The sequence below is a fragment of the Schistosoma mansoni genome, chromosome W (assembly GCF_000237925.1).
Source record: "Schistosoma mansoni strain Puerto Rico chromosome W, complete genome".
Lineage (NCBI taxonomy): Eukaryota > Metazoa > Platyhelminthes > Trematoda > Strigeidida > Schistosomatidae > Schistosoma > Schistosoma mansoni.
In genome coordinates, this window is record NC_031502.1 from 58,591,087 (window position 1) to 58,735,265 (window position 144,179).

General features: G+C 36.6%; 4 protein-coding genes and 1 non-coding gene across 5 annotated transcripts; 2 read left to right on the forward strand and 3 right to left on the reverse strand.

Annotated features, from left to right (window-relative positions):
- Positions 1-1,337: 1,337 nt before the first annotated feature.
- Smp_077310 (putative tegumental protein) lies at positions 1,338-5,323 on the reverse strand (the record flags this gene model as incomplete). The annotated part of the gene is made up of 3 exons (XM_018790318.1): positions 1,338-2,227; positions 3,942-4,030; positions 5,207-5,323. The coding sequence occupies 3 exons, from the start codon at positions 5,321-5,323 to the stop codon at positions 1,879-1,881; spliced, it is 555 nt and encodes a 184-aa protein (XP_018655674.1). The 3' UTR covers positions 1,338-1,878.
- Positions 5,324-48,656: 43,333 nt separating this feature from the next.
- Positions 48,657-76,115, forward strand: Smp_163780 (putative wd-repeat protein; the record flags this gene model as incomplete). Its single annotated transcript, XM_018790320.1, has 11 exons — positions 48,657-48,684; positions 48,729-48,835; positions 50,377-50,570; positions 54,398-54,661; positions 56,499-56,723; positions 58,297-58,475; positions 59,156-59,291; positions 61,824-61,908; positions 66,769-66,898; positions 73,439-73,606; positions 74,568-76,115. The coding sequence occupies 11 exons, from the start codon at positions 48,657-48,659 to the stop codon at positions 74,609-74,611; spliced, it is 1,560 nt and encodes a 519-aa protein (XP_018655675.1). The 3' UTR covers positions 74,612-76,115.
- Smp_tRNA_01435_Pseudo_CTC.1.1 lies at positions 70,802-70,878 on the reverse strand. Its single transcript has one exon. It is a non-coding gene (tRNA).
- A 761-nt stretch (positions 76,116-76,876) lies between the features above and the next one.
- Positions 76,877-82,386, reverse strand: Smp_077280.1 (hypothetical protein). The gene is made up of 4 exons (XM_018790321.1): positions 82,362-82,386; positions 79,045-79,087; positions 78,916-79,012; positions 76,877-77,320 (listed from the first exon to the last, which is right to left on the reverse strand). Exons 3-4 carry the CDS (start codon positions 78,971-78,973, stop codon positions 77,181-77,183), a joined length of 198 nt encoding a protein of 65 aa, XP_018655676.1. The 5' UTR covers positions 78,974-79,012; positions 79,045-79,087; positions 82,362-82,386; the 3' UTR covers positions 76,877-77,180.
- A 13,517-nt stretch (positions 82,387-95,903) lies between these two features.
- On the forward strand, positions 95,904-116,986 carry Smp_163760 (hypothetical protein; the record flags this gene model as incomplete). The annotated part of the gene is made up of 9 exons (XM_018790322.1): positions 95,904-95,970; positions 97,378-98,212; positions 103,553-103,766; positions 107,253-107,809; positions 109,291-109,775; positions 111,300-111,469; positions 113,148-113,711; positions 115,692-116,420; positions 116,541-116,986. The coding sequence occupies exons 2-9, from the start codon at positions 97,388-97,390 to the stop codon at positions 116,984-116,986; spliced, it is 3,990 nt and encodes a 1,329-aa protein (XP_018655677.1). The 5' UTR covers positions 95,904-95,970; positions 97,378-97,387.
- Between the last annotated feature and the right edge of the window lie 27,193 nt (positions 116,987-144,179).

Sequence of the window (144,179 nt, forward strand, 5' to 3'; positions counted from 1 at the left end):
ATATAATTCATCTTTTTTTCAAGTGCTTTATTAGAAACCAAAATAATATACTCCCACCCACGTGGTATGTCAGTCGGCCTATGATTTAAACCACTGGCTTTATATATTTAGTGATAGTCATCGCCTAATCAAGAAGATATATTCAACATATATGTTAGGGAGCAAGAATGTTGACTACCAATATAGAATTGACAACCACTGATATGAAAATTCGATAGGTCGCTATGGAATTCAAGAGAATGCGTTTTGACTTAAGGCAGTTCAAATAAACTAATATACATTGTATTCAGAAGAAAAATACCAAATCTTAGATACGGAAACTGCAACAAAAATTGTAGAGGCTCTGAAGAAATGATAGGATGTTTCAGGATGATCACTAAATTGATAAGAATCATTATTTATAAAGGTACAGAAGGGGATTTCTAATCATCAGTACTAGTGTCCGGAAATCTCAGTCGTTGAATATGACTTTCAAAAAGATGACATTTACTACCAATCATACTGTCAGGAGTAATTGTGCAGTTTATAGTAAAAGACAACAGCTCAAAGACTATATCATTACTGTACTCTCCTATAACAGGGTTATGTGTTTGTCTTTTCGTAACTTTGATAGATAGTGCAGTTTATAGAGGGAGCTCTATCAAGCACTGAGACGGAAGTGTATCACAATGGTAATGGAAATTTTATTATTAGTATTATTGGTATTAGTATTAGTATTAGTAGTATTAGTGGTAATAGTAGTAGTAGTCAGGATGATCACTAAATTGATAAGAATCATTATTTATAAAGGTACAGAAGGGGATTTCTAATCATCAGTACTAGTGTTCGATAATCTCAGCCTTTGTCGCAGGAAACATGTCATAAATAAAGTAGACTATACAAATCAAGCTTAATAAGTGGATGATTACATATCTGATCATATACTTAGTGAAATGATTTATTGTAATGCATATTTTAACCTATTGCTTACTGAACTATTCAAAGAATGATTTTGTAAAATCTTTCCATTTATTTAACACATCTAACTTTATAATTAACCGGTTAATTACTTATTTAGTTTGCCAGATCATATATTCTACATTACTTAAAATAATCAAACGACTTGTTTAATAAGCAAAGATCGATAGTAGCTAGCCATAAAATCTAGGACGCGTGTTTCAGCTTATTTAGGACTCGTCATTTGGATGCGCCTATATCTCAGAGTTGATGTTCACTCTATGACTCCAACCCAGTACCGTTCACTTCAAACATCATCGTATTATTCAAGACAGTCCACAAAGAATTCACATATGCCAACAAGAAATAACAATGAGAATATACAAGTGAATAATATCAAGTGAACTTGTTTAATAAATTTATTAATTCTCTAAAAAAAGAAATACACATTACAAAACTGTAATATCAACAAGATACTAAACAAATAAATATAACTTAAAACAATCATTTTACTTTTCTTCTACTTCTTCTTCTTAATTCAGGTGTATCACAATGGAAATGGAAAGGATGTGATTATTATTATTATTATTATTAGTAGTAGTAGTAGTAGTAGTAGAAGTAGTAGTAGTAGTAGTGGTAGTAGTCTACTTTAAGATTGCTTGCATGTGCATTTATCTCAGTAATAGCATATTTCAATTTCACAAAGGTAATATATGCATAGTTATAAAAACCCTAATTGCCTTTTAAATAAAGATGTATATATATATCAGTAGTCTTTAGATTAAATACAAAATTAAAAGAAGAAAATAAGTCAGTAAAACAACAGAGTAACTAAATCATTTAAAGTAGTAACCTTAAATAAGAAGAAGAAGAAGAAGAAGGGAACAAATGGAACATGTTGTTACTAAGGGGGGGGTATTTCATTTGTTCTTTTTATTTTAATTAAGCAGAACATGGTGTTTTCCATATTAATACAACAAATCTACCTAAACAAAAATGAAATAATGTATTTGGTTCATAACTAAATCTTCCCAAATGTTGATTAATTGATGTAATAATATGCCATGATTTACCATAACGTGTATCTAAATACTCTTTTAAACGTTGCATAGATTGATCTAATTTTTCCATATCAATATTAGTTTTACGACCAGATTCACGTAAATCATTAATAAATAATTCCATTACTTTAACTTTCATTTCTAATTCCATATCATCATAGATAATTTCTAAATCACGTGGAATAAGTTGTTCTAATAAGACGGTTGTACGACGTCTTCGTAATTCCCGCCTTTTAATTTTTTTTTTTTTGAAAAAATAAAAAAAAATAAACTGATTAATGTTAATTAAAAAAAATTAACTACTTAAAGATAAGCAAAGATGGATAGTGGCTAGCCATAAAATCTAGGACGTGCGTTTTGTCTTATTTGGGACTCGTCAGCTGGTTATCAGGACTCAGTAGCTAAATGGATAAGGCGTTGGTGTTTGAAGCGAAAAGTAATGAGTTCGAGTCCCAGAGTGAACATCAACTCTGAGATTCAGGTACATCTAGCTGATGAATCTTAAATAGAACGAAACGCGTGTCCTGGATTCCACTACTTAAAGATAAATTTTAAAGAATAAAAGGCTTTTTTTCTAAAATTTCTTATGCGATTAGTGAATAAATCCAAGAATAAATTAAAAATCTTTACGAGTACCTTCGTATCCGTCATATAAATTAGTGATTTTCTGAAATGAATAGCATAGTAAACTATGTGTTGCTTTATGAAGCTATGGACATTAAGATGTAGGCATATCTTACTGACGAGTTATAAATACAATGAAACATTCATCCTAGTTCTAAATGCTGCTAATCATACAACGAATAGGCTTAAACTTGTGACTAACTCTATAGGTAATCTTTTTTTGAATATATATATGGCAATAGAGATTAGTCAACTACCAACCTAAATGTCAATAAAGAGAAAGTATAAATTCTACGTATATTCACTTGTTATTGTTTGATTGAATATTCCCAATGACGTTTAGGACTGAAATTGATCAATCTTTTATTGGCCATATATACATCCTATGCGTACTGCCTCGTTATAGCCGTAATTCACAAGCATCATAAGGAAAGATGGGTAGTGGCTAGCAGTAGAATCCAGGCCGCGCGTTTCTTCCTATTTGGGACTCGTCAACTGGATGTACCTGCATACCATTGAACAAGTAAGTGGCTAAGTGAATAACGTGATGGCATTTGAAGTGAACGGTACTGGGTTGGAGTCATATAGTGAACATAAACTCTGAAATGCAGGTACATTCAGCTGAAGAGTCTCAAACAGGACGAAACGCGCGTCCTGGATTTTACGACTAGCCACTATCCATCTTTACTTATAATTCTAATTATGTTATTCATATGATTTTTTCAATTCAGACAAAAAAATATGACATATTCAAGAGAATTTCCACAATGGAGTCTCGCCAATATTCTTTAATGAAGATCAAATAACTGTATCATCAAGTTCATCAGTCATACCAATAATTTGTAGAAATCATTAATGCATACAGTGAAATTTCTTATAACTAAGTTATGACTAAACATCCAATGTAACCAGTCAGGTGATAAAACAAGAAAGTAATATTAACGGAAGAATACTTTTTGGATATCCATAATATAATTATAGTGGACAGAACACGAGTGGGAACAATTGACTTCAAAATGATCCTATAGAACAACTGAGCCAGCATACAACGGTGTTAATGTCTAACTAGTGATTAGCTCCAAGAGGTATTTCCTGGAGTTCTAGTTCTGGGTTCGATTCTCACGAGGAGGCATCGTGGACGCTCACTGCTGAGGAGTCCCACATTAGGACGAAACGGCCGTCCAGTGCTTCCGGGTTTTCCACGGTGATCTTGCTTTAATTGACTCATGACCTTAACTATATAAACTTACTAAAATCTCCACAAAACCCCCTTGTGTTAATATAGAACAATTTATTCGCATTGTTTTAAAAGAAACTTACGCTTGTTTTGGAACAAGACCTAATGCTTTACAATATTGTTCTAATGTTATAACACCAGTTTTCTCAGCATCAAAGCGACGAAGAAATGTCTGAAAAATAGTACAAGTATTATCAAATTTTGTATAAGAAGTTTAATTGTACATATATTCAAAATAATGTATATCATATAGTAGGTATCAATGATGTCTTTCAGGACGATAATAAAACTATTCAACCCATAGTACATTTTTTCTGGTCAGAGTTTTTTTTGGCGAGTTAGTTTTTTACGAGACGGGATCGCTGACGCCGTGTCCAATTCTCGTCCTTTACCCTGGTTTGGGACCGGTAGTAACTCTAGAAGAGCTACAAACGGAGTGAATAACACCACTGACAAATCGTCGATTGCATTTTACACCGATTGGTACTACATTGTTTGTCTGTAAATCAGTACCTGATTGTTTCTTTCTGAAGTACTTCATTTATAGAAGTATTGATAATCAAGCGAAATCATTAACTTTAACATTACAGGTAGGGGTAAATGGATGTCCAGTTATCTAATGATACTTCACCATTATCAATGAAATTGACAGAGACTATTATGTATTCCATCTCATCTCACATAAACTAAGTCAATCTGTTTTGAAATATTTACCTCAAAACCTTAAAAGATAATGCATTTTTACTGTTGATTGATTAAACATATCGTCCATAGTTTTAGTGTCTCTTACTGTTAATTTCTGAAAGTCTAAGATAATACAAAACATCTGAAGTTTGTCTTCGTAGACGATTTCTAAGTTACTTTCATACTCTTTTTTCCGTTTAATATTTATTTTATGACTAGTACCACACAATGATCTTAGTTGAACAACTATGGAAAATCAGGAGGATCTGAACAGCTATTTCATTCTAGTATATGACTTTTCAACAGTGCTCATACAGAACCCTACCAAAGATCGAAGCGAAGACCTTCAGGGTTGACGGTAAGTGATTAACCTTTGGATCAGTGAGTCAATACCAAACGGTCTATACGTCTAATCTTAACTGATATACGTCATTTTCAAATCTTCTGATTCTATCGATAAGTAACTGCTTGGTACTGGGTATGGTAACCAGAAGAGTTCAATTATGTTATCTAGTTCTAAGGTTAATAAAATATGAATTATAATCAGCTGATTTTGAAATTAACTACTGATTATGATAACAGGTAGTATACACAATTCCCAGTTTTATGTAAAATAATAACAAGAATTGTAATTATCAACCATAAATGCATAGTTTAAGCTTACTTCTGGAAAACTATCTTGTAGACCATGTTTTTTATTATATGAACTTAAATCATTCAATGATATAACTTCACGATTATCTGTATCCAAAGCGAAAAAAGCGTCCAAAAACGAGTCCATCTTTAAAAGAGTATGGAAAATTAATAACATAACAAAGTGATTTAATATTTTAATTATTTTCGTTTTTTGATATTTGTTTTAATCATAAATGGAAAAAGGTCAAATGAAATTAGAATCTGATAGTTCAATTCATGAGTCGATTAAAGCTAGATCACCATGATGAACCTGAAAGCACTTGATGGCCCTTTCGTCCTAGTATGGGACTCTTCAGCAGTGCGCATCCAAGTTTTCCTTAGTGGTCTAGCTTTAATCGACTCATAAATTCAACTATTAGAAATTATTACAATATCCACAAAACCCCTTTCTGATAATAATCATCATGTGCTCACTAGTGACTGGCTTCAAGAGGTATTTACTGAAGTTGTAATGAGAAGCCGTGACTAATGGAATTCAACCGTGTCTTTTGTGAGGTAGTTACTCACTAAAGACAATGGTGGACTATGGCTCAATTTCGTGGATTGGTTTAAGTTAGACATTAATACCGTTGGACGCCAGTGGGTTCAGTGGTCTAGAGATTAAGAGTTAGCACGCGAGACCGAAGATCCTGGGTTCGAGTTCAGCAATGCTGGATCGTGGGTGCTCACTGCTGAGGAATTCCTATATCAGGACAAGATGGCCAGTCAGTAATTCCAGCTCTTTCATGGTGATCTAGCTTTAATCGACTCTTGAATTCAACTACTAGATTGCTATAATCTCAACGAAAACCCCTTACGATTAAGATGATTACAAAGTATTTGAGTAAATAAACGAATCTCCAAAGGAGTTTAAATTTGAATAGTGATTTAATTAACTTTTGTTTAAATCTGTTAACAAAAGTTGGAACCATTGAACACTAATATACAACGATATTTAGCAAATTTTTCTCACAAAATCAGTCATTTAGATGGCTGAAGATATATGGAAGGAAAGACTAGGTTCTTACCACATACCTATAAAAATGATGTTGTTTAGGGTCAATATAAATACATTGTGACCAAATTACAGCTTGATCAATCGAATTCTTTAAGGAATAAATACTAACGAGACGATAATCATTGATAAGTAAACGTAAATAAAGGGTTGTAATGTCATTACAGAGAAGGGTAACCAACAGAATGAATTAAATTTAGTATTATCTACACTTAGGGCTAAAAATTACTCTAGAGAGGTTTCTAAAGAAAGTTGTAAGAAATGAGAGAAAAACTTTATTATAGTATATACTGAGAAGATGGAAGAATACCGTTTTCATCCCACATGTTAAAGAAGCATCGGAGGAAATTAAAAGAATCCTGAACAAACATAATACAAGAGATTTTTCCCGTTCCAGTGATAGCATAAGACCGATATTAGTCAAAGTCGAGGATAAGCCACCAAAAGAAAAACAACAGAACGTTGACTGTGAGATTAATCGTCATGACTGTAATGTAGTTTTATGGGGGTGAAACATTTAGACAGTTGAATGAGAGGTTGGAGAAACACAAGTACTGTTTGAAACATATTCTCAAATCCTTAGTTGACACCAAGAAACTTGAGAATAGTTCTGCAATAATGTTACATGCGTTAGAAATAGGACACTAGATCAACTATGAACGAACCAAAATACTTCATAAAAGGTTTTGCCTGTATAAAGAAGAATTGACAACAGAGGCTCTGTGTATATGTGAGCATATCAGAACAGCCTGAACAGAAAAAATGAAATTCAACTATCAGATCTTTGACAAATGCTTATTGGCCAGTATTTGGACTTTATCTCTATCCACTCTGTTTACATCACATGTCGCCTTTTTTTGCAATAGAAACTAATTTGAATGTTTTCACATCACAACTATGTATTTCATAATCCATATTTCACATTCAATTCGACATTAAAAAAACATTTTCAATTTCCACTATCAGGACTCAGTAGCTGAGTGGATAACGCGATGGCGTTTGAAACGAAAGGTACTGGGCTCAAGTCCCAGAGTGAACATCAACTCTGAGATGCAGGTACATCCATCTGACGAGTCCCGAATGGGACGAAACGCGCGCCCTGAATTTCACTGTTAGCCATTATCCATCTTTGGTTGAAGGTTGTATATTCTTTGGTAATTTTGACTTTCATTATTATCATGAAGAAGTTCAGATAAGATTATTGGATGAAATACTGGAATGAATTAAATTTCAATCACTGAAATTATTTCAAATATAATTTTTCATAAATAATGTCATTTATTCAGTTAAATCTGAACATAGTCTTAGTATATTCATTGAACCTCTTTACTATATTCAACTAAATATATGAATATAATATAGGTTCTATTTCATTTACAATGCTTCCAGGTTTTCCATGGTGGTCTTTCTTCAATTGACTCATGATTTCAACTATGAAAATATAAAGAGTAAAGTTAGTGTAATTTGAGATTCCCCTCTCTTTATCATTCAATTATCAATTATTAATATGCAAATATGTATATAGTTGAATATATTAGACATAAACTAAATTTTTGATTATCATTACAATCGAAAAGTAAATTTAATCAATATATAGTAAATGAAATAGAATATTTTATACAAATTATGGAATGAAATTCACTTTGATCTCATGCAGTGTGCATGGTGTGTCAAATCAGTAACTTGGCAACGTTACTACTACTACTAGTGTGGTGTGGTCTACTTATATCCATATAAGTAGTATATGGTGTGGGTCAGACATAGAATGTATTTTGGCAGAAGACCGATGAGGAAAGAACTGAAATGAAACGCAAACGTCTGGAAAATGCATGAGCAATGGAATAAGAGAAGAAACAGTGAAGATTGAAACAATTGGTTGTTAATTTGCAAATTGACTGTTCATTGTTTGGTAATCAGAATTTATTGAGATAGTCTGTAATCTTTGCTTAAATACATTCGATTGTCCCCAATCAGTCGTGTTCTGTTCACTACATTTGGTGTCGCTGCCAACCAGGAGGAGGAAGGGTGCTGTTCTGCGGACGCCACTGCGGGTCTGGAGTTGAGGTGCTAGTTGGGGCAGTCTGGTGTGGAGAGTTGGCGTCGAGTGGAGTGTTCTGGCGGGGCGGCGTTGGCTGTAGCGGGTGCTGTCGACGGAGAGGAGCAGTGGGACGTGCGGCTGCTGGGCGGACATCGGATGTAGATGGCTCAGCAGGCCGGTGGAGTACGGGTGTTGAACGTCCCGGGTGCCGGGTGGATGCGGATGTTGGTGCCCCGGCAGGTCGACGGAGCTATGGAGGTCAGCGCGCCGCAGACTCGACATTCTGACGGAGAGTTTGGCACAGACTGCAGTGAAAGAAGATAGTGGCATGGCGAGCAGAACCGCCGCATGTACGAATGCTTTAAAGGGGGGACGAGTGTGGTGTGGTCTACTTATATCCATATAAGTAGTATATGGTGTGGGTCAGACATAGAATGTATTTTGGCAGAAGACCGATGAGGAAAGAACTGAAATGAAACGCAAACGTCTGGAAAATGCATGAGCAATGGAATAAGAGAAGAAACAGTGAAGATTGAAACAATTGGTTGTTAATTTGCAAATTGACTGTTCATTGTTTGGTAATCAGAATTTATTGAGATAGTCTGTAATCTTTGCTTAAATACATTCGATTGTCCCCAACTAGTGTTTTGTTCACTACACTAGTACTACCACATTATTAGTAGTAAGGTCATACTATAAGTGGTATCGATATGTATCCTAAAAAATATAGTTGAGATCATGAGTTAATTGAAGCTAGACCATAGTGGAAAACCTGGAAGCACTGGCTCCATGAGGTAATTCCTGGAGTTCTAATGAGAAGTCGTGACCAGATGTCCATGTCAGATAGAGACAGGTATCTACCTCAGTACAATGGAATTTCATCGCGCAATTTCGTGGATTGGTTGAGGTTAGACATTAACACCGTTGAATGCTGACCGGCTCAGTGGTCTAGAGGTTAAGTGCTCTGTCGCGAGACTGGTAGGTTATGGGTTCGAGTCTCGCGAGTGCGGGATCGTGGATGCCTCACTGTTGAGGAGTCCCATGATAGGACGAAACGGCCATCTAGTGCTTCCAGGTTTTCCATGGTGATCTAGTTTCAATTGACTCATAATCTCAACTATATAAAATTACTGAAATCTCCACGAAATCCCCTTCTGATCCTAAAAAATAGTTGAATTATGCTAATTTTTATCATTTTCACAACAATCTTATTCAAACTTGTTGATTATTGTAGCTAATTCTCAATAAAACAAATATTTAGATAAATGTATGTTTTCTTATTTATAATCTTTTCTGTTTAAATCAATAAATAAACAAAATGGAACTTTAAGTAGAGATGGATAGTTTCCTGCAATGGAATTCGGAACGTATGTTACATCCTATTTATAACTTAATAGCAACATGAATTCAATCCGCACAGAATTTACATATTCCAAAAAGAGACTGATCAGTTACAGTCTTAAACGTCATTTAGAAGATTTAGACAACTAATGTAAATGAATTAAAATGGAAAGCTGTTTATATTTTGTGTGCTATTTATAATCTGACCGCAATGCTCAGATTGCCTTCAATTTCAATGGATGACTTTGTGTTTGAAAAAAAGTTGATGTTATATAAACGATTCCTATGATTAGCTGTTGCAAAATAAATTTTCTAAATGAATCAAGTAATAACCACTTAAAATATTGAAATCAGTAAAACGAGGGGTCGTATGAATGGATATAGTGATTGAATGAAGTAAAACGCAAATAAATTTGCTAAATGGTTAAAGTTAGTCAATAGCAAAAGATGGATATAGATTGCTTGATATTTAGCACTCGAAACTGCCAGTGAGCTATTCGGGTCCCGACTGACCTCCTACAGTACTGAGATATTCCAAAGTTGCTTGGTCGCTGCTTAGTGACCTATGTAATATTCGCCTAATACTTTCAGTATTGATCGAATTTTGACTATCAAACTGAAATGTGTCCACTATTCTAAATGAATCAACATCGCGTAGACTATACTGAGGTACTAGGTGGTTTAAATTGACAGACAAGAAAAGCCATACATCGATTTTAAACTAGTTACTTAGTAGGGATTAGTAAGGAATTCTTACAAGGATTAGACAAAGATCAGATTGATAGCTACTCGTTGATTAGTTAGTTATAAAAGATCCTTGTTGTTCGTCTCTACATATAGTATCAGATTCATTTGGTGTAGACTATAATTTGAAGTTGGTGTACACAAATGGCCCTATACACATCATTTGTATTCAATGGGTTATGATGTAAAGATTCCTTGAAATTTATTATTTGTTTAATACTAGTGAAGTCTCCCTGGACCCGGGTTTCGTGCTACTTGGCACTCATCAGCAAGGTGCCACCTCCAACCACCATCTTATCTCAACATAGTACATGCAGTGTCGAGTCACCTAGACTAGTGGCCACATTGCAACTTGATCGATAGCATTCGATCAGAACTAAGAAAGAACTTGACAAGCATGACATTGATCATCACCCAGTGATCAATCAATTGTGACTAGTGAAGTCTCACTAGCTTACAACATTTTATATTTTCTTCCTATTATTATTCTGAACATATATTACTTCATATTCAGAACTGACTTTAGTCAGTCTTTGTTAACATCTATGTTTTGTTTAGAAAATACTACGAATTCTCCAGTAGTTACAAGCTTTTTATATTTTTAAATAGTAGCTAACAGTGTACTCCAGGACACATCCTGTTTCAGGCTCATCGAGTATAAGATCCAAATACTTCCAGGTGAGATGACTGTTCTGGATTTCATTGCATGTCACTATCCAAAATTATAATAGTTTGCTTTATGTTATATGGTTCCTAAAAATTGAATGGTTATTACTTATATAATCTTTTGTTTAATGACTATATCTTCTTATAATTACATTTTACCTTTTGCTAAGCATATTACTAATCGAACTTTATTCATTGATTTATATTCAATAGTTACCTTGGACCACTTACTGTTTTGACCTCAAAGACATAGAAAAAAAAAAGAAACCCATTCACTAGACCTGATAGCTTATTTTAGATGTTGTTTCTTCTGTAACCGACTTTAATCAATATGTATTAATTTATACAATTAAATAGTTACTATATTGAGTGCAGTAATACTTCATAGTTCAATATTGTAACTAATTAGTCAATAGAAAGTTAAAATGCTTCTTTTCAATTATAAGTTAGCACACTACATAATTAATTATTTTCTATTTCTAAAGATTATTGTAGTCTCTTTTAATCATAACCCTGGACCCGGGTCCAGGGTTGCCTGTTGACCACCTCCAACCACCATCTCTTCTAGTGTTTGACGTTTGTGGAGACTATAAAGTTTTGAATTTTACATCATAAGCTAACCATTGAATAACAGGGATGGTAAGCTAAAACAAGTAGGCACAAATAATAGGGCGACAAGCATAAAATAAGAGAGTACTGGATAGTTTTGTTTGTCTTATTATGGAAATTCTTAACAGTGTTTGCCCACGACTCCATCAGGGAATGAACCGATGACTTTTATGTCTTGTGACTATCATTTAGTTCTTAGATTATCTAATCGATATCTATCGGTATATATTTCTAACTTCAATTTACTTTGATATATAACCAACATCCAATGGTATTAGATTGTAACTTAATGACACTCTACACGGTAAAGCTTCACTCGTCATTGTTTCTCACTAGAACTCCTGGGATATTACCAGTTGAAATTAATCACTAGTGAACATATAATTACTATTAATGTGAAGGGTTTGTGGAGATTGTTGAACTGTATAATAATTCATCAGTTTTCATATTTGTCAAATCATCTTATGTCAAATTTATTCCATCTAGGTGTTATATAAAACATTTTCGATACTAAAAAACAGTGAAAACGTTTTCCAATAAACATTCACTTTCATAGTTGAAATCATGAGTCGATTGAGACTACACCACCATGGGAAACGTGGAAGTACTGGATGGCCATTTCGTCCTATTGTGGGACTCCTAAGCAGTGCGCATGCACGATCCCGCTCCGCGAGATTCTAACCCAGGACCTATTAATCTCGTGCCCAAGCGCTTAACCACTAGACCACTGAGCCGGCATCTAACGGTGTTAATGTCTACCTTCAACCAATCCACTAAAATGAGCAATCATTCACCATTGTCTTCAGTGAGTTGATATCTCACAACAGACCTAGTTGAACTCCACTAGTTACTGCTTCTCACTAGAACTCCAGGAAATATCTTTTTAAGTCAGTCACTAGTGAGCATTTGATTATTATCAGAAGGGGTTTTTGTGGAGATTTCAGTATATTCATAATTAAAATCATGAGTTAATTGAAGCTAGACTGAAATCTCCACAAAACTCCTTTCGATAATAAACATTAATTTGTTTATATTTTGTACTACTTTTAGTCTAATCTATTCGACTAGGTTTTATGTTACAATCTAAAGTGATAGATACAAAGAGTTTTCAGTCTATTCATTTATTATTATATTATCCTACTTACATGCATATATAACAGATTTATCTGTATTCTCTAAATAAATGTGTCAATGGATAAAGTGAACTATTTTTACGTTGGTTAACTATTCATATCACTAGTCAATGGAATGGAGCTAAATAAAAAACTTTTACAATTTTATAAACTTTTATCAAAAATCAATCAAATGCCTTCATAAATTTGGCAGTACAGTTCATAGAATCGAGATGGTGGAGAAGATTTGTAGCTCAAGTGGATGACTTTAATGGAGTTTTGTTCTCTGAGCTGAATAGTTTGGTCATGGAGCTTTCATCATTCTTCTGAACGACATCATTAGCAAAAACCTCACGATAGAAATGAAATCTTCACAGAACAAAACTTCATCAAAAAAAGTTGATGGAATATTTATTAAACATGGATAATAGTTTTAGAACATTCTAATGGTTGAAATAATGCAGTTTTAACATTTGTTAATGATCATATTAACACTAAATGTACCATATGAATACTACAAAGCCAATATCAATATCTGAACATAAATTGGATAGTTACCCTTGTTAAACTATTTAAATTATCTTAAGAATTCTGATCCTTACTACGAAGAAGAGTGAATCAGACGGCGAGATCATAATTTATGAACAAACCAATCATATTTAAGATAGAAAATCTTGAATTTTGGCACGAAATTTATTCACTCACTTGATTAAATATCATTTTAGTACTGAATATACCACCAGTATTGTAGTTTGACAACTCTTTACCAGTAACACCTATAATCGAATCTTGCCCACCCAATTAAAATCGAAAGTCAGAAGCGAAGAGGTTGGAAGATATATTTGATGGGTTATTAATATATCGAGAAGTGATTGATCTAATCTAGCTAATGATCGTAGGAGATGCTTCCCACACCGTGCTGTAACGTGATTTGGTACGGATACATGACCGAGCGCCTTCAGCTAAGCAAGTCTACTTAAACTAATATGGTCAGCATCCAATGTCGAACACTTACAAAGCTATTGATTTTGGGGAATTATTTACAGCTACAGCATTATAGCTGATATCAATTTGTGATGAAAACATCAAATCTAACTACTAACCCTAACATCCAATTGTAAATCCTAATCCTAATTACTTTACACTAATCTATAACCTTCATTTCATCTTAACAAATAAGTGGACATTCGAAGATCATTTCAACGTTTCTCAGAAGTCATCCTTCAATTCAGTTATAATGATTGAACACTTCATTAATATAATGTATATTTAAAACTTAAGATACAAGTGTTTATTAACAGTTGTCTACGCAAAATACTTCGGATCCGATTGCCAGACACTATCAATAACAACCTACTGTGGGAGAGAACAAACCAGATCCAATCCAGTGGAGGAGGAAATCAGGAAGAATCATTGAAAGTGGATTAGGCACACATTGAGGAAATCACCTAACTGCGTCACAACGCAACCACTCACTTAGAATTCTGAAGGCCAAAGGAGAAGAGGAAGACCAAATAACATATTACGCCGAGAAATGGAGATAGATATGAGAAGAATGAACAAAAATTGGATAGAACTAGAAAAGAAGGTCCAGGACATAGTGGGTTGAAGAAAGCTGGTCGGCGGCCTATGCTCCATTGGGAGTAACAGGCATAAGTAAGTAAGTTAATAAGTAATATTTAAAACTTAAAGACTTACATTCTCAGTCATTATTTCTTCTTATATTCTTAAGTTAAATTGACTAGTACAGTACATCTTCTTCCTGAAGTTCAACTACGTATTTATATATATGTATATATATATAGATCACAAAAGATGATCCGAATGAAAAGTTCATTATACATTATGAAATCTATTCAATTAATCATAATTTATTATCTTTAATTCTATTAATGAAATATCCTTTTCTTTTCATCCAATAAAGTACATCAGACATTCAATGGATCATTTATTTCTATTATTCTTTTATATATTCAATAAATAATTTGATGGGTAAAAGTAATAAAATAAATTTCTATCTATCCATCATAATAATAATAGTAATAATAATACTAATACTAATAATAATAATAACAATAATAGTAATAATAATGGTAATAATAATAGTAATAATAATGATAATAATAATAATAGTAATAATAATAAAATAATAATGATAGTAATAATAATAGTAATAGTAATAGTAATAATACTATTACTACTAATAATAATAATATTAGTAATGACAATAACAGTAATAATAATAATAGTAATAATAATAATAGTATTAATAATAGTATTAGTAATAATAATCGTAATAGTAATAATAATAATAATAGTAATGATAGTAATAGTAATAATAATAATGGTAATAATAATAATGAATTAAGTAGTCTAATTTATTTTAATAGGTAATAAATCAATCTCTTTTCTTAAGGACAATTTTCATATTTTTTTATTACTCTAATTATCAATTGATTGTTGATTTGATGAAAAAAAAATACGCAAGATACTTTGGAACCGTTGGTCAAACACTATCAGCAACATTCTATTGTGGGAGAGAACAAAACCAGATTTCAGAGGAAGAAGAAAAAATCAGGAAGAAGCGATGGAAGTGGATAGGACATACATTGAGGAAATTACCTTATTGCGTTACAAGATAAGCATTCACATGGAATCCTGAAGGTGAAAAGAGAAGAGGGAGATCAAAGAACATATTACGCCGAGAAATGGAGACAGATATAAGAAGAATGAACAAAAACTGGATGGAATTAGAAAGAAAGGATGAGGACAGAGTGGGTTGGAGAATGCTTGTCGGTGGCCTATGCTCCATTGAAAGTAACAGGCGTAATGTAAGGTAAGGTTGATGAAAAAAAAAGATTAAAAAGTTTAAATGTTCACTAGTCAAATGATTGTTACCACAAAAAGAAAATAAAAGAATTCATTAGTTTTATAAATAAACATGAATGGTGGTTAGCTATGGAATCTAGTACGTACGTTTCGTCCTATTTGGGACTCGTCAGCTGGATGTACCTGAATCTTTGCTTGTAAAGTTTGTGATGTAAGGCAATAACGAGGCAGACAACAAGAGACTGATCAATGACAGTCCTAAATAACAATGGGAAGATATAAGTGAACAAAACCAAGTGAATTTAAAACTTCACCAGATTGCACAAACAAATGGTTATCAGGACTCAGTAGCTAAGTGGATAACGCGATTGAGTTTGAAGCTAATGGTACTGGATTCAAGTTCAGGAGTAAATACCAACTCTGAGATGCAGGTACATCCAGCTGACGAGTCCCAAATAGGACGAAACGCGCGTCTTGGATTCCACTACTAGCCACTATGCATCTTTGCTTATAATGCTTGTGACCTAAGGCAATATTAAGGCAGTCCGCACAGTATGCACATATGTCAACGAGAGACTGATCAATTGCCGTCCTAAATAACAGTGGGAAGATACAATTAAACAACACCAAGTAAATTAAATTCATTAGTTAATATAATATTTTTGGAATTAATTTCTCATTGTCAATATTCAGAACTGTAATTAATTGTAACTCTATAGCAATCTCATGAATGTCAATATAAGAGTGATATATCAGGATAAAGGTTGATTATCTATTATCATAAATAATAACAATGGGAAATCACAAACCCTTAATAATACTTTCACACTCGTTGAACAAGTTATTGTCTATTTGAACTTAAATAATTCGATGTATAACACATGGAACATTTGAATTGAAAGATAGTAGATTCAAATCTCAGTGTGTTCACCAACAAAAGAATACAGGGACATCTATCTGAAATAGCCTCAAATAAGGTGAAATGTGCATCCTTCATTCCTCTGCTAGCCATGCATACCACTATGTGTTCTAGTTGAAGCAAATTAAAAGTAACTAAACAAAATACATCAGTATTCTTTGTTGAAATTCTAAACTAATTAGCTAGTGGTTCTGCAGTTGAATAATGAATATTTTAATTTATTAACAAACAAATATAACAGAAATTTATATAGTCAAGATCATTAGTCAATTAAAGGTAGACCATCATGGAAAACCTGGAAGCACTGGACGGCCGTTTCATCCTATTGTGGGGCTCCTCAGCAGTGCGACGAAATGGCCGTCCAATGCTTCCAGGTTTTCCACGGTGGTCTAGCTTCAACTGACTCATGATCTTAACTATATAAAATTACTAAAATCTCCATAAAAACCTCTTTGTGAAATATAACAGAAAACTGATTTTTCATTGATATATATGATAACTGAAGTACCATTTATGAAAAAATTGACCTTTGAACAAGATCCGAAAATACCTAATATACTTTTCAAGTAAAACCTGGATTTACTTCAATAATACAACATTTAAAATTGTATATATTCAACAGTCTAATGATTAGATTAGATCAAAATTCCAAACTTAAATTATGATCTAATTGACTAATAGACTATAATAGATAAATCCTATTCAATGATTACAATAAAAACCATCATTTTGATCTTCTGGGCTGTATTGATTACGTATTGTAATTGGAGACTTCTATGATATTTATTACTCCATTAGCAATATATAATTTTGATTTGATTCAAAATATGTAGCCGGCGACCATACCACGTTGAAAGCACCGGTTCTTGTTCGATCACCGCAGTTAAGCAACGTTGGGTCCGGTCAGTACTTGCAAGAAATAACTACTTGTACATATGTTGTAGAGCAAAATGCTATTGTCAACTCTTTCATAAATAAACGTTTCTATACAAATCTACATGTCATACAAAACATAAAGCGTAATATGTTATCTACGAGTTGAACAGTCATTAACTACAACTACATTGGTTGTTTTGACATTAAAAAAGACAAAAAAAACAGTTGGAAATGTTTACTGATCCGTTTTATAGTATCTATGTTGAGACCCGACCGTTGCTACTACCTTGACGTGGTGGTCGGGCTTGCCTATCGTAATGAACCAATCAAGCTATACTGGCTGAAACAATCGTTCCTCAAGGTCCTAACATCCCAGGCAGGTCGGTTGAAGAGCGGTAAGACTAAAAGCAGCAAACCCAAGGTCCGAAGGCGAAGTCGTACTGCTGACTGTACAGAGGTGTGACAGCAGTAAGGTGTTTCCTTCAGACAACCAGCATGACAGCGATGCTGCCTTCCCACAAGGAGGGTTGGAGTTAGAAAAGGTCGACCCTAAAAATGCACACCTCGCCTTATCCCACGGATTTCCGTCTCCGGCGGTAAGGTCTCAACAAGTACGGAGCTAACACAAAAACTACCCACAAAATGGTCGTGTGTGACCGACCTCAAGCAGTTGTCCCTTGTGCACTGCGGTCACGCTCTCAGGTCATTAAGAACACTTCTAGCCCAATTTCCTTTTCAGATACCTCTAGAAGAACCCTTCCACGGTGTGGGCAACCGGGAAGTGATAACTGCCCTGATACCTCTAACAGCACTCAAGACCACTGTATTCATAATCTATGTTGAGAAACTAGACAATATTCCGATGAAATTCAACTTTAACTCTTTAAATATTTAACACTGTCTTAGCCTGTTTGTAAATTTTAATCAAACTTTACACATCAGAAGTTATATTGTAACAAATATAAGTAACTTAACATTAAAATGTAATATACTAGTGAATTCGTACATGGTTTAGTATAATCATCAATTCTCTACTTTGTTCAACCTTATACGACGTAATGTTTCAAAGAGAAAGTTCATTCAGTCTTTTACTGATAATCTTCGTAGGTTCAGGCTACATTGAATGGACATATTTTACCTGATAATAATAAACTAGTTTCAAGTGTTACTTATCATTAATAAAAACATTATTACCATATGAATTCCTATTGAAGGTAAGTTATTTTGCTTAAAGAAAAAGCACAATGAGACTATAATTTATGGACGACCTTTGAGCGACTCTAGAGTGACCTTGAGAGTACCCACCTAATAACCAGAACTAAATGAGGGTTGTAAACCTGTATGAGGAATCAGAATTATGATTTACAGTTGATGGTTAAGGTTAGGAATTAGATTTTAGGTTTTCATCACGAACTGACATTAACTATAATGCTAAAACTCTATTTAACCAAATGGATGAATGAATTTTGCACGAAAATCTGTGACCTGTTATCTTATACGTGATTGGTTTGTCCATAAATTATCGTGTCACTAAAAGCACAATACTACTTTGTTCAAAAATTCAGATAGATTGTGAAGGACTCTGTTCAGTTTGACTTTAATACTCATTGATAAGTCAACATCATTCAGTGAATTATCAAAGTCAGGGAAGACTAAGTTAGATTTATTGTCATCATTTACAACTCATCAATAGTTTATAACGAATTTCGTCTAAATTAGAACGAACAGTTTCACAGTACTTGGGCGCCTAGTTGATGTGAGACATTAAATAGGAAGAATATATTTGTAAAAGCTTGAACCAGATTGTCAGGCGAAGCGTTGGATTTACTTCAAATTCATTCGCTAAGATTTTACAAATATATTCTTCCTATTTAATGTCATCTGTAGTTTGTTCACTCAATTCTACACATTAATGAACCAGAGAGAGAATAAGTAAGTGAGTAACATTAGAATTAATTCATCATTCATAGTTTTTTATATTGAAAATCAAAAATCATCCAGTATAAGATGGTGGTAGGAGGCAGTCAACAGGAAATCCTGGACTTAGGTTTCGTGCTACTTGGCGCTCGTCAGCAAGGTGTACCTGTAATCTTGAGGGAACTGGTGCTTCCTGATGGATTCGATCTCATGTCACTCAACTTCACAATCAGAGTCACCTAGACTGGTGGCCACATTGCTACTTGATAGATAGGATTTAATCTGCACTAAGAAGGACCTGACATACATGACATTGATTACCATTCAGTGATCAATTAATTGTAAATATCATTCAGTATGTTATATTTTAACTCACATATATGCTGGATTCATGAAATGAATTCAATAGAAAACATATTCATGTAGTTTGATTTTCAAAAATCTCTATTTTCAATCTTACACTATATACTAGTCACCATGGTAACACTAGTCAATAAGAATGTTCCAAGTTGTTTGCCAATATGAAAGGAGTAAAAAAGGTGTATTTTTTATTGACTCCATAATGAAAGTCCTATTTCAAAACTAAGCGAAATAACTAGTGGAAAAACAAATTTGGTACTGATTATACATTAGCGAGCAGGTTGTGTTTTTCTGCATAGTCTAAGGTTTCACCAAACAGTCATTTACTTAAGTGTTGATCTGTACTAAAAGGGAAGGTCTGAATATTATAGCATAAATAACTGAATTTGTTTTTCAATATGACATTCTTTTAAAATTTATGAAATATAACATACTGAACAACCTATGAACAGAACCCTGGTTACAAAAAGAACAAAAAAAGAGGTGAATAGTAAGCAAAAATGGATAGTGGCTAGCAGTGGAATCCAAGACGCATGTTTCGTCCTGCTTGGGACTCGTCAGATGGATGTACCTGCATCTCAGAGTTGATGTTCACTCTGGGACTAGTTTTTTGAGAAAATAATAATAGTTTTAATAGTTGAGATCATGAATCAATTGAAGTTAGACCATCATGGAAAACCTGGAAGTACTGGATGGCCGTTTCATCCTGTTGTTGGACTCCTACACATTGAATACTGTTAATTCCAAGTTTTTTAAAGGTTACTTGTATCCAACTACATTTATATAAACATACCAAATTTAATACTTTCAAAAGTATATATTTAATTTATAAATAAATTAAGATTTATCCTTTATTGTTTTACTTACAGCTTTACCTCCTTTATTAACTAATGAAGGTCCGATTAAATTATGAGGTTGTGATCCACTTGTCATTTTTGTTTCTTTTTCAGTTCAACTTATTACTGTATAATGGTTAATTGATGATAATCAGTGAAGATAATTGTAATGTAACTAATCGTAAAATGAACCTTATAGATAATAATTTAATTTTTATCTTGATATCTTATTGGTTGTTACATAAATTTATCAATGATTGGCTCATCTTTTGTTTATTATTCATATGTTTGGTAAATTTACAATTAGTTGAATGCATGAGTTGAATAAAGCTAGATCACTATGGAAAACCTGGAAGCACTGGATGACTGATTCATCATAGTATGGGACTCCTCAACAGTACGCATCCAAGATTCCTCTCGTAGGATTCGAACTCAGGCAGTAGCTCACTGAAGACAATGGTGGATTATAGCGCAATTTCGAAGATTGATTGAAGTTAGGCACCAACACCGTTGGAAGTCGGCTCAGTGGTCTAGAGACCAAGTGCTCGCGCACGAGACCGAAGGTCCCGAGTTCGAATCCCGAGAGGCGGGATCGTGGATGAGTACTACTGAGGAGTCACATACTAGGACAAGATGGCCGTCCAGTGATTCCAGGTTCCCTATAGTGTTCTAGCTTTAATCGATCCATGAATTTAGCTATTAAATTACTACAATCTCAACAAAACCGCATTTCTGAAAATCTACAAAGAATCTTTTTTTAAATAAGTACATGTTCATAGATAAATCATTTGGCCTGCCCACTAACTAGTCTAAAGTAAAGTGTTGTTTTTTTAATACAGTAGTTTCAGATTATCCGTCACGCAACTTTGATTAAGTAAAAAAGGATGTGCAAAAACTTTCATCGCATAACCTATATGTTATACTCAAAAATATCTGTAATCATTATGAAATAATTAACACTGATGTTAGGCCGATGTTAAATTGAGATCCTTTTTATATTCAATGAGCTAACAGTTGTATAGATGAATCGTATCACATCAAGAAAGCTTGCAATAATCATTTGTCTGGCGTGCTCAGTAGCTAAGTGGATAACGCGATGACGTTTGAAATGAATGGCACTGAGTTCGAGTCTCGGAGTGAACATCAGCTCTGGGATGCAGGTAAATCCAGCTAAAGAGTCCCAAATAGGACGAAATGCGCCTACTGGATTCCACTGCTAACCACTATCCATCTTTGCTTACAATGCTTATGAATTAAGGCTATATCGAGGCAATCCTCACAGTATGCACATATGCCAATTAGAGACTGACCAGTTGCAGTCCTAAACATCAATGGGAAGATTCAAACAAACAATACTAAGTGAATTTATAACTATGGAATGTTAGGAAATATCTTCCTCTTCATCAACATTTTAATTGTGAACATTTCAAAAGCTGTTCACTAAAAGACATTTTTATAACAGTAATCGCCAGCTATTTATTTGATTCGATTTTGTTTTACCAATCTTTTATTCAAACACATGTACATACGCTATATATACATATATATGTCACGAGGTGAACGCTAACTTGGAATCCTGAAGGGAAGTAGAAAAGAGGAAGATCAAAGAACACAATGCATCAAGAATTGAAATTATACTTTAAAGTGTTGACCATAACAAAAATTTTTTAGAGACACGTGTAAAACAACATAGTCTTTTTTTCTAAAGACTAAAAAGAAAAGTACCTAACAACAAAAGGTAAGAATTGATTTTATAGAAGAATAAATAAGTAAATTTTAGTTCATATCAAAATTATATAGTAAAATAAACAGAAAATAATCTTGAATATTGAAACAACGGGTGAATGTTATGAGAGTTATAGATTGTAAGCTTACATCAAGAATATTAAAAGATGACATGATTTCATTGAGATGTATCATTAAGATAACCGACGTGAAGTCATTAGTTATAGTATTCAAACTTTATTTTCATTTTTAAGACTAACTGTTTGAAGGTTATATAAAATTTAGTGTAATATAATTTTGCAAAACTCCGTCTGTAGCTCTTCTAGAGTTACTGCCGGTCCCAAGCCCGGGTAAAGGAGGAAGGTTGAGCATGGGGTTAGCGACCTCATCCCGTAGAAAACCAACTCGCTAAAAAAAGGCTAACGAGGAAAAATAATTCAAACCATTTAAACTCTGCCCTGGGAGTTGAAGGAATAATTATGACGTCTCATGATGAAAACCGAAATTTTTCGGAAGTCACGAGGCCAAAGATTATCGTCGAACTTCCTCTAAAAATCCGTAAAACAATTTGAGTTAGATAAAGTTCAACTACATTAAGACTAATAATCAACATATGTAACAAGAAAAACATACTGAATTCCACTGCTAGCCAATATCCATCTTTGATTACAATGATTCCATAGTTATATTTTAGAATCTCTTACTATATCCAGTAAGCAGTAGTGAATCCAATAAAATAAAGACGGTGAAGGAAAACTTTCTTTGAGATACTGTAATTCTCTAGCGATGGAGTTTTTCATTTATAATCACTCATAAAGTATAATCTAAGAGATAAAACACTGTTATATCCCGAAGAGAATTATGAGTGGTGCCTTTCGAGAACTATTTATGGACCAATATGATAGATGTATTTTTATTGTATAATTGTTAACTAACTAAACTATTCATATTCGGGTCCCTCTTATTATAAACTTTATTTTGACCTATAGACTATTATTATACGATTTATCATTCTTGAGTTATGCCCTGTCTATCAATTACTATCCCCCTTATTCACGGCCACATTCGGCTAAATCTTATACAAAAATATTGTTTCCTATGTTATGGTACGATGTGATCTGTTTAATTGATATATAAACCCAGCATGTTTGAAATAAATGATTCATATTGTAGAGGCTGAGATTGGTGTTCTGGACTTAACTGTCTGGACTAGACAGAAAGCTAGACCCGATAAGTACTCTAGAGTGCTAGCGCGGGCTTTATACGTCATTGGTCCAGTCGATAAGTCGCTATATTCTAATTGGCCGCATTATAACTCTATACATTAACAGGGCATACAGGCCACAAGTTATAACAAAAACTTGAGTAATAATTGAAGGATAATAAAAGGTGATTGACTGAAAGAAATCTGTAGAAGCGAGATATGAAAGATGTTGGGGATGTCAAATCCCCAGAACTTACTTGATAAGTGGCTTAATTTTGTAATTTTATTTTGGAAATTTGAATTTAGCTGTTTTCGCGCCAAACGCGCTCTTTTTACCTTCACGTCATATTTCCCACTTGTAAACTATCTTAAACGCTATTGGTCCATTGTTTCTTTATGTGTGCTATTTATTAATGATGCCCAAGGACAATCTGTTGCTGTATATATACGCTTGACTTTTTCCCTTATTTGATTGCTGTGCTTCTGGCTGCTACGGAATATAACTTCCCCGCTTCCAACTTGGACTTCTTACTCTAGTTAGCTGGGTCTGGGTCACGTCAGAATAGCTAGCTTATCGGTCCCTGGTCACAAGTCTTTGTTCCGTTCGCTACTAGTGAATTCGTAACGCTTCAGATATAACAGAAGAAATAAGCATATCTTCATGATAACTTTCAAATTAGAATGGAAAGTTAAGATCATGGCAAAATAAGCGATTGAAGGTTAAGCATGAATCAATTGCTGAAACTTTTATTATGCACAAATTTGTGATTCAAACGTCTGTTGAATATATTCGTTTGACTTTATGGGTAATTTAGGATAATAATTATGGAAAAAATATATGGTTAGAATCGACTAAATGTTTAGGAATGTAGATGTTCAGTGATTTTTGTTCAAACTTATATTACAATGAAAGATAATACTGGAAAGGGCACTCTTTTTGCAAGCCATATAACACTAAAATAACTGAACTGATAAATGTGATTTGATATAACGCAGGGGACAATCAGCTGCTTTTGAATATAAAATCATAGAGTTATTTGGTAAAATGTGAATACCATACGTTCAATACTTCATTTGCATATCTTCCATCAGTTATGTCAGACTTTATCGTTCCTTCAGTTCCATACAAATCACTCTCTGTTCTCGCTTTCTTCTATTCCACTTTCTCAACCCTCTGCTTCCAAGTACTCCACTTTCTATTGGTGTTACATACTACATATATCTGTTGACATCGGTAGCACATACCACACTTTTGCCACTAAAGCATCATTTAATAAAACAACAAACGATTTGGTTAAATGATCAAAATAGAAGCTGAAGAACATAACTTATTGAAATCATTAGATTTTTGGGAATATTTCAGTCATTTACAGAGCTTTTGTGAGTGTACCGGTGTCTGATACTGGTTTCATCAATGAAAAACAACTGACCATAAAATCTATGTCTGTTTAACAAGTATATTATGGTACACACCCATTAGTGTGTGATTTAATATTATTATTTTCCATACTCCTTCTTTGTTTATTTTTCTTCACCCCCTCCCACCCTTTTCTTTTTTTCTCAAATATACGTTTCATGGTACAATTATCTGAACACTTCTTATCATGTAGTATCAGAAGGGGGTTTTGTGAAGATTTTAGTAATTTTATAGCTGAATTCATGAGTTAATTGAAGCTAGACCACCATGGAAAACCTGGAAGCACTGGACCGCTGTTTTGTTCTATTGTGGGACTCCTTAGCAGTGCGCATCCACGATCCTGCTTCGCGAGACTCGAACGCAGGACCTGTCAGTCTCGCGCGTGAGCACTTGGCCTCTAGACCACTGAGCCGACATCCAACGATGTTAGTGTCTAACTTCAACCAATCCATGAAATTGAGCAACCGTCCACCATCATTGACTCATAAACTGCTTTGATCGGTCTAATAATTTTGAATATGCATATAAATATTATTGTACATTAGAGTGAAGGTTGATAAAGATCTAATCGAAAACAATATATATATATAATATTAGTCCATTAATAGTACTCAGAAATTACTTGTAATTTAATCTTCACTAGGATATAACTGAAATCACTATGAATTCTCATTTGTTTGTTGTTGTTTTTCGTTTGAGGGTGAAAGAAAGAAACTTTAAAACACTAATGGACACAGTTTTGTTTAACTATAGCCATAAGTTGAGATAAGATGGAGGTGGTCCACAGGAAGAACTGGACGTGCTACTTAGCACTCATCAGCAAGATGTGATATTGAGGGATTCGATCCCATGTCACTCAGCTTCACAGTCAGAGACGTTACCACTGAGCTATCCAGAACGCGACTGAACTCCTGTAAGGGAGATGTATTTACAATTGATTACAGGTATATCTTGCTGACGAGTGCCAAGTAGCACGAAACTCGGGTCCAGGGTTTCCTGTTGACCACCTCCAACCACATGCATTCAGTGTCGAGTCACCTAAACTAGTGGCCACATTGCAACTTGATCGATAGCATTCGATCTGCACTAAGAAGTACTTGACACACATGACCTTGATCACCCCCCAGAGATCAATCAGTCGTGATTATAACCATAAAGAAATTTTTTTACAATTAAAAACACAAAACAAACTTCCCTTAATTTTTCATAAAAAATTAATATCAAAATGACATTAGAAGAAAAAAAAAAGAAGAAAATTCCACTATATTTCTTATCCATTATACATTGTGGACCATCAACGTTGATAATCTATGTCGAATGATTGGAGGCCTACTTGAATTAGACGGGGAACGGTGTAATGAACAAGCTAACTTCGAAATCACACCTCGCGATTAGCACCTTACGTGTATTGCCCCATCGACGTATCAAGGGACTATGGATACTCTGAAGACTGTACAACACAAAAGACGTTATTACAGGAATATATTAATTAAAGTAGATACAAGCGAAAGTAGAACCACTGTCGCATGGGCCAGTCCATGGCGTATGATTAACTGATGCACGTTGATTGTCCTTGACCTTGACGGGGATCGATGATCTGTTCGTTATTTACTGACCCAACCACCGGATGATTTGGCTAGGGTTTAGTGACATTTCACTTGCCCTAACAACATAATTTGTTTGAATAAATTATTTTAAATCTATTTCAAACTACAAAGAAAACTCAAAAAAAAAATTAAAATAAACGAACGAGATCATTTCTACTTAGTAACAAAATTAATCTCAATCAATAAAAACATTTACATTTAAAATTAATTAAATAAATAATGAATAGAGACTGACCAGTTACAGTCCTAAACATCAATCGGAAGATTCAAACAAACAATACTAAATGAATTTAAACTTCACCCTATTGCACAAGCAAGTGGATATCAGGATTCAATGGCCGAGTGGATAACGTGATGGCGTTTGAAGCAAACAGTACTGGGTTCGAGTCCTAGAGTGAACATCAATTCTGAGATGAAGGTACATCCAGTTGAGTAGTCCCAAATAGGACGAAAAGCGCGTCCTGGATTCCACTGCTAGTTTACTATCCATCTTTGCTTACAAATAAATTGAATAAATCAAAAATTATAATAAATTAAAATGATTAATTAATTCATTTGCCTTAAAGTATAAGATCATGTGGGAAAAGAATAAAAGAAAAATTGTATTCACCGTTGATTGAGTCTGTTTTTTGTTTTAATAAAACACAATATATATCTAATCTCTATTATGTAAGATGATATAAAATAAGAAAGATGGGTTCAATGAAAAGTGTTCTCTTTTCGGTGAATTCAACTTTCTTTTCATTTATTTTTTTAAAAAAGAAAAATTAAAAGATAAATCAAATTACTACTGAAATATAACGGTGTTTAAATAATCTTTAATATTTGATATTATGTTTAAATAAAGTTTATTATTATTATTAGTAGTAGTAATAGTATTAGTAATAGTAGTACTAGTAGCAGTAGTAGTAGTAATAGTAATAGTAGTAAAAGTAGTAATAGTAGTAGAAGTAGTAATAGTAGTAGTAGTAATAGTAGTAGTAGTAGTAATAGTAGTAGTAGTAGTAGTACTAATAGTAAAGTTTCAATGTAGCTTTGACTATATATAAACTAATAAAATCATTATATACTCTTATAGTGATGCAGATATGTATAAAAGATTTAGATTTCAGCTTGTATATACTTTGAATGAACTAACTTATCATATGACATTATATCTAAGGTAATTCAACTCATTAATCATTTCATTTTGTTGAATGTAATTTTGATTTATTTAATTTATTCATTATTTATTTATTTAATATTAAACACTTAAAAAGAAAGCCATCTATAATGTGATTTATGTAAATGTTTTTATTGATTCAGATTACTACTACCACTACTACTACTACTTACTCCTGTTACTCCCAATGGAGCATAGGCCGCCGACCAGCATTCTCAAACCCACTCTGTCCTGTCACTTCCTTTCTAGTTCTATCCAACTTTTGTTCATTCTTCTCATGTCTGTCTGCATTTCTCGGCATAATGTGTTCTTTGGTCTTCCTCTTCTCCTTTGGCCTTCAGGATTCCATATGAGGGCTTGTCTTGTGACACAGTTGGGTGATTTCCTCAATGTATGTCCTATTCATTTCCAGTGCTTCTTCCTGATTTCTTCCTCTACTGGATGGAATCTGGTTTGTTCTCTCCCACAGTAGAATGTTGCTGATAGTTTCTGACCAACGGATCCGAAGTATTTTGTGTAGACAACTGTTAATAAACACTTGTATCTTCTGGATGATGGCTTTTGTAGTTCTCCACGTTCCCGCCCCATACAGTAGAACTGCCTTGACATTTGTATTTAAAATTCTGATCTTGTTGTTGGTTGACAATTGTTTTGAGTTCCAGATATTCTTCAGTTGTAAATATTGTTGCTCTTGCTTTGGCGATCGGCGTGTTCACATCATTGATACAGATTACTTTAAAATTAATGATTATATGTTTAATTCAATAAAAATTTGTTATTAAATGATCTCATTTGACTAACTGAATGTGCATTTATCAATGTACCTGCTCATGTGGAGTTAAATGTATAGGTTGTTCAATGTGTACTTTATTCAAAAGAATTCAAGAATATTATCTAGTGTGACTAAGAAGAAGAGGAAACGGCTCTATAAGAAGTTTAACAATCGAACACCTTGTGAAAACAGGTCACACTCTGAGTTCAAAGAAATCTATAGGGTAAGCAGAAGTCTTCCAAAGATAATTATATTTCATCTTCTTAACATTCCCGAAACAATAGCCGTATATCTGAGAAAAACAAAATTGTATGTCCAAAAGAGATTGGTACAACATCTTCTACCATGGTCCTAATATTTTAAAATTATTTTTCTCCTTTTTTTTCTTCATACTCTTCTTTCTTAATAATCATCTACTTCCCCTTCCATCTCCTCCTTAAACCTTCTACCCCCCCCCCTCAACGGGTTTATTCCTGTTTCTATGATCCTTCTGATTACATTTAATCTCAATTTCAACATTTTATCTTATCATACTAAGGTATCCTATCCCAACGATAATTTTCCTATCTATCTATTGATGAATATTTAAACCATTAACAATCAAATGATTACTAGTTTCCCTGTTTAAAATTTGTTTTTCTAATACCATTGTTTATTCTGTAGTGGCGATTGATATGTTGAGCACATAACCATATTATAGCTTCAGGACAAGTCAATTTACCTATCAATCATAATTTATGGGTCACATAGTCCAATTGACAAATATTTTTGACAAATTATTTTCTTCCTTACCCCTTGATTAGTACGTAACCTCATTTGTTATTTATTATCGGATCCATTTATAATGTAATCTTTCCTAGCCTCCTATAGACATATACATTTACCATATAACTATATATATACGAATGTACAGCTTAAGGAAATGATTTCGTCGAAAAGAAAGATTTTCTTCGCTGAATTCTCTTTTTCTTATTCAATGACATTATGAGTTATTTTAATTATATGGGTGTATTTGTGTGTACACTTTTTATCTTATTCATCACATATGCGTAACTTCATATCTGATTATAAATATTGATTAACGCTTGATTAAAGTGAGTTGGCTTACCCACCATCTCCAATATGTGTCATTTTTACTTCGCTCGCTGATATTTACTCATGTGCTTATAACTTTCTGACCTGCGTCATTTGTCAATAAAACTGTAGTTGCCGCTTCTCTTTGCCTTCTGATTTTATCCACTGTTAAGTTTTGTATTATAACGGTTATTAAGATGAACGATTAGTGAAGCACGGCACTACAACTCTACCTCGCTATCACCATGTCTTAAGAAAGTTTATTATTGTTATATCTCGAACTTAAATTCTTAGTATGTCGTGTAATACCTGAGCACTCGAACGCTAGAACCCTCTCAAGTCACAAAATGAGAAGACAAAAGACTAGTAAGTAGGAATGTTATTCCCAAAACAATATTAAATATAGTACAAAAATCTCATGTATTTATAGTTTTTTTTGGCTGAAAGTAAATCATCATTACGGATAACCAATAGGCACATAGGGGGTCCTTCTTATTCAACTAATAGGAGAGTTACACGTTGACATTCTAGAATGTTCCTCTAGCGGTGATTGAATGGAATGTCTTCAGCTTTTTCTGAGCTTCTTGAGGCTTCCATGAGTTTACCAACGAGCTATCCTTACAATCATCATTATTATTGTTATTATTATCATCTTATACATATACTTGTGATTGTACAGCTTTGAAAATGAATTCACCGTAAAGAGAACTCTTCATTAAATCACTCTTTCTTATTGAATGTCTTTATAGGTATATTCCGATCTAATTCTTTCCTTTTCTTTTCTTTTCTTTTTTTGGAATTCTCTTTGTAATTTGAATAGATTTAAAATAATTTATTCAAACAAATTATGCATAATAAATTAGAAATATAGTTAAATAATGATTTAAAAAGGATTCTCGGGTAAAAACAACAACATTGAAACTGTATAAATTAGATCCAGTTTAATTAATTCTAATATTATAAAAACTTAGAAAATACAAATTAACATATGTACATTGAAAGAATTTCGATGTGAAATGTTAGTCAGTGTCGTTTTCGTTCTTTCTCTATTTTTGAATGGATCTATCTTCAAAGTTGAAATCATGAGTCAATTGAAGCTAGACCATCATCGAAAACCTGGAAGCACTGAACGGCCGTTTCGTCCTATTATGGGACTCCTCAGCAGTGCGCATCCACGATCCCGCACTCGCGAGATTCGAACCCAGGACCTACCAGTTACGAGCCAGAGCCCTTAACCGATAGACCATTGAGCCAGCATCCAACGGTGTTAATGTCTAACTTCAACTGATCCACGAATTATGAGCGACCATTCACCAATTGCCTTCAGTGAGTTGTTATCTCACAACAGACGTGGTTGAACTCCACTGGTCACTGCTTCCCACTAGAACTCCAGGACATGTATCTTGAAGTCAGTCACTAGTGAGCATATGATTATAATCAGAAGGGGATTTGTGGAGATTTCAGTATATTTCAAAGTTGAAATCATGAGTCAATTGAAGCTAGACCACCATCGAAATCTATCTTCTATTTTGGAACTTATTAGTAAAACGATTGTGTTTACGAATTTAAATGTGTGTGTGTGTGTGATCAAACATGCATAGGGAGGAGCAATCGTGATCTGAAAATTAAGGTGTGTGTGAACATGTACTAAAATGTTATAAACAAAGATGAATAGTAGCTAGTAGTGAAATACAGGACACTCGTTTCGGGATTTTCACATCTCAAGAAAAAACAATGACAAGAATGAACATCACTATTTATTATGGATATTCTGTCTTAGTGTGAATTGTTCTAGCTTATACTCTATTTCTTCTTGTTCTTCAAATTACCATTATACAATATTTCCGTTCCCTGTAAAACCGATAATATACATTAGAATGGTTTACAAGTTAACAGCCTTAAATATTGGTCCATTTTGGCAACTTGACTGTATGTCGTTAGACATTAATTCAAAGTTATTCATTTGAGATCTAATGATCATAAGCCATTGTATTTAGTAAGGCTAGTAGGCTATTGTACTGTGGTGTATGCTACTGATATAGACAGATATAAGTAGAGTATATGACTAATCGAAAATGGAATGCTTGGCGGCAGAAGGTTGAGAAGATCGAATAGAACGGAACTGAAACAGAGAGTGATTGATAGGGAAATGAAGGAATGATAACGTCTGAAACAATTGATGGACGTTTTGCAAATGAAGTATTTACTATATGGTTCTGAGATTTTAATAAGATTGTCTGTAATTTCATAATCAGATACATTCGGTTGTCCCTACTAGTGTTCTCGTTCACTATAGTACAATTTATTTTCAGTTGAATAATGAATTTCATGGGATAATAACTTGTATTCATCATACTTCATAACTGCTAAACATAACGGCAAAGTATGATAGTGTCGATAAATCAAATAACTTATTTACAAATAAGTGTTGTTAAGACACTATTTTGTGTTTCATAACAAACAATCATATGTAGTGACCGGCTTGTCTCGATGAGAACACAATTGGAATAACAGAAACAATTATTATTATTGTAACCAATTGTACCAGCGATTGTTTTACTGTACTTGTTTAACTGTATCAAACTCACTTCTCGTCCCGCTATCCGCCTTGTTTGGTTCGAACATTCTTACGCTTTGCTCATTCTGCCTGTACTCGTTGGCACGTCTCGGTATTCTTTTGATACCACGAGATCGCCAATAAATATACTCTACCTGGACTAATTAAAGCCTTCTGGTTTGCGAGTTATCAAAGGGACCAAGTCGTTTCTGGGCGCGTAATTGTATTGTAGTGGTGATCATAGTCCATCAAGACTCGACGCCATCTACACATATACAAGAGTTTCAATAACACATAAGTAAAATCCTCAATGGGCTAGTAGGTTCTGCATAATCTATAGGATGGTAATTTAACATCAACAGGTAAATATGAATGTTATTTATAAACATGACTTAGAAATAGAGTGAGAATAAACGGTGTTATATATATGACATACAGAATTCAAAATAAGTTATCTTTGTATATCATATTAATGCCAGTAAAGGTTCGAGTAGTAGAAGAGAGGATTGCTAATTTACTAGAACCTAGGAGTAAGTAGAATATGTTATAAAAAGAAGGTTAAAAATAACATTAAAGAACAATAACTAGTCATCATTTCTGCACAAAAATAATACAGTATGTTAAAAAGACATTGATTTTAAATCTGTGTAACAGGATACAAGACTTAACAGAAGGACGGAAAGTCAAAGATAGTTAAGAATAACGAGGTGAATATCCTAACTGAAACGATAAAGAGCGTCCATCTCTAAAGTTGTTTGTATTATTCCAGCAAAATTTACATAATGAGTGATTTGTTTTATATTCAACTGTTTCTGTAATATCTTAGATCCTGGGTATATCCGTACCCTAGTGTTGGTTTTCGTCTACGCAAGATACTTTGGATCCGTTGGCCAGACACTATCAGAAGCATTCTACTGTGGGAGAGAACAAACCATATTCCATCCAGTGGAAGAAGAAATCAGGAAGAAGCAATGGAAGTGGATAGGACACACATTGAGGAAATCACCCAACTGTGTCACAAGACAAGCCCTCATATGGAATCCTGAAGGCCAAAGGAGAAGAGGAAGACCAAAGAACACATTATGCCGAGAAATGCAGACAGACATGAGAAGAATGAACAAAAATCGGATAGAACTAGAAAGGAAGTGACAGGACAGAGTGGGTTTGAGAATGCTGGTCGGCGGCCTATGTTCGATTTGGAGTATTGGGCGTAAATAAGTAAGTGTTGGTTTTCACAAACGGCGGGTCTTTGATCATAGCGGTCGTCAATATATTTGTCACAGCATAAGAAAACTGATCCGGACAAAAATGTATTGGAATTTAAACACTCCCCCCACACAGCACTGTTCGTGATATCTCAGAGAGCTATTAATGATATGTCATAAAGCGGACAAACAAATATTTTCAAATTCAGGGTCTTTGGCAAACCAATTCTACGTAAATAACGTTTAAAAGATATTAATCCCATTGTTTAAAGGATTTACCAAACAATCTCGATGCGGATCTGAAGGATTATTCAAAGAGCTTCTTCTCATATACAATTCGCAAAGCACAGGAGAGGTATAGTATCTGTTCACTGTATAGAGATCGTCTCATATTCTCACTAAACATGAACGATGTTCTAGAGAAGCTGATACAAATATAACAGGTTAACTCCACCCTAAGCATTCAGAGAGTAGTTTTTAGTGGAGCTAGCCAAAGTAATCTTGGGGATTGTGTTGTTACCTTTATTCAACAGTGATTTTTCTAGCCTTCTAGGGCTTTCAGTTTAGTTGAGGTTATTTGTAAGTATAAATGGTGACATAAGGACATAAGCAACTTGGGTGCGTGCTCTGACCCGTAGTAAATGATAACCAGTATCTCCATTTGAATTACGACGATTATTGACCACCAAGACATAAATAACTACGTAGAGAACAACAAAGAGTTATCTCTTATTCAGACACAAAGTGGGTCAGGGGAAAAATTTACTTTATGTCATGACAAAGTAATTTTCAAATGTTTTAAGATTCTTTAGGTGATATATAAAGCATCTGGCTGTATTAACACAATGGACTGATGGAAATGTATACGGCTTCTGTCGTCTGGAAACTCGAGCGTTGTTAGAAAGCAACTGGACCAACTCCAAGGTGAGGGTAAAAACGGTCAGAAGATGTCCAGAGAACTGTGATAGGTCTGACTTCTGAGCATATAAGAATTTCATATATGTACGGTCATACGATACTGATTTCCGAGCTCCTCTCGACAAAATAATCTTAAAGTCAACAATAGCATGGTTGAGGTTAGTTGGACAGGATATTGTATATTGCAGTCAAATGTACCATAGCGTATAATGTCTCACCTAACTAGTTATTGAAAATGTGTTAATTACGTACTGGAATGTGATGTCGTATCGGCGCTTGACCGACTCCCCTAAAATAAAATTTCATGCAGTAAAACTGATAAAGCCAACATCAATACTAAAGATTTACAGAACACACTGTCATTCGAAAACAAATTATTATTACCACAACTTTCTTTTGCAGATTTATTAACCGTTACAGATCGTTCTCTAACTAGTCGGAAAGTGATAGTGTAGCTGTAAATAATTCCCCAAAATCAATAGCTCATTAAGTGTTCGACATTGGATGCTGACCATGTTGTTTAAGTGGACTTATTTAACTGAAGGCTTTCGGTCATGCATCCGTACCAGATCACGTTGCAACACGGCGTGGGACACAGCTCCTACGTTTCATTAGCCAGCTTATAGTAAAGGTTCCTCGATATATTGGTAACGAATCAAATATATCTATCCTGCCTCTTCTCGTCTGACTTCTGGTTTCTATTTGACTGGGAACGAACGATAATAGAAGATACTACTGGTGGCTAGTTCTAAAACTAGAATATCCGTGGTATCCTCAATAGCAATAACTCAAATACTTCTAATTATCATGGCTTGCCATTGTTAAACACCTTTCTGATGGTTTCCTATGTTCATCAGAGTCTGGTTGTCTGTTTATACACTAATGAGTCATTTGGTACATAATAAAAATTAAATGTACAGTAGAAGGTTCGATTTATCATATTCGTCTTCGGCTTTTCAACTTTCCCGATAGTCCTGGAATAAAGGAATGAAGATGTAAGTGCATATTGAAATGTACTCATGATTATGTAAGCAAGCAAATAGTGAGAAAATACTGGCATATTGTGGTGTTTGAATGAACCAATGATTCTTTTGTTCCAGCGTGATGGTTAACAACCAGGAATCGGATTGAAATAATGGGGATTGTGTCGTTCCACCTTTTGGTGATAACGTCGACAAAGGATGGACTTCCTTCTGAGTAAGCGGCTTTTAGCCGGTCGGTTCTAATTATATTTTGGTTCCCTTCCTAATAGTGGTATAGTACAGAGGTTCATGATAAAGAACTTTATACAGTCCCTTATATTCAGCTTCGATGGACCAGTGTAATGAATGGCGACATATGAAAACGTGTTTTCTAAATCATAAGGCGGTTCGGGATGAAATTCCTGTTGAATGCGGTAGAGATGAGGCAGGTTTAACTGCACGAATCGCTCTTCCAAGCCCGCTTGTATGAGAAGCGAGATCCACATCCATTGAAGGAGAAAAAGAAAGATACGCATATTATCCTGAAAGTCTAGGTGTCGTGCCCTAAAAGAGTTTGGTTGCAATACACACTCGTCAGCTATCAAGTCTGGACTTGGAGATATTGGTGCGGGTGGCAACTAGTTATAGACACACATGACGATCTATCTAATTGAAAACAATTGTTCGCTTACATATGTTGTTCTAATTTTCACAATGGGAATCTTTAATACATATAGATCCATCAAATGACACACCGTGGAATGTAAAGGAGGAGCTCGTCTCTTTAAATTCAAGATATAACATACACACAAACACACAACAGATAAACAATCTACTACGCTGTGATGTTTAAATAAATCAATGACTTCTTGGTATTGATGACTGTTGTAATTTTGAATTCCAAATACAATACATTCGTTCGGGCTCATCTAATACTTCTTGATTAAATTGCGTTATTTCTGGGATTACTAGTCTATACTACAATTCAAATACTTCTGATTATCATATTGGCGTCGCGATGGAGCCTGCGATACAACAGTTGGACGTTCATTCAACTTCTGAAGCTTTTGAGGATTACCTTGAAAGGTTTGAGATATGGAGCATGACCAAGAAAGATATGAAGGGTGACAAAATTGTGGCACATTTTCTTACATTCATCGATCAAGAAGCCTACAGTTTACTAAAAATCTTGGCATATCCAGATAAGCCGATCTCACTTCCATATTCAACTCTCAAGGAATTACTATTAAATCATGTGAAGTGCACCAGTTTTGAATGTCGTGAGAGAGCAAAATTTCATAAGATGATTCGTCAGGATAACCAGAAGGTTAAAGACTTCATCCTTGAATTTCAAAGACAAGCTGCCAAATGCAATTTTGGCGATCAACTTCATGTACAGCTGAGAGATCGGTTAATTGCTGGAATTAACATACCAGATCTGGAAAAGGAGCTGTTAAGAATGCCGAACTGTTCTTTTCAAGATGCTAGAACTTCATGTATTAACTACGAAGCAGTGAATGAACTTGATATTCAATCGATGAAAATTTCTAATACTTTGCTTAGTCGTCATGATGAATTACAATCTCAGGGTCGATCAAATTTGCGTTCGTTTAATCGTGATTTCTATTCTTGTGGGAATATGAAAGGTGGTTTAACAAGGGACTGCAAAGCAAACAACAAATGTGAGAATAAGTTTGGTAAATGCTTATCTTGTGGCAAATTTCATTCTCGTAATTCATGTGCATTTCGTAATGCTAAATGTTTTAAATGTGGCAAGATAGGACACATTCAGTCAGTATGCAAAACTACTGTTCACTTTGCTTCAAGTATTACTAAGTCTTGTAACTTAGATCCCGATAATTCGGCTATTCCTAATGATCATTTATCCTTATCCACCACTTCCAAAGGTAATGTTCGTATCCAAAAGCGATTATATACATCTATTGGTTCATTTCATGACTTTATTGTGGACACAGGTAGTATAGAGTCCATTATTTCATTCAAGAACTTGAAATCTTTAGATCCTAATGTTGTGGTAAAACCCACTGAGGTCTCAATATTGGGGATCACTGGACACAGACTGCTTATACGAGGATGTTGTGAAATGCCAATAAGAAATGATAATTCTTCATATATACCTTGTGAATTTTTGGTTAGTGAAACAGGACTGTCTATACTGGGTTTAAAAAATCTGAAAAGGCTTAAAGTAGAATTGTCTCTACTAGTTTCTACAGAGAAGTTTGATGCTTTACTCAAGGATTTGATAGCTGTGTGTGCTAAGTGTAGTGGGGGTATGAAAATTCAGCCTATAAAACTTCAAGCACAAGGTGATCCAGTCTTTCTTAAAAGACGAATAATTCCTTATGGTCTTCGAGAAGCAGTACATAAGTCACTGAACGATTTGTGTGCGAAAGGTATAATTGAACCCGTTCAGTCCTCAACATGGGGTTCTCCTATTGTTACGCCATTGAAGTCGGATGGCAAGACCCCTAGAACATGTGGTGATTACAGATTAACACTGAACTCCCGTTTGTTGAAGCAAACATACACGACGATGGAGGCTGAAGATATTCTAGATCGACTTCATGGTTCTAAAGTGTTCTCGAAAGTCGACTTGAAAGATGCTTATCTTCAAATCCCTTTAGATCAATCTTCATCTATCTTGACAACAATTAACACCCCTTTTGGTCCGTTCAAATACAACTTCCTTCCATTTGGTCTTAGTTGTTCTCCAGCCATATTTCAGGAAGTTATGAATAAGATAGTCAGTGATATTGAAGGTGTTGAAGTGTATCAAGATGATCTCATTGTTCATGGTGCTGATAAAGTAGATCATGACCAGAGACTTATTGCTTTATTGCGTCGTTTAATTGAGAAGAATATTACAGTGAATCCGAATAAGTGTTCATTTTGTGTATCTAGTTTTGAATGCCTTGGATACCTAGTTGATAGTAATGGTTTTAGACCAGATATGAAACGACTAGCCCCACTGACAAATGCACCGTCTCCAAAAAATCTCACAGAATTACGTTCACTAGTGGGTGCTCTCCAGTACTATTCTCGTTTTATTCCTAATTTTTCTTGTCGTGCCAACTGTCTATTTAATATTTTGACATCCAATTCATTCAAATGGGGTGAAGAACAAGAGTCATGCCTACGAAGTCTGCTAACGTTTCTTCAAATTGATGCTGTTCTTCGAACTTACTCACCCAGTGTACATTCTATTCTTATTACTGATGCGTCACCTGTGGGTATTGGTGCAGTTTTGGAACAAAAAGGTAGGCCAGTTATCTGTGTTTCACGCTAACTTTCTGTTTCTGAACAAGGTTATTCATAAACGCAGCGAGAAGTGTTAGCTGTGTTTTGGGCTGTTAAAAGACTTCATAAATATTTATTTGGAAAGAAGTTTATCATTGTTACTGATCATGAAGCTTTAAAGTTCATTTATCATCCTGAAAAATCCTTAGCACGTTCCTCAGCTGCTATGGTTCAACGATAGAGTATTGCTTTGAATGTTTATGACTATACGATTCAGCACAGGAGTGCAAAACAAATTCAACACGTTGACTACATTTCTCGACAATCATTACAAGATAGACCTGTTAATGCTTCAGACTGCTTGTTAGTGCAACCTTTACCGGTGAGACGTCCAGATCTCATTAGAGAAACTCGTAGATACTTTGGATGTATACTCAGTGCTATACGGAAGGGTTGGAATGCTAATCTGAAACGTAGATTTCCTGTCTATTATTCAAAGCGGGACGAGTTATTTACTACTCCTGACGGTATTTTGTGTTTAAATGATCGTGTTGTTATTCCTCCTTCATTACGCAAACCTGTCCTTGATGATCTTCATAGTGGACATCTAGGTGTTGAGAAAATGAAGTCCTTGGCAAGAATCACATGTTGGTGGCCAGAGATAAATGCAGATATATGTCGTACAGCAAACAACTGTGAGAAATGTCATAAGTTGAAAAGTCAGCCTTCGAAGTGGACTCCATGGCCAGCATCGTCTGAGGCCTGGCAGAGAATTCATGCAGACTACTGTGGTCCATTTCTCGGCAAATACTATGCACTTGTAATTATTGATTCTTTTTCTAAGTGGCCTGAAGTTTTTTTCACAACTTCACCGAATTCTGACTTCACAATTCAAGCATTAAGGAAGGTGTTTAGTCGAGAAGGAGTTCCCATGGTGTTAGTGACTGATAATGGCTCTCATTTTGCTGCAGATGCAGTTACTAATTGGTTGAATGGTATAGGGTGCAGACATCTGTTTACGGCTCCCGGGCACCCTTGTTCCAATGGTCAGGCAGAAAATTTCGTAAGAACATTGAAAATCGCTATTGATTCTATTGCCGCTTCGACATTTAATGAACTGGAGAGGGGAGTAGATACATTTCTACTTCAATATAGAAATGCTAAGCATTCTGTGACGAAAGAGACTCCATCAAAGCTATCAAAAGGAAGAATTCTCCGTTCGAATATGAGGTGTTTGGAGTCTGCAGAAGTTACATATTATCGTGGGAATGATCTTCGACCAGCCACGGGGATCGTGGTGAAGAATGTTGGAAAATCTATGGTGCGAATTCTGGATATCAATGACTTGACTATACATAACCGACACGTTGATCAAATACAATACCAGAATCCAGGTGGGTCTGTTCCAATTTCGGTTGTTAATTCTAATACTAATGAGTGCATTCTAGATAATACAGAGTCTACATCCAATACACCGTCGGACAGATGTAAGATGAACCTAAGAAGAAGACGAACAGTCGACTACAGACACTTACACTCCGATTCGAGCTGTGGCGGATGTAATGTTTAAATAAATCAATGACTTCTTGGTATTGATGACTGTTGTAATTTTGAATTCCAAATACAATACATTCGTTCGGGCTCATCTAATACTTCTTGATTAAATTGCGTTATTCCTGGGACTACTAGTCTATACTACAATTCAAATACTTCTGATTATCATATACGCACACCTGTGGAACAATTAGAACTTACACCAGTATACCTACTCGTTCACCTATGTCATAGCCCTCCCTGGGGGAATTTTCGATAACCTGGCTCTGTGGCAAAACTTGCCACGGCAGTTTGAGGTCCCTCATCATATCGAGGCACCTTACTTAGCCCAATCATAATGAAGTCCAACATGGAATTCGACAAAACCGAGGATCTGTGATGGACACAAACACGAAATTGAAGTAACACAATATAAAACACACAATTATAGTGCAGTACTGCAGCAGATATGACGACTTTTCAAACCGAAATAGGGCATGAGTTGATGAAGTACCTGGTTACACTGTAATCAATCGCCAGTCGGTGGTTATTACTAATTAGGGAAGTCATTTGATCCTAAACTGCCCCCTTCATTTTTGTCAGCTCACCCTGGTTAACAAAGCCTTCTGATATTTTAAACTAGTAACTTCTTGGTTTGAACATCCACCATTCTTCTAAGTCCATCTTTGTTAACAGGAACATTACGTATTATATCAAGCAGCCATTCTTTTGAGTTTAATTTGCCGGTAGCGTGTACTTAATCCCTATTCTACAAACTTCTACACAGTCTCACCCATTTATCACATATTTAAAGGATAGCTACATACTCCATGCACCACCTTGTAATGGAAACCTCTGACATGTATCAAACCTGCTCCCATCTTTTAATTATATGATCACCTTGAGAAATATCTGAATGTGGTCATTCATTATTCTTATGTAAAAGTAATTTATTGGGTGTTAACGCTTTCAAGTCTTTAAAATCATCCGTCACTGGTTGCAACAACCGGTCGTTCAGAATCCTCTCGGCTTCGCTGAGGAAAGTTTATGATTTTTCGTCTGCCAAATTATGTCCCTTGATTATTGCATTTATAACAGGCCTTATAATTCCTACGGGCCTTTCCAACAGGCCGCTACGGTGACTAGCTTGAGAAGAGTTGAGCTTTCATTCTATGTCTCGACGTAATAATCTCATATTAATTCATTCTTCCGATTCTTCTGAATACTTTCTAGATTCCGACTCCCTGTTAGGTTTCCTCTCTGTCACTAAAAGTCTCCCTTGAAGTGTTTCTCTAGTTTAAAAGTCTAAAATGACCTAATGTGAAGCATCAGCAGTAAGAGTGTACAACATTTCTATGCGCACCGCTCTCACCTTTGGACAGGTGAACAGACAGTTACTCCTCTTGCGAAATTCACTTCCCCTCCTAGCAACAAATGACCCAAATAATCCGACTCCCATGTGCTCAAATGGGTGATCACCTTTCCCTGATCTCCATTCTAGAATGAACACCATAATCTGTCATCCCATAGGAGCATTCAACCTGCTGAAGTTCACATTTGTTATTTGTCAGTACGCTGGCAAACTCCTTTATGGAACCTAGATGTCCCTCGGCGGCATAATGATGTACTATTATTGGGGACAAAACCGGATATCTGGTTTGTTGATAACTTGAACCCCAGAAATTTTCCGTTTCATACTATTTTGGCTTGGTATTTTGAAAGTTTTGCTCCGGAAATAAAAAAGTGGAAGGCCTACTGTGTATTTGCTATGATTATTATCAGGATAATATATCCGGGTTGATTACTTATTATTTACGAATAGACTTTAGTACCTGAACTGCAACTTAGCTCTACTCGACCGTGCTTCAATAACGGACTGGGGTAAATGTCGGACGTAACACATAGGCCACTAAATGGACTATCTCCAAGTGATTTGGACCAAGTGTACAGAGGACTTTAACTAAATGACAACCCATTTTCCTTTTTTGGCTAGTAATACTCGGACATCCCTTAAAATTCTGAATAATAAAACCATTTTTCAGTAAGTATACCTACATCAATTGTAAATGTAAATGCCAAATCAGTGAAGCTATATCTAAGAGGCACGTATGGCGATTGACGTTCGTGGGTCATCTTCACTTGTGCTAATGATTTAACGACAAAAGAAACATATTGAGCAAACATGTTTATATCATCATATAATTTATCCAAAACACGGTATTGAATAGTGGACGCTCAAACTCTTCAATCACTATCGTACGCACTCAAGGAAAAACCAGTGCAAAAGCGTGATAACATCGCTGCAAGTCATTACAACACCTGAGAAACATCAGGGAATCTTTATTTTTATCTGGTACCCTATACTGTTGTAGCCACAGCAACTGACTGACAGAACCATAGCAAGATGTCTAGTAGAGAGGGTCACGTCTTAGGGGCATCACTACCTCACTAGGGGGGGAGTGATCTGTAGCTGTAAATAATTCCCCAAAATCAATAGCTCATTAAGTGTTCGACATTGGATGCTGACCATGTTGTTTAAGTGGACTTGTTTAACTGAAGGCTTTCGGTCATGCATTCGTACCAGATCACGTTGCAACATGGCGTGGGACACAGCTCCTACGTTTCATTAGCCAGCTTATAGAAAGGTTCCTCGATATATTGGTAACGAATCAAATATATCTATCCTGCCTCTTCTCGTCTGACTTCTGATTTCTATCTGACTGGGAACGATCGAATATAGAAGGTGCTACTGGTAGCTAGTTGTAAAACTAGAACATCCGTTGCATCATCAAGCCCTTATTTTTGGCGGAGCAACCAAACATAATTCTAGTCTTTCTTGGTTTTTTTGAGTTAAATAAGGGATGACGAGACAGGTACCAATTACCATGACTTTCATCAACTATTATTTTGACTCATCATACCGGTTACCAAACTCTCACGTCTATTCACAGGACCAAGCAAGGTTAAGCATTCCAATTTACGGTATCTAACAATATTGGACGAAACGACAACTTCTTATCCAGCGCAGAACCAAAGACTGTCATAGTTTCAGCTTCATCTGCTGAAGTGCCGAATAATTTTTTCGCACATTATCAAGTTTGGAAATAAATCTACTGGTGACAAACAAGACCATCCTGATTCACATAACCCTAATGCAAATGGTCCACACCAAAACGGATGCTAATGGAAACCAAGTGTATGTACCTAATAGCAACAGTGAACTGGATAAACACCCCAAAAACGACCTTACTTTCAGAGTTAGATGAATAAAGTATGAAATAGAGTACGGAAATGTTAGAATTATATCCAATAATTGTGTTTAGTTCACACTCTGTGTGGGTATTCACGACAGGCCTTCCAAACTTGTATCCTTCTCAAAAACGAACAATGACTGATGCACTAACGGAATTAAATATAATCAGACATCCAAAGTTATTGATGACGTCAATATGGGTTGAACTTGGACGTCAGCTTTCTTTGCATTGTGAAGTCCCGACAACGCGACTGTAACAGCGCCAGTCAATTATGATATGTTTGAAGCTGACAATCAGAAGTTCAACTGTCAGTGAAACCATCCTAACATCTCGTTGATTTGTGGGTGGTAGAAGGTCGTTCAGAATCATATAACTCCTAGCAGCGTGGTGAGACAACGGAAAATTTCAGATTCAAGCTGGCGTTTACGGCCTGCTGTGATACTTTAATGGAAGCTGAAGTTTGCTGGCTATCACTCGACGAAGGAATAAGCCATTGTTTCAGCGCTGATATCCTTGATAGATATGTATTCTAACAACTTATGAAGTGGTTCACACATGTTAGGAGGTAAGAATATCCATTTGAATCTGGTAACGGTCCCACCGAATCATGACGAACATAGTCGAAACAAGCGTCAGGATTTGCGAAAGCACCTAGTGGGCATTTCTTGTGCCCAATCACCTTATATTTCTGAAAGCGTACACAGGAACGTGATCTTCTAGTGACATTGCTCTCTAACCACACAATCCTTAAGCCGAACAAGAGACAACTGCGAAAATAAATATTCAATTTTTAAAGCGGAGAAAAACCAAACAATGAAGAATGGGAAAAGAATGAATTCAAATTCGTAGAATGGCATAGCTCAGCCTTGTAGGCGTGATCATTCCTGTGTGGCCTATACCTTTTATTTATATTAGATATTTTGTTCTATCTCTAGGCTAAATGTGTTCTCCATCATATATTGGTGATCGTGATGATACGTGTTATAACGATGCGAGTGAGTGCGCGTGTGTTCTTGCCCAGTTGATATCGATTGCCCAGTGATACACAAAAGCGTTATGAGCAGTCTTGAATACTACTCGGTCTTGCTATATGCTTAGCCCAGCCAGTTAAGTCCAGAACACAAATAACAGCCTCGGCAATATGGATCATTATTTACAAACATACTGGGTTTATATACAAACCAAACAGACCACATCGTACCAAAAATTAGAAAATAACATTCGTACAATAATTAGCCAAATGTGGCTGTTAGTAGGGGGAAAGTAATCGATAGACTGATGATAACTCAAGAATCGTATAATAATGGGTCAAAGGTCAAAATAAAGCTAATGATACAACAATTATACAATAGGAAATGTACATATTACATTGGTCCATAACTAGTCCTCACAGTTACCATTCATAATTCACCAGGGGATATAACACCTCCCCTTTTTGAGAAACCCGGAGTTGATATACGGATTTTAAATTTCTCGAATTCATCCTCCCCCACGAAAGACTGTTGGATCTTCACATACCCAAGTTACTATTAATGTGACATTATATAAAACATGTTTGTCACATTTAACAGAGAATCCATCAGAACTGACTAGATCTTGAGGATCGACGACACTTGATTTGAGGTCACCAGCGTCTGATTCTTCTGAAACAGTTTCCTTGAATTTATTCAGAACCTCATTAGTAGATAATGAATCATAATAAGTATTTATTCTTTATTATTATTTATTATCATTTAATGCACTCGACATTTTTCTCTCATTTTTATAAGAGATTTCAACAGGAACATATGAATCATCAAAATAATCGAAATCTGGCAGAACTATTAGAGAATCTTGAACGTTAGATTCACTTGAAAATTTTTTGGCATCATGACTGGTTTCATTTGGCGCCACTGTATTTACTATACTGCTCGATTTGTTTCCCGTTTTTTCGTGGGCGGGTACTGCAATTTCATGAGCAATTAGCAAAACATTGTCATTCTGTGAACAGCATAATCCACTGTTTGCACGTCCTTTTTCGGGGATAATAGGTTTTGGACCGTTTATAGGTCATGTCTCTGAAACAGGCAGTACTGGACTACTGGGCTGATCATATGTGACTGCTACTGTTTTGTTTAAATTATTGTTTTTCACGGATTCATTGAGGCTTTCCTCGGCATATTCATTCGTTCTGCAATCGATTTCCAGCTCTGTACGCAATTTAGAAATTAATGCGTCAACTTCCGTTGCACCCCCAAAGCATGGGTGATTCAGCAGCTTTGCGTGTAACTTGTCAATGAAATCCAACTGACTCCTCTTAAAACGCTGCTCTTGTCGCTGGATTAGCGACTGAAATTGATCTGAAGCTAGAGCCATTTTTTACCCCGTCGCCAGTTGTTATAACGTGTGCGTGCGTGCGTATGCCCTATTGATATATGAACTCCCAATTAGAGAGGAATGAATTTATTGATTGGACGCAAATGATACTTGAAATCGTGCTTATCAGTGGCGACAGGAAAATTACAATGAATATTTCTTTGGAGCAATTAGAAGCCTATATGGTGCGTCAAGAAAAGAGGTTTGAAGAGTCCCAAATTAGAATCATGGAAACCCTGATGCAGAAATCCTGCCTGTCCGAGAGAAACCCTGCTTCTAGTGAATCACAAGTATCACAAGTAGATGCATTCAATGGCTTCATACTACAACATACTACTAAGAAAGACTGTGTTGTTTACGGACGACGCATATTAGATTCGAAAGACTTACCGATACCCCTTTACACTGTGGAGAGTGAGTTCTTTGTGTTGTCGTCCAAGTCGATGAGTTTCGTATTTCCACGAAGCTGATCTGTTGAAAGTCTTATGAGAGATGTGCAGTTTCGTAAGAATCATCTGCAAAAACTTACCAGTCCGTCAAGCGTGCGCAGTTACTTTGATACTATCGGTTCTGGGTAGACTAGAATGATCGATACTTTATCTTCTGGAGTGCGAATAAATTTCGCGTCAAAAATATGCCTGAGAAAATCTATGGAGATGGTTCCGATTTAACATTTCTGTATGCCTGCAGTAATATCATGTTTTGGGACTCGTTGTATAACATGGCTCAGGTGCTGGTGACGAGATCCTCAGTTCGACGTTATCGAAATATGAAAGCATAATATTAAGGCCCTTAAATTCGTTGTCAATGGATCACTGGAAAGTTTAAGCGGGACTTCTTGAACTGACAGTCATACTCGAACATTCATAGAGTTCAGAGGGATCGGTAGCAGGCATCTTAAGAATGTTGTTAGCAGACTTAGGGATTTGGTTACACTATTTAAATAAGTCGGTTTCCGAAAAGATAGTCCTACATTTCAGATCTTGAGTGTGCAGCAATAAGTATCTAACTGGAGTTGTCTTCGCAATAAGTCGCTGGTTGTCTCTGGCCAGACGCTAGGTATTTCCATCCATTTTAGTGACCATATACAACGAGGGTGTCCGCGAGTTGTTTGTTGGCTAAGTTATTCCCAAATCTACCTGGTGATCAAACTTGTTTTCAACCAATATCGGCTTTTTATGAGCTAGTGTGCATGCCATTGAAAATAGTAGCGGTCCTGTAGTCGTAATGTGATGGGTAACGTTGCAGGATACACACGGTAGTTATGGTCGTACTTTGTACAGTTCAGGACATTCATGGAGTATTGGCTAAGATTATGGACCGGGCATAACTCAGAGCCAAGAACCGAAGCTCTGCAAACAGTCAAGTTAGTAATTTAATCTACCAACATCTGTTTGCTTAGGTCAATGACTAGGTCATGACATGGTGGCAGACCTAAGCAAATGATTGTCATTGAAATGTCTGCAACAACAAAAATGTGGAGGATGGGTTTACGTAAACCTACGTTTAGAATAAACACGCCTTTCACAGTAAGTGGAGATCAGTCCTCCATTCAGCACCTGTAAATTGAAAAATGGATCTTTTAAGCAGTCGTTAGTATTCACAGTGTAGGCCCTAACTTCTGGGCCGGTTTCCATGGGATCGAGAACTTTAATTATCGCATCGGTGACGCGTAACAGACGGCTACATTTTCCGGCTACACATGCTGTTTACGCATACTGTTAAAAGATTTTCCTCAATGAGCTTTCATGACGAAAGGTTTAAGACTGAGGAAAGTTCAGAGTTTCCCGCGATTTTCAGAAAAGTTACCATAAATGTTATCATATCAACACCAACTAGGGTTATCCGTTGCTCACAGTCTAGAAACAGATTTTTGAGTCATGGGCTTCTAGGAAGATCTGTAATTTAGTTTGTATGCTATCTTTCGAACTCGCGCGACATTGCCTTCACTGCTGCGAGGAACTGTACATGTGGGTTTAAAACACTGCTTGTTAGAGACAGCGTCTTCAAAGCAGAACTAAGCTTCGACGTATATATGTGCGAGGGAACCTAAGAACACAAAAGTTATACCTCAATATATAAATATATGTCCAGTATGTTACAACAAGGTACTAACTAACTGTTTATCGTTTTATGTACCAGATCTATTCAGGGGTTAAGAAGGCTGTTGTCTGTAATGCCTTCATAATGGTGGGTCCTAAACATGGTCAAACAAGAAGCCAGGAATAAAGGAGTTTGTTGATATGTTCAGAAGAAAGTTAATGTGTCTAGAAGTATATAATCTAAGCTGACTAGGTGTCTTGAAGGATGCCCAGCACGGCATACCCAACCGTGATCTATGACAGTACTCGACCTTGCACCTTCAACTAGAATGTGTACAGTAAAACTAGAGAGGTCCATATCCATATCGGAAACTTTCAGAATTGTTTATTTTTGAGATTTACTTTTCCATTACAAACTCTCTGCATCTCGGTAGATGGAGTGTTCTAGTAAACCCATAGATGATTTGATTACAAACTCGTAAGAAGTAGGCAGCCATTATTCTTCCATACACTCTGCAAAGACAAACTTACGGTGGTGTATAAAATGTTCACAAATTCAAGATCAGCAGAATGTGGACTGGCTACTGACATTGATATCAAGACATCTGGGTGAAACTCAGGCTAAATACATGGTGGTAGCTGCTTACATAAAACTATTCACAACAATATTCGGTCAGTGTAAAAGTTATGATCAGTCCAAACTCAAGCCTCCATGTCTTTCAGCCTTACTACAACGTAACTTGGATGACACAAACCAAAATTACCCCCCTCTCAAAAGTAACGAAGTTACTTCAATAGAGTTTCAAGATTAGTTTATGTAAACCTAGGAACTATATATTTCTATCATTTATTTTTGCAGTATGTGTTAAACTAATTTCATTCGAAATTAGTTATTGAACACTCGACACTCGTTTAAACTAACAAAGGAACTGCGGATCAGCTGTTGACCTACAGTCTACCAGTAGATCTTACATCCTATTTCACTAGTAGGGCTCACTATAGTCCACCATAGGTTGAAGTTATGCTGGAGCAAAATGGCGATATACTATATGGCCAGTTCAATGGCGTCGCTGCAATTAAAAACGACCTCATTATTGCTAGGTCAAGGAGTCTTTCAGTTCGTGATGAGGAAATGCTACGCCTCATAGGCCAATATCTTTGTGACAAGGGACTTAAGTATGATATATTATATATATTGACACTCACTTCAGTGGCACATATACACAGCTTTCTAGAGAGTCTGGAATCACCTTAGAACACAACGATGCAACAGAGTTACGTCATGCTATTTTGGAAGGTAGATGGTTTGATGTAAGTCATTCTCTCACAGTTTCCCTACAAAACTCGGCTTTTGTTCTGGCAGCTTGATATAGTTTATAAACGATGAGACCCAGTTGGTCTAGTTACTTATATTAAACTCGGAATGTAGCAGGTTTATAATCGTTCTATCTCCCCATTTAGTAGTGGTGTAGTTTTTTGTAACCTCAACAGTAAATTTGGTACGAGCTTTAGACAACTACTTAATACGATTGGTAGGTTTAAAATGGAAAACCTTTGACGGATTTTACCGTCCATTCTACTTAAGAAAAGTGTATTTTTCAGTGGACTCTTTATTTACTGTACATTTCATGCATTATCTTTTGTATCTCAATCTAAGAATGTTATAAGATGAGGAGGACCAAGTTGGGTCAGATAAAAATGTAGGGAAGTCTGAATTTTTATTCAAAAGTTAAGTTGCGCTTGCAATGGGGGATCGCTCATTGTAATCCTCACCGTATCCGATGTAATGAATGCTGCAAATTCGCATCATTTTAAAATCAGTGATAACAGCGTTAACACGTTCGCACCCTTTAGTTGGTTTTTCTGAAGGAAGTTACAACTTCGTGTCTTAATTTAGCTTCCTCTAGTCAGATCATGTACTTTAATACAATTGTTACATCATATACTGGTGATTAAGACCACTTGGTATCTGTTGTTGGGGACTTTAGAGAACTCCTAATAAAGCACCGAGTAATTAGGCTTTGGGGTGCTTATTACCACCATGTCTTCCTAAAACAATTCACTAATACTTATAAATTAAATCTAGCAATTATCAACTCAGATTTTTTCCCCTTTAATTACAATCAAGATACGCATAAAGTTTGTGATGTCACTTGAACTTTTCATCTCCACAATTATATACACAATGAGCATCCCATTTTTTAGTTTAATTTTTGGATCAGATGAAACCTAACATCTCAACTACGCCGATCTTACTAGCTACACTTTTAATGCAAAAAAAGTAGACGAGTTCTGTTAATTTTGAAGCCGATGCTTTTAAACATGTTTTTAATCGATGTAAACATATGTATCATTCAGTAAATCAAGTTATATTCTCGGGAGATTTGAGGTTAGGTAAGTAGTTATTTTGTGTATGAAAAACCATCCTCGTCGGATGTATAGGACAGCAAAGCATTGTACTGACCATCTTCATCTTTCACGGGGACCTTCAATAACATTGACAAATTCGGCTCAAACTTTCTGTACAATTTCAAGTGTCTTTTGCTGACTCAAGAGCTTTCATTTTACTCTAGCTCACCAATTATCTGGATTGAATACTTGTAGAAAAATCCTCTCTCACATGATGGCAGAGATTCTCGAGTGTTTAATTGTATTGTAAACTGTCCTTCATTAGTTTCCACAATTAACTACCAATATTTAAGTAGCCGAGTGATATCTTTACAGTTTAAAGTGATAATTGGTAATAAAGAAGTGAGACAACTTTTTCTTGTTTGGTTATTATTTCGACTTGTAAAAAAGCAACTGTACGAAAAAATTCTTTTACACCAATTATCCATTTGTCATTCGAATAGGCTGAAGCCGCAATAGACAAGTTAGCACCCATGATAGGGGATCTAAATAGTGTTGAAGAAGTCCGATTTTTGATATTAGAACAACAGTTTCTGGAAAATTTGGAAGCCAATGAAGTAATGCCTGCCGTTACTCTTCTACGCAATCGTATTACACCTATGCAACGTAATACAGAGCGAGTACATACTTTGGCCAGGTAATGGGGATATTGTTTTACATATTTCCAATTTAGCTTCTTAGAAAATATTGCTCAATTTTTCAAATGTTTTTTCGTGTTTTAGTTGGCATCGGCGTGCTAATGAGGTACAGCAACTTAAACTGGTGTGCACATGTGCTAGGTTACACGTTGCACTTGGCTGACTGACTGAAATGGTATTCCCTGATTTCTAAATTGAAGAAATTGTATGATATACTGTCGTATTGTATGCAACAGGTGTATCACTGTTGTAAACTGTTCTAGCTAATCCGACTTCCTACTGTCACTTCAGGTAGTGAAGATATACAACCAACTTTATCCATTTTCTTTAATGACGCAGTGTTATCCATTACTCAACTGCGGAGAAAATTACCGAAATTGATTACAGTGGTGATATCGTTTTGTTATGTGATAAAATACCAGCTACACACTTCTCATGTAATCACCTACTGGTTAGAGTTTTTTAGCATATTATGTACTCTGTACCATCAAGAATGTAAGTTGTTTCTATAAAACTAGCAGAAGTCTTTGTCTGTATTCACTTTCCGTGATGAGCTATTGAAAATTCTCGAGAAGTTTGTGTATCTGGGAAAACGTGGGTTCTGATTGTTTATATACGATATCCCCTTATTCGGGTTTACAGAAGCTTGTTCCAAATCTTGAATCTCCTCTATTGTCATAATTTTTTCACAAAAATGTTATTAGTAATTATTAAATAGGAAACCGAGATAAACTTTCTAGATCCCACAATTAGTTTAAAACAGTAATAATCTCAGGTCCCATTGACCAAAACTTGGGCTAATGATAGATGAGTGCTGTTGAAATTTTACTTCCTTCTACAACCCACGTAATCAAATATGGTAATTGTAAAAGCCCTAAATGCCCTAGTACGACCGACACTGGGGAGAGTCCGCCCTCCATCTCGAAATGCTCTCACATGGTCACGTGCATACACCCACTGCCAGGGAAGTTCTACTCACTGCCTTCTCGTGGCGAAGGTGTTGTTTACAAAGTTGAGAGGACGAAAAACGAAGGTCCGACGCTTTAACCGGGTTGATGGACACGGAGAGTTGAAAAACCCTGATTCCAAACCAATGGTGCAAATGGGCTCCCGGATCCTGAGAGAGAAAATGGCGTATGAACCAATTATTGGTCACCGCTACCATAGGATTGCATCTCTTTACGTTGCTCCACTGCCTTATGGATTAGACTTTTAGGTCAAAGGCTCCGGGTGTGGCCCCTTAAGAAAACCACCTGCTTCGGTCTGGGCACCCGAACAGTATCCCAGCCCTCGCATAAGTCGAGTGATTTACGTGGTGCATATCTACTTGGTACCCCCTTGTACCAATGTTTGTGTTTAAATAAATAAATAAACTATAGCAAAAATAGGTTTGGGCGCCTGTGCAGTATCCCAGCCCTCACAAAAATCAAATGATTTGTGTGGTGCATATATATTTTGGTGTCTTGTACCAATGTTTATGTTTAAATAAATGAACTAATTCATTCACAAAAATACTTAGATTTTTAAAATTTTTACCCACAGAACAAATATCACTGACCGTTTACTACAAATATACTTTTTTATTTACTCATACAAATTAAAACTTGTTAAGTACTGTTTTACAAACTCAAACACTGACACACCATCGTTGGAAGAAATCAATAGGACGTATTTTCGAGTTTTCTTACTTGAAAACCCATCATGCTTCCGTAAAAGCACATTCTTCGCCTTACAAGACAAAAAAATCATATTTCGGTTACATTGAAAAGAATAAGTAGTGTATCACTTAGTAGATCTGTTGAGAAATTTGCATCATTTGCATCTTTTCTAGTTTTTCATATAAACCTCAGTAACAACTTTTAGCAAAATATTAGAAGAGGTTGGATCTTGATAGCTTCAGTATACTTGTAAACTCATTCCAATAAGCCTCGATTATATTGAGTGATAAGAGCGAAAGCAATACAAAGAACCGAAAATAGTTATTTTATTTCAGTCTAAAATGTCAATGTTTAGCGAAACCGTAAACAAAGATGAATCAGTAGTTCATTCCTAAACCAACTAACTAAAATGCTCAGGAGAACACATTAAAGAGCAGTTCATCTGAACATTAAGCACATTTTACTTCCCTGTTATTCACAAACAACGTAATCTGGAAATTGAGATAATATTGTAGCTCTGGTGCATAAATTATAGTAATATTTAAGATTGAAGGTCTAGGATTATTATTCAAATCGACTGAAATATTCACTGGAATTCGGAAGCTTAAAGTGATTCTACTCAACTTATTCCGGTTACTGTTTGTAAGCAAAACGTAGACATGCTATTCTGGTTAGCGTAGACGTGATAAGGAATAAGATCCATCAAGAGATGAAGTCAATGGCTATTTTGCTGTAAGGGAAGGTGAATATATTACATTTGATGCCCCTAACATAACGTTGACCGATTATTATTGACAACAAGTTGGCTGAAAACCATTCACAGTAGTAGGTCATATACATTCATTTCTTATATCCTAAAAGGTGTTAATATAATATTTTCCCCGTATTTTCGACAATCTAGTAAGATCGATTTTTTTTAAAAATATTGCTTCCTTTTTAACCATCCTCTGTTACTAGAGATTATCCTCTTGTTGATTTCCTCTCGTTTTGTTAGCAGGAATTGTGACAAATTGAACCGATACACATTTTTAATATAGGTTCTGATTTGTTTCCCCTGTTTGTTGATTATTTTTTTCCTTCACTTATCAAAGGCTGGTTTAATATCTATATGCTTACTGCTTGTATAACTGCGTTAGTCAATAAACGTATTCACATTTGATATGTTGTTTGTTTTGCACTGGAAAATATGTCTACATATTAATTTTCTGTCCTATAAAACATAGCCGAATGTATTTTTTTTCAAAATTTATATCTGTCATCCCAATAATTTTGTCAAACTAAATATCTACGTTTCTGAAAAGTGTTCCTAACCTCCCGGTTTGTTTGATAATATTATTGTGTATATATAAAGTTTCTAGAAATAATCATAAGTTTTTTTTGAAGAGGAAACGTCTTCAGTAACTCGTCATTGTATTGAATCAATTTTATGTAAAGGCTACTATACATTCATGAAATTCCCCGAATGCCCAATGGCATTCTAAAGTAGTCCAGAAGAAGCAATAATGACCAATGGTGAAAGCAAATAGCACGTCTACAGCTAAAGAACGTGAGTACCTAATTAAACACAAGTTACTTATATATTGAAATAAAGCGGCGTAGGTCAACTTCAAACAAAAATGAGAAACAACACTAAGAGTGATCAAAACATGTAAGCATAGTAAGGTTTAGTGGATGATCTAAGTATATTAAACACAGGGAACTTTAAAAGTAAAATGGCAAAGTAAACATAAACTAAGCCGAAAACATGATAAGTTCTGGCATGTTTTCCTTATATTTATCCACTTTCTTATAGACATGGTGCTTCCCGTTGCTGATAACACTCAGATAAACCTAAACACTTCATGGAATTTTTTAGATCTACCGCTTGGTAGCTTACATCGAGTAGGTCAAGCTGCTTGTCATTGATTACCCATAGAATACCTAAGTTTTCCAGTTGACTGTAGTATCTCGCACTAAGCAATACTATCTAAAATATATAACCCTTAAAACCATTTAGTTTTGTATCAGTTCAATCTGCATCACTCACTAGACGTCTCAATTATTCAGTCGGCCTGTAAAGTATAAGTTGTAATCTTATAATCTCAGACCTATAACAATAAGCTATATTCCCTTACTGCTTTATATCTTTAACTTATTTAGTTTTTTCAACGATTTTCTTCAAATTTTAGTTGTCTGATGTGTAGAACTGCTGTTGAACTCCAAGCACAAGCAGGTGGTTGGGCTGGAGTAGATGCTGGCAGTCGTTTACAACTGATCAATCGAATACAAGCCTTTATACCAGCACAGACAATGTTACCACCTGGGAGACTAGAAGAGTTGATCAATGAATCCGTTCGTGCGCAGTTGGCTTCATGCATATTTCATAATCCTCCGATGGGTGTCCAAACTGATATAAATAATATATCATTACTACAGCGTCATTCGTGTGGCATGTAATTATTCATTCAAACTACTTGTTTTATAGCATAAAAACGTTATCATCTGACACTTAGCTATGAATGATAACGGTGATTGACTTTTTGAACACAGTCTAGTTGTTGGAAACCCCTGACTGATTCAGTAAAGTGACACGAAACGGGTTAATTCACGGCTTTTGTTCCCAGACACTAAAGTAATGTGGCTCACTGTCTGATTTATTAGACTACAGACAATTCCCTACGTTATATTTCCTTTGACTATCTCATTTATTAACTTTTACTTAATGACTTCAAAATAAGAAAACCATATTCCTATTAAACATCGTAATTGAGTAGTGTTTTTAGTACGTTTTCAGCATCATTTCTACTCCATGTTTTTATAACGTTTCATTTCCGCCATCATATCTATCTATAAATTAGTACTCATGTACACAGTTGTAAAACCAAATATCAACTGGATTTATTACATAAAGTTTAATGACACTACCTAACTATTCAAAGTGGAATCCGTCACATATTATATAGAATTGGACGTCCCTAATCAGTGCCCCAAATCTGTAACATAACATCTAAAAGCGTTAATTAATTTAAACTATAGCCATAAAATGACACATTTTACCATGTCACTGCCTTCAGCAAACACTTCTTATAAAAGCTCACATTTGATAGCTTAATCAGGAGAAAACATTTCTACCCATAATTTTGTCCATACTATCTCAGTTGTGCAACGACTTAGTAACCAAACCTCGAATTGGATATTCATACTCCTCCCTGCCTACTGTGGTTTGATTAGCCGGATGATTTCACTTGCCCTTATCTAGTAGTAGCCTATTAATAAAAACACTACCACCAATCATTTGATTGTATGTTCAGACTCTGTTGCACCTACTTGAGCTTTGTCATCCAGCTCTTACAGTTTATATGCTACTGAAGGCCAAGTACATAAAACTATACTTGGTTAATAAATTATATTAAGTTACTAACACCTCACTTGCTCTAGCAGAAGACTCTGCTGACAAATTAAAGAACCCTCTAACTATCTTAAGCAATATATAAACGTGTTTGGGATAAGATTCTCTCCCTCAAATTCAAAGTGTCACCTCAGTGTTGGCCTGCATCACCTCCCGAATTATTGATAGTAAGTGAAGTAGTCGAGTGCAGCAACCGTTTCATCTATTTCGGAAGTCTCACCAGTCATGATGGGCTGGTGGCTAACAAGTTTTCAACACGAAATCAGTAAACTAAATTGATCATCAAGAACTTGCCTCACTTGTGAAGTAGGCGATTTATCTGTATGTCAACCAAAAGATGAGTTCACTACTCACCAGTTCGCCCCGTTCTACTTTACAGATGTGAAACATGACCATCAAGAATAGAGGACATTCGTAGTCTACTAGTATTCGACCATTGGTGTTTTCGAAGCATCGCTCGTCTATTTCGGGACTACTACCTTGGGACTCGTCTTAAAGCAATTTTATCTCGCTGTGCTAGTGTGGTATGAAAACTTGAACAGATGCACGTCTCGGGTTTCATGTTACGTATAACTGTTTGCCAATGACACATTTGGTAAGCCTTAAAGAGGAACGAAGTGAATAATAGAAACATCAAATTGATACATATTCTGGATTCTAATACTATCCAAATAATAAATATGCTATTAGTGTTAGATTGTTATAGCTTGACAGTAAGACTTCTGGACATCTTTCAGCAGGAAAGTCATGGTTGGTTGGTTACCTTAATAAAGTTTTTCAGTGTTGCCTTTTATTTAAAAGTCTCAGCCAAAATAATCATGTCATGAGCCTAACAACCTATTGTAATATAATCCTATCTTTCACCCTTAATCTCAATTTAGGCAAGATTTCCCAGCATTTTGTATCCAAACTTTGGACCATCAAAGAGATTCTGATCTATGGTTTTGTCAGTTTTCTCCAGACGGTAGCTATTTAGCAACTGGTGGTAAAGATGCAAATGTTGACGTTTGGCGTGTAGACTCTGTACGACATGCTGTCTCATTTTTCCGAGTATTAACTACACCTGCATATATCGGCTGTCTGTGTTGGTCCCCTGATTCTAAAAAGTATATAATTATAATACTTTTTTTATTTCTTTAATATACTACCGTCTTCTTATTGTATTTGTTTAACCATGTTGATATTTGGTTATAATATAAACTATCCACCGAAATTTAATGTGTTTTAGTCAAAGTATGATATTTTATTTTAAAAATATTCGTTCATCATCTGTAAAAGTCTCTGCAAATCAAAATGTCGGTATGATTTATAGTATTCTCCCCAATAAATACATGAACTGAGCCACTTAAGTTGCCAATTCCAAAAAGTCATTTACTCATGTTGACTAAAACTTCCAAAGTGTACGATCTCTTGTGCCTTCCGATCGCTCATTTGCTGTCCAAATGATTACATATGAAGTGAATTTAGGGAACTCGTCCTTGCATACAGTTCTAAACAAGTATTTGGCATTGGAAAATTGTGTTTTAAAATCGTTCGGAAATTATTGATACTTAACCATTTGTTGCAAAAAAACTGAGTTTGGATTCTACAAGTACAAAATCGAATGTGAAACCACTAAGCACGCAATGGACGGTAAGACGTAGAACAATATGTGAACTGAAGCGTCTGACATCTAATGACTTTCATGGTTGTTTGAAGCAATAAAAACCGGAAAGAAATAATCGTGTTGCTGCAAATAGCGAGTATTTTAGAGAAGAAACTTATATATCATATATTTTGTTGAAATCGTTTTTATGACCTCAGTTCCCATATATTTGTGAACAGATTACGTGTCACATATTAACACAGAGTTGTTTGGGATACGTATTTGTTTCCATTCGTTCTTCACTTTTTTGATGCTTTCTGGAATAACTGCATACACCACCACTAAATACATGTTTTTTGTTGAGGTACGTGACAAATTACCGACTATGGTTGGTGTTAGTTTATCGAAATTTAGAAAATTAACAATATCTGCTGAAGTAAAATTTATTTCTATACACTTCTGACCAAGGAGATATCAAACTATGAAGTCACTGACGGTTTTGTCTCTAGTTATGAATCATCCAATGACTTTAGGCTCTGATTAACATAACTAGGAATCGATTCATTCATATCTATTGCTCTTTTGAAGTTAGTGGATTGTCATGGGGTCACATTAACATTTGTCTGTCTTCATAGCGATTAATTTTTATGTCACAACGTAAACACCTTGCTATCATCTACAAAATATATGCTTTCATCCTACAAAAGTCTCTAGGGATATTTTTTTATTACTTCCAGCTCTCATGGGTTAATCCATCTCTTTGACTATGTACTAGCCGGTTAGAAAATATCTCATCTAGTTGTGTAGGAAAGTGTTAGTTCGCTTGTCAAGTTCCATGAAATAGTATAGCTCTATAATGGGAAGTAATGTTGATCAAAAGTGATGGCAGCAGTATAGATTCATTGAGATCTTATAAATCGTGCCACTTAAATCTTGCGTGATTTTAACCGTTCTTTTTATTTGTTCATCCTTTTAGAAGGGCATAAACGTTTTCTAAACCTGTTGTCCGCTCATATTAGGTTATGAATATTTCATAAATCAACGACTGTCCTGTACTCAAACTTCACTTAGATATCTCATTTTCTTTTCACTAGATTGGCAGCCTGTTGTGGAGAAGAACAAAGTTCCATCCTAGTATTCGATGTATTCAGTGGTCAACAATTATGCAGTCAGAAGGTAAACGATGAAGATGTCTATTCAACTGCCTCATTCTTCTCTGATAGTCGTAAACTAGCTTTTGGTGGTTTGAAAGGGAGCTTCTATGTAATGGTAAGTTTGTAAGACTGGTTAACTTCACGAATATTTTATAGAATAAATTTCGAAATCTTCTGCTCGTTATATTACGCATCTTTTCCCACTACTCATTCAAAATCTAATAGAGCATTGTTGAACACAACGTATATTATAAGTATTTGCCATAACTCATCAAGTAAACGTTTGTGTACTTAGCTTTAAGGCACAGTGTCTGTATATAAACACTAGTAGTACTATCCTGTCTGGTCCAACCGAAATAAGTCAGGGGTTCGCACCCGCGACCTACCGATTGAAAGCCGAATACCTTATTATTATTTGTCTGCTGATATACGAGATGTGGTACTTTTTAATGCGTTATCTCTGCTAACTTGGATCTTTAGCTTACTATTTATTTTCGTTCTAGCAATCAACCTCCAACTATTTTAACACCCATCATTAGTACTAAGCGACTGTACTATTGTTATATGTTTCGTGTTTGTTTTTGAACTTTATATTAGTCTGTTGTTTTTTCATGTACTTATTATTAATAGGATACTGAAGATCAGGGTCGTGTACTCGCCGTGGTTGAAGGTTATCGTGTACAAAGTATGGCGGCTATATTCCCACCGATACCAAGTATGCTTTTGCCTAATGGCACAGAATCTGTCCAAGTCAACCCTCCACCAGATAGATCTACTCCAGGTGCACCAGATTCGCCAGCAAATGGGTTACTTCAAAATGGTTCCACAAACGATGCAGTGAATAATCGTTCAGAAAATCAAATTGACCAATTGTTAGTTGCAGACAGCCTACATAGAATTCGACTATTTAGATTTGGTTTGGTTTGTTCAAATACGTCGTCTAATAATACAAATACTACAGCAGATACTGCTGACATACCACTAAGTACAGTCACTACACCACATGAAACTAGTACCACATCTATATCGACTGTAACCATTTCCACTCTGTCTGCTTCATCTTATGCTCATACACCTGGTGAAGAGATTACAACCAGTACAACTATCGCGACAGCAACAACTACTACTAGCAGTAGTAGTATCAGTACTACTACTGCATCAGCATTAGCTGCCTATTTATGTTCAAGTGGGAGTGCACCAGGTGCCCCAACTTCGGTTAGTATTTCTACATCAGCTAGCAGTGGTACAACTAATCCGGGTAATGTTAGAAGTAGTGATAGTAGTGATAATAACAATAGTAGTGTAATAGCCACAAGTACTACAGGAGAAAATCCTGGTGTAGCGACAGCATTAGCTGTTGCACGCTTAGCACAACAACAACAACAACGTTTATTACAATCATCAAATCCTATGGCAACAACAAATCCAGCATCAACATCATTAACTGGTAATTTATCTTCATGGTATCAACAATCTGGTGCATATCAAGGATCAACAAGTTTAGCGTATACATCAAGCTCTTCTACATTACCACGTAAGTATTACAAATAGTACACAATTAAATAATAGTCGGTATAGGGGAGAATATCTATAACTTGGATGTGGTATTCTCTGAACTGGATGATTTAATCATGAGATTTTCATTATCTTTCTAGACACTAGATTCATCAGCACATTATTTTGAAAAATCACAGTGGATTATCAAAATCTGTATTTATTTATCAAAACACAAACATTGGTACAGAAGGGCACCAAAATATATATGTAACACACAAAATAGTTATCATTCAGTTTGTTACTACCTCTGCTATTCTGGGACCACTAGACAATTTCGTCTCCGTGCTAATGGGCCATGAAAAATCAAACCGATGTACATGCGGTACCAAGTTCTATGTTGTGACTAACTGACTGGGCTGGGATACCGTTCAGTGTCTAAACCAAAACAGGTAGTTTTCTTAGGGGTCTACTCCCCGAACATTTGACCTAGAGATCTAGTCCACAAGACAGTGGAGAAATGTTATCAGATGGTGTCCCATAGTAGCCGGTAACCGAGAATAGGTTCAAACGCCATTTTTCTCTTAAGGATTCCGGAACCTATATGGATCATTGGTTTGGATCCAAGGTTTCCCTTCAAAATTGTCAGCATATACTCAAGCTTCTTTTTATTCCTCTTGTTGAAATGTGACTGATTGGTTTGAATTTTTAGTTTAGAAGTGTTGGGATGCACTTATGAACCGTCACTATCGAGTTTACCCAAGACAGTTTATTGTATCATCAAACCATAATTCACATGTAGATTCACTATATCCATCTGTTTTTGGAGATCCGGACCATAACAATCACGAGATATTCTCATTCAAAATGTAGTAGAATCTCCTAATGTAATGACTCGTTTCTAGCTGTACAACAAACTCATGGAACTCAGAATAATTTCTAACTAAAGTTTTAATAAGGCCCCAATGACATTGTACCCGGCCCCAAACTGTTCAGAAAAGGAAATAAAACCAAAGGTTTATTTCCACTTTATCTGACGATGGCACAACGTAAAGCGTGAGTATTTTTAAAGTCTTAGTGTCCGTAGGAATCAATCAGGATACAGTTGTCATGGCGACTGATTCGGCGTCACCTCTCCATTTGGAAATTTCAACTAGGGGCCACTAAATTCTTTTTCAACTGATTTTGTTCAAATGTTTGAAAAATGATGAATTTTCTGATACTGAAGTTCTCTCAGCTATCATTTTAGTACACTATGTTTTGTTATTTCCAGTTAAACAAGCATTCATTCTCCGTAACTGCTGAGTTATCTAAGTTTCATAACTATTGATTATTACTATTTCAGCGGGTATTTTATTGGATATGCCTATACTACCTGTCAGTTTAACTCGTCTTGGACCACCCACAACTCAGGGTTTGCAAGCTCAATTAGGTCTTCAACCTATATTGCATCCAACTGGTTCTTTGCATGGTTCAAATCCATACACAGTTGTATCATCTGGTGCAAATAATCTAGGCACTACTGGTAGCAGTCTAACTATTTTATTCGGTGCTCCTTTGGATAGAACTTCAGCTTCTTATGCAACTACTCCAGTTGGTACTTCTGGTTCAGTAACAACTACTCCGACAGGTGTACGAGCTTTAGCTGCTGCAGCTGCTGCTTTAGCCAGTGTAAACAGTCGTCAAGTTCATTCTGTCTCTAGTGGAACAACAATGTTAACAGTGTCTACATCACCTGATAATAGTGGAGTAGCTACAGGTCGTTCATCTGTTTCCGTAACAAATATTGGCTCCACTGTAAGTACATCTACTTCTAGTATTAGTACTACTACTGGATCTCCATCTAATCCAACTACAGTTTCAGCATCTCTACCAGCAACTGGATTTTCTACATCAACAACAAGTACAACTACAAATGCTCATGCTAGTAGTCTGTCTACAAATGGTAGTAATTATGGCTTAATAGATCATAGAACTCTTTTTAAAGAAACTCATCCTGTTCAATCAATTATGATTTCACGCTCAGGAACTATGGCACTTCTTACGATACATAAAATGGTAAGTTTAATCATTCAATATTTTCTTGTTTATAAAAAAGAAATAAAATTAACTTAACTGTTGTTTTTAATCATAAAAATTAGTTTAGTAGTAACTGTGGGGAAAAATAAAGTGATACAAATAAATTTCTTATTTCCAATATTAACATGTGAGTAGTATGTGACTACATTATTATAGAGTACACAACTCATTACATTTTTGTTTAAAATTCTTTAAATGATCAATACTTGTACTGCAACTTCATCTTTCTCAATAGAAATATATGATTGTCATAAATTGTTAAGAGTAATCAATCAGATTTATCTGATAGAAATGAGCATTAGGTGTTGAGTTATGCAATTTATTTACAAATAAAAATGTTGTTTTCTAGCGTCATAGTTCCATTTTATCTTTTTCATTAGGCTAAAGTGTTCAAATTTCAGTTAGTAAGTTTCAGATTTGAACCTCACTACACCCTTACTTACTTACGCCTGTTACTCCCTATGGGGCATAGGCCGCTGACCAGCATTCTCCAACCCACACTGTCCTGGGCCTTCTTTTCTAGTTCTATCCAGTTTTTGTTCATTCTTCTCATGTCTGTCTCTATTTCTCGGCGTAATGTGTTCTTTGGTGTTCCTCTTCTCCTTTGGCCTTCCGGATTCCATATGAGTGCTTATCTTGTGACGCAGTTGGGTGATTTCCTCAATGTGTGTTCTATCCACTTCCATCGCTTCTTCCTAATTTCTTCCTCCACTAAATGGAATCTGGTTTGTTCTCTCCCACAGCAGGTTGTTGCTGATAGTGTCTGGCCAACGGATTCGAAGTATTTTGCGTAGACAACTGTTAATAAACACCTGTAACTTCTGAATGAGCGACAGTCTTGTACGTATTCACGCCACCCGTAGCTGATTGCAATATGAACAATCCAAATCCAGATTTGCGTTGCCAAAGGGAGAATCTCAGTAGCACATTGGCAATGACTGGCCGGACTAGGCGCTGGAAAGAAACAGTTTATCTTCTCTTGGATCTTAAGTTTATAAATTCTTCGCAATCTTTTTATTTCACTAATTTATGTTTTCTGCTCGAATTGTATCTTCGAAGCCGAATCTTCTTTATCACCACTAATCCTCTTACTACCTCTACTACTCTGAGGTCTCCCCTAACAATTTCATCTCTCTGTGTTAATGAGGTGTAGCAACTTAAACCGATGCACACATGTACCAGATCCTACGTTGCGTTTGACTGACAAAGCTGTAGAATGAAGTCACCATTTCCTGGCCTGTGACCATCAACTCCTAATTGCCTATCCAACTGTTTCTCGTCTGTGTCTTGTCATCTGACCTTAGCATTCATATCTCTCCAGCTATCACCATAATATTTGTCGAATGCGTTTTCTTGAGTTAATGGTTTGAATATCGTTAAGACTCATCCTTTCTTTCATCGGTGTGTAAGCGGAGACTATGAAAAGGTTTTTCAAAGACAACGAAATCTATCAGCTCTCCGATATGTATCAAAGTACAAACATCGATTGAAGTACGTTTAAGTGACATATGTGGAATTATGGAAACTATCAGATCTCGTAATCAATGACAACGTTAATAAAATCGATAATCCAGTAATTAAAAACCGTTTAGAATAATAAATTACGATAACCAAAGTCTTATCAATAGTTAACACATCGTAATTTATTATTCTTACTATTATCAGTTTACCTGTCTTCCTATTATCAACTTGTACTTTTACCTATTATGTGCAGTGACGTAATCTATTTCATTGTGATTATTGATTCAAAATGCCTTGATTGGTTTAACATTTTCGTATAAATATTCATGTATATTAGAGTAAAGCCTGATGACGATCTAATTGAAAACAATTATTCGCTTACAAACTAAATTAGCATGTAATAGTCCTGGATCCCACTGCTATCCACTATCCATCTTTGCTTACCAATCCCGAATATCGTCTTAAAAAGTAATGAGGCGAAGCGATCGAATATTTTCTTCATAATTATTCATTACCATATTTATGTGTGGGTGCTGATACTACCTACCCCGACTCCAAGGCTGAAGAAGATGATTTTTTTAAGGGATTGACTACGGACTGAACTTTTGACTAGGGGTCAAATCCGTGAGACAATCGAGCAACGTTAGGAGATCTAGTCTCATGACAATCAGCGACCACATTGAAAGTGTTTGGAAGCTTGCCCACTGAAACTTCTGTGCATCAGTCATAAATTTTATTATCCATCGTAAAGTAGCAAAAGATAAGAAAGTCACAATATTAATAGTTAGGTTATTCAAAGTTGATGATACCGAATCTGGTAGATGGGTTTGGGGCGGAGCAAGAGGGTAAAACACAAGCTTTTTCATCCTAAATCTCCCATCATTATCAACTTAATTAAGCCTCATCGAGTATAGGTCGCCGACCAGGATTCTTCAATCAAATTTATCCTGGACTCTCCTTTCCAATTGTTGTCACGTGGTATTCATTTTTTTCGTATCTATCTCCAATTCCCGGTGCAATGTGTTCTTTGGTCTTTCTCTTTTCTTTTTACCTTGAAGATTCAAAGTTAGGGTTTACTTAGTGATATAGTTTGATGGTTTGTTAATTTCCTCAATGTTTGTTCTGTCCACCTTCAGCGTCTTTTCCTAATTTCTTCTTCAGCTAGATTCTAGTTTGTTTTCTACTAGTCTGTTGTCACGGATGGTATCTCAGTCAGTCTTGAGTGCTGTTAGAGGTATGAGGGCAGTTATCACTTCCCGGTTGCCCACACCGTGGAAGGGTTCTTCTAGGGGTACCTGAAAAGGAAATTGGGCTAGAAGTGGTCTTAATGACCTGAGAGCGTGACCGCAGTGCCCAAGGGACAACTGCTTGAGGTCGGTCACACACGACCTTTTTGTGGGTAGTTTTTGTGTTAACTCCGTACTTTAAAGGACCTTGCCGCTGGAGACGGAAATCCGTGGGATAAGGCGAGGTGTGCATTTTTAGGGTCGACCTTTTCTAACTCCAACCCTCCTTGTGGGAAGGCAGCATCGCTGTCATGCTGGTTGTCTGAAGGAAACACCTTACTGCTGTCACACCCCTGTACAGTCAGCAGTACGACTTCGCCTTTGGACCTTGGGTTTGCTGCTTTTAGTCTCACCGCTCTTCAACCGGCCTGCCTGGGATGTTAGGACCTTGAAGAACGATTGTTTCAGCCAGTATAGCTGAATCGGTTCATCACGATAGGCAAGCCCGACCACCATGTCAAGGTAGCAGCAACGGTCGGGGCTGATGGTATCTGGTCAGCAGGTACGAGGTTAAGTATCAAATTCTCTATTTGTCATTTGTTTTTTTTCACTTTTCAGTCTAAACTCTTCTTGAGTAGAATAAACTTATCTAAAACGTTTTCTATTCAACAAATAAACATATACGTGCTCACATTAAACTTTCATTCAGATTCTTCATCGGTATTATTTTTTGTCGTATTTTAGAAAATCAATTCAGTCGTAAGCGGTTAACATGTGAATCCATATATATAGTTAAAACTATCATCTATAAGATCTAAAGTGTGTGTGTGTGTCTGTTTGTTTGTTTGTTTCTGATGATGTTTTTAAACATTGAATATTGTAAATGTAAATGAAAATTTGCAGTAAACAAATTTAACCTTGTTTCTTGTATCAATTCGACTGATTCACTTTCGGTTCATCATATCCATATACAGTAATAGTTAATCTCTTAAAGGAGTACTTCTATCAATTTTTCAAAAGTTTAGATTATCATTGTTAAAGTACTTTTATTCTCTTTGTATAAGAATTGCACATGCTTAAAATGATTATTAATCATAGGTTAAAACTATTGATTTTTATATTATGAAATTGTAATTGTAATTTATCAGTTGACATTTTTCATGAGTAAATGGATAACGCAATGATGCTTGAAGTGAAAGGTACTGGGTTCGAGTCCAAAAGTGAACATCAACTCTGAGATGCAGGTATATCCAGCTGATGAGTCCCAAATAGGATGAAACGTGCATCCTAGATTCCACTGCTAGTCACTATCCATCTTTGTTTATAATGCTTGTGAATTTTAAGGCTATATCGAGGCAATACGCACAGTATGTACATATGGCCAATAAGAGACTGATCCATTGCAGTCCTAAACATCAATGGGAAGATTCGAACAAATAGTACCAAGTGAATTTAGTAAATGGATCTGTTTTTTTTTGCTGTATACATTCGATGTCACGGTTTATTAAGAAATGTAACAAATAAGTGATAATGATCAAAAATTATTGAATATACTTAGTCAGTAATTGATTTTATTATAGTTGTTTGTGGAAGGTAAATTAAATTGGAATCTACTCTTAAAGTGATGAAACTCATTTACTTACTCGTGGAGGAGCATAGGTCACACACCAGCATTCTCCATCCAACCCTGTCCCAAGCAATCCTTTCCAGTTGTTATTCATCCTTTTCATATCTGCTTCTATTTCCCGGCGTAGTGTGTTCTTTGGTCTTCCTCTTTTTCGCTTCCTTTTCGAATTCCAAGTCAGGGTTTACCTCGTGATAGAGAACTAACTCGCTAAAAAAACGCTAACCATAACAAAAATAATTCATGAAACTCATTTACCAGGTATAAATTTGTGTGTGATTAGCTCTGATGTACATTTTAATTATGATGTCTATTGATATTATCTAGTTATTTAAATGGGGGGGGGTAAAATGTAGAACAATGATTTCAATCAATAATCATGAATATCTATCTCTGTAAAAAATAACAACCATAGAAACAGTGATGAGAAAGTTGTATTTATTTCTGTTTGATGTTTTGCATTATAAACAAAACCCTATTAATTTTGTCCTAATTATTTACATTTTTTTTAAAATTAAACATAAAAAGGGATTACATCTATGGGATTTAGAAGCTTGTGCTATTCTACAACGATTTGTTGGGCATAAACAAGATACATTTCGATTATATTCTACATTCGGTGGAGCTAATGAAGATTTTGTAGCTACAGGAAGTGAAAGTAAGTTGTGGTTTGTTTTTCGTTGAATACAATCTTACAGTAAATTTTTTCTGAGTTTCTAAATAGATGATGGTTTTTACCAACTTATGGCATAGGTGAGATATCCATATGCCAACCAAAGAACGAATTTACTGTGTGACAGTCCGCTCCGGTCTACTTTATAGATGAAAGACATGGCTATTAAGAATAGAGGATATTCGTGGGTACTAGGATTCGATCATAAGTGTTTTCGAAGCATTTCTCGTGTACTTTGAAATCACGGAGTTAAGCTATGTCTGGGTTAGCTATAAGGTACTAGGATGGTAAATCAGTTGATGAGGTAGTAAGTCTTCATCAACTAAGGTGGTTGGGACATATGTTATGCATCCCCACTTACCTCGAAGGACGATCTTCGATGTAGGAGTAGGTTAGAAGAAAGCTATGGGCGAGCAAACCGAAGCATGTCATCAATTCATAAAGTCATTGGCAAGTGGAGTGAACCACGTTAATAGGTCTAGTCTACCTGGTCGGGGTCTACGTAATTATCGAAATTAATGGTTACAGACCCTGAATGACATGGCTCAAAACCGGTTTCAATGGCTCAGGTGCATTTGTTCCTTTTCTTCACCCAAATTCTTAGCTCTTGAATTCCTCATAACTTTTGTTTTTGCTTCACTGAAATATATTTTCTTGAATCGTGTCTTTTCAATCACCATTGATACTGTTACTAACTCTACTATTTCTGGGATTCAGCCTGACAATTTCATCTCTCTGTACTAATGGGGCTATGACAGCTCAAACCAATGTACATACGTACCAGGTTCTACGTTGTAACTGACTTGCTGACGGGAAATAAATTTAATGATCCAACTTTTGCGTAAATTTCATATCTTACCGATTGAGTAACCGGGCTTATTCTATTTGACTTATTATTGAGTAACTACACCTTGATATATCAATGGTTACATCAAATAAATCACCCACTGAACAAAAGGAAAATGAAGTGTATTTTGATCTTACAACTCAGTAGGTTTAGATGTAAGTACATTGAACGGAGAAATATTGTGGAATTCAATATTCTATATTCCCGAATTCGCTTAATTTGCAGTGACCATGTGGTGTTATCGATGATATCTGTTCCACTCCCAATGTGTTTGAACTATACGAGTTCCGATATACTTTGATGTATGAAATTATAATCAACCAGTTCTCATGCAAAGATTGTTATTTCCTAGCCGTTGTTAACTATGATAAATTATTTAGAAAAAATCATTTCTAGTAACGCTTTCTAATCATTACCCTTTGCTGAGTTTATCGCTCTTATTTATTTAAAATCTGATCATTTAGGATACAATGGACCTATTAGTCCATGCTGTTCTCGTAATTAATACTGAATTTTCGTGAATGTATTTTTTGTAAGCTACTGGAAATTTAAAGTGTGGTTTATTTCCTCATTTTAGAGTCACAGAAATCATGATTGAATCAGTCGCACATGTTGCTTATTCCATATCCAACGCGTCTAATTGTCTGTCAATAATAAATACCGATAGAATGCTAAGGTTTCACTCTTATTTGAAATGGGCTATGTTAAGTTTATGTTACCTGTTTGGAGTTCGTGCGATTGTCGCAACAAATGGTTGGAGACGTTAGGCTGCATTAGCACGTGTGTGAGAGCTGGGATGCTGTCCGAATGCTCAAACTGAGGCGGGTGGTTTTCTTAGGGAGCCACATCCCGAACCTTTGACCTGAAAGTCTAATACACAAGGCAGTGGAGCAACATCAGGAGATGTAATCCAATGGTGGCCGGTGACCAACATAGGTTCATACGTCATTTGTTCCTTCGGGATCCTGAAGCCCATGTTCACCATTGGTTTGAAATCAGTGATTCCCAACTCTCCTAGGTGAATCCTCTTTATCCATCAACTCGGTTAAAGCGCCGGACATTCGTTTTTCGTCCTCTCAATTTTTTAAAGAATAGTAATGTCGCGAGGAGGCAGTGAGTAGGACTTCCCTGGCAGTGGTTGTATGCACATGGCCATGGGAGAGCATTTGGAGAGGAAGAGCTGACTCTCCCTAATCTCGGTCGTATCAGGGCATTTTAGGGCAATGTTTTCTGTTACTCTGATACTTGTCTTGATATTTTTATCTCTATGTTCGAAAGTGATGTAACAGCTTAAACCGATATATATATATATATATATATATATATATATGCTCGATTCGTTCCTTTTTTAATTAACAAATATATATATATATATATATATATATATATATATATTAGTGCCAGGTTCTACGTTGCATATTACTGACTGACTTTATTGTTCAGTATCATTTGACTTTAATTACCATTGATAACGTAAATGCAACAGTGATGACCTTTATGTATTCTGATGAAAATAGCTTAAAATGATCAAATCAAAACTACCTTCAACTGTAGAATTTCTCATTTTAAAGTCGGTCAGTTAGCTACAACGTAGGACCAGGCACATTTATGCATCGGTCCAAGTTGTCATACCTCGTTAGCACAACAAGATGAACACCGGATCCCTAGAAGTAGTTAATTTAGTGGTGGTAGTATATGAAAGAAAGGTTGTATATAAGTATATAGTATAGGAAGGGAGAAAGTTATGAAGCAATTTCAATCTCAAGGTTTAAGGGAAGATAAAGAGTGTATACACCTACGCCATTGTGGTCGATTCTGAGCCATGTCACCTAGAGTCTCCAACCATTGGTTACGATAGTCGCTCTGACCCCAACCAAGTAGTCTGCATCTGCCAACATGGCTCAGACTAGAAGTAAGTGACTTCAAGCTCTGATGCCATGTTTTGGTTTGGCTGACCCTAACTCTCTTCCAGCCATCCCCATTACTAGTCAGTATAGCGCGTCTTGGTAATCGGTGTTCAGGCACACGTAACACGTGGCCTAACCATCTCAGTCGATGAAGATTCATGACCTCATCAACTGATTTACCATCATTCCCTAATACCCTGCGTCTAACCTCACTATTACTTACCCGGTGATCCCAGTAGATGCGAGCAATATTTCTAAGACATCTGTGGTCAAATATTAGTAACTTACGAGTATCTTCTACTCTTAATGGCCATGTTTCACAGCCGTAAAGTAGAACAGAGCGAATTGCTGCGCAGTATACTCGTCCCTTGATTGATAGACGGATATCTCGTCTTCGCCATAGGTGACGTAATTCGGCAAAAGCCAAACGAGCTTTTTGAATCCGTGCTGAGATTTCGTCAGATACCAACCCATTAGGGCTGATCAAACTTTAAAGATAAGTGAAGTTGTCGACGCGTTCGACTACTTCACTCCCTATCCTTAATTCAGGTGTTGACGCAGTTTGTAAATTATGTGTAAGAATCTAATTTCATTGAACTCAGTTTTTCCTTATTGTCGAATAGAATGAATCATTGGTTTGTACTATTCATAAAATACGAAATAGGTGTTGTTTTCGCTTATACAGATATTGATCTTCATTCAGGGTCATCCAATACATGGACTATTTTCTTTCCCTTTTAAGTTTGTCCACTCTTCTCTCCCTTATTATGGAACATGTACTTTACATTATGATATTAACATTTTTCTATTTCACACAGTATTCACATGACAATGATTTGTCAACTTATACTGTATGCTTACTGCAAAATTAATACATACATGCACATACAGTTAGTATTATCTCTAATTTATATGACCTTATAAATATACAGATATATACATGTTTAACCCATAACCCACATGAAACCAATTATTTTCTGTTTCATTCAACTTTTTATCATTTAGCACCTACTGGCTCAACTAGAGTATGTCATTAAAATCACAAACCAACCGAAGTTAGATAAGCATTAAGAACCCAGAAGCACTAAACAGCTGTTCAGTCCTATTGTGTGGCTCTCCAGAAGTGTGTGTCTACAACCCCACTGAGAATCGAACCTAGAACCTTCAGGTCTTGCTGTGAGAGCCAAACCCTTAAACCACTTATCTAGGGTTTGATGGTTTACATGTCCAGCTTCAATGAATTCCGACATTGCATGACCATCTTCTATTGTCTTCAGTAGGTACCTGCCGCATACTCGATACGATAGTTACAGCTTCTGACTCTAACTCCAGAAATTTTTATCTTGAAGGTAGTCATTAGTGAGTGCGCAATATCGAGGACTAATTAAAGTTAGGCATTAACACCATCGGATGCCAGGTCAGTAGTCTGATAGCTAGACTCTCCCCATGAGGCGTAAAGGTTCTGGGTTCGATCCTCGGTAGGGTTGTGGATGCTCATATCAAACAGCTATCCAGTGCTCGGTTTTTGATAGTTTTCTAACCTAGATTGGCTCGTAATTTCAATAATATTCATCAATTTCCGTAAATCCCCTTACTGATAACGTATATATATTCTTTGATAACTTTCTCATACCTTTAGTATATGGTGTTTGTAGACTCTCACATGGCCACATGCATACAACCACTGCCAGGGAAGTCCTACTCACTGCCTCCTCGCGACATTACTATTCTTTAAAAAATTGAGAGGACGAAAAACGAATGTCCGGCGCTTTAACCGAGTTGATGGATAAAGAGGATTCACCTAGGAGAGTTGGGAATCACTGATTTCAAACCAATGGTGAACATGGGCTTCAGGATCCCGAAGGAACAAATGACGTATGAACCTATGTTGGTCACCGGCCACCATTGGATTACATCTCCTGATGTTGCTCCACTACCTTGTGTATTAGACTTTCAGGTCAAAGGCTCGAGGTGTGACCACCTAAGAAAACCATCTGCCTGGGCAGTATTCTAACCCTCACACGAATCGAATGATTTATGTGGCACATATCTATTTGGTGCCTCCGTGTACCAATGTTTATATGTTTAAACAAGCAAATAGTTTGTAGGTAGTTGATGATTTCTTAATGGAATTTTTCATCAAAACCTTTGATAAGAAGCTCTCAATGTACATACATATGAAAGAACTTGTATTTCCGTTTTAGGAAATTAAAAATATTATTACTGTTATAGTGTGAAATAAGTGGATTGGTTTTTCTGTCGAAGAAAAAAAAATCAAATAAAGTACATAAGTCACGTTTTGAAAGAAAAAAAAGAAAGAAATGCTGTCTTGAAAATAGTATGCACTAATGTTAACGTTCAATGTTCGATTATTGTTTGGGTATCCCTTAATTAAAACTTAGTGATATCCTCCTTATGTAAAGTTCATTTACTGAAATGAATTAATCCAACTACATTCACTGTTTATCATATTCACCATACATCTCTGATTTAAAAAGTATGTATATATTCATATCAATCTTCATCTAGATTCATAGAATTTTAAATAAGATAAAAAGCATGCTCTCGTCAATTAAAATAAATACTGAATATTAATTATCAGAAGGGATTTTGTGGAGATTTAGTACTTTCATAGTTGAAAGCGTGAGTCAATTGAAGCTAGACCACCATGGAAAACCTGGAGGCACTGGACGGCCGTTTCGTCCTATTATGGGACTCCTTAGCAGTGCGCATCCACGATCCCGCACTCGCGAGATTCGAACCCAGGATCTAACAGTCTCGAGCCAGAGCCCTTAACCACTAGACCAGCGAGCCGACACCCGATGGCGTTAATGTCTAACTTCAACCAATCCACGAAGTTAAACAACCGTTCACCAATTGTCTCCAGTGAGTTCCTATCTCACGACAGACGTGGTTTGAACTCCACTGGTCACTGCTTCTCACTAGAACTCCTGGATGTACTTCTCGAAGTCAGTCACTAGTGAGCATCTGATTATATTAATTATCAGAATGGGTTTTGTGGAGATTTAGTATTTTCATAGTTGAAAGCGTGAGTCAATTGAACGGTTGCTCAACTTTGTGGATCAGTTGAAGTTAGACATTAACACCGTTGGATGACGGCTCAGTGGTCTATCGGTTAAGGGCTCTGGCTCGAGACTGTTAGGTCCTGCGTTCGAATCTCGCGAGTGCGGGATCGTGGATGCGCACTGCTGAGGAGTCCCGTAATATGACGAAACGGCCGTCCAGTGCTTCCAGGTTTTCGATGATGGTCTAGCTTAAATTGACTCACGCTTTCAACTATGAAAATACTGAATAGCTAATCTGTACTTAATATATGCATCACCACAGTGTAATTCGATTACCTCTGAGCTTGTCGACTGTTCAGTTGCAGTGGTAAAGCTCACTACTTCCAACAGTTGATTTCTAATTTTGATCACCAGAACTCCCTAATTCGGGCAATGCTGTCCTACCTTCGTTATATTATCTGTATAGCTCATCATTTAGTACACCAGTCTCTACGTGGTTACTGCGTAGTCGTATTACCAAATGTCGATCTCATTTATGTGTAATCTGAACTTACTCAGAAGTTTGTGCATAACAGATAATTTGAGAGATTATTAAACTTCGGTCAATAATAAGTTCCTGAACTATGTATTAGATGTTCTATTGTTATTAATGTTGCAAATTACTTCTTTTTATTTGATCTCTTTATCTTTTTGAGCATGTGCTTGCCTATGTTATTAAGTCTAAATAAATATTTTTTTCTTAAAGATGGTCGAATACATATTTGGCATGTCGGTAGTGGTAGTCATCCTATACATTCATCGCCTGGTACGGGAAATAGAGATCCAATTACATGTGTTCATTGGAATCCAGTATTGCCTACAATGATTGCTTCAGTAAATGATGCTGGTGAACTATGCATTTGGGGACCACAACGTAAGTGAGCCGTTTTTCATTTTGCCTATTTCCATCTATATGGTAATAATTAAGAATTACGGCAGAAGTATATTGTACGGTCAAACCAATCAAATTAATGATAGCTGCCATTAGATTTCAATGATGAATAGCTTGTAAATTGTTTAGGACTATGTAAAAGCTCACCAAAATTTACTGATGTTTCTTTACTGAAATGCTGAACAGACTAATAACGAATCTTTGAGTCTCGATGAGAAATTTATTAGTTTTCTATGAAAACCATAGAAAACAAATCGACCTAAAATACACAACACATTGATGGCAGGATTTTTGAATTTTTCAAAGCAGACTGAAATTTTCTAGAGTTGTGCTATACTTTTTATGGACGAACCAATCAGATTTAAGGCGATACCTCATGGATATTAGCGCGAAACCCATTCATTTGGCTACAAACGATTTTTGCATTATAGTTGATGTCAGTTTGTGATGAAAACCCTAACTTCGTTAGTTGTTATAAGTTAGCTGGAACACACTCCTTTCATGTATTGTTTATTATTTCTTACGGGCTTTGTTAGATATCAGGGCCATCTATTTTTCAGCTGCGCAATCATTGCAATACGTTTTCCTGGTTGATGTTAGTTTTGACCCACCAATCGATATTAAACATTTGTATCTGGTCAGTTTTATTTTCAAAAATTTATAACCTATAGTGAAACTGAAAACCATCACGGTTTCTACATTACCCTCATATGTTGTTTGTGAAAGTAAAAAGCGATCAAAATGGGATTCATTCGTTTTGTGCTGTACAGTGGAAATAAATTTCACAGGAGTAAAACAAATTGTAAACCTTAGCCCATGGAAATGAATGACTGTTGAGCAACCTTAATGTGTATATGTATATATTCCGATCAACCATTAACTTATTTTCTTTGTGAATTTACTCACGACCAGTTTTGTTTGTTTTTTTGTACATTTCTTACAGGTTATGCATTAGGTAACGGTCAACCGATGGATTCGTCAACTTAAGTCTTCCACATTCACATACCTATCCATACTTGAATTTTTTTGGTCTTATAACCTACACTCTTCCCCTTTTTTTCAGTTAATATTTGCCGTCCACGACTGTTTTGTTATTGGATAACAAGCTCCTCTGGAATCAAGCGTCACTCATTTATTTCTTCACATAAGTAAACAACTCCTATAATCTATTATTTTATATGTGTCACTATTATTATTAGCAGTATCACTAATAATAGTAGTGTTTACACTGCCTATTTTGAACTGTTTGTGGTAACTCTACGGATGTGTGTGTGTGTTGTAATAACCAAACGTTATTATTCTACATGAACTTGAAAACTGGGTACTACCTTAAAACGATCAATTTTTCCTACTATAATAATATTGTAAACTTTGTGTTCGTGTTTATCTGACTGAATTCTACTGTACAAGTATGCTCAAACCCAGTTTTTTTAAACGTAGTAATTTCGGCTGTTTTAATGATTTTTGTTGTTGTTGTTGTTAGTTATCACTAATTTATACTCTTTTTTTAATTAAACCACTAATTTGTTTCCTTTAGAGACACTTTCACACCATCCACCACCCCCCCCTCTTCTCAATATATGTACCTATATGTTTTCTTACTCTACTTCTTATAATAAGCAAAATTTTGTTTGAAAAAAACAACAATCGAAATTGCACCGAATCTTTTTAAAACATTGTATGCACACGATATTTTCCTGCTTGTATGGATTAGAAGAAAGACGTGTTTTAACCTAGTTCTATAGTCTTACTACTTTTTTTTTCTTGTAATACTACTTGTTCAATATTATTTAAGCCAATTCCTTTTATTGGAATAGACTATTATAATGATGACATATATATGTTTCCATAGGTAAAAAACTTTCCTTTAGGTTTGTTCTTAATATATATATATAATTACAGTGTTGGTGTCTAGGATGGTTGCAGGTGAAACGAAACACTTGAATTCTTTGTTAGTGAAACAATTCCTGTTTTTTTTGTTGATTGTTTTTTGTTGAGTCCTATATCGGACAAAATTTCCTCCTTTTTTTTGTTAGAAATAGGCAAAAAAGAAGTCAATCCTCAGTTAATTAAATATTTCAAAATGGTACTGATGATAGGACTTGTGTATTTCCGAGGAGGAAAAGTTGTTATTTCTATCGAAAAATGTATGACTGTGCATTGGATGAGAATATATAACTTTAGTGTGATTATTTTGCCATATAATATATTATTATTCTATTATAAATCAATAAAACTAACTACTATTATCATTCTAACTTATTATTTATATATCACACTAATAGTTTATTGATACAAGTCCATCTTGTGTTTTGAAAGGACTATATATATACTTATCTGACTATCCATTTAATTCTTGTTTTTTTTTGTGGTTCTAAATACTTTGTTTTGGTTATTATTTTATTCAAAATAACTTGAATTATATATACTATACTACATTATTGTTTTTTTTTCTAATATATACATATACGTTAATACAAAATATTGTTTACTTCGCTTTGTTGAATTCAATTTAGTTACTCACTTATCCAAAGGGCTATTGTTCTGTAACTTCACATCATTAGATCGGATGAATCGATAAGTGTTATAAACGATAGGATACTTGTTACTAGGTAACGGTCAACCGATGGATTCATCAACTTAAGTCTTTCACATTCACATACCTATCCATACTTGATTTTTTTTTGGTCTTATAACCTTCGCTTACTTTTTATAACGCTAGGATTTCTTCTTATAACAGTCCTTTTACTTTTTACACGTATGTGGGACGTTAATTTACCTAAGACGAATATCTATACTAGATTTCCCACCCGGTGTCTATTCTACAGGACTTCAACACAACTCAAATCAAGAACACAAGATTAGCCTGACTACAACGTCAATATATATTTCCACACCAAAATCCGACACAATCCAACAACAAGGAACAGGATAGGGGAATATATAACAATTGTCACACTATCTACATGTTTGACTCAGCAAAACGATCAATCATTCTCACCAACACATCAACAATGATGTTGGATTCAAACTTATATTCGTTATAGTTGACACTTACCACAATAAAGTGTATTTAATTCAATTCACGGTTTTCGTATAACTATCACAGGAAATCATTATCTTTAAATTTTAATAAACGGTAAAATGTCTCGAATATGATAGTATAATTTACACTAAAAATTGCATATTCATTTACCTATATAGTGGTTAGTTCACTCTATCAGTTATTAAAACAGAACATATCAAAAATCTGAGGTATATAATGTTATATAATTCGTATAATTATCATAACTTCTAAGATGAACAACTGTCCAATAAAACTTTATGAATCATTTGAAGATGTGAAAATAAAAGTATTGTACATAATGAAATTAGTTATTTGATAAATCAAATGGAAATATAAGAAAATCAATCACAATAAAAGTATTTTTCGAGAAATTAAGTGTTATAAATGGCAAGCCCGACCACCACGTCAAGGTAGCAGCAACGGTTGGAATAAATGAAAAAGAAATACATTGATAATTTATGTGATGAGTGTATGTTGAATATAACTCATTCAAGATGATTTTTCATAGTTTTGACTTCTATATTCAATAATAAGACGTTGAGCTTCGTCACATACTTTTTTACCTTTTGCTTCTAATATATCTAAACACTTTGACAATGCATCCAATTGAGCATTCAATTGATCATACTCTATTCAGTGATAAATCCATAAATAATGATTTTAAAAAAAAGGTACATTAAACATAATCCAATCGAATATACATGGAATGTTCTATGACTCATTATTGATATACAACCTGATGGCTTTTTAGAAATTTATAATATCTAGGAAGCGTTTGGATTTTTTACGATTGGTGAGATTAGAGTCATATCACTTGTGTTTAATAATATTAAGATGCAATGTGTTACAAGAAATTTTCTTGGAAAACCTCATGTATGTTTTAACCACTAATATAGAGGTTATTGACTCAATGACCGATTAAGATTACAAAAGTAATTAGGTTTTTCAAACCAAGACACTACACCAAAATTCTGAGCATCTATAAGCCTGTGGCAAAAACTATTGAGTGAAATAGCCTAAAGCATATGTTACCATTTTTTAAAGTCCAAGTACACCCCCAAATGCCCTGGTACGGCCGAGAGTGGGGAGAGTCCGCTCTCCCTCTCCAAAAGCTCTTATATGGCCACGCGTATATATAGCCTCTGCCAGGGAAGTCCTACTCACTGCCTCCTAGTGGGGAAGGTGTTGTTTACAAAATTGAGAGGAAGAAAAACGAATGTCCGGCGCTTTAACCGGGTTGATGGACACAGAGAGTCTACCTAGGGGAGCTGGAAAACCTTCATTCCAAACCAATGGTGTATATGGGTTCCAGTATCCTGAGGGAACAAATGGCGTATGAATCAATCGTTGGTCACTGGCTACCATGTGACTGCATCTCCTTACGATGCTCCACTGCCTTGTGGATCAGACCTTTAGGTCAAAGGCCCCGGGTGTGGCCCCCTAAGGAAACCACCTGCTTCGGTTTGGGCACCCGGGTAGTATCACAGCCCTCACAAAAATCGAATAACATGTGTGGCGCATGTGTATCTGGCGCCCCTTTGTAAAAATATTTGTGTTCAAATAAATAAAAACACCCAAGATCTTATGAATCTTATTACTTTAAACATTCGTTACATTGGTCACTACCCAGTGGTCAACCAATGTTAAGTACGTCTCAGTTCTACAGGAGGTCAGTCGCGGCTGAGATAGCTTAATGGTAATATCTCTGACTGTGATGTTAAGTGAAATAGGATCGAATCCGCCAGGGAGCATAAGTTCCCTCCACATTACAAGCACACGAAACCTAAGTTCAAGGTTTCCTGTCGACTATCTCCGATCACCACCTTACATCTCAACATAGTGTAGGTGGTGTCGAGTCACTTTGACTAGTGCCCACATTGCAATTTGATCGATAGAATTTTATCAGAGCTAGGAAGGACTGACATACATGGTATTGGTCACTATATGGTGACTAATCAGTCGTAAAACCCCATACTTACATGCTTGTCATCCATCCTATCATTTTAAAGGTTCCGTATAACGGTATGGGATTTTACGTCATCTTAGTTATTTTTAAGTTGAGAACATGAATGTCCACCACTTTATTACCTTGTTGGGGGTAAAAATAGAAATAATCTTAAAATCTCATCGAGTAAAACATAAATTACAGCCTAGATCACAATCAAAACATGACGATATATAAAGATAGAGAGGAAAAAGTATTCAAAAAATGCAAATGGAATACCTTCTTCAAAATCAAACTGTGGTTGTGGGATACTGTCGCAAGGTGATGGGACAGTCATTTTCAATAAAGAACGCTGTTTTAGTATCTATACACCAGTCTTGTTAAATGAACACCAATAGTCATTTTTACCACATTCTACACAGGGTATCAGAACGTCCCTTTCAGTTAGTTACTGCAATGACAAAAGATAAAACGGTTCTCGGTTAACGTACAGTGAAAATAGTAATATTTATAATCTCATTCACAAAATAATCAGCCACAACATATTATGATCGATAGTTTTAAGTAGCCACTATTACTATAATAACGAACATAACCGTAAGTATAACTTTAGGTAGATAGTTGTTTAAAAAACTATGGCAGTTAGATATTGTTGTAATTTTTGGTGTTCATTAAATCTCAGAATTCACAATATTAATCTGCTTTTCAATAGTCCAACAGGCGTTTCAAAAAAGCATTATCAGTGAAATATTTTCTATGTTTAACTTTGTTATCAATATACTTCTTTCACCATACATTGATTTTCTAACTTACATGTGAAACTCATTGAGTGAGTGTTGAAAAAGCTTGTCTGAGTTTAAATGCACTTATAATCAAGTACGCATGCCTAGTAACCTATAACCTGTTCTTTCTCTTGTAAATCTTTTCAAATTACAATAAGACTTGACACTTATAATGAAAATGCATAACGATCGACGCTTTAGCACCTATCTAATATTCGTAATCTTGTACAATATGATAATTCAATAAATTTCTTTAGACATGTACTATTTTCTAATGTTGTCGATTACAGCTGTCGTGGGTTTATTATGAAAACAAAAGCGAATATAGAAGACACTTAGGGTTAGGCAAAAGATGTGACAGCCTAAGCATAAGCGTTTTGAAAAGTACAGTGGTATTGTTTCTCGTTGAGTTAAATTCACTGTTTTGATCGTAAATTACGTATCAAAACTACTGTTTACACTTCAATTGAATTTATTTCAGTTAACGTGACATCCTATTTGTGTGTTTTGGTCCTGCTTTTGTGTATTTACTGCATCAAAGCATTCTTGGTCGACTGCGGCCTGATTATTTGATCAAGGTTGTGATTTGTCTCACATATCTACCTTGCCTATCATTTTACTTCATTCTAAGATGGTCGGCTCTGCACACAAGTGTGGACAGCCATATTGTTTATTCCCCGTGGAAGAAGGGATGCAATGTGACGAATGTAAGAAGTGGTTTCACAAAATATGCACCCGCTTAAGCCCTACTACCTATAAAAGGTGTTCGAAACCCAATTCTCATTGGCTCTGTATGTTTTGTTGTTCAAGCAAAACATTACTCATTCAGGAAGCCGTTAGCCTTCTAGCGTTAGCTACTAAAAAGGTCGTCGAAGGCCGTGCCGGCAACATGGATACTGATAACGAAGATTGTATCAGTGTCGTAAATGCTGCCATGGCATGTACCAGACACACAATTTTGCAACACGAAACAAAAATTTCTAATCCGATACAACTAATGAAAGACACGCCATTAGGTATTGAGGGACAAGTTGCTTTAGCAGTGACTGATGACCCGGCCAGTACCACTATCGTCCAGAGTAGTTCCAATCTGGATGCTGAGACTGGTGGGAAATGGATTACGCGGAAACGTAAAAGAGAAGGAAAAATACCCAAAAAAAGCGCACGTATAGTCGATAAGTCCTCGTTGGACTCACGTCCTGCGCATCAGGCAACTCCGCTTAAGTCCAAATGTAAGAAAATACTTAGAACTGTTGTGGATGGGAACAGTTTGGCTTCACCAAATGTTGCTGTGAGTCACTCGCTCGACTCACACGACACTGTTATAAAGAAAGCCAACAATAAGAAGCCAGTAGCTAACCGGCAGGATCTGACATCACGGTCGAGAGCCGTGAACACGAATTTTAAGGAAGTCAAACAGGTCCCTAGTGTAATCATTTGGAACTTGGAAGAATCGAAAGACACCGATCCTGCTAAGAGACATGCCCACGACCTGCAGTTGGTGGGATCTCTCATCAGAAATGTACTGCCCGATGAGGTCTCAGGGGTACATATCTCGAAAGTCATCAGACTCGGTAAATATGTTGGAGGCGAAACCCAACAAGGAAGGACCCTTAAATTAGTACTTGGTAATTTTAAGGAAAGAGACGTAGTACTGAATAACGCACGCGAAATTCAGGACTCAAATATTCGTATTCGACCAGACTGGCCACTTAAGGACCTGACTACCCGAAAACCCTTAATCGTAAGGTTCGTTTCACCGTTTAACTTTCGTGTTTTTAACTCTGTCAGGGCATTCTTCCACTTGATCCGATCCTCAAGGGACCTGTTTAACTTCCTTAAAAGTCGTGTTCACGGCTTTCGACCGTGATGTCAGATCCTGCCGGTTAGCTACTGGCTTCTTACTGTTAGCTTTCTTTATAACAGTGTCGTGTGAGTCGAGCGAGTGACTCACAACAACATTTGGTGAAGCCAAACTGTTCCCATCCACAACAGTGCTAAATATTTTCTTACATTTGGACTTAAGCGGAGTTGCCTGATGCGCAGGACGTGAGTCCAACAAGGACTTGTCGACTATACGCGCGCTCTCTTTGGGTATTTTTCCTTCTCTTTTACGTTTCCGCGTAATCCATTTCCCACTAGTCTCAGCATCCAGATTGGGACTACTCTGGACGATAGTGGTTCTAGCCGGGTCATCAGTCGCTGCTAAAGCAACTTGTCCCTCAATACCTAATGGTGTGTCTTTCATTAGTTGTATCGGAGTAGAAATTTCTGTTTCGTGTTGCAAAATCGGGTGTCTGGTACATGCCATAGTAGCATTTACGACACTGATACAATCTTCGTTATCAGTATCCATGTTGCCGGCACGGCCTTCGTCGACCTTTTAAGTAGCTAACGCTAGAAGGCTAATGGCTTCCTGAATGAGTAATGTTTTGCTTGAACAACAAAACATACAGAGCCAATGAGAATTGGGTTTTGAACACCTTTTATAGGCAGTAGGGCTTAAGCGGGTGCATATTTTGTGAAACCACTTCTTACATTCGTCACATTGCATCCCTTCTTCCACGGGGAATAAACAATATGGCTGTCCACACTTGTGTGCAGAGCCGACCATCTTAGAATGAAGTAAAATGATAGGCAAGGTAGATATGTGAGACAAATCACAACCTTGATCAAATAATCAAGCCGCAGTCGACCAAGAATGCTTTGATGCAGTAAATACACGAAAGCAGGACCAAAACACACAAATAGGATGTCACGTTAACTGAAATAAATTCAATTAAAGTGTAAACAGTAGTTTTGATACGTAATTTACGATCAAAACAGTGAATTTAACTCAACGAGAAACAATACCACTTGTAACACGTGGAATCAGCAGTTAGGGAACAGCAGTACAGATCTGAAAAACAGCACAGCACACAATGTTAAACGAGGACTTCACACCAAAAGAGAACACAGTGGGAATCACGATCCTCTTTATATCAAAATCAAAAAGCGCGGTGCGCAAGAGTACAGCGGGAAGAGTCAGTTTACAAAGTAGTCTTATGAGTCATCCTGTAAGCTAAGTGTACATAGGGCTTGCCTTTCTTCCTCTAAAGAGTTTATGTTTGGTCGCCCTGCAATGGAAAGAAAATAGAATGCATTAGTATATCATACATAGCAATTTCAACTCCGTTACACACTTGTACCGGTAATAAAAATCATTACATGCAACATTAATAATGTGAGTTTGTATTTCTCATTGCAGGGCAACAAAGAGTGAATGCACTGGAAGAAGAAAAAGAACAAGCCCTACGCGGTCTGAACCTGCAGAATAACGAGTAAAACTATTTTGTAATAACTTCCCCCTTTTGTACTAAAAACCGCGTTTTTCAATTTCAAATATATCTGTTGCACCAGCACACCGTGTTCTCACTTCAGAGGCACTTGTCTGTCCTGACTGTTGTGTTGCTGTTTCAGGTCGCTCCTGCTCCCAAGTAAACGTCAAAATATAACGTGCTACAAGTGGTGATGGAGGTATTTACGTCAAGACGCGATGAAAACTATGAGGAACCACCAGTCATTCCAAGCAAGCCAGCAACCGGTGCAATCATCCGCCAACCACCACTACTGGGAGTTTCGTCGGACTACGCTATTTGGAAGGTCAGGATTACGACGTGTCTACGTAAGGTTCCAGCTGCCGAACATTTTGACTACCTCCTATCGTGCTTAGACGATGAAGCAGCAAGAAGGGCGATAGCCAATGGTTTTACTGCAAGCAACTCATCTGCTCAGAACTGGAAGATTCTTGATGAATGTTTTCCGTCAACAGTAGACACTCAGCTGGGGACCATGCAGTTGCTGTCGCGTCACCAGAAAATGAGTGAGGAGCCCATTGAATACCTACACTCTCTGCAGCAAGCCGCAATAGTAGCCTTCCCCAGCGTAGACGTCTCTATTCGGGAAGAATTAATACGTGCACGATTTACAGAGGGTCTCTTGCCAGGTGCACTACGACAGCACCTTCTGTACACGCCACCGAAAAGCATTCAGGACCTAGGAACCACAGTCCTTCGGTTCGTTGCCGCGGATAAGCTATCAAACTCTTTCAATACACCTCATTTGTCAGCGAATGTTATTGAACAGCCTGGAGTACCACATCAGTCCGACCCTACTCAAACTATTTACGCGGTCAAATGGCGCCCCGATAGACAGCCGCTACGAACTAGTCAACATAATCGGAAGACGGAGTGTTTTTACTGCCAACGCTTTGGCCGGAGAGCCCGAAAATGTGGGCACAATAAGTTTTGGAAGCAAGGTGAGACTAGTTTTTCTCATTTGTCTTCATATTATTCTGAATCAGTATATCTGATAACCATAGCTGGTAGTTTGCAGGGCCTACAGACTACTATTCTACTGGGTACAGGAGCTTCAGTATCCATTGTGATAGAAGGATTTTTAAGCACATTGAATCGCGTAAACCGACAAAAGTCATGTTCCTCCACACTAAAAACAGCCGGTGGTGACCTTCTGGAAGTACAGTTTAAGGTTTGGTTGGAGGGAACGGTGAATAAACACTCATTCCTACACGAATTCTTAGTATGCCCCACACTCACCTGGGATGTTATACTTGGAGTTGACTTCATGTTAAAATACGACGTCGTTATACATGTAGCTAAGGAGGAAGCTCGAATGGAGGAAGTAACCATTCCGACACATCGCCTTAAGAACGCAACTAAGTCGGTAGCCCACGTAGGGGTGTCGGAAGTCATACACCAGGTACAAACCAATGAACAAATAACAGAGGATGTCCGTCTATCAACCATTTCCTTACTTCAAAAATTTAGTTCTGTTTTCTCAGAGAGTATCTCTGGTAATCGGACGACCACGGTACAACACTCTATTCCCACAGGTGATCATATGCCATTACGTCAACCACCCCGAAGAGTACCGGTACACTATCAGCCTCGGTTAGAATCAATGATAAAAGAGATGTTAGAGAAAAAGATTATTGTGCCACCTTCATCACCATGGGCTTCACCCATTGTTTTAGCGAAGAAGAAAGACGCCTCCCTTCGATTATGTATAGATTACCGTCGCCTTAATGCTATAACAAAGCGCGACTCCTTCCCACTACCACGGATTGATGCAACATTAGATGCTATGAGAGGTGCGTGTTGGTTTTCGACTTTAGGCCTAGCATCCGGATACTGGCAAGTAGAAGTACGACCTCAGGATAGAAAAAAGACGGCATTTGTTGTACCAAATGGTCTCTACGAATTTCAGGTGATGCCTTTCGGGTTAACTAATGCCCCAGCAACCTTTCAACGACTCATGCAGACGGTTCTACATGGCCTGGTACCACACAAATGTTTGATTTACCTTGATGATATTATTGTGTATGGTAGCACGCCTGAACAGCACAATGCCAACTTAAGGGCAGTCTTACAGCGTATTAAGCAGCACAATTTAAAGGTGAAACCGTCCAAATGTCGACTCTTGCAGAAAGAAGTACTCTTTCTAGGACATCGCATTACAGAAGATGGGGTAGCAACAGATAAGGAAAAAACGAGCACCATTATTAATTGGCCACAGCCGAAATCTGCGGAGGAGGTACGTAGCTTCTTGGGGCTCGCTTCTTACTATAGACGTTTCGTGCGCGATTTCGCATCCCTAGCAGCACCTTTACATCGCCTGACGCATAAAGGACGAAAATTTTCGTGGACCACAGAATGCCGACAAGCATTTAACACCCTAAAATCACGTCTTGCTGCTCCACCCATACTAGCTTTTCCAGACACTTCAGATAAAGGAGGTGAGTTTATACTTGACACTGATGCTAGCTCGTCAGCTATCGGAGCAGTACTTTCCCAAACAACACAAGATGGACAGGAGAGGGTCATAGCGTACGCTAGCCGGCGGTTAGATAAAAGAGAGACAAGGTATTCTACGACGCGCCGAGAGATGCTGGCTTTGGTAGAATTTTTGCAACATATTCGTCATTATCTCCTAGGGCGCCCTTTTCGTGTACGCACAGACCATCGTGCACTACAGTGGCTTCGTTCATTTCGCGAACCAGAAGGTCAGGTGGCACGCTGGCAGGAGAGATAGCAGGAGTTCGATTTTACTTGCGAATACCGACCAGGCAGCCGTCACACAAACGCCGACTCTCTGTCTCGTATACCCTATGCTCCTAGTACCATTGATGCTGTCCTTAGCACAGCCCCAGAGATCGACTGGCCGTCTCTTCAAGCAACAGACCCTGACCTGCAGTTCATTTACCTACGACAACTACACGGAAACGACAAACCTTCTGCAGCAGAGTTAAAGGATCATTCCCCAGCGACGCGCCGTCTTTGTACCAAGTGGAGTAGCCTGAGATTGTATGGGGACACGCTATTTATAGTCAGCGAGTCAAAACAACCACTGTTGATAGTACCACGTGTGCAAGTTCAAAATATTATAGAGCAGGTGCATCGGGAACTCGGGCACTCGGGGAAACGGAACACCGAACACGCGATTTGCCAGAGGTTTTGGTGGCCATCCATCCATGAAGACGTGACTGAATTCTGCAAAAATTGTAGCACGTGCCATGCCATCAAGTCACCTCAGTAAAGACCCCGTGCACCGTTAGTCCCAATGACGACAGAAGGTCCACATCAACGAGTCGGTATCGATATCATGGGACCACTTACAACATCAAAGAACGGAAACCGTTATATACTGGTGATGGTGGACTATTTTAGCAAATGGTGTGAAGCCGCCCCTATACCACAACAAGATGCCCTCACGGTCGCTCGAGCTTTCATTGGTCATTGGGTCTCCCGTTTTGGCGCTCCAATTTCACTCCATTCCGACCAAGGTACAGCTTTTGAAAGCCATCTCGTTGCCCAGGTATGCCGATTATTAGGTATCCGCAAAACACATACCACTGCATACCACCCTGAAGGTAACGGTTTAGTAGAAAGAACAAACCGAACCATTAAAACCCTCCTACAGTCGTTTATCAATAATTCGTCGACGGAATGCTGGGATGATGCAATACCCCAATGCTTGTTAGCCTACCGCGCATCAGTTCACGGTTCCACGGGATTTTCACCTGCGATTTTACTCTTTGGACATGAATTACGTCTGCCTGTTGAGATCAAAATGCCATTGTTGCCTTGCGAGGCTCAAGACCATGTACCATACGTCCGTAACCTTCGTAGCCGTCTAGCCGAAGCATATCGTCTAGTTAAAGCTAATCTACAAAATGCCAGCAAACACCAAAAGGATGTGTACGATCGACATGCGAACGGGCCTGTATATAAACATGGAGATCGTGTTTGGCTACATCGCCCTATGGCCTCACCAGGAACATGCGGTAAGTTCCACCAACCTTGGAAAGGGCCTTATGAAATCGTATTTATTCGGTCCCCTACAACATTCGTCCTACGTAACCTCCAGAGACCTCAAGACGACGTTATAACAGCACACTACAACCAATTGAAGCCAGACAAAACAACGGTGCACTTAGATACTCCGTTTGTCAATCCCCCGACTGCTAACAGCCATTATGAGGTGCCACCAGAAGGAGGAATAGCATACCCATGCCCGCAACCAGGCACTGAGGACAGTGTCTCATGGAGAGAGGGGGTAGTGTAACGGTAATAAAAATCATTACATGCAACATTAATAATGTGAGTTTGTATTTCTCATTGCAGGGCAACAAAGAGTGAATGCACTGGAAGAAGAAAAAGAACAAGCCCTACGCGGTCTGAACCTGCAGAATAACGAGTAAAACCATTTTGTAATGACTTCCCCCTTTTGTACTAAAAACCGCGTTTTTCAATTTCAAATATATCTGTTGCACCAGCACACCGTGTTCTCACTTCAGAGGCACTTGTCTGTCCTGACTGTTGTGTTGCTGTTTCAGGTCGCTCCTGCTCCCAAGTAAACGTCAAAATATAACGTGCTACACACTGTCCTTTTAAATAGCGCGTAAAAGTTGATATGTTCAAGATGAGATTGGACCTCCACAGTGTAACAAACTGCAAGGATTGAAATAGGTCAATAGACCTACTATCCTTATTACTGAAGACTGAAAGTAGATAATTCGGCGTGCATATAGGTGAAAAGTAGACAGTCCAGAGGCATTTGAAACAAAACGATGGAAAAGGAGAAGATCTGCATTATGTCCCCATGACAAGCGAAAATTCAGACATTACGGCGCGTTTCCCCATTATTTTTCAACTCATTTTTTCCTTGATTTCCCTTGTTCGCCTTTATTTGTTGCCTGGTTTGGATACGTTTTGTGCAATGACCCAAATTCCTTAGTCGTAAATTTTATTCACCCTATAAGTTGCAACTGTGCCTACTTGGCTTTGCTGTTCGTAAACTCAACACACTTAACACTTCATTACGACAACCTACTTTGATTACTCCGCCAGTTATTAGTATCGTAACTAAATGGTTGAAATGGTTCAAATGGTTGAGGACGGAATAGAAGAAGCTTTCGCTTAACGGGCTTCCGTGTCTAGTAGCAGTGGATCACCAATACCTCCAGGCAAAAACCTAGGTATGTCAACGATAATAGAGGAAAAAAAGAAACTGGTAAATCATATGTTATCCTTAGTCCTTAAGAATAAGTCAAGTTTCCTCTTAAAGGACTCCTGGGAGGTCGCTTGGACCAGCTCAGTCGGCAGCGAATTCCAGAATTTGACAACTCTAACGGAGTAGAAGTTGTGTCTGCAGTCTGTTCTGCTATGTAGGGTCTCCAATTTCTGGGTGTTACCTCTTAGGTTGGTGTTATGACTAAGCTTAAGAAGATGTTTAAGGGGATGACCAGAAGTATTAAGGATACTGTAAGTCATAAGAAGATCACCTCTAAGACGCCTGTACTCTAACGGGTAAAGGTTAAGTGATTGGAGGCGCTCTTCGTAAGGTTTGAGTTTGAGTCCCCGAACTGATTTCGTGGCCCGACGTTGTATACGTTCCAGAGTGTCCTTATCCTTTTGGAGGGAGGGAGGAAATACTATTTTTCCGTACTCTAAATGGGGACGAATAAAACTGTTGAAGATTATGTGGAAGGTTCTACCGCCAAACTGGCCAAAAATGCGCTTCAATGTTACCAGTGCATGGTTTGCTTGAGAGGCGTTTTTGTCACAGTTCGCGTACGATTTCAGGTCATAGGGTACCAACACTCCTAAATCTTTTTCGACTTGGGAAACTTCTAGAGGGGGGTTACCTAAGTTATAACTATAGTCTGCAACATGTCTCAGATGGACTACTTTGCACTTTGAAGTGTTGAAGGTAAGTCCGTTGTCGTCTGCCCAACTTTGAAGTCGGGTCAGATCCTCCTGAAGAACTAGTATATCATTATGATTACGTATCTCTCTCCAAAGTTTCACATCATCAGCAAAAAGCAATAAGTCAGATGAAACTTGTTGAGGAAGATCGTTATTGTAAATCAAGAAGAGAAGAGGTCTTAGTATTGAGCCCTGGGGGACCCCACTAGGACATTTCATAGCCTGAGAGAGAGTGAAGTTAACCCTGACCTTAAAGTGTCGGTTTTCTAAATATGAAGAGAGCCAATCAATCAAAGGGGGTTTTATACCCTATCGTCTAAGCTTCTTGATAAGACATACGCGGTTGACCCTATCAAAAGCTTTTGGGAAGCCAGGTAGATGACGTCAACCTTCCCCTTGCGATCAAGGATGGTTGTCCATCTATCCACCGCAGTCAGCAGGTTGGTCATACAAGAATGACCTTTTCTGAAACCATGCTGTTGAGGTGAGAAGAACTTTGAGGATGATAAGTATTCTAGTATACCGTCGTATATTAGGGATTCCATAATTTTGGAAGGTATGGAGAGAAGGGCCACTGGTCGGTAGCTTGAGGGTTCACTGCGTCGACCTCCTTTGAAAATTGGTGTGATGTGAGCCAGCCTCCAAATTTCCGGTAGTTTGCTTCGGCTTAGCGAGTGTGAAAACATCACGCTAAGTGGTGTCGCCAGGATTGAAGCTGCTTCCCTCAAAACAGCGGAATGAACCATATCCGGACCAGGAGAAGTGTCTTTTCTTAGGTGCTACAGTTTACGGAGCGCCAGGTCAGCACTCAGGTCCACTTCGGAAAGTCCTGTACAGGTGCAGGTGAAGCTATCGTCAGTATAGTTGATGTGGGTCAGCTGGAATGTCTGGGAGTATTGTTCAGCCAAAAGGTTGGCGGCATCACCGTCGTTATTGGTCGGGCCATTAGGACCAAGCAGTTGGGAAACTCCAGTTTTGCCTTGTCGAAGAGAAGCTGCGTAACTGAATAAGCTTTTCGGATTGGAGACGAATTTATCGATAAGCTTGGTCTGGAACTGAAGCCTGTCTTCTCTTATTGCCTTTGAACATATGTTCCTTATGCGTTTATATTGCCTGTATGCGTCGTTATTGTCATTTCGTCTATATTCGGCCCAACAGTGCCTTTTGCGGCTTAGCAAACGACGAGTGCGGTTCTTGATGGTTGCAGGTTGTTTGTAGCTTTTTAGGACCATTTGAGGAACTGAATGCTCAGTAGCACATAAGATCGTGTGCAGTAAAAAAATCCCAATGAGCATCCACTTCAAGTTGAGGGTGAACATCCCAATCCACCTGTTGTAGATAGTCCTGTAAAGCTAACACATTCAACCGTTTGAAGTTCCAGCGCTTGTTGCTAGTAGGATATCTTAGCTCCGTTTTGCTGACAAAGCTGAATGATAAGACGGCGTGATCACTTTTCCCCAGGAGAGCCAGGATTGAGAGGTCGTCAACTAGGAATTCTTCGTTTGCGAATACCCAGTTAAGCGCGACGGCGTCTGACTGTTTCTCCGACGAGTTGCCGACTTCACATTTTCGAATAATCCCAGGTCACCGATGAGGTTGAAGAACAGAGCTTCAGTAGAGTTGTCACCTCCAATGTACGTACGTTCCATGAAGTTGATTCTAGGAAGACTGAAGTCCCCTAGAATCAAGATTTGAGAGAATCCGAGACGCGTAGAGCGAGCTAATCCTTCCAGCAGACGTTTGTCATACTCGATATCGGCAGCGGGCTTCCTGTAGATGACCCCAACTAGACACATCGAGGTGGTAAATAATCTTACTGAGCACCATACTGACTCATCAAGATTGAGAAACTCTTGGTTGTGAAGTTGGTGCGCATCCAGGCATGACCGTATGTATAGTGCTACCCCACCCCCCATTCCTGTTTTTCTGTCGTTGCGAAATAAAGACATCCCAATTATTGCTACCTCCTGGTCCGTAAACTGAGACGTTGTCCAAGTTTCGGATATTCCTATCAGATGGGCATCATTAGCGTTGCTAAGTTCACGTAGCTCATCCATTTTGTTTGGCAAGCTCGCGGCGTTCGTGTATAGGTAGTTTATGCTTTCAATTTGGAACGCGTGAGCTTCTTCCTGTTTGTCTACATGAGCCGTGCGTGAGTGGACAGGTAGCCTACCTATACAATGTTTACCGAGTTGGTAGTCCCTGTCCTTTAAACGTTTTTTTTATGATCAAGACAGTCCACGAGTGGAATTGTCAGCTCCAGCCTTCATTTGTGCTTGATCCTGTTGTCGTGGGTCCTATCCGGATGCATATGGATGCCAGTTGGCAATAGACGTCTATTGGCACGAAATGCTTCCAGAGTTGCAGCCGCCATGTGGGAGGAAGGGAAGGTTATCTTCAACAGCCGGGGCCTAGAGTCTCCATCTCTCTTGGCTAGTCGCATTACCTGTTGGGTCAATATGTTCTTGAGTTTTAAGGAATGCTTAAAGAATTTCCATTCCCGAATATCAGAGTTTGCTTGAGTTGGGTCCATATTTTCCGGTAGACCTTGCACAATGATATTTCGTCCATGGAAAAACGCCTGGCGAGATTCCTTAGGGATATTCCGGATGAGATTTCGTTCAGAATACGGTATGTTGAGCAGTATTCTTACGTTCCCATCGGAAATCAGTAAGTGACTGGCTAGCAGGACGTCCTCAACGTCGGAGGCATTCTTAAGTGTAACACGAAGCAGCCTCGGGTGGTTTAGGTGGTTAGAGTCCTTCCCCCGAGTGAGCCGTGTGACGGTCAAAGGCTCTATTCTAGGGAGTTCAAGCCTCTTGTTTAATTCTCTCCAGAGCATCCTATCATTTTTGTCCTGCAAACTGAGAGGAAGGTCGGGGTTGTCAATAAGGTTCATGATTATGACAGAGTCGTCACGAACCGTAATTGATTTCCCAGGTTTACCAGGGCGTCTAGGTTTGGTATCTTGTTGTTTGGATGTCGAGGCGTGTTTTTGATTCCTGGGATCAGTGATGACCGGGCGGACAGTTTTGGGGGTAGACTGTGCGGCCAAAGCATCAATTGACTTCCTCACGGTACTTGGGATGTTCAGTTTCGGCGGGGACGCTTGGGCCTTTTTACTCCCGTTAACGTGAGTCCAACCACCTACAGGATTTTTGGGAACCACTGTCTCATTCAAGGACTCCTTCCTGGGGGAACCAAGTTTACTGAGGGAGTCGATGACAGTCGATGTTAAGATGGTGCTGAGTTTCAGCACATCATCACTCGTGCTGTTAACAGCACCATCGATAACCGACCTGTCAATATCCTTTTTCTTGTTTGCCCTATGAGTTCCAGTTTTGTTACCCGTCATGATACTATCATTTACCAAACTCTTAGACAACTTATCTCTCAGACCTGTTAGTAAAGTAATGATGGTACCCAACATAACTACGGTATCAGTGTTGCAGGTAACACATACCCACCTACGATCAGACTTGCTGAGTCTGTTATAGGCTGCTGCTGTTAGATCTGTACGTGCTTCGTGGAACCAACCTTTGCAGTTGTCACATTGCATGCCAGATGTAACAGCGAAACAGCAACCAGGTCTTTTGCATGAATTTTTCATGGCTAATGATTTAGACTGTCTTAAAAATACAAGCAGTAAATTTAGGACCGTTAAAAAAGCACACAGTAAACAAAAACTGGCAAAAATGTATAAAAACAGTTAACGATAAGCTAAAGCTAGTCTTTACGTGAAAACTGTAAAAAAAACCGATAGTGAGCTGAGGCAAAACCACAGTTAACTATTAAGTTGAATGAAACGCAAGAAAAGAAGTAATCTACCGAACGTATAGCTCAGAATAGATTCTTTAGATCGGAAATGGTACTTTTGTTGCGTAAGAACACAGCAAAAGTTTGAGAACTGTAAATCATGTTAGGACCAAACTTCCCGTTCGAAAAGCGCGCGTCTTGATTCCAAGTTAGTCAGTCCTGTGGAAGTTGAACAGTAAGCTTTTCCCATATATGGCCGTAATATTGATCACCTGTACCACGGGTGTCATGGCCTTAGTAAGACTAAACAAGCAACACCGTCATGAACTCTCTCTTCTACTTGATCTCAAGTCCTATTCATTATCTTGAGGATTCTATGTTAAGGTTTGACTTAGGACCTCGTTTATTTGTCTCAGCAATGTGTTCCATGCAATTATGAGATCTTTCCATAACTCCCTCAGCTGAAAACTTTTTCCTCTGCCACTGTGGGATATTAATTTAGCTTCGAAACCAAAACAGCATGGAATGAGGAAAAACTGCTAAAGTTAGTGTAGGTATGGCCTATCACCCAGTTGAGACCAAAATAAAGTGATTAGGCAAATGATGGTTATAGATTTTGTTGTAAATGTATTCGTACATCATTATCCAAACAAATCTTACCAACCGGTTATTCAGCCAATAATTGTTCAGTCGGTAGTCAGATCTAGATTGTATTAAATAAACTATCAATGGTTATGGGATTGTAGACCATCAACTTTGATGATCTCTGTCGAATGATTGGGGGCCTACTCAAGTCAGACGGGAATGGTGTGACGAACCAGCTAACTTCGAAGTCACCCCTCGCGGTTAGTATCTAACGCGGAATATACCTTAGACGTCTCAAAGTACTATGGCTCCTTTGAAGACTGTATAACACAAAGGACGTTATTATGGAAATTTATTAGTAAGAATGATTACAGAAATATTAGTGAGACCACCACCCCATGGGCCATTCCATGGTGTATGATTAAGTGACGCGCGTTTGTTGTCCTTGACTTTGACAGGGATCGATGATCTGTTCGATATTGGGTGACCCAACTGATGGATGATTTGGCTAGGTCTCACTGACATTTCACTGTCCGTACACGATAATTACTACGTACAACAAATAAATAATACTATGTGATCATAAGGAGTATTTGAATTATAATACAAACTAGGAATCACAGAAATAACGCAAACTATTGAGAAACGACGCTAATTTATTGCCAGCATCTCGGATCAGTGGGGTTAAGGATCAATTGTTTGATGTTTTTTGAGCTTCAGCCTGATAAGTGGCTAAAGTCTCATCAAAGTCTGTTGTCTGGTGATCTACAGTAACTGCTGACGTATAGATTTAATCATTCTTTCCCATACTCTACCTCTGTGTCTGGATGATGGCGAGTCGAAATGCCATTGAATTTGCCTATTTGCAAGTTCGTCATTTATCTTTCTTCATGTAAAGATTTTTACCTATTCCAAAGCTGCCCATCAAGTGAGCTTTGGTCGGTTCCTTTGTTAGGATCTTAATTTTCGTTTGCGAATGTTGAGGTCCATTTCTTCTAAGTCTACTACCACGGTTATTATTTTTGTCAACATTTGTTGCAGCGTTTGAGATAACAAGGCATTGATAAAACTAGTTATTGAGGCATATTGTACAACTTGCTAATATGTCGATTTTCGTATTTGTTATTTAACCCGAAATTCAGATAAGACTTGTACATAATCAAGTGGTTCTGATAACAGCAAGAGGCTGTTAATGCATCGTTCAAATGGTTCAAACGGTTGTCGACCGGATACAAGAAGCATTCGCTCAACAGGCTTCCGTATCTAGAAGAAGTGGATCACCGATACTTGCAGGCAGGAACCCAGGTATAATAACGATAGAAGAGGAAAAAGAAGTTTGTAAATCAAAGTACGATACTATCCGTAGTCTTCAAGAGTATGTCAAGTTGCCTCTTAAAGGATTCCTGAGAAATCTCTTGGACTAACACAGTAGGCAGCGAATCCCAGAATTTGACAGTTCTTAAGGAGTTGTTGTGTCTACAGTCCGTTCTGCTGTGTTGTGTCTCTAGTTACTGAGTGTTACCCCTTAGATATGCGTTGGAGCTAAACCTAAGTAGGTGTTTGAGGGGATGTCTAGAAGTGTTAAGGATGCTGAAAGTCTTTAGAAGGTCACCTTGTAGTATCGGTTTATATGTTAAGCCCATATACTTTATTCTAGTTGCTGGCCAAGCCAATTCACCTATACATTGAGTCATATTTTGGTCTTGTTAATCATTCGCTTATTGACCTTGTAGCTGTAAATAATTCCCCAAAATCAATAGCTCATTAAGTGTTCGACATTGGATGCTGACCATGTTGTTTAAGTGGACTTGTTTAACTGAAGGCTTTCGGTCATGCATCCGTACCAGATCACGTTTCAACACGGCGTGGGACACAGCTCCTACGTTTCATTAGCCAGCTTATAGAAAAGGTCCTCGATATATTGGTAACGAATCAAATATATCTTTCCTGCCTCTTCTCGTCTGACTTCTGATTTCTATCTGACTGGGAACGATCGAATATAGAAGGTGCTACTGGTAGCTAGTTGTAAAACTAGAACATCCGTTGCATCGTCAACCTTGACTATACTTTTATATGAGCGTATATGTGTACCCTTTGTATCCTATTCATCATATATCTGTCATTCATTTTTGTCTGATTATAAATATTGAGTAATGCTTGCTCATATTGAGTTGGCTTCCCCGCCATCTCCGATACGCACTATTTTCGCCTCGCTCTCGAGTTGGTTTCCCAGCCATCTCCAATACGCATTAATTTTGCTTCTCTCTCTTCTGTTCGCTTGCTCCTCGTTCGTTTCCTTCGCTTGTTCGCCTGTTCACTCGCTCTCTCGCTTGCCGCTCGCTCGCTCGCTCGTTGATATTCGCTCAGGTGTTGTTAACTTTCTAACCTGAGTTATTCGACAATAAACTGTAGTTGCTGCTATCCTTTGTCTTCTGATTTTACGCGCCGTTAAGATTAGAATCATAACGGTTATCGAAGTAAACGATTAACGAATCGCGGCACTACAACCTCTTAGACGCCTGTACTCTAATGGGTCAAGGTTTAGTGATTGGAGGCGCTCTTACTTCCGACCTCCTGAGTTTGCTACCTGTATCTAAAATTTAAACCCTGGAGTAATGCTTGTTGGCTGTCTCCCTGAGTCAAAGAATGAAGATTAATAAGTCAGTGTAGATGATGTTTCAATTTGTCATTAACCATCCATTCCCAAATTCATAGTCCATTAACTTGAATTTATGATAGAAAGCACTAGTGGCAAACTGTTATTAGCAAATGAAGCTAGTGTTTTCCAAGTATTTTTCTTCTTTATTCATAGTTATTTGAATTACCTTTGAAATTATCGCGGACTTTTGTTTGTAACTGTATAGATAATGGAGGGAGTTTGTTTTTTCGGCCAACTCCTTGGGATTTATATATTCAAGTGATTGTCCGCACCTTGAAGTAACTGTGTCAGTTTCACTTCAGTTTTATAAGCTCTTTAGATTATTTTAAACACTTTTCACGTGAATGTATTATTCATACATACTAACTCTGACATATTTAAGTAGTTAATTTAGAATGATATTTTCCGGCAGTCATATAAAAAAGTTGATCGAAGTAGATTGTCACGACGACAGTCAGCTACTTTTAAAACAATTTAAAACCAGCGTCTGGTTGTGAAATAATTTATTATAAGGGCAAAATATTTATGACAGGTAAACTGCCTTGACATCGTAAAGATCATTTATAATAGTAAACGTAAAACCTTATACGGTGCAAGTGAAAGGATGCTTTGTAAGTTTAATGAAAAATAATCAACTAAGTTGCTGTCTGACTCCCTCTAAAAATTCATAAATCATGATAAGATGTATATATTTGATTACCATTTGTTTCCTTTTTTTAAAATGAAGAATTTGCTAACACCTTATCATCCAGTTCGTCTGTGTTCCTCAATCTTCTAATGTTTACCAGCCTTTTTAGCGTACAACTGACTAAATATTAAGTTCAACTTAGCTATCGATGAGCGACTAGCTGTCATCGCGTTTTGATTTCATACAAGCAACCAAAAAGCTGCTATCTTAAATCTAATGAGTTTGATAGTTTGGCTTACATTTACCAAATGGTTTTGCGTTTGGAAAAATCAGAAAGGGGTATCGCCAGCCTGATATTGCGTTTGGTTTCACAAAGATTATTGACGAGACTATCATTTATGGGTCATCTTTGAGCGACGCCAAAATAACCCCGAAAACTTCCTTTTTCTGACTAGTATCTAAAGGAGGTTGCAAACTAGTTATGAAAACCAGTACTAAGTCATTACCCGAGTGAAGAACCAGGTACACATATTTACATCTACGAAATTAAAACTTGATAGTAATTTCTAAGTTAAACTGTACAAGTCCATATAGTTCTTTCCATAGGTAAAGGTTATCCACTAATCACTTCGTAGTCAAGATGGCTCCAAACATGCTAATCGAGATGCCTAAAAACCACTATATAAATCCGACCTAATCAGTTATCGCAGTTTTGACTTCACCGTTACCTAGTCATACAAATAAATATAAGGGATATGTATCTTACTTCATCTAAGTTACATCAATCCAACTAGTTTGTCAAAATATAAGGAGCAAATCTTAGTTACTGACAGAGAAAAACTTCACATCAGTTTGTTTAGTTGACAGTACGTTGTATTTACAATTGTCGTTGACATGACCATATCTAGATAAATTAAGTTATATGATTTGTCAGAAATAAGTGAATTGCATTAAAATTATAGTTGAAAATCCAGTGTACGTGACTTTCATTATTCATTGTGGAGTAATAGTTATCTCGTACTTAGAAGTTAAGTCTCGATTTTTATGGGTTTTTTCTTTATTTAGTTGCACGGAGATGACGCTCCGAGCTGGTGCGTCTAATATTTCTGTCCGAGCATGGCGCCGCTACTTCACTCTATCATCTGTTGATGCAGTCATCGAATTGATGCGAGAAGTGTTTGTCAGCTGTGGAGTAGTCTTTTCTGATGAACAGACAGGCATGAAGCATCTGAAAGCTAATACCATCAATAACTCTGATATATGTGACATTGGAGTTGACTCCTCCATCAAAGAACCTAATTTAGCTTTCATATCTATTGTATTAGGTTACATAGAAAATCATCTTACTTCTAGCACATCAGAAGACTTTGATTCCATAAAAATAAAAAATACTCTTCATCGCAAACTTGTATCCAAAAGAAAGGAAAATTTACTTCAAAATTATCCCCGTTCACGTTCATCTTCTCTTACAAAATCACAATCACCTTTATCTGTTCATCTTGAAACACCAGAAGAACATTCAGAAGGTTCTAATGATCACCTGGAATTGAGCAATAAGTTAAGTTCCATCCCCAGATCTTTGTCATCAAATGCATTCTTACAAGAAACTATTCACGAATCTCCTGTATGTCGCCGTCGTGCTAGACGATTTGGTTCTGCTCGTCGTGTTCGTCAACGAAACGAGTCTGAAGTATCTGCTTCTGCAGCAACCGCAATCGAATCTCCACTCACCATTGCTGCTAAAAATGAACCACTACAAATATTCACAGACATACCAGTCAGGAAGCGACGTCGATTTTCTGATAGCACTATACCAAATTCAGCTTTTCCATGTTTAACATTTGATGAACTTGAACGCTTGTACTTAGATTTCTACAATCTCATCACTAATTCCCCTAAAGTGAGTTTCAATGAGTCATTTAACCTATCCCCTCATTACTTTTAGTTAAAATATTTAAAGTAGTATTCCAAGCGTACTGCTTAAATTGCATATTGTTTCACTCCTAATTCACAGTTCACTATTTAGTAATTTTAAGTTGTTATTGATCAACCTGCTTCATTATCATTATTGTTTTGCTTTTATATTACTATTACGCGTTATTTAACATAAAAATACTTGAAAAACTGGGGAATTGCGCTGTACATATGGCCATATTTTCACTTTATTCATTGGTGTAGAATTGTGGTTCAGAATAGCTTAACCACCCCATTTCCAAACAGAACACTATTATTGGGTTTAGTCAAGCATTACTCCCCCAAATGCCCTGGTACGGCCGAGAGTGGGGAGAGTCCACTCTCCCTCTCGAAATGCTCTCACATGGCCACGCGAATATATAGCCTCTGCCAGGGAAGTCCTACTCACTGCCTTCTCGTGACGGGGGTGTTGTTTACGAAAGTGAGAGGACGAAAAGTGAATGTCCGGCACTTTAACTGGGTTGGTGGACACGGAGGGTCCACCTAGGGGAGTTGGAAAACCCTGATTCTAAACCAATGGTGCACATGGGCTCCAGTATCCTGAAGGAACAAATGGCGAATGAACCTACTGTTGGTCACCGGCTACCATGGGACTGCATCTCCTCACGATGCTCCACTGCCTTGTGGATCAGACTTTTAGGTCAAAGGCTCGGGGTGTGGCCCCCTAAGAAAACCACCTGCTTCGGTTTGGGCACCCGGGCAGTATCACAGCCCGCACACAAATGACATGAAATGACGCACTACACTAACTACACTGCTCTCGTTCCTAATAGAAGAAAGACAATTTACATTATTATTACTATTACCATTATTATTATTGTTATTACTATTATTTACTACGTCGCTTTTTCACTCCCTTTATTCCCAAATTGTGTATCCTTCCTTTCCAACTTATGCAGTAGCTCGCCCATGGTGGAAACTCTGTCCTATCTAAACGATCTCCAGTCACTGTCTGGTTGAAAGTGAATGCTTCCACCGATTACGAATACTGAAGCAGTCTTTCTGAAACCTTGGTACGCCGTTCAAGCTGGCTTCCTTCAACGTTCGCACACTAATGCAGACCGGACAACAGATGGGGCTGGCTATGTCTTTAGAAAGTCTTAATGTTGATGTTTGCTGTCTATCCGAGACCCGTATTCAAGACTCTAGTGAAGTACTACAAATTCGCTCTCCATCTGTCCCTTCGAAAAACTTGTTTCACGTGCGCTTATCCGGGGACCCTGTGGCATCTTCGTCTGGTCTTGCAGGCGTTGGTGTTGCACTAAGCGCTAGGGCTGAGGCAGCACTAATCGATTGGATCCCCATTAACAGTCGGTTATGTGCTGTTAGATTAGAAAGTTCCATCAAAGTGAGAAGAAACCGGCGTGAGAAACGGTGTCTTTTCGTCATCTCCGCCTATGCCCCTACAAATTGCAGCCCGGATGCAATCAAGGATGAGTTTCACCACCAGTTAACAGTTCTTCTCCAGAAAGCGCGTTCGACAGATATTGTGGTATTAGCCGGAGACTTGAATGCTCAGGTCGGGCGTCTAGGCACAGAAGAGAGTCGTTTAGATGGCCGATGGGGACTTGTTGGTCGCAGGACAGATAACGGGGACCGTTTGCTGCAACTGTGCACAGACCACAACCTGTTTCTGGCTAGCACTAACTTCCGGCACAGTCATCGCCGGTGTGCCACCTGGCGTCCTCCCTCTGCATCTCAAGCCTGGACTCAGATTGATCACATCGCGATCAGCTACCGCTGGCGTGGTTGTGTACAAGACTGCCTCTCCTTTTGGAGTACCTATCTGGAGTCTGATCATGCCCTGGTCTGCGCCAATCTCACCTTACTTTTCAGTGGCCGAAGGATTGACCACCACCAACGGATCGATGTTAGTAAACTGGCTGCAACTTCTGTTGCAAGTAGGTATCGAGCGGAGCTAGCCTCTAGGCTAGCTACCATCCCACCGAAAAGTATAGATGAGCATTGGTTGCATCTTCACGACGCTATGAAAATGGCGAGTAAAGCCGCTTGCAGCTTCGCGAAACGTCCCGCTTACAAGCACTGGGTTTCTTCTGGCTCCTTACAACTGATGGAAGCCCGTCGGTCTACTCCGGGTGACCGTGAGTTTGACCACAAACGAAGGCTGTTACGTAATGAAATCGGGCAAAGCTTGCGTAAGGACCGAGAAGCCTGGTGGTCGGAGCGTGCTAATGAGATGGAAGCAGCAACTGCATCTGGTAACTGCCGGAAGCTCTTCCAACTCATCCGAGCCACTGGCAGCAAGAAGTCTGGTGTGAGTGAAACAATCTACGAAGATGATGGGATACCAATCACTAGTATCTCTCGACGTCTTGGACGATGGGCGGAATTCTTCGAAGGGCAGTTCAACTGGCCTGCTGCTCCGGCAACATCAACCAGTTTGTCCTGCCCCCCATGGCCGGTGACGACTGATCCACCAAACGAGGCGGAAGTCCGCAAGAAGCTCCAACTCTTGAAGCGCTACAAATCACCGGGCCCAGATGACTTACCTCCGGCTCTTTTTAAAGATGGTGGTGACTTTCTGACTAAGGAACTGACGGTGTTGTTTGCAAAGGTTTGGGAGCAAGAAAGTGTTCCAACATCATGGAATGAGTCAATAGTCATCCCTATCTTTAAAAAGAGTTCACGTTGTTCCTGTAACAACTATCGGGGGATAAGTCTACTTCCGATTGCGTCCAAACTATTGGCTTCTGTCATTCTTCGTAGGTTGTTTAAAACCCGAGAACGATTGACTCGCGAGGAGCAGGCTGGTTTTCGTTCTGGTCGAGGATGCATTGATCACATCTTCACCCTCCGCCAAATGTTAGAACACCGTCATACTTATCGCAGGCCAACAATCGTAGTGTTTCTTGATATCAGGGCGGCCTTCGATTCGTTGGACAGGACTGTTCTCTGGGATTGTCTATTGAAGAAGGGTGTGCCTGAGAAGTTCATTAACATCTTAAAGGCCCTGTATACGAACACCTCAGGCAGAGTGAGGGCATACAACCACCTTTCTCCCTTGTTCCATTCGAGCAGTGGGGTTAGGCAGGGTTGCCCGATCTCACCATTCCTCTTCAACTTTGCCATCGACGACATCCTGGAAACAGCTCTGATGGATGTAAGTAATGGCGGTGTGGATCTGCTGCCTGGAGAACGACTTCTCGACCTTGAGTATGCGGATGATATTGTCTTACTGTGCGATAATGCCCAAGGCATGCAATCCGCACTTAATCAGTTGGCAATCAGTGTCCACAGGTACGGTATGTGCTTTGCACCCTCCAAGTGCAAAGTACTCCTACAAGACTGGCAGGATTCTCATCCTGTACTCACCCTAGATAGTGAGCAGATTGAAGTAGTTGAGAAGTTCGTGTATCTAGGTAGCTATATAAGTGCTGGTGGTGGCGTGAGTGATGAGATCGATGCACGTATAAGGAAAGCCAGAGCGGCTTATGCCAATCTGGGCCATCTTTGGCGCCTTCGTGATGTGCATTATTTGCCGACTCTGGGACTGGTTGGAAAAAGCGGAGAGGAGGTCAGTGTATGACATGGTGTCGTGGCATGAAAGAAAGCTGCAAAGGGCTAGCTTCTGTTGGTCCTTCACGACTCCCTGGCTGGGGTCCGAGAGATGGTGCAACACAGTGGCTAGAGACGTTATCAGATATGGCTCAGAATAGAAACCAGTGGCGATCCTGCTGCAACCTTTTACTTTCTACATAAAGAGTGGTTCTAGCTTTCTTAACTGAAAGAGTCTTCTGGTTGTACATTTCAGTCCGCCTTATCTTTTCATCCCTTCTCTTCCTACTTTCATTATTTTGTGTGGCGCATATGTATCTGGTGCCCTTTTGTACCAATATATATGTGTTTAAATAAATAAATAAATAAACTCAAATGCCTAGTACATGAGCTAGTACTCGGTCACAGATTTAAATTAAGTTACTTTATGTTCTATGTTGATTGAGATTTAATATTTAAGGGTGTAAGCATGTAATGATCACTGATACTAATGTTACATGTACCGACGTTAATACGATTAAAGTGAACTATGTAAAACCTGAGTGACTGAACAAACTCATGAGGCCATTCTGTATTATACCACCTGGTATTGTCTAATGAGATTACAGTCTGTTTATTAGTTTATAAAATGCTAGAGACCATTAATTAAATATTCTAAGTAAAATGACCGGATATCTATTTTGACGACACGATTTTTGTCTAAATTTATACTCCACATTTGTTTTACCCTTGTTTATGTGAGAGAAGATTGTTTTGCTCTGTAACGATTGGGATTTAGGAATTATTAAATGCATAAATACACTATTGACTATGGACGAACTTCATAATACAATGTGACATTGTGATGGTTGCTCACGATACTGAGTGAACCAATATCTAAGATAAGACTGTTAACCATGAAAATAGGCTTTTTATCTAGTAAAGTAACATACTTGTGTTCAAATTATTTACCAAAAATTGAACATGAATAATTTCCATAAACAGTTTAAAGATATCGACCTCATTAAGATCTAACTGCCTATTTATTTATTTATTTAAACACATAAATATTGGTACAAAGGGACACCAGATAGATATGCGCCTCACAAATCTCATTCGATTTGTGTGAGGGCTGTGATACTGCTCAGGTGCCCAGACTGAAGCAGGTGGTTTTCTTAGGGGGCCACACCCCGAGCCTTTGACCTGAAGGTCTAGTCCACAAGGCAGTGGAGCATCGTGAGGAGATGCAGTCCCATGGTAGCCGGTGACCAACAGTAGGTTCATTCGCCATTTGTTCCTTCAGGATACTGGAGCCCATGTGCACCATTGGTTTAGAATCAGGGTTTTCCAACTCCCCTAGGTGGACCCTCCGTGTCCACCAACCCGGTTAAAGCGCCGGACATTCACTTTTCGTCCTCTCACTTTTGTGAACAACACCCCCGTCACGAGAAGGCAGTGAGTAAGACTTCCCTGGCAGAGGCTATATATTCGCGTGGCCATGTGAGAGCATTTCGAGAGGGAGAGTGGACTCTCCCCACTCTCGGCCGTACCAGGGCATTTGCACTGAATATATATCAGTTCTCGTTGATTTTCACTGTGAACTGCAACCTAAAATGTACCATTGTACAGAGTACTAAGGCGTTATTTCTCTCCGAATACTTAAAGAACAATCAAATAAGCCAAGAGAAATGTGACCCTTTTTTGTATCTAAAGTATATGACATATAACTAAATTTATGGTAATAAGAAATGACTTTTTTACTCCTTTGTAGTTGAAACCTTTTGTAGCAGACACAAGCAGTTTTACTAATGGATCAGAATCGAAAACACAGAAATTTCACTGTACTTCAACAATAACGCCAGCAAAGAAATACGCATGTCGTGCACTTATTTGTGTCATATGTGAAGTTTTATGGAGCCAAATGACAGCTAGTCGTGTCAAAGAACGATTGACGCACACACAAAGCGTATATTCTTTTCTAACAAGTTAGTAAATATTTGTATCTTTCTTAACTTTATCGATACCTAAAAAAGTAATTTGGGTTTCTATGATAATCAGAAGTATTTGAATTGTAGTATAAACTAGTAATCCCAGGAATAACGCAATTTAATCAAGAAGTATTAGATGAGCCCGAACGAATGTATTGTATTTGGAATTCAAAATTACAACAGTCATCAATACAAAGAAGTCATTGGTTCATTCAAACATCACATCTTCCACAGCTCAAATTGGAGTGTAAACGTCTGTAATCGATTGTATGTTTTCTTCTTAAGTTCATCTTGCATCTGTTCGACAGTGTATTGAATGTAAGCTCTGTTGTATCTAGAATACACTCGTAAGTATTAGAATTAACAGCCGAAATTGGAACAGACTCACCTGGGTTCTGGAATTGTATACAATCATCATGTCGGTTGTGCAGTGAAACCATTGATTTTTAGAATTTGCATCATAGACTTTCCAACAATATCCTCCCCCACGAAATAATGTTGGGTCCTTACGTCGCAATGTTTTAGCCAATATGACGTTCCCAATTTGCATTATCTTCTCAAGTCTCACGCATCGACTACTGTATGTGAGTATTTGGAGATAAACACTGATATATAATTTGAGGTATTCCATCATGTGACTTTGACTTGAATAAAAATCATGATACATATTCTTTTTGTTATTCATATTAGAATACACAGACAGATATGCATTGATATATGCAATTAACACATGTGATTCAACTAGGCTTGATTTACCTGCGAAACAATCGAATAGAAAACATTCATCTGCCTCATATTCATTAGGATAATCTTGGACTTGATTTGGATTCTCTGTCTGTGCAAACTTCACTTCTGGGCAAACTGGTTCTCTGATTATTTCGTTAAATTTTGCTATCCCCTCTGATTCATCATACTCCTGACTAGGGATTCTATTCAACATACATTGTTCGTGAGAGTATCCAATATCTGATACAATAACATCAGAAATATGACTAGAATTCGACTCATAAGGAACATATTTTTCACATTCATTAGGAATATCATTAGAGATAAATTGATTGTGAGGACCACTGACACTTGATATGATATCAGGATTCGATTTCTCTGAAATATTTTCCTCAAATCGATTAAGAGTTTCATTAGAGAATAATGGATCATCAGGGAATTCAGCATCTACCAAGACTGAATCTGGTTTTTGATCATGATTTGACTCATTCAACATTCTATTCTCACTGTTGTAAGAAATTCCATCAGAAGTATGTGAATTATTACGACAAACCATATCTGGTTCAATAACATGAGAAATCCGATAAGTTTGTTGGTTAAAATTTTTTGTCTCACAATGATTCTGGGTTTCATTCAACTCTGGACTGTTATGCGACGTTATACTACTTCTAGATAAAGATAACTGATCATTAGAAGCATCCATCTTAGCATTACTTTCAGCGAAATGAACCATGGTATTACAAACTGACTGAATATGTCCAGTTTTACCACATTTAAAGCATTTAGAATTACGAAATATACATGAATTACATGGGTAAAACTTGCCACAAAACAAGCATTTACTAAACTCGTGCTCATCTTCATGGACTATTTCACAGCTCAATGAAGTATTATCTGAATAACTCTGATAACGCATCGAACTGCGACGACTTATTAAAGTAGTGGAATTCCTGATGTTCTGGCGAGTCATTTTATGTGATTTTTTCTCTCTTACCGCATTCGGAATTTGTATACTTTACATGATCCAACAGTAGTTGCTTGAGAGTTGCATAGGGGAGTGAAATCGGTTTGTCTGGAAGTGCCAAAGTCTTTATGAGGCTGTATGCTTCTTTCCCGATGAATGTAAGAAAATGGGCCACAATATTAAAATCTTCATCATCTTCCTTGGTCATAGCCCAGATTTCGAACCTCTCCATGTACTCCTCAAAAGCATTAAAATCTGAATTTATATTCAACCGTTGCATCACAGGCTCAATCGCGACGCCAATATGATAATCAGAAGTATTTGAATTGTAGTATAAACTAGTAATCCCAGGAATAACGCAATTTAATCAAGAAGTATTAGATGAGTCCGAACGAATGTATTGTATTTGGAATTCAAAATTACAACAGTCATCAATACAAAGAAGTCATTGGTTCATTCAAACATCACAGTTTCTTACTACATGATTGTTATGGTTACAGAAATATTATACAATGCATCATTTTAGTTTAAATTATTCCACTCAGTCATAAAAACCTAGTATTAACTTACTGCCATCTCTCTAACCACTTTGAGTCAGTTATGAACAATTTAGTACAGATGTCCAATGGATCAGATTGTTATACTTTACATCAGTACAGCAAAAGCAGATTAATAGCACGAATTCAAAAGAGTTGCGATATTGGTATTAAGCATAGTGAAAATTGAACGGAAAATATACCTAACAAACGAATTACAGAATCGAGAAATCCATTTTTGCAATGGCTTGGGTTACCCCGTCATTGATATTTTGACTGAATTTTAATGTCTTGGTTGGAATATGTGCATTCTGTGCGGACTACCTCAATTTGACAATTATGTCACGGGTTTATGTAGAATAGATTGTGGTAGTAGTGAAATCCAAGACGCGTATTCGGTTGTGCAAATGAATGAGTGGGTATCTTGACTGAATAGCTAATCCATATTCTGTTGGCTTTTAAAGTGAAAGGCGTTAGGTTCGAATCCCAAGTAGACACCAACTTCTGAATCTAGACACACTCAGCTGATGAGTCCTGGATAGGGTGAAACGCGCGTCTTGATTCCCACTGCTAGCCAAATTCTGTCCATTTTATGTGAAATCGAGCGATATAAAGTTTCAAATATGGGAAATTTATAATTAGAGGCTAATAAAAAACACATCTACGCCAATGAGATCAATTCTGAGCCATGTCTTATAAGAGCCCTGAATATAATAAAACAATCTTTGTACAATCAAGGACAGTTCTATTCTACATCATTTATTGTGTTTTTTAAATTTAGCAGCACTTAGTCTCATCAGTTACCGTTTCCAAAGCTGATATAAATGTTTGTGCATCATTTGCCTATCTACCTAGCCATTCATATCAAAGCAAGTGAAAATTGGGACCCAATGGTTAAGATATTCCCACCTTACCGATTAACCCATAGCTTTCACCATCGAAGACCTGGTAGTTATTGAGTACACACTTATCGAGCTATTATTTCGTAAGTTCTCACAAAAAAGTCCCACAATCCTGTCATGAGCTTTTGATTATATAGTGACTGGTCACATTTTTGTTTGTTTGATTGAGGTACTTTGATTGGAACTTTAACCAACTTTGTCTGTTTACTAATTTCATGACACCCATTATCCGACACATGAATTTTCTGATTCGAACTAAGAGATTATACCAAATTTTCATGCTAATTATTCATTCTGTCTAAACATCATTGTTCCCGAACAACTGTTACCATATTTTTTGTTTCAATTTTTATAGCGGGCATTCTAGATAGTTTCGGATTGGCGTATACAGTTGTAGCGGCCTGCCAACTCCTTGGTTATTCTGATGTAGACCTAGCATTATCTGAAGACCACGGTTGGGTTGAATTCGGTCCTCCGGAATCTCGTCAGACAGCCGATGTAGCTAGTTGGGTACAAGAATCTCATACATCTGCCAGTTCGCATAATTCAGAATTCTCGAATTTTCATGATGACTCAGTGCAACAAACAGAACACTCTAGGACCAGGAAAGCATCATCGTCTACTGAAGATGAACATAATCCACCTTCCATTCGCATTCCACCACTCGAACATTCTTGGCTTTATGTAAGTGGATATCCGGTAGTTTGTCGTCCACGCATAATGGCTGTGGCTGCTGCGATTGCGGCGATACAACCAGGGGCTTCATTATCTGCTGTCACTCAAGCTCCAACTTCAGAACCTTTTGCTTATGGCACACTTTCACCGAATCCTTCAGTATCCTCCGGTGGTGACCTTATTACACCTACCGGCTTAGTTAAGCATTTATCATCAGCATCAGTGATCTCGATGCAGGTAAGTAGTAGTAACGTCAACAGTTTGAATTACTCCAGAATTATCTTCAAGTTTAAACAATCTATATATACATGTATATAAATAGTACATAATTCAAGCCTGCATAAGTGTTTCTGCATTATTTTTTTGTCTCCGTCTAAGTTTGGGCAAAATGTCTAACAACCATCGACTAGAACTTGTCACCAACAAACCCATACCTTCAAGCATCACTGCGCATGTTTAGGATTCAAAATTTTATAAAAGCCATACTACTGATACAAAGTTAAGATATATTAAATTTTATTGACATATCTTAATGGTTTTTGACGAGGATTGATTCTATTGATAAGGAATACCCAATAATATGTTCATAAGATCTGTAGGGAATTGAAGGACTAATAATATTTTCAGTTTGGGGTCTAACATTAATCGGTCCCTGACTTCAATGAGACTAACAATATTGTCCAACTACCATTATAGTGAACGAGAACATCAATAGGAACAATCAAATATATTTGAACACAAAATTACAGAATCTCTTAGTAAAATGTGAGAACCATACACTAAACACTTCATCTGCAAAATGTCAATCAATTGTTTCGGACTTGATTGTTCCTTCGTTTCCATACCAATCACTCTCTGTTCTCGTTCTCTTCTCTTCGATCTTCTTAACCTCCTGCTACCAGGCATTTCACTTTTGATTGGTGTACATACTACTTGTATCTGTCGACATCAGTAGCACACACCATACCATGACCAAAGTTACGGTAGAATTTGTTTTAAACCCCATGACTTAATGGATTCAAAACTGTGTTTAAACCATCAAGTGAAAAGTTTTTCTAACAACTATTTCTCTTTTTTTAAAGTTTGAACTTCACAATTTTATTTAGATTTGAAGTATAGTTATTATCTCATGATTGATAATGTTGTAGACTGGATTGATTTTGAAAGTTTTCATTCTAATCCTGGCCTTACCTTTGAGAAGTGAACTGGTTGCCTTTATGAAAAAGTAATTCAAATCGAATATGTGTGCATAAAACAATAAAATTTGCTTACTTAACTCTGTTACATCTCATGAAGAATCACAGGCCACTGACCAGGATTCTCCTACCAGTTCTGTCCTTTGCAGTTGCTTCCAATTGCTATTCATTCTTTTGATATCTGTCTCCAGTTCCCGACTCAATGTGTTCTTGGGTCTTCCTCTCTTACTTCTCCCTTCAAAATTCCTTATTAGGGCTTGTGTCGTGATGCAGTTTGATGCTTTCCACAATGTATATCTTATCCACCTCCAGTGTTTTTTACTATCTGACTAACCAAATTGACATGTATATTGTTATTACCGATTAGGCAAACAAACAATGTAATTCACAACTTTGAAGGAACTAAACACTCGATTCAACTGAATTGATTGTTTTATTCAGAATATCGTTTGTTTTTTTTGAATTTTTTTCACTACTTTTTAATACAAAAAACGACTTGTTTATTATTTATTTTACATTTAGCTGGTTACATTAAAACATCAACTTTTATGGTTATGCTTCGATGCTGGTTGTCTATCACGTTATCCTTTAGGATTAACTAATTTAGGTGATTTAGAAGATGCATTTCCTACCATGGGACGACTTGCTACATATTTAAATTCATTACATTCGTCAGTTAAAACAAATTTAAAATGTACTAATGATTTAACGAATGAATTAAATGTTTTGGTGGATCAGTCCAACTATTCGTCATCTGTTTCACCTTCCACTACTACTACTTCCATTGTAAATTCACATATGAAACTGTCAGACTGGCCAAATTCTCAATTGCCAGAAACCGTTTCACTGGCTTTGGCTCTTTATAATCGTGCTATTTTAGTCAATCAGTACTATTATTCTAATCATCATGTTTATCCGTATACATGCTTAGCAGGGTGTTTGTACAGGCATGGAGATAATCGAAGTGCATTGCGTTACTGGGCAGAGGCATCTAAAGTTATTGGACAGTAAGTCTCATCAACTTTTTTTCTACTTGTTTTTCATTCTGTGCAGTTTCACACTTTAATCCATACACTTTCTGTGCCAAATACAGTAAAACGTCAGTATACATAACTTTTCTTGTATTTGTTAAATAGTCTCACTGTGAGACAACTCTGGCTAAGTAATTTTTAAAGCACTTAACTGACAGGTTGTAGGTTCGAATCCCACTCTACCTACTTTGAATTGGATAACCAGGTAGTATAAGATTAACCTTCTTACAAATATCGTGACTCAAAGCCAAGTACATGAATGCTGAGTGCATATCATCAACAGTTCCACTACTACTTATATATATATATATATATATATATATATATATATATATATATATATATATATATATATGAGTAGGAAAATTGTATTTCTGACGTTTCGTGACTTAATATAAGCCACTACTAGGAGTTACTTAATGGTTTATGATTTCCTAAATGTTTTTAGTAAATATTAGGCAATTTTTATTTGTCTCACCGAATGCCTTCTCAGAGATTAGGATTTAACGTACAAAACCGATGATCATAAATGGGTACCCTTGACAACTTGATAGCAGTTATCAAATTTATATGCATTACAACACAAACTTCTTATGGTTTATGTTGGATGTTGTTAAACCTGTCACGTAAACCAAATACCAAGGAACTATAACGTATGGTTTTGGTAATAAAAATAAAGACAAAAAGCATGGTCGCCTAGATATTTATTCAAGGGATCTTTCGTTACTTCTTTCTTCCTCCATCTCTTGCTGCTTTTGGTAAAAGATCCAGTAAAAGCAAGTATCCAAATGTCACTGACTTCGGTTTCAGCTATATCTAAGCCGTTCAATCTTTTAGTCTGTGTGCCTGACCTTAGCTACTTCCTTGACGTGGCAGTTGGTCATGCATATGGCGACTAACCAACCGAGCTGTATTGGCTGAAAAGTTCATCGCTTTGGTCCTACCATACCAATTAGGTCGGTTGAAGGACGGTAAGACTAAAAGCAACAAACTTATGGCCCGAAGACGGAGTCATACTACTGACTACTAGGGTATGGCAGCAGCAAAATGTTTCCTCCAGACAGTCAGCATCTCATAAAGCAAGGGGCTGGTGGTCAAAAAAGTTTGACTCAAAAGATAGCTCACGTTACCTTCTACGGATTTTCGTCTTTTGTGGTAAGACCTCAAAATTACAAAGCTGTTTCATTTGAAACTAATCACAAAGAGCCTATGTGTAAGCGGCCTCAATAAGTTATCCTTTGGATTTCGATCACTCTCTAACTCAGTTTCCTTTTCAGTTTCCACAAGAAGAAATATCCTTCCACAGTGTGGGAAACCTGAAAATGGCAGACGAACTGGAAATCAACTCTTTGAAGTGTATGAGAGACTTTACGATTGATCATCATCTTTTCGGAAGATCTTTAATTTGTTATTCCTTGATGTGTTGATATTCTGTATTTTCTAAACAATTAAATATCATTTACGAAACACTTATTCATTGTAATTTGTTGTCTTTCATAGTTATAATCATACATCTGAAGATTGGGAAATTTATCGTGAGCTTTTAGAGATTGCCACACATTTAATGCCTCAAATGTTCCGATCGGCTAGTGAAAATTCACATTTTTGTTCTGAAGGTTCAGTTGACACTGATCCCGATGGATGCCTTTATCAACCAGATAATATTCTAGGTAAGTTATTTTTTACATTATTATTTCATCGCTTTGCCAATGTAAAGTTTTATGAAATCGACCAGTGTATCTTTATGATATTCAACGTTGTATATGACTAAATGACGATCATCTTCCATGTTTTTGATCAAGTGGAACGTTAAACAATCTTACACATAGCATATTTGGTATTTGGTTAGTATCAGAGTCCAGGATATTTATCAATTGGATGTTCCTATTGTCCATTTCATTTTGCTTCAAGGCCTACCAAATATGCCATTGTCAACCGGTCACACGTAACATAAAACCCGACACGTGCATCTGTCCAAGTTCTCATACCACATTAGCACAGCGAGATAAAATTATTTCAAGAGAAATTCCAGAATAGTAGGAGTAGTAACAGTACCAGTAGTAGTACAAAGGATTAGGTTTAGGAAAAGAGAAAATGGCGAGGTTTATAGACTCGGATTCTAAGGCAAGACAACGAATGAATTCATCTGAACCATTACGAACGATTCTGAGCCATATCGTCCAAAGTCTCTGATCATTGGTTACAACAATCACCCAGACCCCAATCAGTTAGTCAGTGTATGTTATAACAGTTTAGTCCAATTTGTCATAACTTAGTGAACTGGCCTCATTCTTGGTTTGGATGTCCTTAGTCTTCTTCTAGCCCACTCATAAACCAGACATCACCGGTCGAAGTAAATGGTTGGGCATACTTAATACGTGTTTCAATCAGAGTAAATGAAGATTCAATACCTCGTCAATCAAGTTGTCAGATTTACATAGTACTATATCTATAACTTCGACATTGTTTACTTAATGGTCCCGAAATAGACGAGCGATGCTTCGAAGACACCTATGATCGAATACTAGTAGACTACAAATATCTTCTATTCTTGATGGCCACACATCTGTAAAGCAGAACGGGGCGAACAGGTGAGTAGCAAACTCATCCTTTGGTTGACACAGGTATATCTCTCCTACTCCACGAATCAGGCAAGTTCGCAATGATCAATTTAGTTTATTGAGTTAGTGTTGAAATTTCGTTAGCCACTAGCCCATCATGCCTGGTGAGACTTCCTAAATAGGTGAAATGGTTGCTGCACTCGACTACTTCACTTACTATCAATAATTCGGGAGGTGATACAGGCCAACACTGAAGTGACACTGAATTTGAAGGAGAAAATCTCATCCTTAATACACTTGGACTGTTGCTTAAGGCTGTCAGAAGACTGCATTTTGTCACAGTCTTCGCCCAGGACTGTGGGAAAAGCTAGTAATATACTACACAGCTACCCAAACTGAAATAGGTGAAAAGGGGTTCGAGTCTACGACCTGTTGACTGGAGGTCGAGTGCATTATCCACTAAAACCACTACTACACCAAAACCGATCGGTCAGTTAAGCATTGTAAAGTGAATAAAATTTAATTGCTAATCTACTAATAATCTAATTTGTTGAATATTGTTGTCTGATCATCCAAGACTTTCTTAAGTTTTCTAGTTTCTTTTTTAAAAACAACTTGCGTAGTCGTGCACTACCTGTGAACTAACACTACAATGTTAGTTTTCGACTTCCGTTCATAAGCCTTAATGTATTCAATCAGCCATCAGATTATTTTTAAATTTACGCCTGTTACTCCTCGTGGAGGATTATTTTCAAGTGCTTTTTTTCTGTTCTTACTCCCTTTCCAGATGATCCACATTGCCTTTCTTATCTGTTATCATTTTATGATCATTTATGTTTATGGGAAGAAGGTTCGCCTGTGCCAGTTTTGCATGTAGGTTGGGTTGATAAATTAATGGTAAATTTGACACGATTTACTCAACGTGCTAGACGTCATCTTTGCTTATCTGTAGCATCCGATAAAGAAGATAATAAAAGTGATATTGTGAATTCACCTTCGTTAACACATTCAACATGTAGATCAAGTCGATGGACAACTGAATCAACTGATACAACAAGTGAAACAGGAGTTCTGAATATGAATAACATAAAACGTACTCGTCGACATCGATCGAATCAAATCGATTCCACATCCAATTTGTCTACTCCTATCGCTAAAAATGATCTTCCAAAACCGAGTGATGATGTTGATGACGTCAATACTAAACTTGAACTAATCAATGATTATTATACTGAGGGAAATATTCAGTCTCCATCTTCTGTAATAACAAATCAAGATATAACTTGTGAAATGTCTACAGTAGTTACAAAAGCACAAAATAAGAAGAGTGATATGGAAACTGATTCATTAGGTAAATTATTATTACCATTATTAACAAAATTAACTGGTCGATAGGTCACTGATTGTTATGTAACTCTTGATTACATATGGTCTGTTTTCTTATTAGCATTTCCTGGAGGAGGAGGAGGAGGACATTTGTTTAATCTGAAAATTACGTTCATAACAACCCCCCTAGTATAATTGTTAACAAGAGGTCATCAAATAAAAAGGCTTATTTCATCATTAGCACGGGGGTAGAGTAAATGGGATAGAGTCTTACTACCAGTTATCGAATTGAAGATTCACAATCCTTTTTATATTTTAAATGCAAATTCATAGGCCTGTAAAATGAATGTGTCGGTTCGATTCCTTAGAGTGGATTTAAGAGAATGTGAATAATATATTCTTTTCTAAAAAATTTGTGTATATCAGTTCATTCAGTCAATCAGTACAAATATTCAAAAGGGATAATGTGAATCTATCATTCAGTAACCCCAGAAAATTAAATTGTATTCAATGATTAGAAATAGTCGATATTCATTGCCAATACATAACTGCGGGAACAGAATATTTGGAGTTTTGATACTTGACTGAAGTAGTATGATTGGATAACAGTTATGGAGAAAACTAATAGTAAATTTGTTTATTCGGGTGTATTTTCCTGTTGTTGATATTAAGGACAGCAGTTGGCCAATTTCTATTGGGATATGTGCACCCTAAGCAGATTACGTCCATACTGCCATCTTCGCCAGTCAGTTAATATCAAAGTAGAGCCTTACATAAATTCGCGTTTGCCAAGTATAAAGAAATACTGAAATTTAAATTCCAAAAGTGCAAATGCAACTGGACCCACATCACTCGAAGTTTCCTGCGACTGATCCGGACCATAACTATTTAGTCTACAATTACAACATAACTCATAGTCAATGAATTCATGGACCAATGACACGTTTTTACGTGGCTGCTTCTAGATTTCTTTTGACTTACTCGGACGCCTGAAAACATCGCCTGTCATGGTAGGTAGTGATTAGGCATAAGTCACTATACATGTCCTATCCGCCTCAATCGATTATAATTCACAAACTCGTATATCACAATTTAGTCACAGGTTTTCAGCCAAGTTGGTTAGTAGCTAGCAGAGGAATCCGGAACACGCGTTTCTTCTCACTCGGAACCAGTCAACCTAATGTACTTGTTGTATCCCAATGTTAATGTTCACACTTAGACTCGAACCCAGTATTTTTCGCTCTAAACGCCAGTGCATTATCCACTGAGCTATTGAGTTCAGGTAACCACCAACTTATGCAACAAATGTAAGCTTTTTGCAAGGGTTTGTATTTTACCGTTATGTGAACATCAACACTGAGATACAGGTAGACACCCAGCCGACAAACTCGAAATAGGACGAAGTATGTGTTTTAGATTCTACTGTTAGCCGTTATCCAACTTTACTAAAAATAGTAGGTTTATTTTTTACTAAACACTTTAATCCATTGACAAGCATATACACCCAATAAGCTGCAGCTAACATGTTTACATTTTATGTACTCACAAAAATCTTTTCAACTAACCAGCAGAATAATAATTTCCTATCAGGTCATTGAAGAACATGTTAGTTTTTTTTCAAACAGAAGTCATTTGACTTTTAGCCACTAGGTCGTAGGTTCGAACCCCGCTCCATCTATTTCAGTTTGGATAAGCGGATAGTACACTTAGAGTGTGTGGCTGCATACTCAAGTACACCAGGTGAATGAGCTTATTTGAAATAACTTTTTCATTCGAATAAAAAATATCGTTTGTCGGTCTTTCTGATGATATAAGATATTATAATACAGCAAAATTTAAATTAAAAAAAAATGTTTTTTGCACTACGTATCAGCTGAAAATTTTGCCAACTGCATAGTCTCACACTTGAATTGTTAAATTCGTTTGTATTCATTATACAGTGGTTAAAAATTATGTGCTTTTTTAATGTTCAGTTTAACTTTTACGTATACTGTTTTGATTTCAGTCGAAGCTAACAAAGTTTCTAATCCTTACATAGTAAAATCTTGTAGAACCTCTGTCACAGTTGAGATACCCGAAGAAACATCCAACACAAAGATATCTATCAAAGAATCTTATTCTCCCAATGAAAAATCTGTTCCATCATCCACTCATACAAATTCAATGTTTGATGATGTTCAATCTGATGCGGATCAGATATTGTTGGATACTGAAGAACAAGATGGATCACCTTCTCCACTAATGGATTTTCCTAATCATGATGATTTACTTGCAAGTTTAGTTGAAGCATGTGATCATCGTCTGTTGAATCCAGCTTTTTTATGGGGTATGGAACCACATTCACCTTTTCTTCCAGCTAATGTTGCTCCAGAAGAAGCATTAAATCGTCTAATGACAGTATTAGAAGAAAGTAAACCCCCTACTTCCATAATACGCAATTCAAATGATATTATATCTACAGAAACTATAGTTCATCATATTTTTCCAACTCCTCCAAATTCAGGAAGTTTCACTGGATCATCGGAAAATATTATCCATGAAGAATCAACTTCATCTACTACATTATCTCATACAACATTATGTACATCACCTCGAGTTCCAGAAAGTTCAGTACCTGAAATAGAAAAACTAACATCAACTGCAATAACAACGCCAATTCGTTTAGAAAATCAAAAACATTCAACTAACTATCCTGTTGATAAAAATAATAATCTAGAAATTACATTAAAAACAAGTTCTGTATTACCAACAGAAAAGCATACATTGTTTCCTGACAATTTCGACACTGTCGATGGCGGTTGTAATAATAATATTAATAACGATAATAATAATAGTGATGGTGTTTTGTCGGAAGATTTTGACCTGTTAACTAATATTCCTAATGAATTAATGGATTCTGTCGCCAGCCTAGTAGTTGATAATCATCATCATCATCAAACTGATCATCAAATCAATTCAAACAGTCCTCCTACTGATTTTTTTGATTTATTATTAGAATCAGGAAACAATTTAAATACAACATTATGTAATCAACATCAATGTGAAACAGAAAATCAAGGACAAAATATAAATATAAATGATGATAATAATGTTATTAACCAGTCATCAACAAATCATCGGACAGTTAAAACAATGGAAGAATTAACTGTTCACTTACCATTATATTCAGTTAAGATGGCTTCAATTATTGAATTGTTACGAGCGCCTAGATTGAATTCCTCTGCGATTAAACTAGCATTGACAGCACAAAGTCAAGTATGTGTTCGCCGATCTAGTAGTGTACATTCTAATTATTTTTAATCATTTTTTTCTTCATTGTATTGTAGTATGTATTTATCATTCATTCTATGTGGTATGTATATATCACCGTTGAAATATATTGAAGTTTATTAGTCTGACTGTATCATTTGTTTGTTTGTGTGTGTATGTGTGTATGCAAATGTACATAGATACTTATTATATGTCTGTATGCTTGATTCAAGTGTACATTATTCATTTTGTAATTCCTCCTCTTTCAAATTGTTCATTGTTTGTTTGTTCTTTTCAGATCTATTGTAAACATTAGATTACTGTTACCTTTGTTGATTAATGGATAGATTCATTAAATCATGTCTATTATTCTCAATTGTCAGTTTTGCATTATGATATTACTCGTTTGTTTATTTGTTTTTTGTTTACTTGTTGTCTGTACATAATCGTGTGAGTATATATCCATGTGTACATCCATTCATTGCTCTTATGTTGAATTTCAATAGATCTATGCATTATAGTTAACACATTTTGTATCCATCTAGAAATACCATCAATAACTAATATCATTCATGAATGTTACTGATCATTAAATCATTCATTTTTGCTACATATTTATGTATTATATATCGTCAACAGGATTATATGAGACTTTTACTCTCTCTCTCTGTCAAATCAAAGGTATCCCCGAATTCCCCCCTTATGTTAGTGCTTAGAAATTTCCCCTTTATTCTTTTTGGAAATTCATTTGCTCTTCCTATAAGTAGAACTTTACATTTTTCTTGTATTGTCTTTTTATGCCTAACTCTTTCTTTGATGTTGGTTTGTTCTCTGAGCTGGATGGTTTGGTCCATACAGCTCAGAAAACAAACCAAACATCAAAAATCACCCACCTGAGCTACAAATCTTCTCCACCATCTCTCTCTCTCTCTCTGTTCGTATTCTTTCATCAGCCATAATTGCCATGCTCCATTGTCCATTACACACATATATATATGATTCAATGAACCAACCTATTTTGTTTAAATATGATCACACAAATAAGAGGAATTTTCAAAATATGTATTTTTTTCTATCGTTTTGTAATCTACTAATTGGGTATTGTTATATAAGGGTAGATTGATTTACTTGTATATTCTACTTATTTTTCTATTATTTTATTCAGACTTCATATGTGTGTGTGTGTGCTTGTGTTTTACTTATTATTGTTTACATGTGTTTTTATGTATTGGAATCATGTGGAAACACTACGGAAACATGTGCATATTTCATTGTATTTTCTTTTACATGAAGAATAAGATGTGTGTCTGCACGTTTTCATCTCATTCAAATGCATGTTGTTTGTACGTGTGTGTGTGTGTATGTGTACGTTTTGTAAAGTCGACATGTAACTCTTTTACCTCTTGGTCCCGCCACCGGTTGATTCTTATCTGTTTTTTGTTTTTTTTTAAATCTTGACCAAACATGTGTTTTGACCTCAGATTAAATTTTATCGAATTTTTGTTTATTTACAATTTTTTTTTCTAAACTTTAATAGTTTATTTGATTGTTTCTAAATTCCGGTGATGAATTAATTCCTTCGTATTATGTCTATGTAAATTTGTAAAGAGTCTATATAAAAGCCTTTTGTGTTTCAATTTTGTGTTTATTACTTAATTATCGACTTTGAGAAAGTTTACCCTGTTGTTATAAATGGTCATCCGAGTCTGATACTGTTGTATACATCCCTGACAAGCTACTTGTATGAGGAAGGTAAGAGTAAGTAGGGAGCTTTATTGGCTATCGAATAGAAATATGTCCACACATTCATTAATTATTATCAATTTTCCCCTCAAGGCCCCCAAGTACCCTGGTACGGCCGAGAGTGGGGAGAGTCCGCTCTCCCTCTCGAAATGCTCTCACATGGCCACGCGAATATAGCCTCTGCCAGGGGAGTCCTACTCACTGCCTCCTCGTGGCGGGGGTGTTGTTTACGAAATTGAGAGGACGAAAAACGAATGTCCGGCGCTTTAACCGGGTTGGTGGACACGGCGCGTCCACCTAGGGGAGTTGGAAAACCCTGATTCCAAACCAATGGTGCACATGGGCTCCAGTATCCTGATGGAACAAATGGCGTATGAATCAATTGTTGGTCACCGACTACCATGGGACTGCATCTCCTTGTGGATCAGACTTTTAGGTCGAATGCTGCGGTTGTGGCCCCCTAGGAAAACCACCTACTTCAGTTTGGGCAGCATCAAAGCCCTCACACAAATCAAATGAGATTTGTACGACGCATATATATCTGGTTCCCCTTTGTACCAACATTTATGTGTTTAAATAAATAAATATACTTTCAAAAAGCCACACTTCGAGGTGTTTTCACATTATTCACACTTTTTTCCCCATCTTACTGATTCATGTTTTCTCACTCTACAGAATCAACTTCGAATATGATTGGATAAGGTTTTAGTGTTGATTTGTTTGCTAAACCTTGAATGAAATGTTGCGATTAATTAAATTCCAATGTACTGAAGTCATTTCGAATATAGTTTTTAAATAGAATGTCTTCCATATACTCGGCACCCAATTTCTGTTAAACTATTTCAAATATTATCAGTATAGGATTGTAGAGATTGTTGAGTTATTAATTGGGGTTATGAGCTGATCAACACTGTTGGATACCGACTCAACGGTCTAGAGGTTAAGCGTTCGCACGCGAGACCGAAGATCCTGGGTTTGAATCCCGCGTGTGTGATCGTAGATGCGCACTGCTGAGGAGTCCCATACTAGGATGAGGTGGCCGTCCAGTGCTTCCAGGTTTCCAATGGTGTCCTAACATTGGTCAATTCATGATCCCAATTAAAATCACTCAAATATTGACGAATATTCGTATATAAGATTATGTGTTTGTTTTAAAAGATTGAATTTCATAAAATGTCATGTTAAGTGTGATGAGTGAAGTTTTCAGTACTTTTCGTTTTTAAATGTTCCTTATTAAAAATGAACTTCTAGTTATCTGTTATATAATTCAACTTGAAGTTCTATATATTCACTCTGGAACTTGAACCCGGTACCGTTTGCTTCAAATGCTATCTTGTTATCCACTTGGCTACTGAGTCCTGATAACCACCTGCTTGTGCAATGGGGTGAAGTTATATTCACTTGGTGTTGCTGACTTCTATCTTCCCATTGTTGTTTAGGACTGCAATTAATCAGTCTCTTGTTTGTACTCACAAAACAGTTCAGACTTGATTTTATATGATTTTCATTGATACCAATTATTTCTTGATATAAGATTAACGTATATTTAAAATAGCTTAAGATCACCTGTAAAGAGTAAAAACTTTCATAACTACTGTTTCTAAACAACTCACTGAAACAACATGATGCAGGGATACCTTATAGTCATTTAAGATAATTAATAAGCAACAGACCCTTTATTCAACTTTTCTGATGTTGTAACTGGCAAATACCTGCAGGGTGACTTATTTATTCGATAGAAGAAAATAGCTACTTGTTTATCTATACTCTGATACTTACTTTTCTGGTTAGCGTTTTTTTAGCGAGTTAGTTTTTCTACGGGATGGGGTCGCTAACCCCATGCCCAACTCTCCTCCTTTACCCGGGCTTGGGACCGGCAGTAACTCTAAAAGAGCTACAGGCGGAGTTTATACTCTGACAACTCAATTCATTTTTGACTATCATATTTTCTTCAATCTCTGCAACGTTTTTCAACTATTTCCTAGTTTATAATTTTATTTTTACCATTAATTATCATTAACTTATATTCGGTTACTTCAGTGTTAGTCCTAACCGTAAGTTAGATATTTTATCACTATCCTATTTCTTTAACAGGTGGTTAACATCTCTATGTTTATTGCTTATGACTATAATGTTATTCACTTGTAATGCTTATCAGGGCACATCTTCAAATGATTCTTCAACTAACCCTTTCTATGTACAACAAATATGTCAGTTGTCACTGCTAACGGACTACCTATAGCTACACTATCAACCTGTTGACAGTATTCTCACTCCTAAATAAATTGAACATTATCAGTAAATGATAATAAATATTTAATAGTTGCTAAGTGAAAAGACAATTTGTTGAACGTGATATAGTTCCATTGAATATCACTAGTTATTCGCAGAGGTAGATTTTTAAACAAACGATTTACGTCGAACGAACATTTTGTCTTATTCTTGATATAAATATCAGTTGATCATTTCAAATGAATCTTTCATAGAATACCTAAATAGATGGTTTAGAATAAGATTTAACAGTCTCATCAGCTATTTGATAAGATTATTTATGTGTGCTCAACAATGATCAGAATTGGTTACAAAGGGATGCTAGACTTGTTAGCTTTCGGTAATCCATATAATTCAGGATACACAGATAGACACGTTACCATCTACACTTTATCATTACTTTCGGAAACTTTTATGCAAACCAAAGATGCTGATGAGCTGTCAATGAGTTCACCAGTGGAGAATGCGGTATTTTCTTCCAAGTATGCTGTATATGCGTACATTGAAATGCGCATATCAGAGATACATGCATTCCATTAATACACATGTAGGTATAGATGGGTACGGCTGCTAGTATGCGTTACATTCAATCATAGAATGCACGAACATGTCCACTCATCCCATGAGTACATATAGACAGAATTTTCCGCTCGCAAGTATACGTTACATACACATATGAAATGCATAGGCCCAGATCCATACTCTTCATAGAATACATATAGATATAAATGGCATCAATACTAGCCGTAACCCAGCTGCTCCCATCACTGAATAAATATCGAGTACTCGAATCAGTATGAAAATAAGCCGCCATAGACGATATGCTCATTTCACGCTCATACCACAAGCAGTTTTGCTGTCGAACCCTGTGCACTGGTTACTTCACAATTTTTGGCCAACGCTATAGCCCGTCTGTCCCACACCTTATGGACCCTTCCAGATAGAGTCTGTTCAGGCACTAAAACGAAGTTGTTCTCTATCACCACAATCACGTCCTCATTTCAAAGTTGTCATCTGTCTCCTCTTGTTAATCAGATAAAGTTGATGGTTAGCACGATCTCCATCAATTTAAGCAGAGTAGGTGGTCAGTCCGGTCTCTGTTTTATCGCTTGCGTTAGTCCATGAGGAAAAAGACCACCCATTATCCAGGGACTACTACGCAGAAGTGTGATTCGGACGTATTCATGCTTCTAATTTTCTGTACGATAATGAAACATTGACTAGTGATTTCATAATGGAGAGGATATTAAAACTAATTATGTATCATTACAATTAAACAACTACTGTAAACCAATGCAATTTATTCATTGGTAATTAATTTTAGCTACTTAAAATAACTTTTGAATGAATCACTGACTAGAAACATTGAAAGAAAATATGAATGCCAAATAATGGTCCCTCTAATTAGTTATAACAAGTTGTAAATTATATTCCAGTTTCATTGATAAAATGAATCGTCACAAATCTAAACAAAAATAGACGGACGAATTTAACAAATCTATTGATTGAGGTTAGATATTAACACCGTTGGGTGCCGGCTCAATGGTCTATCGGTTAAGTGATCTGGCGCGAGACTGGCAGGTCCTGGGTTCGAGTCTCGCGAGGCGGGATCGTGAATGCGCACTGCTGAGGAGTCCCACAATAGAACGAAACGGTCGTCCAATGCTTCCATGTTTTCCATGATGGTCTAGCTTCAATTGACTCATGATCTCATCTATAAAATCTATTACGTATCATATTTCAATATCTTGAAGAATTCAAGAAGGAAAAGTAAATTATAATGTAAAAACTTCAAAGTTCTATTCAATTCTTGGTGCATTAAAATAAACTCACGATATCGCTATTGACAAGTAATCTATATTACTCCTTACATGATCACACCTTATTAGGAATTCAATATCATTTCACAAACTATTAATGGATAAAGTAGTCAGTGAAATGCCTTGTCTGACATAGGTTTCGTGTAAGTTTGTACTGATCAGTTAGGCTTACCTTCACTCTTATAAGAACTGATGCTCCCTGTGTGATTCGAACAGGCTTCATAGCCTGTGACAATACCGCTAAGCTGTTCAGGTTGCAAATGACCTTATATAGAAGTGTGGTATTTCAAAGTGATTGATCACTGTGGTAGCTATTAATAAACAATGATTTAAGTAGGCGATTTTTTCATTTGGAGATAGTTTTCATCATATAGGAACTCTTGTCTAGATTTGAACAAATAGCTTTAGCGTATTTAAGCTCCGAGTTATTGTAAGACATTAAAGAGGAAGAATATACTTATGAAATCTCAGCAATTAAATTTTAAGTAAATCCAACGTTTTACTCGGTAATCTGGTTCAAGCTTTTTCAAGGAAATATAATCAAACGTCAAAATCATTGAATACAAATAAGTATATGGTTCTCCGGTTAACCATACACTAAATAGATTATCCAATCATTCTAACAATGTTTAAAGTATGTATTTTCTGTGGTGTATATGAGATAGGTGGTGTGCATCGAAAAGTATGTTAAGATAACAGATTACGTGTATTCGTAAGTGGATCTAAGGTGTAAGAAGAAATTTCCTCGAATACTTATCACCTTTGTTCGGTGAATTTTTTAGTAGGACATACAATTTTCATATGTGATTGTAGAGTCTAGTTCCATGTCAACCCAACATAGTTTATTCTAGCTTCCAGACAGACCGTACTCATTACATGTCTGCAGTTTATTTTCGTTTGACCATAAACATCGATTCACGTTTGTTTAAACTGAGTTGGCTCAATCGCCTTCTTCACACCTCTTTCTCCTCTTCGTTTCATTGATTGTCTGCTCATATCCACGATTGTATGAAATATACTAATTCAAATTTCATTATCGTATTTGATTTATTTAATTCTGCTATTCACTTACATGAGTTAAGTTGATAATCAGATACGAGGATTGGTGGCATTTATGTTTCGATAACAATCATTCATACAATCGAACTGGAGTCAGATACAGGGCCACTAAATGATATGAATCAAACATGTCATAGCATGCATAAAATGAAGATAAAAATGAATGAATGAATATTTATGTTATTTTGCTATTCCAGTTAATTGTTCATCATAGATTCAGACAGACAAACTGATTAGAACAGTTGGATGTAATTGTTCTTGTTCAGATAATAAATGATAGATTAGATAGAATAACTATAAATTATTAGTTGTCATGGAACAACTAATTGTATTCCATCTATCCTATGAATAATATTTGGATTTGCCCATATGTTTAGGGCTTCGGCTGTTAGTGCCTCTTTGAAAGGATTCTTGTACCATTAAAATGAATTGCATGGCTCGACTCTATTTTTTTTTACCATAGTTTGAAGTCAGTTAGAATTGTATTAAAAACCTCGAATGAACTGAGTAGTTGTTTCATTCTGATTTAAAGCTTCTCAACAGTCTATCAAGAGTTAGTTGAAGCTAGATTGAACCATGTAGGTAAGTTCAAACTACCTGGCTAAAGTTCATATGATCGTCATAATCAATAATGGTTAGAGATGGTTGCTCACAATTGGTCACAATGATTCACATGAATTTACTTTTTATTTTCCCTCAGGTATTGAGATTTAAAATTATCGTTTGCTTTTTTTTATTTCATAAATCCATTCTTTCTTCATGAATCAAATTGTAATTGTCTACTGTTTCTTATTACCTCCTGATGCTGTTACTACTTCTACTAGTCTGATATTAGTCTTGTTAAATTCATTTCACTGTGCTGATATGGTAATAACAACTTGAACCGTTGCCTATATGTAGCAGATTCTGTGTTACATATGACTGACTGCTTGAATCAGTGGATTTTAACACCATTGTCAAGAAAGTCTATTTTGTTCTACGAAATCTTATGTATATATGAATAGTTATCAATGAGTCACTGAGTCAAAATTCAGTAGGCTATGTTTTCAAATTCACTTAGTTCGCAATAGTCTGAAACTATCGTTCACCAAAATCAATAATGTTCAACTTCACTTTCAACATGCATGAACTTGAAGTATCATGACTTCGGAAATTTTCAATAAATTTCATCATTTGGGTTGCATATTATTATTAAGATAAGTCTTTGGTGTAAACCTGTTGGATTTGAATAAATCTCAGATCCCTTGACTCAACCCTATATGGGGTCATGCGTTTCTCATTAAGAAATTTCAAACTAGAACAAAATAACTTTTCAATACTTCATAGCTCTCAATAAATCTTCAGCTGATATACCAATTTATAATGAGAATTCTCTTTTTAATTAAATATTCTTTATAATTTATAATCTTTGGACAGCTAGGATGCAGCTAGACTATTTAGACTTCTCAGATGATCTGGCTCTTTTATCACACACGCAATAACAAATGTAGGAGAAGACGATCAGTGCAACAGTAGCCTCAGCAGCAATAGATTTCAATATAAACAAAGGGAAAAGCAAGACTCTCCGATACAACACAACATGCATCAATCGAATTACACTTGACAGAAAAGCTTTGGAGGATGTGTAAACCTTTACATATCTGGACAACATCATTGATAAACACGGTGGATATGATGCAGATGTGAATGTGCGGATCAGCAAAGCAAGAGCAGCATATTTACAACTGAAGAACATGTGGAACTCAAAACAATTGTCAACCAACACCAAGGTTATAGTTTTCAATACAAATATCAAGACAGTTTTACTGTATGGGGCGGAGACGTGGAGAACTACAAAAGCCATTATCCAGAAGACACAGGTGTTTATTAACAGTTGTCTACGCAAAATACTTCGGATCCGATGGCTAGACACTATCAGCAACAAGTTACTGTGGGAGAGAACAAACCAGATTTAAGTGGAGGAGAAAATTAGGAAGAATCGCTGGAAGTGTTTAGGACACACATTGAGGAAATCACCCAACTGCATCACAAGGCAAGCATTCACATGGAATCATAAAGGCCAAAGAAGAAGAGGAACATCAAAGAACATATTACACCGAGAAATGGAGACAGACATGAAAAGAATGAACAAGAATTGGATAGAACTAGAAAGGAAGGCCCAGTAAGTAATTTATAATCTTGGCTTTAAGTGTGTTAAATATCTGACTTCAGTGAATCTACCAACTGACAATCTCATTTATCAAAGTCAATAATTATAATACTGGAGTGTTTATCATAGAAAAGCAGCTAAGTCAATATTTAATTCATATTAAATATGAATTATTTTAGTTTAAAATAAAGGAACACAAGTATGTGTAGAATTTACTACTGAAAAATATAATTAGAGAGTGATATCAGCAAGAAAAAAACACCCCTTTGAACTGATGAAATTTAAATAAAGCACATTCGTTTTTAAGTATTTACTATCGAAATTCATGAATGATTTAAACTATCTCGATCCGTTATAAATAAACAAATGACTGTAACTAGTAAGTATTTAATAACTCCGTCTGTAGCTCCTCCGGGGGCTACTGTCGGTCCCAAGCCCAGGTATAGGAGGAGGATTGGGCATGGGGTTGGCGATCCCATCCCGTAGAAAACCAACTCGCTAAAAAAACGCTAACCAATAAGTATTTAAAATATATAAGTAAGAAGTATATAGGAATCATTGAATTCATTTATACTTCCTATCTATATTGTTCAGTGAATTGTTTGTTTCCTTTTCATTTAGAATAATTTAACAACAGACGGAGGAGAGGGGAACAATAGTATTAGTGTGGTATTAGCTATTTATGTCGACAGATACAAGTAGTATGTATCACTAATTGAGGTTAAGAAGATCAATGAAAAGAGAATGAGAACAAAGAATGATTGGTATAGAAACAAAAAAACAATGAAGTCTGAGACAATTGATTGACATTTTGTAAATGAAGTGTTTACTGTACGGTTCTCAGATTTTACTAAGAGATTTTGTAAATTTGTGTTCAAATATATTCAATTGTTCCCACTGGTGATCTTGTTCACTATATCAGGATTGAAATATAAATTACACTCTGTGTTTGATATGAAGAGAAAAAATTTGCTACCAAAATAAATGTATTACCTATACTTTTATACAATTTGTAGTGAATATATTTTATTCACTTTCGTTTAATTGGTTAATTCAATTGTAGGGGCAGTGAAATGTCACTGAGACCTAGCCACATCATCAGGCAGTTGGGTCACCGAATATCGAACAGATCATAGATCCCTGTCAAAGTCAAGGGCAACAAACACGCATCAGTTAATAGTATGCAGTGAACTGACCCATGCGCTGGTGGTCTCACTAACATCTCTGTAATCCTTCTTATTAATATATTTCCATAATAACGTCCTTTGTGTTATCCAGTCTTCAAAGCAGCAATATTACTTTGATACGTAGAAGGTGTAATCCACGTTGGATACTGACCACGAGTTGTTTACTTCGATGTTAGCTGGTTTGTCAAACCATTCACGTCTAACTTGAGTAGGCCACCAATCATTCGACAGAGATCATCAAAGTTGATGGTCTACACAACCAACCGCTAGAATTCAAAATGTAGACTATTTAAGTTAACAGTAAAACCCTTTGTATATTTAATACATTTTTTTGTTATAATTTATTTCTGCAAGGTATTTTTGAAAAATTTCATCTTTAACTTTCCAAATAATCCTCCAGTAACTTTTTAAAGAATTTTGCTTTTTTGTTAGACTGTTTGAATATGAGTTCACTTGAAATTACCTCTTACTACCTTTGGTTTTAAGGCAGTCTATACTCCTCTACGAAGGATAACAGGCGTAAGCAAGTAAGTAACCTTTAATTTCTGTTATTGATTTGTAGGGGGAGGGATAGTGTATATATCTTTTTTTTGGAGTAAAAAGAAACTTCAGCATAATCTCTTTATGAAATGAATTGAAGCGTTGAAAGTAGGATAAAGTAATTATACTTTTCCTTGGTATTACAACTGAAGAAGACTAGAACGTGTCATTTACTGATTCACCGAACTGTATAAATGAAGGAGGGATACATTCAATAAATTATTTGGATGGAACATTTGTCACAATCTTTGTATCTATGAGAAACAACTGAAGTATTGGTGATGACATTCTATAGTAAATCATTGTTATCGAACTATACACTAAAATAATTATGTAATAGTTTGGATTACTCTGTCTTTTGATATTTTGACCATCATAAATTAAATTAAAATTCATACCCAGGTGACTATTTAGATTTGGTAGCTAACTTTATAACGCATTGGTGTTTGAAGAGAACGACACTGGGTTCGAGTCATGTAGTGAATATCCATTCTGATATGCATGTATATTCAGCTGACGCGTCCAATATAGGACGATAAGAGCATTCTGGATTTCACCGCTAACCACATTTCATTTATTTTAAACATAATGATACATATACATAATGATACTATTAGCATAAAGTTCGAGAATCACTGATAGTAAAAACTTATTAATAAGGTAGTCAATGAAATATCAATATGGAGTAGATTTTAATGACTATATTCAATACTGACAGTGATCACACATCTAAAGTGTGTATCATTTTATCAGTGAAAAAAGATCTGGCTGGCAATGTATTTTTAAGGTAGTATTATAAGAAAAAGAATTCTCAGTGTGATGGTGGGGAAGATTTGTAGCTCAGGTGGATGATTTTAATGGAGTTTTGTTCTCTGAGCTGCATGGTTTGGTCGTAGAGCTTTCATCATTATTCTGAACGACATCATCAGCCCAAACTTCGGGTAGAAGTTGATATCGTTCAGAAGAACGATGAGATATTAAGAAAAACTGTTTTAGATTCTCGGAAATTTACTCATAAAGTAATTCATATCGAGAAAAGAGATAGAATAAGAAGTTTTCACTTTTCAGGTTTTAATTTATTTTATTTATACACATAAATATTGGTACAAAGGGGCACCAGATATATATGCGCCACACATCTTATTTGATCTGTGTAAGTACTGTGATACTTCTCAGGTGCCCAAACTGAAGTAGATCGTTTCCTTAGGGGTCCACAACCGAAGACTTCGACCCAAAGGTTTGATCCACAAGGCAGTGGAGCATCGTGAGGCGATGCATTCCCATGGTAGCCGGTCAACAACGATCGATTCATACTTCATTTGTTCCCTCAGGATACTGGAGCCCATGTGCACCATTGGTTTGGAATGAGGGTTTCCCAACTCCACTAGATGAACTCACCGTGTCCACCAACCCGGTTAAAGCGCCGGACATTCGCTTTTGGTACTCTCAATTTCGTAAAAAACAGTAATGCCACTGTGAGAAGACGGTGAGTAGGACTTCCCTGGCAGAGGCTATAATACGCATGGCCATGTGAGAGTATTTCGAGAGAGAGTATTTCCCCACTGTTGGCCATACCAGGGCATTTGGGGGCTATAAATGCTATAACACAATGATTCGGTAACTGCATTAGACAATTGCTTACCATTTTTATGTCGACTTTTCTTTCCATAATGCAACGAGAAGACTAAGGTTATCAAAATTATGTAATATATTTGCGCAATATATTTCAAACAATTTGATCACTTATATACTTGTTAAGACATTTTTATATAAAAACTAAAAGGTCAACTAGACAGGCTAAAGGTAAGCCGTAACAAAGAAAACTAAAGTACACGAAAACAATCTGATAAACACTTTGGATAATAAATCAGTATTACCAGGGTAGGTTAAGGATAAGAACAAAGTGTTTTTGAACACATAAAGCGGGTTTCACTTTCCGTATATCCGAGGCTTCAATAAACCTTAGTATACACACTTGAAGGCTTTTGTATAACACAACAAATGCTGACGTGATATTAACCTTATGATCGGTCTCAACCAAATGTTTCGCAATGGACGAAGATGTCTATCTATTCTGTGATCTTATTTGACTATTGGAATTCATTTGTTTCTGTAGCCATTTTGGTATGTGCTCCGCCAGCCTTACTTGCAGATCACGATCGCTCCTCCCCATGTACATGTTTACGCACATACGTGTAAATTGATAGACACAATGGCATGCAACACAATCGCTTACGTGCTGATGGGTTTTTGGTGAAATATAGACCTTGTGTTTTCAATAATGATAAGCTAGGCTGCATAAAATGTCCTGTTGATGGTTAATTTAAGTCTCCATTTCAACATGAGACTATTTGAATCTCCTCTAAATGGTAACATAATGTAAACTCGATTTTTGGGTGCCAGCAGCGTCATAAGTTTAATCGTATTCCAACCCTTCCAGTAGCTTATAAACTTCAATGAATAATCATTATTCATTAGTGTTTCATTCAAGAGCTTCGTCTCTACTTCAATACTACTGCTAGTATAAATAAGACTGATTCTATTAAATAAGCCCTTTATTAATCCATGTTTGTAATGAATTGGGCAGTGACTATGGTTCTTCAAGTTTCAGCTCCGTACAGTAGGACTGTCTTGACATTCGTATTGAAGATTCTCACTTCGATATTGGTTGACAGACAGTTTTTTTGAGTTCTATATATTGTTCAACTGTAGGAATGCCGCCCTTACTTTGTCAATCCACACCTTTAAGTCTATATCAAATCCTCTTTGTTCATCGATGATGTTTCTCATGTACGTGAATGTTATCAAATCTTCCAGAATTTCCCTATCAAGTGTGATTGGCTTGGTGTTCTCCGTGTTGTGTTTGAGGATCTTGGTTCTTCCCTTATGTATATTGAAGCCTACTGATGCAGAAGCTGCTGCGGCTACACTAGTTGTCTTCATCTGCATTTGTTCGTGTGTATGGAGTAGAAGGGTCAGGTCATCTACGAAGTCCAAATTGTCTAGTTACATACAATCTGTTCATTGTAATATAAAAGATAATTAATATTAAATTTAGTCTAAATAGTCGTTTTAATAAAGAATCAACTCATAGAATAATCAATCCATATTTGTAGTTCAAATTACAATGAATCTCAAGAATAAGAAATATGGTAAGCAACTGGACAGATTCTAATCTATACTTCATATTTATTTCGAATATTATTCAGAATAAAGGTACATCATTAGGGTTGGGTGAATATGTATTTTGTAGGATAAAATATGTGAGTCATTGCCACAGAAGTTATCTAGCATAAAACTATCCAAACAAATTACATGATGATTGACTGATGCAATTAAATTAGTAATTTAGCACACAGCAGAAAAATTAATATGTCACATGAACATAAGCGCTCGCGCGCGAAACTGATAGGTCCCGGGCTCAAATCTCGCTAGGCGGGATGGTGGATGAACACTGACGAGGAGTCCCACACTAGAACGAAATGGCCGTCCAGTGCTTCCAGGTTTTCCACGATGGTCTAGCTTCAATTGACTCGTCAATTCAACTATAAAATTACTAAAATCTCCACAAAACCCATTCTGATAATAATTATTGTCAGGTTTTCCTTATGAAGGATTAGCAATTCTTTGTACAAAAAAGAAAAATACAACGTTTATGATCAAATATTGACATTTAAAAAAACACTGAACAATTATCATTCTGATTTTCAGTTTGATACTTTGGCGAAACTATAATTTACGGACGAACCAATCAGAGATAAGATAACAGGTTACGGATTTTGGCGCGAAATTGACTTATCCATTTAGCTAAATAACGTTTTGACATTTTAGCTTATATCATTTCATGATCTAAACCCTAAATGTAATTGCTAACGCTAGCTATCAACTTCAAATCATAATTATAAATCCTCATACTGGTTTATAACACTCATCCAACTCTAGTAAGTAGGTGGACATTTTCAAGGTCACTTTAACATCACTTAAAGGTCATCTATAAGTTATAGTCTCACCACTTTTTTTCTCTACTCATTTCGGATATCACAAAGAAATATAATTTTGTTATTTATTAACTTTCAACCTAATCGGTTAAGTGCTCTGGCACGGGACTGGTAGGTCCTGGGTTCGGATGTCACGGTGCGGGATGGTGGATGCGCACTTCTGAGGAGTCCCACACTAGGACGAAACGGCCGTCCAGTTGTCCCAGGTTTTCCATGATGGTCTAGTTTCAATTGACTCATGATTTCAACTATATATAAAAAATAATACCCAATTTATTTGAAACTATCCATTACAACTTTGATATGGATACTTAGTTTCATGATTATTTGTAATACAATAAATAAGTACTTTGATAGAAATAATATAATAAAAATTTGATTCACCCAAATGCATTAGTTGATTAAAGTCAAAGTATTTTATTTTATTTATTTAAACACATAAATATTGGTACAAAGGGGCACCAGATATATATGCGCCACACATCTTATTTGATCTGTGTAAGTACTGTGATACTTCTCAGGTGCCCAAACTGAAGTAGATCGTTTCCTTAGGGGTCCACAACCGAAGACTTCGACCCAAAGGTTTGATCCACAAGGCAGTGGAGCATCGTGAGGCGATGCATTCCCATGGTAGCCGGTCAACAACGATCGATTCATACTTCATTTGTTCCCTCAGGATACTGGAGCCCATGTGCACCATTGGTTTGGAATGAGGGTTTTCTAACTCCCCTAGGTGGACTCTCCGTGTCCATCAACCCGGTTAAAGCGCCGGACATTCACTTTTCGTCCTCTCACTTTCGTAAACAACACCCTACCCCACCACGAGAAGGCAGTGAGTAGGACTTCCCTGGCAGAGTCTATATACACGTGACTATGTGAGAGCATTTGGAGAGGGAGAGCGGACTCTCTCCACTCTCAGCCGTACCAGGGCATTTAGGGGTAGCATTAGAATAAATACTAACTATATCACTTCAAAGCATATTATCATTTTAAGTTAAGTGTGAAAATTTCACTGATAAAAGTCAAATTTTTTTTTAATTTAAAAAGGTGAATAGTTGAAGTTGATAATTTACCTATTACTTAATTTGTGACACATAAACAAAGAATGAATATATATAGATATACAGATTAACCGACATGAAATTAGTAACTAATTAGTGATTAATTAAAGCCAAATCAATAATTTCATTGTTTGCAAAATTTTTTGTTTCTTTGTTTGATTACCATCTAATGGTTAACTGTTCAATGATAAGCAGATATGGATAGTGGCTAACAGTAGAATCCATGACACCCGTTTCGTCCTATTTGGGATTCGTCAGCTGGATGTACCTACATCTCAGAGTTGATGTTCACTCCATAACTCGAACCCAGTACAGTTCTGCTCAAACGCCATCACGTTATCCACTCAGCTACTGAGTACTGATAGCCACTTGCTTGTGCAATGGGGTGAAGTTTAAATTCATTCAGTATTGTTTGTTTGAATCTTTCCATTGATGTTTAGGGCTGCAATTGATCAGCCTCTAATTGTTCAATGATAAGTTTTTTAATCCATCGGGAATATATTTTCATACTTTGATTGTCTAAAGTATGCAATTTACTTCTTTATAAAAAATTCATGATGGTGATACCTTTATTTACTAATTGATAATGAGAACTCAATATGACAATATCTATGGAAGAATAAAATTAAAAAATTAAGGTTGATCCAAAGGATTATATGATTACATCAGAAGGGGTTTTTGTGGAGATTTTAGTAATTTTATAGTTGAAATCATGAGTCAATTGAATCTAGAACACCATGGAAAACTTAGAAGCATTGGACGGCCGTTTCGTCCTAATGTGGGACTCCTCAGTAGTATGTATCCACCATCCCGCCTCACGAGATTCGAGCTGGCATCCAGTGGTGTTAATGTCCAACTTCAACCAATCCACGAAATCGAGCAACCATTCACCAATGTCTTCAGTGAGTTGATATCTCCCAACAGATCTGGTTGAACTCCACTGGTTACTGCTTCCCACTAGAACTCCTGGGAACTAACTCATGAAGCCATTCCAGCGCTTCCAGATTTTCCATGGTGGTCTAGCTTCAATTGACTCATGATTTCAACTATATATGATTATAGATAAAACTACTTAGACGGATATATTAGACACATAGATAGATAGATGTGTGGATAGATAGATAGATAAATAAAGCAACTGAGACTTTAACGAAAGCTATTCTAACATAATGTACGTCACTTGTTTTGTAGTTTATTTTTCTAGGTTCTAAGCACCGGAAAAGAAATCACAACATAAATATAACGCGATGGTGTTTGAAGCGAAAGGTACTGGGTTCGAGTCCCAGAGTAAACATCAACTCTGAAATGCAGGTACATCCAGCTGACAAGTCCCAAATAGGACGAAACGCGCGTGCTGGATTCCACTGCTAGCCACTATCCATCTTTGCTTATAATGCTTCTGAATTAAGGCAATATCGAGGTAATACGCACAGTATGCAAATATGCCAATAAGAGGCTGATCAATTGCAGCCCTAAACATCAATGGAAAGATTCAAACAAACAATACTGAATGAATTTAAACTTCACCCCATTGCACAAGCAAGTGGCTATCAGTACTCAGTAGCTGAGTGGATAACGTGATGGCGTTTGAGCAGAACTGTACTGGGTTCGAGTTATGGAGTGAACATCAACTCTGAGATGTAGGTACATCCAGCTGACGAATCCCAAATAGGACGAAACGGGTGTCATGGATTCTACTGCTAGCCACTATCCATATTTGCTTATAAATAGATTCATATTGTTTTCCTAGAATTGTTGTTCTGATTTTATTCAATTCTGATTTGTTGAAGAATACCAGAAACATAACTGTGGGTATACTTTCTTACAAGTTAAAACTGTAATCGGTTTATCTTATGAAAGTAATTTATGTAATAGGCATAAATCTTTACTAAAGGGTATATCAGTTTTCTGTGTGAAAAAGTATTTATCTGATATATGAATATTTCATTTGTCTATGGAAAGAATGAATGAAAGGAAAAATGGCTTTCGTCACATCATTATGTAAGTAATACCGCCTACATATAACGATTATTATCAAGAGAAAGATGGGCAAATAAAAATTGATCGATAGTATTTGTGTAAAAGGTTTTTATATGATAAATGAAATTATATAAAATTATTAGTACATTGCTTATCACTAAAACTCCGGGAAATATCTCTTGAAGTCAGTCACTAGTGACCATATGATTATAGATCAGAAGGGGTTTTGTGGAGATTTCAGTATTTTTCATAGTTGAAATCATGAGTCAATTGAAGCTAGACCACTATGGAAAACCTGGAAGCACTAGACGGCCGATTTGTCCTATTGTGGGACTCCCCGGCAGTGCGCATCCACGATCCCGTCTCACAAGACTCGAACCCAGGGCCTACCAGTACATTAATAAAAATCAACGTCATCAAAACAATATCTAGTCGATTTGTACAATAGTATGTCATAAGTTTATAGATTTAAAATTCTAGACTACGGTAGATTACTCTTATTACCTTGAAATTACTGAATTTCAAAAATGATCTATTTTGTCTTTGAATGCTGTTAGAGTTATGAGTGGCGGTTATCAATTCCCGATTGCCCACACTATGAAAGGGTTCTTCTAGAGGTACCTGTAAAGGAAATTGGGTTAGACATAGTCATAGTGACCTGATAGCGTGACTACAGTACCCAAGGGATAACTGCTTGAGGTCGGTGACACATGACCTTTTTGTGAGTAGTTTCCATGTTAGCTCCGTACTTGTTGGGACCTTCCCGCCGGAAACAGAAATCCGTGAGATAAGACGAGGTGTGCATTTTTAGGGTCGACCTTTTCTTATTTATGAATGATTAGGATTTAAATGTAGAAAAAAGTTATAAATAGTGTTCTTACATGAAATCGTATGTCATAAAAGTCATCTGTTAATGAATAAGAATATCAACTTATTAGCAATAAAATCTCTGTTGAAACTAGTTTGATGGCTGATTACATCAAAGTAAGTGGAGTAGGCTTTAAACCTACAACCTGTTGCTTGGTCAATAACTGGTACACTACCATTCTATTTCAGTGTACAATGGAAATAATTCCTTAGACTTATTGCTAAATATGTGTATGGTTATAGTCTAGTTTTATGTCAAAAGAATTATTTTACGAGAAGGAAAATTACTAGGCTATCGGATCCATCGACAGAGGTATTAAATTCCCAGAGAACTACCTTATTATTGGTTATATTATGGTCTTTATCATTTGAATTCCTAATTGCTTAACACTTAAACTCTGATTCTTCATTTTTACCTCAATTAAATAAGCCATGCATGTGCCATAAATATTACTCAAAATATCTGAAATCGTTTGGCGAACCACTCTTAGGTTATGTAACCTTTAATTCATTTCAGATTGATATCTACTTAACTTATCACTATTAGGAATTCTCTAGTACATATTCCTATGAATACTGGGCTCTTAACGACTACAGACACCATCATAATGTTAAGATCATCTGAAATGCAATGAAAGGTTAAAAAATTATGTAATGTAAATAACCGTCATCTTGGAGGATAATACGTCACTCATCACTTAGCATTTAACTTTCAAAGCAACAACTGGTGAACTAATAAACATTATTCAGCGACAGTGTAGAGGGTTGAAAATCTGAAAGAAAATTGGTTTAATTATTCAATATACATCAATATGACCATTTGTTATTATTCTGGAAACTTCGTTTCATCATGATTAGTTACAATGATCCTCTTAATATCAATCGATTTGGTTTGTTAGGCAAGCGTTATAGCAGATAAGCACTAATGAAATATTATACGATTGGATTCAAACAAGTAATTTGTACGCAGAGTGATTGGTATAAACCATCGCAAAATTGACGTGAGACTTGCTATATGTTATAAGCAGAGATCAATGGTGGCTAGCAGTGGAATCCAGGACTCACGTTTCTACGTATCTGGGACCTGATAACCTGACAATAAGAGACTGATCAATTGTAGTCCCTAAACATTAATCAGGAGATTCAAACAACCAATACGAAAATGAAATGCTTTATGTTAGTTTAGAAAGCGTAACTTGAATCACGAAAAAGAGATCCTTTGATAATTCTGTTTATATATGATTTTAATTACTCAAAGTTAGATGACACAATTTTATATGTGTTTAAACACCCAAACAGTATAATACTACTAAATAGGCGGGATCGTGGATGCGCACTACTGAGGAATCACATAATAGGACGAAACGGCCGTCCAATGCTTCCAGGTTTTCCATGGTGATCTAGCTTCAATTGACTCATGAATTCAACCATGTAAATAGTGTTAATTAATTTTGGCAGAATTTAACGAAACAACAGTTGCTTATATTGTCAATATGAGTTACTACGACAGTATATATAGTAAGATTTCAGTTCATACAGATCATAAATAATGTAACCTATCATTTGATCTAGAAACTATCTAATTATTCTTCTGAACACTTTCACATGAGTAACACAATTTAAATGGTATGATTACTTATCGAATCGAGATTTCTATAAATGGAATCATTCTTACCGTCTAAAAATATCCATTTATCGGTACTTAATTTTTGAATAAAACTATTGAATAGATAATATAGACAGAGTAATAACATAATATAATGTTATGATTGATATTATTAGCATTATAGTTTTTAAGGTGACGACTAGTATAGCAGCAGCCTCAGAAGCAATAGATCTCAACAAACACAAAGAAAAACTCAAGATTCCCTGACACAACACGACATGCATCAATCAAATCACACTTGACGGAGAAGCTTTGGAGGATGTAACAGCCTTCACGTATCTAGGCAACATCATTGATGAACACGGTGGATCTGATGCAAGTGTGAAGGCAAGAATCGGCAAAACAAGAGCAGCAAATCTATAAATGAACAACATCTGGAACTCAGAACAATTGTCAACCAACACCAAGATCAGAACTTTCAATACGAATGTCAAAACAGTTCTGGTGTATGGGGTGGAAACCTGGAGATTTACGAAAACCATCATCCAGAAGATACAAGTGTTTATTAACAGTTATCTACTCAAGATACTTCGGATCCGTTGACCAGACACTATCACCAACATTCTACTGTGGGAGAGAACAAACCAGATTTAAGTGGAAGAGAAAATCAGGAATGTCGATGGAAGTGTATAGGGTGTACATTGGGGAAATAAGTCAACTGTATCACAAGATAAGCCCTCGTATGGAATCCTCAAGGTCAGAGGAGAAGAGGAACACCAAAGAACATATTTTGCCGAGAAATTGAGACAGATATGAGAAGAATGAACAAAAGTTGGATAGAACTAGAAAGGAAGTCATAGGACAGAGTAGGTTTGAGAATGCTGGTCGGCGGCCTATACTCCATTGGGAGTAACAGGCGTAAGTAAGTAAGTAAGTTTTTAAAGTTAATATGAATAAATTAAACAAAATGTACAAACTGACAAAAGTCAGTATAACAAAATAAGATTCACTATTTGTTAACTTCATGTATAATTAAAGTGGAATTTCATTTACAAGGTCTCATTTGAAATCGATAACTCTTGTTAATAGCATTCCATGAAAGTTGACTTCAATTGATAAATAGTAGTATATTAATAATTAGCGAATTCAAAAATTTACTTTTATGATAATTATAAGACTATTAATTATATTCTTAGTATAAAATACCAAATATTTGATTACAGTAAAGAATTTTCAGCACAAATTATACAAAACTGTTTTGATGGAGTTTTGTTCTCTGAGCTGGATGGTTTAGTCGTGGAGCTTTCATTGTCCTTCTGAACGACATCATCAACACAAACAACTCCACTGTATACAAAACTGTACTTAACTTGTTAGTGTTCAAAATATTTACATAATAATTCTGAGTAGAGATGGATGGTGACTAACATTGGAGTACAGCATGAGCGTCACTTCCTATTTGGGATTCGTCAGTTGGATGTACATGTATGACAGAATGAATATTCACTCCTGGACTCGAACCCAGTACCATTCATTTCAAATGCCAATGAGTTATGAAATTAGCTACTGATTCCAGACAGCCACTAACCATTAAGAGATTGCCGATAACAGACTGTCAATATGAAATTGATCAATTTCAGTCCTAAACATCAATCAGGAGATTCAAACAACCAATACATAAATGAATTTATATAAAAAAAGGTTTTAAACAGCAATTAGCTACTATTCATAATAATTGATAAATTGTTTCAATCAGTCTTAATCATAATGATATCTCTTTTTATCACCAAATATCTTTGGTTTATGAGCTCTTTAGTAGTCATCATTTGCCCCTCCGAAGAGTTATGAAGAAGGAAAATATACAAATCACGCTGATATTGTTTCTTGAATTACTGACCAATTGAATTCCCGATGTTTGGTAAACACTTTATGAAGGCTCAGAAATACAGATGATTGATAAATATAATTAATGAGTGATAACATATCTAAAACGAGACAATTCAGTTTCAGTTTGGAAAGGACAGGAGGCTTGATGGCCTGTGTTAGTTCTGGCAATGATGGTCTCTTAGTTGATCCAACTTTCTTTTGAAAGAGTCGACAGATGGAGCCTGAAACACGTGTTGAGGTAATGAATTCCACTCGATGATTCGATGGGAAAGTCGATATTCAGCTGACAAGTAATTTGTTCTGGGCTTGTGAACATTTTTGGGGCGTCCTCGTAAATTTTCTGTTTTGGAAGACAAGAAAAATGAGGGTATATCATGTGCATATTGATCACTAAGCAATTTGAAAACTGTAATCAAGTCGCCTCTAGTTCTTCGATATGACAGCGGGAATAAGTTTAGCTTGGTCAGTCTAGTATCATACGGGAGCTTTGCTATTCCAGAAAATCAGCTTAGTTGTTGTTCTCCGAACCCTTTCTAAGAGCTCACTGTCTTTTTTTTAGGCAGGCACTAACCGCTTGTATGCAGTACTCAAGTTTAGGGCGTACGAACACTGTATACAAAATCAAAAACGATTTAGCGTCGAGATGACTAAAAGCACTACGTATTGACCATAAAGTTCTAGAACCTTTGGCGGCTATTGCACGGCAGTGTACAGTAGTCTTTAAGTCTTGACTAACGATGACTCCTAAGTCATTGTGTGTCTGGACAGTAGGTAGCTGAGTGTTATTCATCGTGTATGTATCTGTACCTTGATGACCAATATGCATCACAATACACTTGGAAGTATTTATCGGCAACTACCAGGTTTAGGACCATTCAGATAATTTCTCCAGGTCGTTTTGCAGTTCTAAGCTATCATCCTTACTTTGTATCTTGACATCGTTAGCATATAGCAAGACTGATGATGATAGTAGACGAGGGAGATCATTTACGTACAAGAGGAATAACACTGGCCCCAAGAAAATTGATGACAATAAATTTAGATATAGAAGAATAGTGATCCACATGTTTGAGCAAGCAGCCGTGTTCAAGGTTTACTTATCCAATAACTTTTAATACACAAATATCTAAATCCATATCATCTGGTTATGGATATAAAACCATGAAATGATTATCTAATTAACATGTGGTATGACTTATTTCTTGTCAATTATCTTTAGCCTATCAATTATTATCACTGGTAAAAGTGTATTACTCTGACAACCTTGAGTTACTTATTAACCATTTTGAAAAGTTTCCATCTGCAAAAGAATGAATAACTAAAAACAGCAATATTATTGTAAGTAAATAGTTTTGATATGATTAAGGAACTCTTACATATTGCACTATTTATTATAGGAAACAGAGTATGATTAAGTTTAGAGATTAATAATCGGTCTAAAGTTATGAATAAGTCACGGTTTTCATCATGAACTGATATCAGTTATAATGCAAAAAGGCTAGGATCAGGTATTTAGGGTTATGCTAGAGTTATGAATTAGGATTAGAGTTAGGAATCAGGGTTACGGTTTTAATCATAAATTGATATCAGCTATAGTGCAATGATACTCTGCCACCATATTATTTAGAAACCTATGAAAGCTACGGTTGAGATTTAGAGCAAAAAAGTATAACATTAGGATACTTTTTAGTTACACAAACATCCTTGACTATGAAATGAATCACATCAAGCACTCCTATATAAAATCTGCATCAGAAATGCGCAGTTTTCGTAATTCAGCTGAATTACCGTATCACATTCATTGTGTGGTTTCATTGAAGATATTTTTTTATCAATTGGAAGTATTTTAAGAACCAAATGTTAACAATTTTTACTTAGTTCATTTTCAGACGCATAGTATCCTTCACTGCGCATTGAATTTCGCGGAAAAATCAGAGGTGCAATATCTCTGTTCTGACTGGCTCTCTCAAGTTCATCAGTACACCATAACTTTACCGAATCATCCTACTGTTACTAACCATCAAATGACATTTCCAAATTCTCAAATGAATTACCACTTGAAATTGTACCATGAATAAATAAATTTAAACAAAATCACCAACAATCCGAATGAATCTATATTTAAATTGATATACGTAGTAATCGTACAGTTCAACTGTCTGCCTTCAGTCAATTAACTAGAGCGAACGAGTAGTAAACAATACTTACAAATGTACGTTGAAAGAATATCCGTAATCAACATTATCATCGTACTAGGAAATAAAATACTTTTAGAATCGGAGTTTATGGAAATTGTATTAATTTTAATAATTGAATTCATGATTCGATTTAAGCTAGACCATGAATCGATTGAAATTAAATATTAATACCATTGAAAACCGGCTCAGTAGTCTAGAGCTTGAGAGTTCACGCACGAGACCGAAGGTCCTGGGCTCGGAATCTACATGTGGGATTGTGGATTCACACTGCTGAGGAGTCCCATACTAAGACGAAACAGTCATCCAATGCTTCCAGGTCTAACTTAGATCATCTCATGAATTCAACTATTAAAAATAAAATATTTAACAAGTTAATCTACTTTTAAAAAAGTACGTGTAAAATAGATAATACCATTTAAAGAAAACAATATATTATCTGGAAGCACTGGACGGCCATTTCGTCCTATTGTGGGACTCCTCAGTAGTGCGTATCCACCATCCCGCACTCGCGAGATTCGAACCCAGAACTCCACTGGTCGTCCAGTGCTTCCAGATTTTCTCTGGTGGTCTAGCTTCAATTGACTCACGCTTTCAACCATGAAAATACTAAATCTCCACAAAAAACCCCTCTTGATAATATATTATCGACTATGAAAAGAAAGCTATTAAGTATATTAGTTAACTGAGATTTAATTATTCATTTTAAAATATTTATTAGTTATAAACTAATAAAATTACATTCATTATGGAAAATTAAAACTTACTTACTTACTAACTTACCCCTGTTACTCCAAATGGAGCATAGGCCGGGAAAATTAAAAGGGAAATGAAAAATCGATTTTATTTTAGAAAAAAACGGAATTTAAAGGGGATTGCAATCAAGAAAGGAAAATTATTGTAACAGAATAAGGATCTATATATTTTGATCCTGTTTACAAGATCGAACGGTGGATCTGATGCAGATGTGAAGACGCAGATCGGTAAAGAAAGAGAGGCATATTTATAACTGGAGAACATCTGGAACTAAAAACAATTGTCAATCAACACCAAACTCACAATTTCAATACAAATGTCAAGATAGTTCTACTGTATGGGGTGGAAACTTGAAGAACTACGAAAGCTATCATCCAGAAGATACAAGTGTTTATTAACAGTTATCTACTCAAGATACTTCGGATCCGTTGGCCAGACACTATCGGCAACGTCCTACTGTGGGAGAGAACAAACAAGATTCTATCCAGTTGAGGAGGAAATCAGGAAGAAGCGCTGGAAGTGGATAGGACATACATTGAGGGAAGCAGCCAACTACGTCACAAGACAAACCGTCACGTGGAATCCTCAAGGTTAAAAGAGAAGCAGAACACCAAAGAATATATTACGCCGAGAAATGGAGACAGATATGAGAAGAATGAACAAAAATTGGATAGAACTAGAAAGGAAGTGATAGGACAGAGTGAATTTGATTATGCTGGTCGGCGGCCTATGCTCCATTGGGAGTAACAGGCGTAAGTAAGTAAATAAGTTACAAGATCGAAATGATTTAGGTTGATGATAGTAAAGATTGTAAAGTAATAAAATGTAAAAGATTGAAATGAATTTGTGATTAAAATTCATGAGTCCATTTATGAATTAACGAATGATAGATATTTTGAAAAGAGAAAACAAAATAAGGTGACACGTTTAGATAGGAAGTCACAGAAAGTGGATATTTGTGTTCAGAAAATATTAAGGGAGTTTTCAAATAGGTTTTGTGCTATCATGAGCTCGTCAGCTTATTAATTTATACAAATAGCATTTAAGTTTCAGGGTCACTGAGACCTAGCCACATCATTCGGCAGTTAGGTTACTGAATATCGAACAGATCATCGATCTCTGTCAAAGTCAAGGACAACAAACGCGCATCAGTCAATCATACACCATGGACTGGCCCATGTAGTGGTGATCTCACTAAAAATTCTGTACTCATTCTTACTAATATATTTATGTAATCACGCCCTTTGTGTTATAGTCTTCAAAGGAACCATAGTACTTTGATACGTTGAATGCGTAATCCACGTTGGATACTGACCACGAGTTGTGACTTCGAAGTTAACTGGTTCGTCATACCACTCCCATGAGTAGGCCCCCAATCACTCGACAGAGATCATCAACGTTGGTGATCAACAAGGTCGTAAAGTAACATTAGCTATTGAGCTAGGAAAGAGCAATGGCATTATTTAATATATGTAGTCTTTTCAGTCTCAGTTTTTTTATACATTACTAGCAACTCTATTTTTCTTCCTTCCAGTATACATGTATTTCGGTGTTTACATGTAAATTGGTAATCACTGAATAACTTAAAAATAATAATCAATTTGATATTCTCCCAGTTCATTGAGCTAATCAAATCTTATCACTCGTAATATTACAAATAGACCGACTGGTTCTACATAATGGTTTGTATGGGGTTGTGGAAATTGTAGAATTTTACTGAAATCATGAATCGATCCAAGTTAGGCCATCACTGGAAACCCGAAAGCATTGAGTGGCCGTCTCCTCCTAGTGCGCACTGCTATGGATTGTGTTTGACAACTTAATATTTATTTTAAGTCACTCACTACTAGATAGTAAGAAAAGAAATTTATTTAACGGACTTGTAAATTTAAAGCAGAGTAATCCATCATATCCATTATATAACTAACTAGTTAATGAGCTGTCAATAAGTAACAAACGTACTCATTAGTTCAATTAATCAGATGAATGTACATGACTGGGTCAGATTTCCGGGGATCACGTTTCAAAGTTAGTTACATCATAGTGATCATAGGGTGTTATTAAATCTGTTGAATTGACAGTTTCACATCATGGACTAACATTGGTTAGACAACTATCGAAAAAT

Coding starts and splice junctions, on each gene's coding strand:
- Smp_077280.1 (XM_018790321.1), bottom strand. CDS start 78,973: ATGACTGTCCCATCACCTTGCGACAGTATCCCACAACCACAGTTTGAT. Junction 77,321..78,915: donor ACAGTTTGATTTTGAAGAAG/GTATTCCATTTG, acceptor ATCACTGAATAG/AGTATGATCAATTGAATGCT.